Raw genomic sequence first — 136,718 nt, 5'->3', positions numbered from 1 at the left:
TGGCAGTGTACACTGAAATAAATTTTGTTGTGGAAACTACCGATTCCATAGTAAAATTACTAACCGTACCTATGATTCTCAACCGACAACAAAATCTGTTAAGGTAACTGAAATATGCTCGAAATTACAATGCATTGAAGTAAATTCAACTAAAAGCATAGTCGTCTCAACAACAGAACATTGTTAATTTTTCAATTCAATTCAATTCAATTTAATTTATTTGTCCAGAATTCAACTTTCTTATATCTACTATTCACATTTACACTTCAGAGATTTGGTTTACCTTTCAACTGAGAGAATAATTCAATTCATATTATGAGACATAAATACACAGAACAAAAATTACTAGCTACTTTCAGCTATTTTAGGGAAAAGAATGCGAAAAACCCTAGATCTCAGATTATCTTAAAACTAGTATCACAGATGTTGAGGAAAGAGTGCTCCGATGAGCGGATTCGCTGACATCTCACAGGAAGTCCTGAAGGATCTCTTGGCTCGTTCAATGCTTGCATCGACGGTGTCGACTCCGGCCAGCTTGTGGAGATCATCGGTCGGATACCGAGGGTTTAAGTTGTGAACCATCTTGAGCAGCTTGTTCTGTTTCACCTGCAGCCTTTTGCGGTGAGATTTAGCACAGTTTCCCCAAACCGCCGATGCATAGGTGATCATTGGTCGGATGACGCACTTGACCACCAGCAGCTTGTTCTTAATGTGCAGCTTCGACCGTCGATTCAGCAGGGAGTACAGCGCTTTGGTAGACCGATCAACCTTTCCGGCGACGTAGTTCACATGTTTGTCGAACTTCAGCTTCTTGTCGAACAGCACTCCAAGATATGTGACTTCATCGTCCCATGTAGTTGGCTGACCATTGACCGTAATCGACCTGCGGGGAAGGTGTCGAGCAGCACGCCTCTTCGTGAAGAAAATCGACTGCGTTTTTCCTGCGTTCAATTTGATTCGCCACTTCCGTTGGAACTCCTGGAGATTGTTCATCGCCGCTTGGAGGTGAGTAACGACTATTTCCGGATCTTTGTCCGACGCTAGGAAAGCCGTGTCATCCGCAAAGAATGCGTATGATACACCGTCTACCATCAGTACGTCAGAAGTGAGGACGTTGTAGAGAATCGGACTCAGGACTGATCCTTGAGGCACGCCAAAGGGGATGTTGTGGGTGCTGGAGTTTTCACCATTCACGGCAACCGTGAAAGTACGATTAGAAAGGAACGATTGCACAATCTTGACCAGGTAGAGTTGGAGATTCGAGCGGAAGAGCTTGTACACAACAGCGTCTTGCCACACGGAGTCGTAGGCTTTTTCCACGTCGAGAAGGACACGCATATTACAACACAGTATGGTTAAAAATGCAATGCTCATTTGTTAAATTAAGATTATTTTTGGTAATGTTAACTGCACTGCTAGTTAAGTTGACAGTGTTTTAGTGGAATTAACTGGAAATTGTTGTCGGTTGAGAATCATAGGTGGGAACGTTCAAAAATTACGTCCAACATTTGGGGGAGGGGGGGGGGGTCTACAAAAGTGTGACACTACGTGTATTAGGTATAGGGAAAATGCGTGACAGAGGGGGGAGGGGGGGTCTAGAAATCCCAAAAATTGATGGACGTAATATTTGAATCTTCCCGGTACGGTTAGTAATTTTACTATGGAATCGGTAGTTTCCACAACTAAATTTATTTCAGTGTAGAAGAGCAACAGAGCAACCTGTGGGGCGACCTACACTCAGAAAAAAATCTATACTAAATAGTATACATCCCACGCTAAATCACTATTCGCCTGGTTGACCCCAGCCTAGTTTAAGTGCGGAAAAAACTGGCCTAGTATAACTTGAATATATACGTATTCTAGTATAACCATGGTATACCGTGCCTAGTTTAACCGTGATTTAGTTAAAAATGATTAAGATTTGTTTTGCTTTGGTTTTTTTTAACAATTCAACAATCATTGCGACAAAATGAAACAATCAGTTAAGTTTTATTTAGTGAAATACATACAATTAGTTAAGACCTCTCCACTCTCTGGCTCTGAACATTCTTTGCGAAACGGAATCCACTTTGATTTCACGATAGTGAGTTGCGTATATGGCTGAATGTTTCCGGCGACACTCTGTGACTTGGGCTGTTCTGGGAATCAGTATGGCGTTGCCCGATCTGCCTATGGTAGTACCTAAGAAAAATATTCAATTATTAACAAACGGGCACCGGGAAGTAATGTTTAAAAGAAGAATTTACATTTTTACGGACATCCAGCACAGCAAATCTTTGCACGGCACTGCCAACTCCTTAGGTTATTCTTGATGCAGCCTGAAATTAAAATCCATTTAATTTTTACTCAAATTGTCATTTCAAGTACTTCGCGATCAACACTTACCATTTATTTTTGAAAATTCGTCGTGAAATCGCTGCAGAAAATTTAGATTTTCAACTTTTTGCTGGTGGAAAACTGTTATTGGCCCGTAACAAAAAAAAACATGTTTCCTTCGCCGTGGTTAAATACACTGGATTATATAATCTCGCGTTATTTTAACACAGTATAACTTTTTAGGCGAATTAAGTATACTTGTTAAACTACGTGAAGTGTAAATTACGAGAAAACAAAAAAGGTATAAATTTAAATCGAACAAAGTTTTCTTTCATTTCTGAGTGATACACTCAGAAATAAAAGAAGTCATTAATGCATATTTTTCATGCAAAACGAAGGTTCGACTGGGTTCATGCATTAAGTTACTAAGTAACGAACAGTTACTGAAAACTAAGTCTCATTTAGTTCGACAATGCATACATTTTAGTATTTTTTACTATTTTTGTAAAATTGACAGGTTATTCAATTGTCTGTTTTCTATGCATAAAAATTACTAATTTTAAGTAACTATCCGACACTTTTATTAACTTGCTACCAATAGTTTTATTTTTACCGTACTTGATTAAACATTAACATTTTAATTTGTTTATGATGATTTCACAAATAATAATCTTGGTAATAACAAATAATTTTATGTAAATACTTCTGCATGCGCTCCGAGATGGTTCCTGTGTGAACTCCGGACTTGACATAATACGTATCGCACCAGATCCTGCATAATAAATTATATATATAATATATATATATATATATAATAACAAGATTAATGAGGTTTATATACAACGATGATTAAAATATTTACTATTTTCCATTTGAACATTATCTCGAGCATTTTATTTTTGTAAAACGCGCCAACACACTTCACCGAGGGGGTCGACACTAATCGATTTGGTTCAATTTTCATGCGATAAGACGTAATTTTGTTTGATTATCCACATTATTCACAACAGTTTTCATTACACTTGATTTGAAATCGATTTTATCGGATTTTCCCCATTTTCCAAGTTTTCGTCAGGTTTTTGTCGGTTTTATGCTTTCCATTTTCATCAAAATGGCAAAAATCCGAAATATCCGAAAAAATCGAACATAATGACGAAAATTGTCTGAGAATCGCCCAATACCGGTTAAAATCGCTCTAAAAGCGTTACGACGTCGCGACGCCGTGCAATTCAATTTGACAGCTGTTCCACCTAACAAATCAGCTGCGTCGATCCATCAGCTGTTCAATCAAAACAAGTTCTGTATGTCGAATCCACAGTTCAACAACTCTCGCGTTACATTTGAAAAGGGCCTATCTCCAGAACGTAAACATTGAGAAAAATCGATGCAAACATTTTCCATCACATTTCAGGCCAAACATTTCAATAGGTCCTATCTGCATTTGAGAGTCTCTCTTTGTTCACTTTCTCTTTCAATTATTGCAATGTAATGGTACATTTTTCAACTATTTTTCCAGTACAAATCAGAAGACGATTGTTTTGACCATTGTTCAATGCAAGGAGACAGTCATAATACAAATAAACAGCTGAGATATTAACGAAAGAGAGGGAAACCAAAGAGAGCATCTCTTCTGCAGATTGGACCTTTAGACATGTTCGGCCTCATTTCCTATTCGTATTTCACAGTTTTCGAATTTTTCAACATGCTTATCGTTTTAATGACACAAGAATAGATGTATCTATGCTTCAATAATCAATTTTGCATTAAAAGTTATCAAAAAAGTATGAAAAATTATAGATAAACATGTTAAGCTAATTTGAAAAGTTTCACCCGGTGTACGCCTTATTGTGAGACTTTCTAAAATTTTCTTATACCCCAGACAGACATGTGATACGAGTGTGATTCCTGTACAACGGTACGCAGTGTCAAGAAAATTTTAACAAGACTGACTTGAACTGAGAGAATTTACAGTATGGCACTCATTTCAAGCGCAATTGTACAGTGATTCTTGTATCACATGTGTGTCATAAGTATTAGCGTGGGTTGGTCTCCCGAGTGAGTCCGTTGTTGACATCGTATCAGGGCTTGGCCGTTTTTGAGAGAGAGAATTATCGCTCTCGGCGCTCGGGCCGAGAGTCGCTCCGAAAATTTTCGGTTGTCGGCCCTTTAAACGAGAGGACCAACAAATGAAAACAAAATTTTACCGTTACTGGCCCATTTGGAGCACGGGCTTATGAATGATTGGGGAAAAAAGCAATGATCGGCCGTTTTGAAGGTGGGGTTTATTCTGATAAGATTAACGGTTAGGTGGGTGATGTTTGCACAGTATGTTACTGTTGGGGGATGCTATGGAAAGGTATCAAAATCGATTTGTTTACGTTTTAGGGATAGGCCCTTTTCAAATGTAACGCGAGAACTATGAACTATCTCAGGAATTTAGGTGAGTTTTCATTGAAATAAGATGCAGAAAGAAAGCATTGTTGTTTTATGTTTATTGTCGTATTTTCAGACTGACCAAACGACACCATGTGGAAGGCGTCTTGAGGCGCAAAAACCGGAATTAGGAGCAACGGTTCCGATCGGCACTGGAAGAGGAACAGCGGAGATCATATTATTAGCAAATTGCATTGGCAGATTCTGTCTGGTAAGACAGGGCCAAACAACAGTTCATGTTAAGTAACATTGCTTAACTTTTATGTTGAAATTTTAGAACTGGGTGGAAAACTGTCAAAAAAGGATTACCAAGCAAATCGGAAGAGCCCTCAGACGAGTACTGCAGGATTATTTGGAATAGCTTCCAGCCTTAACCAGTAAACCGGTTTTACGAACACCTCTGGACAGCCCCATTTTTGGAGGATTCGGTGCTCAGATTCAAACCGACAGCCGGAGGATTGCTCTCGGAAACTGCCATTACCTCGGTCATTACGCAATGATGACAGCGCTGAAAGTGTGTCAGTTTTTTCTACAAAATTGCTTCGTCGAATGTGTCTAAACAGTACAAGTGTAAATTTCAGATAAATAAGAACTAAATAAAAATAGCATGCTATGTTAGATAAATCTATTTTTTTTTCAGTTAGCTTTCTTAAAAAAAACAAGGTGGGTTAAAATGAGACGCTTGTTGAGAAAAGCTTTTCTCACGAGTCTCACAATATAATATGTAGTAATTATGTACGAGTACATTGAATGGCGGACAATGAAAGCAATATAAAACTGTGGAACAGAACCTTTCGATCAGATACACGGCCGAATAACTCAAACCGACCTACCCAAAAACTATCCTCGAAGGCGTCGATGAACAAACGAAGGTCTCGCTCAAAATCACCGGAAGTTGCGTGCGAGTTAAATGGGTCTCAGCCACCAGGAAGAGTACGACAGTCAAGACGACAGTAATCTCGAAGAATCCTCCCTTAAACCAAGCACCAAACGTATCGGAACATCCACTCCCAACCGAGCTCCTAACTACATATCATGATTCCAAAGCGTACGGCAACGGTTGCACCACTCCACTACCGCCAAGATAGATTCATCAGCCAAATGACTCTTCCATAGCAAAATCCCAACTAATTTAGTTGAAACACAATCCGCTAGCCAGAAAACCAGAGGACCTGGAGGCACCAGAACCAGTCGTCGCTTGAATGTTATGATGCAAAAAGTCCGGCCTCGAATCCGGTGCGGTTGTAAACAAAACTAACAAAAAAAATCGAGAAAAAATGACATTTTGGGCTAGAGATGTACACCGATTTTATTCGATTCGATATGATTATGCAAAAATTATAATCGATTTTATCGGATATTTCGGATATGGATGATTTTGATCGATTTTTGTCCATTTCTGGAGCTCGATTTGAATAGGTCGTATGTACATTTGTCGATATAAAATTCGATCAGTTTATTTAAGTTATTGTAGCAATATGGAAAATATTTTGGAAACTTTGAATGATGGAACGGAAAGCCTGTTTTGTGATGATTCAGCTGTATGTATCAACTTTGTTCAATTTCAACGGTTTTTGCTATAATAAGCGATTCCAACTGATCGAATTTTTAATCGACAAAAGCACATACGACCTTTTCAAATCGAGCTCCAGATTTCTTCAGTTTCGTTAAAATTATGAAAAGAATTAAGAATCCTTGTAAGTTTTGGTCAGTTTTGGCTAAAAATCTATGTTATCTGGAAGAGTCGTCCCCCTCGGGTACGGATACAGTCAACGGTATCGGTGACCTCACCCGGGAAATAGGAGTCATCATAAAAAGAAACCGAATAATCAACCGATATGAACCAAAATATTGGTGGAGTGAGGAGATGGAGTCGGCTTGGTGTGCCAAGCAGCGTGCGTTGGCGACATTCAACAAGAATAGCACAATGGACAACCTGATTGAGCTGAAACGGTGCGCCGCCGTTTTTACCAGGAACAAAAAGCAAAATATAAAGGAGAGCATCAACAAGTTTGCTGAGCAAGTGGACCCGCAAACTAGTTCAGCAGAACTGTGGTCAAAAATTCGACGTCTAACTGGGAAGAAAACAGCTACGCGTAACAACATCATCCAGGATAGTCCAGAACTTGCTAAGGAGTTCATGGATTTACACCTAGGACCAAACGACATCTACAGAGAAGAAGCTACGAGCTACTTGCAAGTAGCGAACTCCAACATTATCGACCAAACCAAATGGAGCAACATCCTCAATCGTAAGAAATCATCGGCCCCTGGAACAGATCGCATCACGTATGAAATGCTGAAATCACTGAAGCCTCAGGTGTCACAACTCATCCTGATCGATCTTAACAACTATTGGAGACAAGGCAGTCTACCACACCAGCTAAAGGAAATCCGCATCGTAGCAGTACCGAAGCCCGGCAAGGATAACACCACCGCCGCAGGAAACAGGCCCATAGCACTGTTACCTACCCTAACTAAAACTATCAATTCGGCTATACTAGATGAACTGAACCAGATCATCGATAGCCGGGAGCTGCTGCCCAAACTGTCTTTTGGATTCCGGAAAGGACAGTCGACATCCACATGCACCTCATATATCGTGAACCTCATCCAATCAAATAAACGGAAAGGACTAACCACCATCGCTGTCTTCCTAGACCTGAGTAACGCTTTCAATGCGGTTCGCACGGACAAACTGGAAGAACTATTGGGAAGGTTGAAAGTACCGCAGGAGTATATATGTTGGATAGCGTCGTTCCTACGCAATCGCACCGTAACCCTTAGATGTGGAGAAGAGGACATCAAGAGAATCATAAGTAATGGCCTGCCGCAAGGTGATGTTCTGTCGCCGACCCTATTCAACTTGTATACAGCCGGATTGCACAACACCACTGATGAGAAGGTAACACTGGTACAGTATGCGGATGATTTCACCCTTATAGTGACTGGGACCAACACGGAAAACGCCAAGCAAGCTGCGCAAGAGCAACTCGACAAATTCCAAGAGCAGGCACAGGATTTGAACTTGGTGATAAATCCAGAAAAAACCAAAGCGATACTCTTCAAAGCCACTAACGTTGACCTGGGACTAAAGGTCGCAGGGAAACCCGTCGAAACAGTCATCAACTATAAACACTTGGGAATATATCTGGATCGTTCTATGAGTTTCGGAGCACATATCCGAGAACTCTGCGGCAAAATACAGGATCGTTTAAATATGCTGAAGGTCATCGCCAAGATAAAACACGGCGGACATCCGGAAACCATGAGAATGCTCTACAAATCGCTAATACGAAGTGCACTAGAATATGGGTGCACTGCATTTGGTAACGCCAGTAAGACCAACAGAGAAAAGCTACAGGTGATCATCAACCAGTGCTGGCGTAAAGTAACTGGTTGTTCAAGAACTACCCCGAGAAACACACTGGCGGCCTTGGCAGGAGAAAGCCCATTGTGTGGGTCTGGGAGGACACTCCGACGCAACGGAACAACGTGGTTGGCGAAAGATAGCGGACAGAACTTCGGATAAAATACCGGACAAGTATCCAAAACACGCGCGGTCACGGTTAACAACTTTTATTGAATGAATTCAGGTAAACAATATTAAAGAGGCTATAAAAGTGGTGCACGCAAGATGCGCACTAAAGAGGCACGCACTAAAGAGGCGCGCCGTCGGTAAACGTTTAGAGGGTGGACCGTCGCTCAATTCTCAATACTCCTCCTCGACGGTAAGCCCTCAGACTCCTCCTAGTCCCAGCAACTCTGCCAGTTCACGATGCTTAACCGCCCCGAGCGGTTTAGTCAAGATGTCTGCCTTCATGGTTTCTGTTGGACAGTACCGCAACTGCACCAGTCGCCGCTCGCAGAGGTCCCGGACGAAACACTGCTTCGTTTCAATGTGCTTGCTCCTCTTACTGGTACGCTCGGAAGTCACGAAACTCAAGCACCCCTGATTATCCTCGTTGACAACTGTAGCTTCATCCACATTTTCACCGAGATCTGCCAACAGACGCCGCATCCAGAGTACTTCTTGGCATGTCTCGCCGAGTGCCACATATTCGGCTTCCATTGTTGAGAGGCTGACACAGTTCTGGCGCCTGCTGGTCCACGATACCAATCCTCCAGCGTAGAACACCACGAAACCGGTCATCGATTTCCGTGTTTGGGCATCACCGGCCCAATCAGCGTCCGAAAAAGCCTCCAGTACGTTGCCCTTTCCGTCGCCGAGTCTTAGCTTCCAGTCCATAGTCCCTTTCAGAAAACGGACCACCCGTTTTGCAGCCGTCCAGTCTTGGTCGTTTGGCTTGCTAAACTTGCGGCCCAAGATGGAAGCACTCGTAGCTATGTCAGGACGTCCACAAGTCGCCACGTACATCAACGCACCGACAATGCTACGGTACATCGTGCCGTCTTCCATAGGCTCGCTCTCCGAACGGTCCTTCAAGTATCCCTGGTCCATAGGTGTCTTGGCCGGCTTTGCCTGTTCGAATCCCAGCCGCGCAATGAGTTTTTCGATATACGCTTTTAGACTCAGACTGTAGATACCATCCGCACCACGCTCGATTTCCATTCCCAAAAAGAACTTCACTTCACCCAGCCAGTTGATTTCGAAGTGTCGCTTCATCTGATCGAAAATCCGGGAAATTTCTTCTTCATCCGCGCAGCCAACAAGGAAGTCGTCGACGTACACGATCAAATAGGTCTTCTTCCCATTCCGGTCAGCAACAAACAAGCAGGGATCCGCTGTGCTTGACTTGAACCCCAAGCTCCTCAACACTTCAGTCAACTTCCGGTTCCAGCATCTCGCGCTTTGCTTCAAACCGTAGATGCTGCGACGCAGGCGGCACACTTTCTCCTCCTGCCCTGGAACTGCATAACCTGGCGGCTGACGCATATACAGTTCCTCGTCGATGTCGCCATAGAGGTAGGCTGTTTTGACATCCAGGTGAATCAAACGCAACCCGTTCCTCCCAGCCAGCGCCAGCAACGTCCGCAACGTGGCATGTCGGGTAACAGGAGCGAACACTTCCTCAAAGTCCAAGCCGTGTTGCTGCCTGTATCCCTGCGCCACAATCCGTGCCTTGAACCTTACAACTTCGCCCGCTTCATTGCACTTTGCTTTGTATACCCAGCGGCTTCCGATCAGTTTCTTCCCTTGAGGCAGGTCACACAGCTCCCAAGTACCGTTTTGCGTGTGCGACTGGAGTTCGTCCTCCATCGCACGCTTCCACGACTCACTTTCAGGACACTTCACCGCCTCGCTGTAGCTCACTGGTTCAGCCATCAACTGCGTAGCCACTCCAACAACGAAGTCGGAATAGCGCCCGGGCAACTTTCCTCGATTCCGTCTCGTCGTCTGCCTGCCCGCCGAAACGCTATCCGAATCAACGTCATTGTTCGGTTCACTTTTAATGTCAAGAGGATCGTCCATCAAATAAGAATCACTCACGTCAAAATAATGTTCAGTCTCACTTTGTTCACTCTCCGACTTATCAGAACACTCATTTTCTTCAGCCTCTTCATCGCTCTGCATCGGCTCCGCTTCCTCGTCCGCTTCAGCATTTGGTCCTGCACTACGCTTCGGAATTTCGTCCGGAATCCACTGGAACTCGTCCTCAACTGGATCGCAGCGCGCCTTCTCCGGAGACGCAACTTCGCCGTCCGTTTCCATGAATTTCGCATCACGGCTCACCGTAACCTTCTCCGTAGCCAGATCCACAAACCGATAGGCCTTATGCTGCTCCGAGTACCCGATGAAAGTGAGCTTCTGCGCCTTACTGTCGAACTTCTTTCGTTTCACGTCGGGAATGTGCACCCACGCCTTGCAACCATACACCTTCAGATGATCCAAGTTGGGTTTCCGGCCGAACCACTTTTCGAAGGGGGTGACGTCCACTGAGCGCGAGGGGAGCCGATTCTGCAAGTATGCAGCTGTCAGCGTCGCTTCTCCCCAGAACTTTTTGTCCAGCCCCGCGTCCAGGAGCATCGTTCGAGCCATCTCTTGAAGATATCTGTTACGCCGTTCGGCTACACCGTTCTGTTGGGGCGTATACGCGGTGGTAAACTGCGCGCGAATCCCCTCCTTCGCAAAGAAACTCCGCAGCTTGTCATTCGCATACTCCCCGCCACCGTCGGATCGAATGACGCGTGGCTTCCTGCCGAACCGATTCTCCACGTAACGCACATACTCCACAATCTTGTCTGCGGCCTCAGATTTCTTCGACAGCAAGTACACAACGCAATATCGACTGTAGTCGTCAATAAGCGTCATGAGATATCTGTTCCCACTCGGTGTTGGCGTTTCCATTGGCCCACACAGGTCTGTATGGACCAAATCCAGGATCTGTGTTGATTTCCGCTCCGCTTTCTTCGGGATCGGTGTGCGCGACAGCTTGCCTTCCAGGCACACTTCGCACGTCAGTCGAATACCACAGTCCTTAACCTCAAACCCAACGGCCAGTTTATCCTTGGAAATTTTATCCACAACGGAAGGGTCCCTATGACCGAATCGGCGGTGCCACCGATGTTGGCAAAAATCATTGTGGTGCTTACCTGTAGCTTCAGCGTGCATAACCGTCTCGACGATCTTCAGCTGGTACAAACTTCCCGAACGGACTCCCTTGGCGACGACCTTACCGTCACCATCGCAGATGTTGCAGCAGTTGTCCTTGCAAACCACCGTTAATCCTTTGGAGGCCAACTTCGTCACAGAAAGCAATCCACAGTTCAGTGACGGCACGTAGAGGACATTCGTGAGCGTGATCTCCACCGTGCCACCACATCCATCGACACCGTACACCTTACCTTCGCCGCAACCGGCCGACTTCACAGCAGTCCCGTCTGCCAGGAACACATCAGGAGCGCTTGACTCGTCCAACGTTGCAAAAAACTGCCTGTCGCTGGTCATATGACTGCTAGCGCCGCTGTCAATTATCCACTTGTTGCGGTGGTTCGATCCGACCATAAACAGCACCGCGCTGCTCACCTGCTTCGCCTTCGGGGTTTCGCTCTTCTGGCCTTCACCGCTGTCTTGTTTCTGCCGCGCCTGGAACAGTCGGCAGTTCCGACGCAAGTGCCCTTTCTTTTTGCAGAAAAAGCACGTCTTCTCCGAAACAGCAGTAGAACTCGTTTTCACCCCCGCTTTCATGGCCTTGTCACTCGATGATCCACTGGAACGATCCTTACGCCGCTCGTATTCATCCAGTAGCTTTGATTTTACGAGCTGCAGCGTCAGATCCGCGTCGGGGCGACTCTCTAACGCGGTCACCAGGCTGCTGTATGAATCCGGCAAACTTCGTAGGATCATAGCTACCTTCAGGGATTCCTCCAGGGCTTGACCGGCATTCTGCAACCTCTCGAAGAGCTCTTCTACGTCGAATAAGTGGCTTTCCAGGTCGCCGCCTTCGAGCAGGTTCACGTTGCAAAGTTTCTTCAGGAGGGAAACTCTTGACGTCACGGTGACCTTCTCATGGTACGTTCTCAACTGCTCCCAAAAGTCCATGGCAGTAGCAGCAGTCTTCACGAGGCTGTACTGATTTTCATCAATGCACAGCCCCATGGTAGCGCGGGCCTTCCTGTCGTCCTTGTCCCACTGTGCCGCGGCGGCGGCTTGCATGGGTTCGGGCTTCGGCGTTCCGACGACGTACCATAATTCCTCGCGGGTCAACATCATCTCCATTCTGAACTTCCAAGAAGCCCAGTTCTGGTTGTTCAGCTTGGTGAATTTGTTGATCGCCTCCATCCTCCTGTGTACACACACGAACACGCACTGACACGTTCCGCGGCAAAACTTTGCCGAACCGATCGAACACTTTTTCGCGTTTAAACCGTACCGAAATCACTACTTCCGCGCAACCTCCACTGGGACCAAAACCTGTGGGTCTGGGAGGACACTCCGACGCAACGGAACAACGTGGTTGGCGAAAGATAGCGGACAGAACTTCGGATAAAATACCGGACAAGTATCCAAAACACGCGCGGTCACGGTTAACAACTTTTATTGAATGAATTCAGGTAAACAATATTAAAGAGGCTATAAAAGTGGTGCACGCAAGATGCGCACTAAAGAGGCACGCACTAAAGAGGCGCGCCGTCGGTAAACGTTTAGAGGGTGGACCGTCGCTCAATTCTCAATACATTGGACATACGCTTGGAGCAAGTAACCTGTAAGGAGGTGGCCAAACACATTCAAAACGACAGTGTGGTAGCAGAGCAGCTACTTCAACTGAGAGGACAGGATATTCCAGACGATATGCTCACACTGCTGGAACGAACGTATCTAAAACATCTAAACGTATTTGACGCGATCCTACCGAATATCACGGTTTACCAACATCAGCCGTTGGACATTCAAGTCACGCTGATGGAAGGAGCACCAGCGAAAAGGAACTGTAATCCACGAGTCGTAAAACAAGCCTTCTTGTACCTGCAAAACACCAAATATAAATTCCGACCGAACATCTACACAGATGCTTCAAAAATTGAGGACGCCTGCGGAGTAGGAGTATTCTGTGCAGCCACGAAGCATAGAATCAGCCTGAAGTTGGATACGGAAACATGCATAATGACTGCGGAGCTATACGCTATACTAGTGGCACTGAAGTACTTGCAAAGCGAGTGCATCGAGGGAGCAGTACTGTTCACAGATTCTCTGTCATCCTGTCAGTTGATTGAGGGTCTGTTGGCGAATCCTAGGAGAAACTCGGTTATCCAGGAAATCGTAGAGATTGCAACAACTATGAACGTGACAATACAGTGGATCCCAAGCCATTGCGCAATCGAAGGCAACGATATAGCAGACGAACTGGCAAAGGCCGGTGTATACTCGGACCAGGTCCTGGAAAACGGAATATTGATTAACGATGCACTCCACACCAAAATCATCCGAGAAAAGCAATAACAAACTCATGCCCGAAACAATTCATTTGGTTCATAGTGAGCATTTGAAATAACTCGTCAGCCTAATTCACATCCACGAGTTTGTTCCTACATATCTCACTTAACCTCATGAAATGCCGTGAGTGAGAAAATTCATTCATTCATGATTTGTTTGATTCACGAGAGCGAAGCTCATACAGTCTCGCGAGTCATTTAGCATTACGTTCATTCGTTTGTCAGTTTTGTTTATACTGTTGTAGAAAAATAAAAAAAAAATTGTCTGCTAAGTTGTGTATGATTCCGGGTGCATCAACAAGTGGTCGATTAAAAGTGATTAAAAATGGAAAAAAGCAGTGGTCTTAGGGACAAAATCGGGAAAGTAATGGCAGTGCATGGTGAGCAGTACAAGTGTATGGTGGCCGCCAATTGCAATTATGTGCAGGTTGCGAAACTGAACCGCGGAAACTTCCTGAGGCATATTCGTACGCAGCACGCCCAGAAGCTGGAAGCTCTTGGCATACCACCGGCACCTGTAAAATCCGCCGAGGATTCGCCGCCAACCAAGAAGCAAAAGCGGCCTGGCACTGTTATGGTGGAAACAACCCGTGAAAGAGTGCTCCTCGGGACGTTGCAAATGGGAACCGTCAACGCGCTTCCGTTTAGCTTTCCAGAGTGGATAGGATTTGAAACTTTGGTGAAGCCGCAGTGGGAAGCATTCAAAATTAAAATGAATCGCAAAATCCTGACGCAGTTGTACCAGCGGCGTCATGGTCGCAATTTTTTCCGCAGTCAAGTTCGCAGATTGTGAACAATCCTCGGTACTCACTTTACGTAATTTATGTTTAGTCCCTTACTGTCAGAGCTGTCAGATCAGTGGGCCGGCGAAGCTGGCCCGCAACTCAACTCGTCGAAAAACTTATCGTTTACTGTTTTACGTGCATGTTTGTTGGTATTAGTGAACTCGCGTTTAACAGATCGTTTTGTTTACATCCGATGTCTTCTTGCTTGCCACAAAATCCGTACGCCTAAATTCGTCAACGGTTATCGAATATGCAGCAATAGATGGGAAAGGCCGCAAGTTTTTCCAACTCCAGAATACGATACCGTCTAAACCCTGGTACACTGGGAAACAGCTCACGAACTCGGAAACTCGCACGCTCAATCGCCTCCTCTCAGGTCACGATTACTCTGCTTATTGGCTAGCTAAAATGAAACTTCAATCAAACGGCGTTTGCGAAACTTGCAGCGTCGTAGAGAATGCAGAGCACATAATTTTCTCCTGCACAAAATACGCACAGTCTAGAGCCAAATACGGTCTGAGTAACTATGGTAATATTTACCAAGTTTTCTCCGAAAACAACAACCTAGCACTTCTCCGTAATGTAGTAGCTTTCCTTAAAGAGATAAACAAACAAATCTAAATCTGACAGATCTGACAATCATCAATCTTACGGTTAACGTTCTGAGTATCTGAATGCACTGTCAAAAGTCACAAAAGTCGACGTGACTATAAACAAAAACAAACTGGCAATATAGCTTTTTTTGCTGTGCCATCCATCCCCGCTCATTGTGCCCACCAGCAAGTGAGCAAAAAGAACGAAGAAGAAGAAGAAGAAGAAGTCAACGGTTTTTTTTTTGCGAAAACGAAAGTGTACTTTACAGCTGTTACAGTAAGTAATGTTTTATCATATTATTACAATGTAGGTGAATAATAATTCGTTCCGTTTTAGGTTGATGGAGGAATCCGATGAACGGGTTCTACTGCAGAACAGATCGTGTCGCCGATGGAAAAAATCAATGTGACAAAGCCGGTTGGTGTGCCCAGGAACACTGTTCCTGGAACAGGCTATGGCAGTTCTGATGGAGAGAGATCAGAGGTGGACAAGAAGAGCATTGCGAAGGATCCCATACCGTACGCGAGCCGACTCGTCCGAAGATACCTCCTATAAAATGCGACGTGATTAGTAAGCGAGTCCAGAGAATGTCCCATTGGACCGAATGCAACGAGCTGAGGATGCAATTTTATGATCGGTCCAGCACTGTTCGTCTCACAATCAGGAGAAAAATTATAGAAGCTGACAAGATGTCCGATCAACTCCCGAAACTAATGAAGGACATCTGTAAATATATACTGCCCAGATGAAAGTGGGGTCTCATAATTTTAACCCATCTTACAATTATATCGACAACGGATCTATGCTGCTGCTGACCAAATGTAAGTGACTAAAGTTTGTCTTTTTTTCGCTTGACGAGTGCACAAGATTCCCAGAATAGTTATTTATGTAACGAGTTGCAAAAAGCTGATTTTTCCAGCACGAGTCGTTCAATACGAAGAGAGCTGAAAAAATCGAGTTTTACAACGAGTTACATACACAATTTTATGCAATGATTATTTCATTATATAATATATTTGAGTGGCATAATGTTCATAATGTAACTGAAAAAAGTTACACAAGAAATATTATACAACTATTTTTCATTATGCAACTCATTTCTGTTGCATAATGAACCAGTGCGGAAAAGTAGACCACATTTTAGGGGCCCATAAGAACATAAGAACGCATTTGATGTACAATATAACCTGAATGCACCCACGAGTTATTTGTGCACCCTAAGTTTATTTCGATCTTGGGAGTACATAAGAACCCATTTAATGCACAATATAACCTGAATGCACCATCGGATGATTTGTGCATCCTAAGCTTGTTTCGAGCTTGGGAATACATAAAAACACATTTGATGCACAATATAACCTGAATGCACCCTCGGGTGATTTGTGCATCCTAAGCTTATGTCGAGCTTGGGAATACTTAAGAACCCATTTGATGCATACTATTGTCGTCGCGGTTGAAACCCGAAGTTTCCCCACGCCCGACAATCGAATTTTCTCAAAATCCATACGTGAAACCTAACGTCGGTCGTAGGGCGCTGGACAGCGGACCTGGCCCTTTATCCAGCGCCACTGGCGTAGCCACGGGAGGGGGTTAGGGTGAACCCCCCCCCCCCCCCAGAGCCAAAATTTGTGGAAAAAAAATTTAGTATAAAGCGCTTTGCGACGAAAAAATTTTTCGGCTGCGCCGCTATTTTCAAACTACGAATTCAATTACTTATTAATGTTTACAAAATATAAGTGTCAAATCAAAAAAGGTATCATTGACCGCTGAAAACCCCTCCCACAGACAATTTCAGGCTACGCCACTGTCCAGCGCACTGTGCCCGATGTACGTCCACACGGTTTAGGAGAAAAATCGGTTTTCGCGTGTCAAAAAATCCGATTTTCAACTGCACGAACAATATTAACTGATTGCACCCTCGGATAATTTGTGCATCCTAAGCTTATTTCGAGCTTGAGAATACATAAAAACCCATTTGATGCACAATATAACTTGAATGCACCCTCGGGTGATTTGTGCATCCTAAGCTTATTTCGAGCTTGGGAGTACATAAGAACTCATTTGATGCACAATATAACTTGAATGCACCCTCGGGTGATTTGTGCATCCTCAGCTTATGTCGAGCTTGGGAATACATAAGAACCCATCAGGCCAAACATTTCAATAGGTCCTATCTGCATTTGAGAGGCTGTCTTTGTTCACTTTCTTTTTCAATTATTGCAATGTAATGGTACACTTTTCAACTATTTTTGCAGTACAAATCAAAAGACGATTGTTTTGACCATCGGTCAATGGAAGGAGACAATCTTATACAAATAAACAGCTGAGATATTAACGAAAGAGAGGGAAACCAAAGAGAGCCTCTCTTCTGCAGATTGGACCTTTACCCCACGTCTCCACTAGACATAAATGTCTTGCCATTTTGCTGCCAGAAAGAGAAAACGTAACAGAAATGATCAACACCGCTGCTTTCCATGCAAACAGCGAGAGAACATTTCTGTCATGACACATCTGTCCAGCAAAATGGCAAGACATTTCTGTCTAGTGGAGACGTCGGGTTAGACATGTTTGGCCTGCCATTTGATGCACAATATAACTTGAATGCACCCTCGGGTGATTTGTGCATCCTAAGCGTATGTCGAGCTTGGGAATACTCTCTCTCTCTCTTCTTGGCGTAACGTCCTCACTGGGACAAAGCCTGCTTCTCAGCTTAGTGTTCTATGAGCACTTCCACAGTTATTAACTGAGAGCTTCCTCTGCCAATGACCATTTTGCATGTGTATATCGTGTGGCAGGCACGAAGATACTCTATGCCCAAGGAAGTCAAGGAAATTTCCTTTACGAAAAGATCCTGGACCGACCGGGAATCGAACCCGTCACCCTCAGCATGGTCATGCTGAATACCCGTGCGTTTACCGCCTCGGCTATATGGGCCCTTTGGGAATACATAAAAACCCATTTGATGCACAATATAACTAACACCCTCGGGTGTACGGCTGTTCGAGTCCGTATGAAGTTGATCATCAATATTAACTTCTTTTCTCGATCAGCCTAGATAGCTGTGTAGTGTCGGTAGCGATTGTCTCAATTGGCTAAGAATAACACTACGGACCGCCTGTTCCGGTGGTAAGAATCCACCAACAGGTGACCCCTAATTCATGGTGTGATGCGGCTTTATGCTTACCGTGCCTAGGAATGAATGGCTAGGGGGGTCTAATAAAAACCTAACCGCAAACGGAGCCTGTGGAGTATCAGGGCGCCCTCCACAGTATGTAGCCCTTACTGCGCTAACCGGAGCAATGGTGCAGTGGACCTTGTGTTTCTCCGAGACAATCAGCTGCCCTTCTTTAGTCTCACTTGATTCTAAATAAGGGCGGGATTATGAAGATGTTGTTAATTAGTTTAAATTTTCACCTATATGGTTTCGCATTATGCGATTTACACAGTGTATTCTGTGTATCCTCGCCTTTGGCGTTTTCCAATCGATACCGATTTGGTTTTATTGTTGCTGTTCTTTGTTGTGCTGTTGTTGCGAAGAGTTTAATCTTACCTAGTTTGGGTAGTGGCTACGGTTAAGATAGCTCAGATCAATCTTCAGCATAAAAGAACAGCAACGATCAATCTTTGCAGACTTATGCAAAATGGTACAGCCCAAGTGGCCTTGGTACAAGAACCTTACTTTCGTAAGGGAAATTTCTATCTAGGAAACCTTGTGAACCCGGTGTTTGCCACTTTCAGTAAACATGAAATGGCAAACTCGCGTGTCATGCCTCGAGCCTGTGTGCTTGTCAACAACGCAATAGTTGCTACACTCATCTCTGAACTAACCACCAGAGATGTATGTGTTATCACAATTGATGTATCTGTTGGAAACCTCAACAGGAAATACGTCTATTGTTCTGTGTATTTACCACATGATGAACCATCCCCTACGGATGCTTTCAAACAAGTCATCGCATACTGCACTTCAAAAGGCCTTCCGCTAATTGTTGGCAGTGATGCTAATGCTCACCATATCATCTGGGGCAGCTCAGACATTAACTTGAGAGGCTCCAGTTTGATGGAGTACTTAAGGTGAATATATAACGAAGCCACACCTCGAATTTTCAAGAGCACAAATCTGAAGAACCGAATGTCGGTTTGAACTGAAAAGTTGATCGATTGGTTACCCGCTGGTGGTGACCAATCGATCAACTTTTCAGCGCAAACCGACATTCGGTTCTTCAGATTTGTGCTCTTGAAAATTCGAGTTGTGGCTTCGTCATATATTCACCTTAAGTATACTATAGTACAGATCTTGCATTACTTAACATAGGCAACCGCCCAACCTTCATGGTATCTGCTAGAGAGGAAGTGTTAGATATAACGCTTTGCTCTAGCAGAATTAGTCACGAGCTGACCAATTGGCATGTGTCAGATGAAGAATCTTTATCTGACCATCGCTAGATCTTTTTTTTTTTTGCTAGGTTTCTAGCTGCACTCTGAATAGAGTTGAAACCTCTACACTAGACCCGAAGATAGAAAAGAGTACGTAATCTTTCAGAAGCAGTTTGCCAGCCGTACGCGGAAAATGATATCCATTAAGACACTGTTGCAACTGACTCAGAAAGTTACGGTAGAAGATTGGAAAGTTTTCAATTGGTCAGTCAGTCAGGATTTGCCTATGTAGTGTTATGGTCACACGGTTTGTGTTTGTCTCCTTGTTTGATTTTGTGGTATGGTTAAATATGTTTTTCTCCTCGTTAAGTCAGTTGTCGTATGTTGTTTTTTTTTTTTCATCGAATCAATCGAACCCTGTATGTTAAAATATAGTCAATCCTGTGTCAAATTGTTTTCTTGATTTCGCTAATCGTTTTCTACTTGTGATCTCTTGTGTCCTTAAATTGTCATCGGTCCAAAATCCACAGAAATACGCCAAATCTCCTTCCCACTATTGATTCTTCGGTCGATTTTTATTGCTTTATTTAAAGAAAATATGACCAACTAACAACCAATTCGAAAAAGCGACTATGACATTAATAAATTACTATGTAATAAAAATCAACCGAGAAACGTGGGAAATAGAGCCCAAACAACATTTTAAAGTCAGATGGCTGTAAAAGGTTCCAAAACCTGTCACAAATCCTATAATACTTTTATTAGGATTTGTAACTGTAGAGTCTAGAAGCGTATTGGCCCTTTGTATAAGTAGATCAGATTGGACAACCCTGTCATGAATGGATCAACAGTGTGCACAAGTCAGATCCGATCCGGGAGAACGAAGCGAGGGTGGTGAGTTGTCGATAGCGTGTGTCTGAGATAGTGAAAATATAAAACGTAAAACTTAAAGAATGTATTTGATTTATAATATATAGAATGTCCTCGATCCTACATTTTGGCGACGAGGACAAAAAAAAACACAGTGAGTAAAGAGTGAGAAGAGAAAAAGTGATTCTTATAGTGAAAACGATTAATTGTGGAAGGGCTTCGAATTCGGCCGATTGTCAGCATTTGAACGACCGCCTGGGATCGCTGATGGTGGTTTTGCTACTCAGAAGGTAAAAGGTTGTCTATGTTGCTGCTGCGGTGAGTACCTCAAAAAAAAACCTTTTTTAAAGAGAAGAAGGAAGTAAGGAGCATCCTTCGCGGATATGCAATAGTTTCATTGAACTTTGTTCCGATGTTGTTGATGGGAGTAGTAGGATGGTGCAAGCGGCAAGAAATGTACATCTTTTTGTAAGTGTTTGATGTTGGCTGGCAATTCCTGTTATGCGTGGTTGAGTTTGTTTTGTTGTCGTCTGACATGACCACGGTTTTGTTTTGTATTGTTTGGGTCGGACCCGCTCGATGGTGGGTAGGCGTAGTTTGCGTGATGGTGGGTGGGCGTAGGTCCCTCTCTGGATACAAAGTGAAAAAGACAAAAACGCACAGTGGGGTAAATGTTATTTTTAGGACACAATTATTGACTGTTTCGAAGACAAATTTTATGTGAGTTGCGATAAATAAAATGATTGGGTTGAACGTCTATGTCGTTTGAAGTGACAATTGATGTAAAAGATTATGTATCAGTATGTTTACTATGAGACGATTCAATCATTATGAATACCCCCCTATAAAGTCAAAGTTATTAATATGTGTTTGTATCTTAGTAACATGGTTTAGTACCAAACGAGATATACTATTAACAAAACAGAGATGTTTTCGTACCAAATGTGAAATGGGTTTATGCCAATAGAGAAACTGTTTTGCACTCAATGCGAAATGGTTTTGTACCAAATGTGGGAAAAAATTGTACCACAAGTGAGATGGTTTTGTACCATAGGAGAAATGGTTTTGCACCAAAAGAAAAATATTTTTTCATCACATTTAAAATGGTTTTGATCTAAAAGTAAAAATGTTTTGTGCCGTAAAATAAATGGTTTTGCAGCGAATGTGAGTTGGTTTTGTACCAAAAGAGAAATGATTTTGAACCAAATGTAAAATAGTTTTGTATCAAAAAGTGAAATGGTTTTGTACCAAATGAGAAACTGTTTTGTACCTAATGTGAAGTGGTTTTGTACCAAAAGTAAAATGGTTTTGTACCATAAAATAAATAGTTTTGTATCAGAAGAGAAATGGTTTTGCACGATATGTGAAATGGTTATGTACCAAATGCGAAATGGTTTTGTACCCAATGTAAAATGGTTATGTACCATATGTGCAATGGTTTTGTACCAAAAGAGAAATGTGAATTGGTTATGTACCAAAACAAATGGTTTTGTACCAAATGTGAAATGGTTATGTACCAAATGTGAAATGGTTTTGTCCTCTCTCTCTCTCTCTCTCTCTCTCTCTCTCTCTCTCTCTCTCTCTCTCTCTCTCTCTCTCTCTCTCTGAAATGGTTTTGTACCAAATGTGAAATGGTTTTGTACCAAAACAGAAATGGTTTTGTACCAAATGTGAAATGGTTATGTACCAAAATAGAAATGGTTTTGTACCAAATGTGAAATGGTTATGTACCAAATGTGAAATAGTTTTGTACCAAATGTGAAATGGTTTTGTACCAAATGTGAAATGTTTATGTACCAAATGTGAAATGGTTTTGTACCAAAAGAAAAATGGTTTTGTACCAATTGTGAAATGGTTTTGTACCATAAGGGAAATGATTTCGTTCCAAATATGAAATGTTTTTTATCAAAAAAAATATGGGTTTATACCAAATGTGGAGCGGTTTTGTATGTAAAGAATAATGTGTGAAAACGTTTATTAGTTAGTATTGTACCAAAACTCAAAAAAATGCAGATGGTTTTGTACCAAAAAGGGAGATAGTTGTCAGATGTTTGTCAGACCATATTCAGATGGGTTAGTACCATATGTGAATCGTTTTATACCAAAAAATCAATTGATTTTGTTCGAAAAAAAGAAAAAAAAATAATTGTTTTGCATCAAATCTTAATTGTTCCTAAATCAAAATTAAAATGGTTTTTGTACCAAAGGAGATATAATTTCGTTCAGAGTTTTAATGGTTTTGCGTAAGCATAGAGATTAGATGAGCAATACTTTAGATGAGTTTTACAAAAAAAGAAGGTGAGTTTTGTGTCGTAATGGACGTTGGTTTTGTACCAAAACACTATTTTGAATTGAATGATTTTGGGAGTAAACTAATTTGTATTGTTTACTGATTGCCAAGTAGTAGCTCAATGAAGAGAGTAGCAAGATTAACCCTAAATATAATGCAATGAAGTTGGATAAGGAATCAATGAAATAGTTGAGTTTCAGAACGAAATGATTTGAGCTCAACGTCATAATACTATTAATAGTTGGTTATCTATGGTTGTGTAGTGTGTTATGTACCCATTTTAGAACGGTTGTGCTTCACAAAAAAATGGTGGTTTTCTACCAAGAGAGAAATGCCTGTGCACTAGAAACATAGTTCCTTTAAAGTTATGCATGAGGTGAATAGGAGTTATTAATCATCCACATTACATGGGCATTGTGACTAAAAACTCGAACAATTATTATGAGCCGTTCCGTCGTGAGACATATCAAAGACATCATTTACATCAAAAAGTTCAGCGTTTGTAAGTGAATCGTTAAATCGATTGTTACTCCAAAAATTCGCGAAATTACTTCAATAAGACCCATATTTCTGACGCAAAGTAGATGGGGGTGTACGGTGGAACCATTCTGAGACTAACGAGTTAGATTTTCAGTCGGTCAGTCGGTAGGAGTTTCTTAGACTTTCTTGGGCAAAGAGTATTTTCATGACATAAAAGAATAATAAGATGGATTGAGGCGTGGTAGAAAATAAAGAATCCTGGGCAGAATCTTTTCATAATTCAAGGAAATTAAAAACTCACATTTCATAAATATCAAATCAAAATCAAATGAAAACACAATAATGTTACGAATTTTGCTCAGAACGTTTTGCAGAAATTATTAAGATGCGTTCGGTCTCCAGGTGAGTGGGGTGGAGATCCCAAAGGGGTGTGATTTAGGAGTGAGAGAAGCACAGTCACAGATAGTGCAGGTATAGGTAGAACTAAAACTAAATATAGCTGTTTGGTAAATGTTCGGGTTCCATGAATGACTCCGTAAAATTCTCGCAGATCGACATTAGAAATGCCTATTATTAGATAGAGATCTCATAGCATTCGTGACCGTAACAACTTTTCAAACCAAAGATGAGATGTTTCAGATATAAGTTATCAATATTTGGACCAAACTACACCTGAGTTATTGCAGAAGGTTATGTGTAGAATACAGACTAGGACTTCGGCCGACATTTGTTGTCGATGGTAGAACTCAAAATGAGCACGATACTATACTATGTTACTATATTACATAATTTGTCGAATGTTGGAAAAAATCGTCAATAATGTTGAATGTTTAGAGAATGTAAAGGAATTTTTAAGCTTTTAGGTTATAAGTTTTCTGTGTCATGGTCTGCAGTGTTTGAAAGGTTATGCCAAGTGTTCGCTATAAAACAGATCCTTCTGAAACCATTCCAAGTGGCCAAGTGAAAAAAAATTAACTGTATCTGCAAGCAGTCACATCTACAATTCTGGCCAAGCCAAACAAAGCAACAACAAATAATTTTGATTAGGCCGTAGTGGGATGTATACATGAATTGGAGTTAATTGTACCTACTAGAAGCATATACAAGGCAACGTAATATTTGAACGAACCCTTAGGTTTCCTTATTGAAATGACAGTTGAAAGGGTTTACACATTTCGTTTGGTAGCATAAATGTCTGTTATCTGTGGCTACAATGAATAGTAGGTTAAGATAATGAATCCAATGACATATGTCGATAATCAATCGGATGCCTGAAAAAAAAATGAAAACGTTCCATTTTTTCGGGCATTTGGAGTCGTTGAAGGGAGCAGATTGAATGCAAAATGTCACTAATCAGATATTGTAGTAAATGTAATGTAATGTATTACCATCGTTACTTCATCAGCTTCGTTGAAACTGTTTTTATGCCGGAGACTGCACGGAAACGTTTGAGAGGGCTTTGCAGAAGATGTTCAAGTCGAATAATGGACCACAATTTAATTACGAAGGAACAAAGAGATATTGTTAATTTTCCACCTTATCGAATGTGACGTTATGAATCCGTCACAGGTAAAAGCATCGCCAGAGTCGTCACCAACCATTCAGCAAGCAGGAGTTTGACGTTTCTTCGATTTATCTAACACAAGCACGAGTAGAGGCATTTGGATTGGTCAGTGCCTGATTCGTCACGATGATTTTGGATCTCCTCTGGAAGTTGGTGGCGCGTTTTGTTGTGAAAGTAACATACAATATTGCAAGGACTAGATGATCTACTCAAAACTACGATAAAGCAAATGGAGAAATTGAATGGAACAACCAGAACATGCATAAGCTGCAACAAGATTCTGACAGCTTCTACTCGGTCTGGGACTACAGATCCTTTCTGCTGACATCTGCATTGCACCGAGTTGTCCCATTTGTGATAAGCTGTCATATTGAACGAAACATCTGTATGCAAAAAAAGTGGAGGAGCTACACGATAACCGACCGGGAGAGGAAACATAGGAAATCAAATTAGACTCCTTCAATCAGAACTATTTTGAGCTGAGGGGAATGTATGCTGTTGGTTTTGAGCATAAAATTGAACCAAACAAACCTGGTGGAACATTCGCTCCTGAAGAATTTAAAATTGCTGAACGTATGATTGCAGTGGGTTTGTACCCTTGAAGAAGAAGGAGCTCAACGGAATCCGTCGGAGACGTAGCTCATCTGTAGCAATTGAAACGGAGCACAGTAACGGGGGCATTTTGAGGAACGTCATCGAGTCATTTCAACAATGACGATCAACAGGATTCTGATCATTTGATATAACTGGATTCAACGTAGTTGATGTCGTTAATGTAAAGGGGGGATGTAGAGTCTAGAAGCGTATTGGCCCTTTGTATAAGTAGATCAGATTGGACAACCCTGTCATGAATGGATCAACAGTGTGCACAAGTCAGATCCGATCCGGGAGAACGAAGCGAGGGTGGTGAGTTGTCGATAGCGTGTGTCTGAGATAGTGAAAATATAAAACGTAAAACTTAAAGAATGTATTTGATTTATAATATATAGAATGTCCTCGATCCTACAGTAACGATCATCAAAACCTTCTCAAATCCAACCGACTTGGAACTATTGCTTGGGAATAGACTCTACTGAGCCCCGGCGGTTCCTCCTGTTTATCGAGCATGTCTGATGCATATGATCAGCCATACTCCATCTGCAGCAGTCGGTTCGTGATGAACCGTTGGAGGCGCATTAAAGTGTTAAAAAGGTGATATGTTTCACTAAAGAACACTACATTACAATAATCAAAATGAAACTCCTTCACTTTAATACCGTCAACCCCTGCGAACTTGGCCAGGGACCATCGCTACATCTTTTTTGAACATTTAAATGTTACTTCGCAAACATTGCGTTTCAGGAATCCTCGGTCAACAAACTGGGATCTTTATACTGATTTGGTTGCAGCCAAATTTCATGGATATTCACCATCCATTGACACTCCAAAGTGATTTAGATGATGCCGTTGATACTACAACGACCTTCATCATGGAAGCTTTTGAAGAAGCATGCCCTCTACGGTCTGTGAAGATCACAAGAGGAACCCCTTGGTGGAACTCTGATCTGGCGAAACTCAGGAAACAATGTAGAAAGAGTTGGAACAGACGACGTTCGGCTGGTTCGGAGGCTTTCAGGTCGGCTCGCAAGGCCTACAGGAAAGCTCTCCGGTCTGCTGAACGATCCGGCTGGAAAAACCTTTGTACAAATGTTTCCAGCTTGAGTGAAGTCAGTCGGTTAAACAAAATCCTTGCGAAATCTAAGGATTTCCGGGTGAACGAACTTCGTTTGCCAAATGGCGATCTGACTTCCTCTGATGAGGAAGTTCTGGAATGCTTATTCAGCACACACTTCCCTGGATGTGTGGATATTACATCTTCGGATGATCCTGATGTCTTTTCTTGTAGTTATGATTCTTTAGCTTCGGCTCGGAGTATTGTAACTATAGAATCGATTGAGTGGGCTCTTAATAGCTTTGCTCCTTTCAAATCTCCTGGGGCAGATGGGATTTATCCTATTTTGCTTCAGAAGGGATTTGATTATTTCAAACATGTTTTGAAACAACTACTTGTTTGCAGTTTTGCTACAGGGTATATTCCCAAATCCTGGAGGGATATTACTGTAAAGTTTATTCCGAAAGTGGGTCGTGCGTCGTATGAAGAAGGAAAGAGTTTCAGACCTATCAGTTTGACCTCTTTTCTTCTGAAATGCCTAGAACGCATTGTGGATCATCACATCCGTGATGTTCATCTGGCCAACGTGCCTCTTCATGTGAACCAACATGCCTACCAATCTGGTAAGTCCACTGTGACTCTTTTACACAAGGTTGTTTACGATATCGAGAAAGCATTCGCTCAAAAGCAATCTTGTTTGGGTGTTTTCTTAGATATCGAGGGTGCCTTTGACAACGTGCCTTTCGATGCCATATTGGAAGCCGCACGGAGTCATGGTATATCTCCAATGATTTCCAATTGGATTCACCAAATGCTCAAAAACCGATATCTATTCTCGACATTGCGTCTAGCAGGGATTAGGAAATTGAGTGTTTGTGGATGCCCCCAAGGGGGAGTCTTATCACCGCTTTTGTGGAATCTCGTAGCAGATACGCTATTGAGGCAACTCAATAATAGCGGTTTTCCTACTTATGGTTTTGCCGACGACTACCTAACATTGTTAGTTGGTATGTGCATCAGCACCCTTTTCGACCTGATGCAAAGCGCCCTTCAGGTAGTTGAGGGTTGGTGTCGCCAATATGGCCTTTCGGTTAATCCGAGTAAAACATCTATTGTTCTTTTCACGGTAAGGCGAAACCGTAATGGCGTTCGACCTTTGCGTCTCTTTGATTCTGAAATCGATGTGACTGAACAGGTAAAGTACGTTGGAGTCATTCTTGATTCCAAGCTTCCCTGGACACCTCACATTGAGTTCAGAATCAAGAAAGCTTGTATGGCCTTCGGGCAATGCCGGCGTACTTTTGGTACAACTTGGGGTCTAAAACCCAAGTATATCAAATGGATTTACACAACTGTGGTTCGGCCAATATTGGCTTATGGATGTCTTGTGTGGTGGCAAAAGGGTGAAGTGAGAACGGTCCAATCAAAATTAGGCCATCTCCAAAGGATGTGCTTAATGGCGATGTCTGGAGCGTTCTCTTCAACTCCTACGGCAGCGCTAGAAGTTCTCTTTGACGTTGCTCCACTACACATTCATCTCAAACAAGAAGCACTTTCTTGCACTTACCGTCTACGGGTACTCGGTCTACTAGAGGAAACTCCTGTGAACCGCACATCAACACACACCTCGTTGTTTTCACCTTTGGTGAATTGGGACAAAATTGTTCTTGCTCCAAGTGATCTTACAATTGCTTGTAATTTTCCGTATAGGACATTTTCCACGAAATTCCCTTCCCGGGAAGAGTGGACATCGGGATATTTGGAAAGAAGTATTTCAGACGGCATCGTATGTTACACTGATGGCTCCCTTCTCGAAGGTCGAGCAGGTGCTGGTGTTTATTCTCGTGAGCTAAGGCTGTATCAGTCTTACTCACTTGGTAGACACTGCACCGTTTTTCAGGCCGAAATCTCTTATGTGCGGAGTGCAATCAGCACTTCAGCAGCACGTAATGGGCAAAGTAATATACTTCTGTTCAGATAGCCAGGCTGCTGTTAAAGCACTTGCTTCGGCCAACTCCAGGTCGAAGATAGTTATCGCTTGTCGAACTCAAATCGAGGAGCTGAATTCAGCAAACGCTGTTCACCTTCTATGGGTACCTGGTCATTCTTCCATCGCTGGAAATGAATTGGCTGATGAGTTAGCTCGCTCTGGAGCATCACATGACTTCATTGGCCCTGAGCCAGCTATTCCGATATCGAAGTGTTGGATTAAGCTTCAGATTCACACCTGGGCTGTCACTCAACACAGACAATATTGGAATAGTTTGGAGTCAAGTCGTCAAACCAAATTGTATAGTGCTGAGCCATCTCTACGGGTGGCGAAGTATCTTACTAATCTGTCTAAGCAGAATTGCAGCATGCTGGTCAAAGCATTGACTGGCCACTGCTGACTCAGTTATCACATGGCGAATATTCAGCAAGCTGATTCATTTGCCTGTGATAGCTGTGAATCCGATTATGGAACTTCGTATCATTTGATATGTAACTGTCCAGTTTTCGCGCAACTGCGTTTCCGAGTATTTGGTAAAAACTTATTAAGTGAAACTGACTTCAGAAACCTGAATCTTCAGGATATTCTGTTGTTCTTAACCCGCTGTGGTAAAGAGCTATAGGCTCTCTTTCGCTTTATGCGTTATTACAGTGCCCTTTTCAGGGCGCTGTTTGAACCCATTGTGGTACGCTTGTGCGTTAGTACCCTATTCCAGGGTATTTTTCCTATTTCCCTACCTGTCCCTATCCCCATCCAAATCCTTTTTCCTTCCTTTTCCCTCAGGTAGATGATGAAATAGGCTGTTATTTTGGCGATGGCACAAATGTCCCAAATGGAGGATAACGTGCCTCTGGAGCCGGCCTTCTGATATCTGATGCACCCTCGGGTGATTTGTGCATCCTAAGCTTATTTCGAGCTTGGGAATACATAAAAACCTATTTGATGCACAATATAACCTGAATGCACCCTCGGGTGATTTGTGCATCCTGTGATCTAGACTTTATTTTCAGATTCGTTCTGAGCTTAATGTTGTCGTTCATCATTTGATGTCACCTAAGTGTATTTGATGCTTGGGTGTGAACTACATTTTATTTCAGATTCGTTCTGAGCTTAATGTTGTCGTTCATCATTTGATGTCACCTAAGTGTATTTGATGCTTGGGTGAAATCTAGACGTTATTTTCAGATTCGTTCTGAGCTTAATGTTGTCGTTCATCATTTGATGTCACCTAAGTGTATTTGATGCTTAGGTGTGATCTAGACTTTATTTTCAGATTCGTTCTGAGCTTAATGTTGTCGTTCATCATTTGATGTCACCTAAGTGTATTTGATGCTTGGGTGTGAACTACATTTTATTTCAGATTTGTTCTGAGCTTAATGTTGTCGTTCATCATTTGATGTCATCTAAGTATATTTGATGCTTGGGTGTGAACTACATTTTATTTCAGATTCGTTCTGAGCTTAACGTTGTCGTTCATCATGTGATGTCACCTGAGTGTATTTGATGCTTGGGTGTAATCTAGACTTTATTTCAGATTCGTTCTGAGCTTAATGTTGTCGTTCATCATTTGATGTCACCTAAGTGTATTTGATGCTTAGGTGTAATCTAGACTTTATTTTCAGATTCGTTCTGAGCTTAATGTTGTCGTTCATCATTTGATGTCACCTAAGTGTATTTGATGCTTGGGTGTAATCTAGACGTTATTTTCAGATTCGTTCTGAGCTTAATGTTGTCGTTCATCATTTGATGTCACCTAAGTGTATTTGATGCTTGGGTGTGAACTACATTTTATTTCAGATTCGTTCTGAGCTTAATGTTGTCGTTCATCATTTGATGTCACCTAAGTGTATTTGATGCTTGGGTGTGAACTACATTTTATTTCAGATTCATTCTGAGCTTAATGTTGTCGTTCATCATTTGATGTCATCTAAGTGTATTTGATGCTTGGGTGTGAACTACATTTTATTTCAGATTCGTTCTGAGCTTAATGTTGTCGTTCATCATTTGATGTCACCTAAGTGTATTTGATGCTTGGGTGTAATCTAGACTTTATTTCAGATTCATTCTGAGCTTAATGTTGTCGTTCATCATTTGATGTCATCTAAGTGTATTTGATGATTGGGTGTGAACTACATTTTATTTCAGATTCGTTCTGAGCTTAATGTTGTCGTTCATCATTTGATGTCACCTAAGTATATTTGATGCTTGGGTGTGAACTACATTTTATTTCAGATTCGTTCTGAGCTTAATGTTGTCGTTCATCATTTGATGTCACCTAAGTGTATTTGATGCTTGGGTGTTATCTAGACTTTATTTCAGATTCATTCTGAGCTTAATGTTGTCGTTCATCATTATTGTGTACACCAAAATGTACACATAATTGTGTTCCATTTCTGAGGTTCGGGTAGGAGGAATATAGTAAAACACGACTTATCGTCTTGCTAGTCATAACAGTTCTGGTTTATTTATACTTTCTTTGTACTCACTCTCATCTCTCTACTGACACTCACTACTTATGATTTTAACCTTCTAATGGTCACTACAGTCCTTCACCCTTAAGTAGTGTCATGTTATGTTACAATTGATATCTTAAAATTAGTATCAAAACATATTTTAATTTACAGTTTTATCTAATCTTTGGTTGTTTCATGTATTTGTTAAACTAACTTTTTTTTCCGAATCAGTAAACTTTGTTTTCGAAATCCCTTTTGGGACTAATTTACATGTCTGCTATATTTCTTTCACATTTTCTATTCGACACCATTTTTGGATGGAAAACGACAACATCAAACTCAGAAATCTTCAAATAAGACTAAAATGAATGGGCTTTCTACAAACGCTTTGAAAATATTAATCAATTCTGGTATAAGCATTTTTACTTTTGCTTTGCGTTACTCTCTTTACCGTAAACAAAAATGATCACTCACAAAATTATTTCAAAGAATGAAATTTGCGATCATACTTCAAACACTCCTATCACAATGAGAACTTAGAGAGCTTTATTCAAAAAAAAACTTCACAAAAAGTGGTCCGGAAAACACAAAATAAATGGTGGTTCAAATAATTTGTTTCTGACACAAAATTTAATATAAAAACAGGTGAAAAAATTGCTAATAAAAAAAGAATATGAACATAGTCCTACGTCAAAATAAACACGCCTCAAACATACAAAAAACATCGAATAAAAAACAAAAAGCACATATTTCTAAATGATGATTCTTCTCAAAACCGGAGACCTCAAAACGACAGGCACAAAACACTAAAAATCTCACAAATGCTGTCTCAAAACAAAACACAAAAAAAAACTGGTGGTTCAACGGCGGCGGCAAAAATTCACAACTACAGCACCATGGCAGATTGCAGCAACACCGAGCATTGTATCACGCTTGTATGGATTATCGTTGTCTTCTCAAGCGCATCAGGATCGCTGGATTCCCAAAAAAAAAACTGATGCAGCATAATAACCATGTTCGCCGGCCGGTACATTCCAAATCATACTGCATTTCAATGTTGCTGCCTACAAGAAATTGTTTACTCTGACTCTTCCAACAGCTGAGTGAAACAATAGAGTGAAGCTGCTTGATGCGAGTCCGTATTTCGATCCACTCTACAAAACGGTCCTGTTTCCACAACGTATACCGCTCTCATACTCAGTTGCAAGAAAGGCACTCAAAGAAAAATACAAGTATGAGCAACCACTGTTTAAAAAAAAAGTGCCATATGGTGAGTTACATTGTGAATGTGTGAAAACGAGAACCAAGCCAAGATAAGATGGCGAATAAAAATGTTCTCTAGAAATAGTTTTAGTTTACAAATCAACACACAAAAAAAAACTCAAAATAAAATGGCTTTAAATACACTTGTTCTGGTAAAAATAATAAGCAACACAGTGCCTCAGAACCATAAAATAACACCAAATAGCCACACGAAACAAAACTAAGATTTTTCAATGAAACCATCTTCATTACATGCAACGCCGAGATTTTACAATTTTCACATTTTAAGGAGAAACTTCAGAGAATACAAATATGGCTGCCACAATGGCCGACTTGGACCCCTACTCACGTTTTCAAGGGCACCAATCTTGAAAATACGTAAACAAATGCACTCGATTAGGAAAAGCTGCCTCTTTTTGCAAGTGAGCAAAGCCGGGATTAACAAGTACGGCTTGGTTCGGTGCTTCGTTCGTCAGTTTTGTGCCTCTAAAGTTTGTATGCAAAAATGCAATGGGATTTCTTGATGTTTCACCTTAATGTACGCGAAACAACAAAACCAATAAACATCAAAGTCCACATTTTACACTAGAACAACTAATTTTATCCTCGTACGCCACTATTGTGTACACCAAAATGTACACATAATTGTGTTTCATTTCTGAGGTTCGGGTAGGAGGAATATAGTAAAACACGACTTATCGTCTTGCTAGTCATAACAGTTCTGGTTTATTTATACTTTCTTTGTACTCACTCTCATCTCTCTACTGACACTCACTACTTATGATTTTAACCTTCTAATGGTCACTACAATCATTTGATGTCATCTAAGTGTATTTGATGCTTGGGTGTGAACTACATTTTATTTCAGATTCGTTCTGAGCTTAATGTTGTCGTTCATCATTTGATGTCACCTAAGTATATTTGATGCTTGGGTGTGAACTACATTTTATTTCAGATTCGTTCTGAGCTTAATGTTGTCGTTCATCATTTGATGTCACCTAAGTGTATTTGATGCTTGGGTGTAATCTAGACTTCATTTCAGATTCGTTCTGAACTTAATGTTGTCGTTCATCATTTGATGTCATCTAAGTGTATTTGATGCTTGGGTGTGAACTACATTTTATTTCAGATTCGTTCTGAGCTTAATGTTGTCGTTCATCATTTGATGTCACCTAAGTGTATTTGATGCTTGGGTGTAATCTAGACTTGATTTTCAGATTCGTTCTGAGCTTAATGTTGTCGTTCATCATTTGATGTCACCGAAGTGTATTTGATGCTTGGGTGTAATCTAGACTTGATTTTCAGATTCGTTCTGAGCTTAATGTTGTCGTTCATCATTTGATGTCACCTAAGTTTATTTAATGCTTGGGTGTAATCTAGACTTTATTTTCAGATTCGTTCTGAGCTTAATGTTGTCGTTCATCATTTGATGTCACCGAAGTGTATTTGATGCTTGGGTGTGATCTAGACTTTATTTTCAGATTCGCTCTGAGCTTAATGTTGTCGTTCATCATTTGATGTCACCTAAGTGTATTTGATGCTTGGGTGTAATCTAGACGTTATTTTCAGATTCGTTCTGAGCTTAATGTTGTCGTTCATCATTTGATGTCATCTAAGTGTATTTGATGATTGGGTGTGAACTACATTTTATTTCAGATTCGTTCTGAGCTTAATGTTGTCGTTCATCATTTGATGTCACCTAAGTGTATTTGATGCTTAGGTGTGATCTAGACTTTATTTTCAGATTCGTTCTGAGCTTAATGTTGTCGTTCATCATTTGATGTCACCTAAGTATATTTGATGCTTGGGTGTGAACTACATTTTATTTCAGATTCGTTCTGAGCTTAATGTTGTCGTTCATCATTTGATGTCACCTAAGTATATTTGATGCTTGGGTGTGAACTACATTTTATTTCAGATTCGTTCTGAGCTTAATGTTGTCGTTCATCATTTGATGTCACCTAAGTGTATTTGATGCTTAGGTGTGATCTAGACTTTATTTTCAGATTCGTTCTGAGCTTAATGTTGTCGTTCATCATTTGATGTCACCTAAGTATATTTGATGCTTGGGTGTGAACTACATTTTATTTCAGATTCGTTCTGAGCTTAATGTTGTCGTTCATCATTTGATGTCATCTAAGTGTATTTGATGCTTGGGTGTAATCTAGACGTTATTTTCAGATTCGTTCTGAGCTTAATGTTGTCGTTCATCATTTGATGTCACCTAAGTGTATTTGATGCTTGGGTGTAATCTAGACTTTATTTCAGATTCATTCTGAGCTTAATGTTGTCGTTCATCATTTGATGTCATCTAAGTGTATTTGATGCTTGGGTGTGAACTACATTTTATTTCAGATTCGCTCTGAGCTTAATGTTGTCGTTCATCATTTGATGTCACCTAAGTGTATTTGATGCTTAAGTGTGATCTAGACTTTATTTTCAGATTCGTTCTGAGCTTAATGTTGTCGTTCATCATTTGATGTCACCTAAGTATATTTGATGCTTGGGTGTGAACTACATTTTATTTCAGATTCGCTCTGAGCTTAATGTTGTCGTTCATCATTTGATGTCACCTAAGTGTATTTGATGCTTGGGTGTAATCTAGACTTTATTTCAGATTCGTTCTGAACTTAATGTTGTCGTTCATCATTTGATGTCACCTAAGTATATTTGATGCTTGGGTGAAATCTAGACGTTATTTTCAGATTCGTTCTGAGCTTAATGTTGTCGTTCATCATTTGATGTCACCTAAGTGTATTTGATGCTTGGGTGTAATCTAGACTTTATTTCAGATTCGTTCTGAACTTAATGTTGTCGTTCATCATTTGATGTCACCTAAGTGTATTTGATGCTTGGGTGTAATCTAGACTTTATTTCAGATTCATTCTGAGCTTAATGTTGTCGTTCATCATTTGATGTCATCTAAGTGTATTTGATGCTTGGGTGTGAACTACATTTTATTTCAGATTCGTTCTGAGCTTAATGTTGTCGTTCATCATTTGATGTCACCTAAGTGTATTTGATGCTTAGGTGTGATCTAGACTTTATTTTCAGATTCGTTCTGAGCTTAATGTTGTCGTTCATCATTTGATGTCACCTAAGTGTATTTGATGCTTGGGTGTAATCTAGACTTTATTTCAGATTCGTTCTGAACTTAATGTTGTCGTTCATCATTTGATGTCACCTAAGTGTATTTGATGCTTGGGTGTAATCTAGACTTTATTTCAGATTCATTCTGAGCTTAATGTTGTCGTTCATCATTTGATGTCACCTAAGTGTATTTGATGCTTGGGTGTGAACTACATTTTATTTCAGATTCGTTCTGAACTTAATGTTGTCGTTCATCATTTGATGTCACCTAAGTGTATTTGATGCTTGGGTGTAATCTAGACTTTATTTCAGATTCATTCTGAGCTTAATGTTGTCGTTCATCATTTGATGTCACCTAAGTGTATTTGATGCTTGGGTGTGAACTACATTTTATTTCAGATTCGTTCTGAGCTTAATGTTGTCGTTCATTATTTGAAGTCACCTAAGTGTATTTGATGCTTAGGTGTAATCTAGACTTTATTTCAGATTCGTTCTGAGCTTAATGTTTTTTTTTTTTTCATTCTTAATCACCTAACCTAATTTACAGCTCTATTGTCCATCGGGGCGCTACGTGAGCAATCTCAATTGACAGCTGCACTTTTTGTACAGCACCTATATTCTATTCTACTTTATCGAACTGGTTGCCTTTCCGCTGCTTTCACTTTTTCTACTTTATACCTAGTAGAATGATGAGCACAAGGATGATGATAGATGGCCGTTGTTCCTTTCCAGTCCGATTGGGGGTCCATTATGAGTAGCAGTTCGCCGATGTCCAGGTATCCGGGTCCGTTTGAGCCATGGGGCTCAGAAGAAGGTCAGTGTCAGTTGCTCTCGGGGGAAAAGCAACTGACGAAAAATTGCAAGTGCCGGGGCTGGGAATCAAACCCATGACCATCCGCATATGAAGCGAACGTGTGACCAACTACGCCACGGGCCCCGGCAAGCTTAATGTTGTCGTTCATTATTTGATGTCACCTAAGTGTATTTGATACTTAGGTGTAATCTAGACTTTATTTCAGATTCGTTCTGAGCTTAATGTTGTCGTTCATCATTTGATGTCACCTAAGTGTATTTGATGCTTAAGTGTGATCTAGACTTTATTTTCAGATTCGTTCTGAACTTAATGTTGTCGTTCATCATTTGATGTCATCTAAGTGTATTTGATGCTTGGGTGTGAACTACATTTTATTTCAGATTCGTTCTGAGCTTAATGTTGTCGTTCATCATTTGATGTCACCTAAGTGTATTTGATGCTTGGGTGTAATCTAGACTTGATTTTCAGATTCGTTCTGAGCTTAATGTTGTCGTTCATCATTTGATGTCACCGAAGTGTATTTGATGCTTGGGTGTAATCTAGACTTGATTTTCAGATTCGTTCTGAGCTTAATGTTGTCGTTCATCATTTGATGTCACCTAAGTTTATTTGATGCTTGGGTGTAATCTAGACTTTATTTTCAGATTCGTTCTGAGCTTAATGTTGTCGTTCATCATTTGATGTCACCGAAGTGTATTTGATGCTTGGGTGTGATCTAGACTTTATTTTCAGATTCGCTCTGAGCTTAATGTTGTCGTTCATCATTTGATGTCACCTAAGTGTATTTGATGCTTGGGTGTAATCTAGACGTTATTTTCAGATTCGTTCTGAGCTTAATGTTGTCGTTCATCATTTGATGTCATCTAAGTGTATTTGATGATTGGGTGTGAACTACATTTTATTTCAGATTCGTTCTGAGCTTAATGTTGTCGTTCATCATTTGATGTCACCTAAGTGTATTTGATGCTTAGGTGTGATCTAGACTTTATTTTCAGATTCGTTCTGAGCTTAATGTTGTCGTTCATCATTTGATGTCACCTAAGTATATTTGATGCTTGGGTGTGAACTACATTTTATTTCAGATTCGTTCTGAGCTTAATGTTGTCGTTCATCATTTGATGTCACCTAAGTATATTTGATGCTTGGGTGTGAACTACATTTTATTTCAGATTCGTTCTGAGCTTAATGTTGTCGTTCATCATTTGATGTCACCTAAGTGTATTTGATGCTTAGGTGTGATCTAGACTTTATTTTCAGATTCGTTCTGAGCTTAATGTTGTCGTTCATCATTTGATGTCACCTAAGTATATTTGATGCTTGGGTGTGAACTACATTTTATTTCAGATTCGTTCTGAGCTTAATGTTGTCGTTCATCATTTGATGTCATCTAAGTGTATTTGATGCTTGGGTGTAATCTAGACGTTATTTTCAGATTCGTTCTGAGCTTAATGTTGTCGTTCATCATTTGATGTCACCTAAGTGTATTTGATGCTTGGGTGTAATCTAGACTTTATTTCAGATTCATTCTGAGCTTAATGTTGTCGTTCATCATTTGATGTCATCTAAGTGTATTTGATGCTTGGGTGTGAACTACATTTTATTTCAGATTCGCTCTGAGCTTAATGTTGTCGTTCATCATTTGATGTCACCTAAGTGTATTTGATGCTTAAGTGTGATCTAGACTTTATTTTCAGATTCGTTCTGAGCTTAATGTTGTCGTTCATCATTTGATGTCACCTAAGTATATTTGATGCTTGGGTGTGAACTACATTTTATTTCAGATTCGCTCTGAGCTTAATGTTGTCGTTCATCATTTGATGTCACCTAAGTGTATTTGATGCTTGGGTGTAATCTAGACTTTATTTCAGATTCGTTCTGAACTTAATGTTGTCGTTCATCATTTGATGTCACCTAAGTATATTTGATGCTTGGGTGAAATCTAGACGTTATTTTCAGATTCGTTCTGAGCTTAATGTTGTCGTTCATCATTTGATGTCACCTAAGTGTATTTGATGCTTGGGTGTAATCTAGACTTTATTTCAGATTCGTTCTGAACTTAATGTTGTCGTTCATCATTTGATGTCACCTAAGTGTATTTGATGCTTGGGTGAAATCTAGACGTTATTTTCAGATTCGTTCTGAGCTTAATGTTGTCGTTCATCATTTGATGTCACCTAAGTGTATTTGATGCTTGGGTGTAATCTAGACTTTATTTCAGATTCGTTCTGAACTTAATGTTGTCGTTCATCATTTGATGTCACCTAAGTGTATTTGATGCTTGGGTGTAATCTAGACTTTATTTCAGATTCATTCTGAGCTTAATGTTGTCGTTCATCATTTGATGTCACCTAAGTGTATTTGATGCTTGGGTGTGAACTACATTTTATTTCAGATTCGTTCTGAACTTAATGTTGTCGTTCATCATTTGATGTCACCTAAGTGTATTTGATGCTTGGGTGTAATCTAGACTTTATTTCAGATTCATTCTGAGCTTAATGTTGTCGTTCATCATTTGATGTCATCTAAGTGTATTTGATGCTTGGGTGTGAACTACATTTTATTTCAGATTCGCTCTGAGCTTAATGTTGTCGTTCATCATTTGATGTCACCTAAGTATATTTGATGCTTGGGTGTGAACTACATTTTATTTCAGATTCGTTCTGAGCTTAATGTTGTCGTTCATCATTTGATGTCACCTAAGTGTATTTGATGCTTAGGTGTGATCTAGACTTTATTTTCAGATTCGTTCTGAGCTTAATGTTGTCGTTCATCATTTGATGTCACCTAAGTGTATTTGATGCTTGGGTGTAATCTAGACTTTATTTCAGATTCGTTCTGAACTTAATGTTGTCGTTCATCATTTGATGTCACCTAAGTGTATTTGATGCTTGGGTGTAATCTAGACTTTATTTCAGATTCATTCTGAGCTTAATGTTGTCGTTCATCATTTGATGTCACCTAAGTGTATTTGATGCTTGGGTGTGAACTACATTTTATTTCAGATTCGTTCTGAACTTAATGTTGTCGTTCATCATTTGATGTCACCTAAGTGTATTTGATGCTTGGGTGTAATCTAGACTTTATTTCAGATTCATTCTGAGCTTAATGTTGTCGTTCATCATTTGATGTCATCTAAGTGTATTTGATGCTTGGGTGTGAACTACATTTTATTTCAGATTCGTTCTGAGCTTAATGTTGTCGTTCATTATTTGAAGTCACCTAAGTGTATTTAATGCTTAGGTGTAATCTAGACTTTATTTCAGATTCGTTCTGAGCTTAATGTTTTTTTTTTTTTCATTCTTAATCACCTAACCTAATTTACAGCTCTATTGTCCATCGGGGCGCTACGTGAGCAATCTCAATTGACAGCTGCACTTTTTGTACAGCACCTATATTCTATTCTACTTTATCGAACTGGTTGCCTTTCCGCTGCTTTCACTTTTTCTACTTTATACCTAGTAGAATGATGAGCACAAGGATGATGATAGATGGCCGTTGTTCCTTTCCAGTCCGATTGGGGGTCCATTATGAGTAGCAGTTCGCCGATGTCCAGGTATCCGGGTCCGTTTGAGCCATGGGGCTCAGAAGAAGGTCAGTGTCAGTTGCTCTCGGGGGAAAAGCAACTGACGAAAAATTGCAAGTGCCGGGGCTGGGAATCAAACCCATGACCATCCGCATATGAAGCGAACGTGTGACCAACTACGCCACGGGCCCCGGCAAGCTTAATGTTGTCGTTCATTATTTGATGTCACCTAAGTGTATTTGATACTTAGGTGTAATCTAGACTTTATTTCAGATTCGTTCTGAGCTTAATGTTGTCGTTCATTATTTGAAGTCACCCAAGTGTATTTGATACTTAGGTGTAATCTAGACTTTATTTCAGATTCGTTCTGAGCTTAATGTTGTCGTTCATTATTTGAAGTCACCTAAGTGTATTTGATACTTAGGTGTAATCTAGACTTTATTTCAGATTCGTTCTGAGCTTAATGTTGTCGTTCATTATTTGAAGTCACCCAAGTGTATTTGATACTTAGGTGTAATCTAGACTTTATTTCAGATTCGTTCTGAGCTTAATGTTGTCGTTCATTATTTGAAGTCACCCAAGTGTATTTGATGCTTAGGTGTAATCTAGAACCCATTTGATGCACAATATAACTTGAAGGCACCCTCGGGTGATTTGTGCATCCTAAGCTTATTTCGAGCTTGGGAGTACATAAGAACCCATTTGATGCACAATATAACTTGAATGCACCCTCGGGTGATTTGTGCTTCCTAAGCTTATTTCGAGCTTGGGAGTACATAAGAACCCATTTGATGCGCAATATGACTTGAATGCACCCTTGGGTGATTTATGCATCCTAAGCTTATTTCGAGCTTGGGAGTACATAAGAACCCATTTGATGCACAATATAACTTGAATGCACCCTCGGGTGATTTGTGCATCCTAAGCTTATTTCGAGCTTGGGAACCCATTTGATGCACAATATAACTTGAATGCACCCTCGGGTGATTTGTGCATCCTAAGCTTATTTCGAGCTTGGGAGTACATAAGAACCCATTTGATGCACAATATAACTTGAATGCACCCTCGGGTGATTTGTGCTTCCTAAGCTTATTTTGAGCTTGGGAGTACATAAGAACCCCTTTGATGCACAATATAACTTGAATGCACCCACGAGTTATTTGTGCACCCTAAGCTTATTTCGAGCTTGGGAGTACATAAGAACCCATTTGATGCACAATATAACTTGAATGCACCCTCGAGTGATTTGTGCTTCCTAAGCTTATTTCGAGCTTGGGAGTACATAAGAACCCATTTGATGCACAATATAACTTGAATGCACCCTCGGGTGATTTGTGCATCCTAAGCTTATTTCGAGCTTGGGAACCCATTTGATGCACAATATAACTTGAATGCACCCTCGGATGATTTGTGCATCCTAAGCTTATTTCGAGCTTGGGAACCCATTTGATGCACAATATAACTTGAATGCACCCTCGGGTGATTTGTGCTTCCTAAGCTTATTTCGAGCTTGGGAGTACATAAGAACCCATTTGATGCGCAATATAACTTGAATGCACCCTTGGGTGATTTATGCATCCTAAGCTTATTTCGAGCTTGGGAGTACATAAGAACCCATTTGATGCACAATATAACTTGAATGCACCCTCGAGTGATTTGTGCTTCCTAAGCTTATTTCGAGCTTGGGAGTACATAAGAACCCATTTGATGCACAATATAACTTGAATGCACCCTCGGGTGATTTGTGCATCCTAAGCTTATTTCGAGCTTGGGAACCCATTTGATGCACAATATAACTTGAATGCACCCACGAGTTATTTGTGCACTCTTAGCTTATTTCGAGCTTGGGAGTACATCAGAAGCCATTTGATGCACAATATAACTTGAATGCACCCTCGGGTGATTTGTGCTTCCTAAGCTTATTTCGAGCTTGGGAGTACATAAGAACTCATTTGATGCACAATATAACTTGAATGCACCCACGAGTTATTTGTGCACCCTAAGCTTATTTCGAGCTTGGGAGTACATAAGAACCTATTTGATGCACAATATAACTTGAATGCACCCTCGGGTGATTTGTACTTCCTAAGCTTATTTCGAGCTTGGGAACCCATTTGGTGCACAATATAACTTGAAGGCACCCTCGGGTGATTTGTGCATCCTAAGCTTATTTCGAGCTTGGGAGTACATAAGAACCCATTTGATGCACAATATAACTTGAATGCACCCTTGGGTGATTTGTGCATCATAAGCTTATTTCGAGCTTGGGAGTACATAAGAACTCATTTGATGCACCATATAACTTGAATGCACCCACGAGTTATTTGTGCATCCTAAGCTTATTTCGAGCTTGGGAGTACATAAGAACCCATTTGATGCACAATATAACTTGAATGCACCCACGAGTTATTTGTGCATCCTAAGCTTATTTCGAGCTTGGGAGTACATAAGAACCCATTTGATGCACAATATAACTTGAATGCACCCTCGGGTGATTTGTGCATCCTAAGCTTATTTCGAGCTTGGGAGTACATAAGAACCCATAAACAATTTTTTGAACTTCCATAAAGTTTCATTGGTTGATGAGAGGCTGCTGAACCTATATATGGCCATGTTGGCACGAAACACGATGAAAAATATTCACTGAATGTAGACATGAAAAAAGTTTTTGTTAGAAAAACTTTTTTCCCTTAAATATGTCACAGCAACATTGTTTGGAGAAAATGTAGGTAATTGAAATACCTTTCTCCAGAAAAAAAATCATCGATTAGGGTTTTTTGTAATATCGATTAAAATTTTTAAAACCTTTATTTTTCAGTGTAGGAATTAATTTCGTATTTTTTGGATATTTTTCTAAAAAACTTCATGGAATTTCACGATAGTCCGCCATACAACACTTTTTTGTAGGTCTTGTCATTTTTGAGTTATATCGATTTGAAAAAAATCTATGAAAAAAAAATTAGGCCCTCTTCAAATGTTTCTTGAAAAATTTCGAAAAACAAAATCTGGAGAAATATTCGAAAAGGGCCCAAGAGGTCTCGTGTCTTTTTTCGAAAACGCTCCGTAGGGCATAACAGCAGCCCGCCCGCGCATATGAACACCGTTATGCGAAAGATCGATGTTCGATCTATCTGATAACGGTCTTAGTTTGTGTGAATAAGCTGATGGGGGCTCAGGAGCGACGTGTGAAGTCATTGTTTACCAATGCTTGTATGCCCTTTTCAAATGTTGCTCCAGAAATATGCAAAGTTGCTTAGAAAGACCTATTGTTTATGCCCACAAAGTTTCGTTCGATTCTGAGAGGGTGCTGCCAACCGTTGGTCGAGTTGGCGCGAAATTCGTCATATGAAGCACAATTTGAATTGAATTCACTCTCGGGTGATATGTGCATCCTAAGCTTATTTCGACCCGAGCAGGAGAAAATAGCTGAAGAATAACTAACTCAGGTATGGAAAACCGAATACCTACTACCTGAATGAGGTATTAAATAGCCCTGTATAAGAGGTAAAATACCTAAATCAATAACTGGTGTGTATTCTGTGCATAACGCGTGAATAATAACATCAGGTATGGCAATACCTAAATAATAATCAGCAATTTTTTCATACAAATAACAATTTTTCCATAATTGAATAATTCCTCAAGCAGTCCTCAACACCAAACCAAAAACTCGTTGAGGTATTGCATCAATACCTACAAAATATCAAAATAAGTTATTTTCAATACCTGGATAACCGACCAATACCTAATCTTGGTATGATACCTGACTGTGGTATGCTCTAGTTATGGGGCAGTTATTCATTCCTGCTCGGGGAGCTTTAGGAAATCACAAGATCCCATATGATGCACAATTTGAACTAAATTCACTCTCAGGTGATATGTGCATCCTAAGCTTATCTCGGGCTTAGGAGTATACAGCTAGATTTTGTAATTATAAGTAAGCATCAAATACACTTAGGTGACATCAAATAATGAACGACAACATTAAGCTCAGAACGAATCTGAAGTAAAGTCTAGATTACACCTAAGCATCAAATACACTTAGGTGACTTCAAATAATGAACGACAACGTTAAGCTCAGAACGAATCTGAAATAAAGTCTAGATTACACCTAAGTATCAAATACACTTAGGTGACATCAAATAATGAACGACAACATTAAGCTCAGAACGAATCTGAAATAAAGTCTAGATTACACCTAAGCATCAAATACACTTAGGTGACTTCAAATAATGAACGACAACATTAAGCTCAGAACGAATCTGAAATAAAGTCTAGATTACACCTAAGTATCAAATACACTTAGGTGACATCACATGATGAACGACAACGTTAAGCTCAGAACGAATCTGAAATAAAGTCTAGATTACACCTACACCTAAGCATCAAATACACTTAGGTGACTTCAAATAATGAACGACAACGTTAAGCTCAGAACGAATCTGAAATATAGTCTAGATTACACCTAAGCATCAAATACACTTAGGTGACATCAAATAATGAACGACAACATTAAGCATCAAATACACTTAGGTGACTTCAAATAATGAACGACAACGTTAAGCTCAGAACGAATCTGAAATAAAGTCTAGATTACACCTAAGCATCAAATACACTTAGGTGACATCACATGATGAACGACAACGTTAAGCTCAGAACGAATCTGAAATAAAGTCTAGATTACACCTAAGCATCAAATACACTTAGGTGACATCACATGATGAACGACAACGTTAAGCTCAGAACGAATCTGAAATAAAGTCTAGATTACACCTAAGCATCAAATACACTTAGGTGACATCACATGATGAACGACAACGTTAAGCTCAGAACGAATCTGAAATAAAATCTAGATTACACCTAAGCATCAAATACACTTAGGTGACTTCAAATAATGAACGACAACGTTAAGCTCAGAACGAATCTGAAATAAAGTCTAGATTACACCTAAGCATCAAATACACTTAGGTGACATCACATGATGAACGACAACGTTAAGCTCAGAACGAATCTGAAATAAAGTCTAGATTACACCTAAGCATCAAATACACTTAGGTGACATCACATGATGAACGACAACGTTAAGCTCAGAACGAATCTGAAATAAAATCTAGATTACACCTAAGCATCAAATACACTTAGGTGACTTCAAATAATGAACGACAACGTTAAGCTCAGAACGAATCTGAAATAAAGTCTAGATTACACCTAAGCATCAAATACACTTAGATGACTTCAAATAATGAACGACAACGTTAAGCTCAGAACGAATCTGAAATAAAGTCTAGATTACACCTAAGCATCAAATACACTTAGGTGACATCACATGATGAACGACAACGTTGAGCTCAGAACGAATCTGAAATAAAGTCTAGATTACACCTACACCTAAGGATCAAATACACTTAGGTGACTTCAAATAATGAACGACAACGTTAAGCTCAGAACGAATCTGAAATAAAATCTAGATTACACCTAAGCATCAAATACACTTAGGTGACTTCAAATAATGAACGAATCTGAAATTAAGTCTAGATAACACCTACACCTAAGCATCAAATACACTTAGGTGACTTCAAATAATGAACGACAACGTTAAGCTCAGAACGAATCTGAAATAAAATCTAGATTACACCTAAGCATCAAATACACTTAGGTGACTTCAAATAATGAACGACAACGTTAAACTCAGAACGAATCTGAAATAAAGTCTAGATTACACCTAAGCATCAAATACACTTAGGTGACATCACATGATGAACGACATCTTTAAGCTCAGAACGAATCTGAAATAAAGTTAGATTACACCTAAGCATCAAATACACTTAGGTGACATCACATGATGAACGACAACGTTGAGCTCAGAACGAATCTGAAATAAAGTCTAGATTACACTTACACCTAAGCATCAAATACACTTAGGTGACTTCAAATAATAAACGACAACATTAAGCTCAGAACGAATCTGAAATAAAGTCTAGATTACACCTAAGCATCAAATACACTTAGGTGACATCACATGATGAACGACAACGTTAAGCTCAGAACGAATCTGAAATAAAGTCTAGATTACACCTAAGCATCAAATACACTTAGGTGACTTCAAATAATGAACGACAACGTTAAGCTCAGAACGAATCTGAAATAAAGTCTAGATTACACCTAAGCATCAAATACACTTAGGTGACTTCAAATAATGAACGACAACGTTAAGCTCAGAACGAATCTGAAATAAAGTCTAGATTACACCTAAGCATCGAATACACTTAGGTGACATCACATGATGAACGACAACGTTAAGCTCAGAACGAATCTGAAATAAAGTCTAGATTACACCTAAGCATCAAATACACTTAGGTGACTTCAAATAATAAACGACAACATTAAGCTCAGAACGAATCTGAAATAAAGTCTAGATTACACCTAAGCATCAAATACACTTAGGTGACATCACATGATGAACGACAACGTTAAGCTCAGAACGAATCTGAAATAAAGTCTAGATTACACCTAAGCATCAAATACACTTAGGTGACTTCAAATAATGAACGACAACGTTAAGCTCAGAACGAATCTGAAATAAAGTCTAGATTACACCTAAGCATCAAATACACTTAGGTGACTTCAAATAATGAACGACAACGTTAAGCTCAGAACGAATCTGAAATAAAGTCTAGATTACACCTAAGCATCAAATACACTTAGGTGACATCACATGATGAACGACAACGTTAAGCTCAGAACGAATCTGAAATAAAGTCTAGATTACACCTAAGCATCAAATACACTTAGGTGACTTCAAATAATGAACGACAACGTTAAGCTCAGAACGAATCTGAAATAAAGTCTAGATTACACCTAAGCATCAAATACACTTAGGTGACTTCAAATAATGAACGACAACGTTAAGCTCAGAACGAATCTGAAATAAAGTCTAGATTACACCTAAGCATCAAATACACTTAGGTGACTTCAAATAATGAACGACAACGTTAAGCTCAGAACGAATCTGAAATAAAGTCTAGATTACACCTAAGCATCAAATACACTTAGGTGACATCACATGATGAACGACAACGTTAAGCTCAGAACGAATCTGAAATAAAGTCTAGATTACACCTACACCTAAGCATCAAATACACTTAGGTGACATCAAATAATGAACGACAACATTAAGCTCAGAACGAATCTGAAATAAAGTCTAGATTACACCTAAGCATCAAATACACTTAGGTGACTTCAAATAATGAACGACAACATTAAGCTCAGAACGAATCTGAAATAAAGTCTAGATTACACCTAAGCATCAAATACACTTAGGTGACTTCAAATAATGAACGACAACATTAAGCTCAGAACGAATCTGAAATAAAGTCTAGATTACACCTAAGCATCAAATACACTTAGGTGACATCACATGATGAACGACAACGTTAAGCTCAGAACGAATCTGAAATAAAGTCTAGATTACACCTACACCTAAGCATCAAATACACTTAGGTGACATCAAATAATGAACGACAACATTAAGCTCAGAACGAATCTGAAATAAAGTCTAGATTACACCTAAGCATCAAATACACTTAGGTGACTTCAAATAATGAATGACAACATTAAGCTCAGAACGAATCTGAAATAAAGTCTAGATTACACCTAAGCATCAAATACACTTAGGTGACATCACATGATGAACGACAACGTTAAGCTCAGAACGAATCTGAAATAAAGTCTAGATTACACCTAAGCATCAAATACACTTAGGTGACTTCAAATAATGAACGACAACGTTAAGCTCAGAACGAATCTGAAATAAAGTCTAGATTACACCTAAGCATCAAATACACTTAGGTGACATCACATGATGAACGACAACGTTAAGCTCAGAACGAATCTGAAATAAAGTCTAGATTACACTTACACTTAGCATCAAATACACTTAGGTGACATCAAATAATGAACGACAACATTAAGCTCAGAACGAATCTGAAATAAAGTCTAGATTACACCTAAGCATCAAATACACTTAGGTGACTTCAAATAATGAACGACAACGTTAAGCTCAGAACGAATCTGAAATAAAGTCTAGATTACACCTAAGCATCAAATATACTTAGGTGACATCAAATAATGAATGACAACATTAAGCTCAGAACGAATCTGAAATAAAGTCTAGATTACACCTAAGTATCAAATACACTTAGGTGACATCACATGATGAACGACAACGTTAAGCTCAGAACGAATCTGAAATAAAGTCTAGATTACACCTAAGCATCAAATACACTTAGGTGACTTCAAATAATGAACGAAAAGTCTAGATTACACCTAAGCATCAAATACACTTAGGTGAAATCACATGATGAACGACAACGTTAAGCTCAGAACGAATCTGAAATAAAGTCTAGATTACACCTAAGCATCAAATACACTTAGGTGACTTCAAATAATAAAACCCTATTTAATCCACCTATGGTGAACAGAACCCTTCTTACACTTATTGTAATTATTGTTGTATTATTTGTATTTAACATATTTATTTCGTGCTATTGACCAAAAGTTCTAGAAAATATTATGGATTTGGCATCTAGAGGATTGGTTTCCAAAATATCATCATGGACCATGGGTAAACTACCAGAAATGCCAGACACCTCCTAGAATCTTGTATGGAATGTATAAAAAATAGCTTACATATTCTGGAATATTGTATCTTTTGTTAACTGCCAAAAGATCTTGAATCGATTAATAAATGAATAAGAAAATCACCGAGATACACCTTGTCTAATATCTCTTAATCAGTCGATTAAATTAGCTGCGAAGTACATGAATTATGGTGTAGAAAGGACAAAAATTATATATCTACTAAGTTAATCAGTTTTGGCATTAGCTAGTTATTTTGGTTGTCCGGTTCTTGCATTTTTCCCACAATATATAAATTCAAAGCTTTCATTTAACATATTGTTAGTTTTCAAAGAATTCCTGTTTATTTGTAATTTGTTATTTATAATTTTGTTGAAAACAATAACCTGCTATAGTATACACATTATATGAGGTCAGCATTATTTATTGAAAAATAATTTTACATATAATGGTCAAAAATTCATGCAAGATAACAAGTGAACATTTGCCCGGTAATAAAATAAAAAAAAAGAATTTATTGAAATACTCTTCGTAAGATATCTCAGTTATCAAATGTCGAATCGAAATAAAATATCAGGGCCTTTTACAAGGACATTGCAGCTTTCATTTGGTGCTAAGAGAACCCAAATTAGTTGACAGACGGCTGAGATATTTATTATGGTACCCTTGGTCAAAAATCTCTCTAAAAGTTAACATGTATTACTCCCAAGTAACCATTAAGCCCTGAAAATGGCATCAAATCGGTTCTATAGTCGAATATAGAACCAGGGTAACAAAGCTAATAGGTACTATATCCTCCAATAAAGCTGCTCAAACGCCACTTTTGGCGAATTATTCGGCTGATATACGGCCAGTTCAAAAAATCCGTTCCGAGTCTCTGAAGGGAGAGCTGTCAAAAATAGGGACAAGGAAAAAAGAAAAAACTATCTGTTTGTCTGCTGTCCTTTTCTTGCCGCTTGCGCTTTCATTTCAATTGATTTTTTTGTGCTTTCTGCTGCTTGACGTAGATTCCAGATGAAGTCCTCTGCTAATCTCTGTCTAATCTCGCTACGCTTCCCATCTGATCCACCGATGCACCTTGGATTTTGGTTGCTAATAACCGTATTTAAGCAAATGCAAATATCGGCTGCATTAATTTTTCCAGGAACCAGTAAGAAACAATTCCGTACGAAAGCACTAGTCCAGAAAGCTAATCCAATCCGAAAGATCGGATGGCCATGACGATGTTGTTAGAGCTGCGCTGGAGATTGGGAAAATGTTGTTCGGTTGTGTGGGGTCATAGGGGGGATGGATGGTGGCGAGATGGGATCCGTTCTACCATCGGTTCTATCTAATGGGGATGAATGGATGCTGTTGTGGTGCTTCTTGATATTGAAGAATAAAAATATGTGGCGTCAAAATTGAGGAGAAAAATCACCTAATGTGAAACAGGGGAAGTTGAAAACGATCGACCATAATTCTAAACAAAAACACATCCTCCAGGTAACAGCTACCATGGCTCAATCAAGCAGGATCTTTTGAAAAATCCTTCGGTGGAACAATTAACTTCCAGGATCCACTGAATGCTGCTCCTTTTAAATCGTTTTTATTCCAAACATCTCTGCTGTTTCTGAAGGATATCCGTCGTTCAGTTCTATTTTGGTTGAAATTTATTTTGACTGATATAAATGTCAGGTACGACAAGCCGTTCAACAGCACTGACAGCTGTGGCATTCAGCTTATAGGCACAGGGCTTGAAAGCCCTCTAAGATAGCGTTATATACCCATATACGGCCTACATCAGTGCTAACGGTTTTCAGGGCCTATAAGCATTTGAAAACCTTTTGTAGAGCTTATTAGCACTGAAACGCTGTTGGATGGCCTTTTTGGTGCTAACAGCAGTGCTTAGTGGTTACCTGGGCTCCCAAGTACTCTTTGAAACATATCTTGGTAACCAACTGTCCAATCCTAATGAAATTGTATAGGGTTTTACTAGAATGTTGTACCTTTCATTTGGTGCCAGGAGAACCGAAATCGGTTGACAGACAGATGTATGACTCATAAGTACTTTCCGAGAGATATCTCTGTAACCAAACGTCCAATCGAAAAAAAATTCAATAGCGTTCTACTAGGATGTAGTAGCTTTCATTTGCTTCCAAGAGAACTCAAATCGGTTGACAGACGGCTGAGAAACGTGCGTGACTTTTTTTGTAACGCACACACACACACACACACACATACACACATACACATACAGCCATTTGCTCAGTTCGTCGAGCTGAGTTCATTGGTATATGAGACTCGGCCCTCCGGGCCTCGGATCGAAAGTCGGTTTTTCGAGCGATATTTATACCCTTCTTATGGGTGTAAGAAGGGTAAAAAGGCGTTGTTCAGGGTTCAATTGGGTTTTTAAGGGTATCCAGATTATTCCATAATCGGAATCTCCACCCGAGAATTATTCAAAATCCAACATTTCATCTTTTTAGGTGACCGAGAGTTATGTTTCCAATCTATTTAAAATTTGTATGGGACATTTTGTTTTTCTTCGGGACGAGCTGTCATTCTATCGATTGAACTGTCATTTTATCCACGAAAATCAAAATGTTTCGATTCAGGTACGAGACACTGAACTGCCCATAATCGCATAACAGTAATATTCGACAAAAGTAGGCATTGGAGAAAATGGAGCCCAAAATTGTAACTTTCCGTAGTATGAGAAATGACCGAAATTTCGAAAATTTCCCATAAATTCAAAATCAATTATTTAGCATTGAAATCTTCTACAGCACTTCTTTTATTTTGGACTAATAGTCAGAAAATTAATTGGAGCAAAGTTTGTTTGATGGCATGCTTTAAAGCTATTCTGTTTCCCCAGTGTGACAGTTATGCGGTTACAGTGGTCAATGAGACAAAATGACTTGGTATTTATTTCGCAAATCCTAGAACAAACATTGAAATTTTATTCAGGTAGTCGAAAGTACTTGTGAATTGTTGATCATCCCTAGTGTTAACTCTAGATTAGCAAAAAATGCAAATGTTACAAATATGCAGTTATGGGCAGTGAAGACGGCCTTACAGTTGAGGTCGAAATACGTATCTGTGAAAGGATGCAAATTTTTAATCGAAATTAAAAGGAACAGCACTTTATTCGATTTTCTTTTACTTACAGGTATTCCACTAACACGCCCAGGTTTATCATCATCAAAATGTTTTGTTTTTTTTTTAACAACAAAACAAAGATATTCGAACGCAATAAAATCAAGAAGCCTGGAACACATAGCGTCCGTTCCGTCGAGGTTTGCGTTTTTTTGACAGTTTTCCCATGGGAAATGTGTCAAACTACTGTCACGCACACGCAAACGTATGCACGGAAAAATATTATAACCCAAAGAATAAGTTTTAAAAACTCAAATTTGACTAAACTGCTTAAAGTTTTAACTCAAAGTTGGGTTGTTTTCTCCCTCGCCCCACCGCAATGTTTTCGAAAACAAAGAGAGAAGCACCGACTCATCCGCTGCTCTTCCGTGGAAGAAGCCAAATTTGGGTTTTCTTGAGTTAACCCAAATTTGCGTCAATTGAGGCCTCCGTTGGGTGAAAATAACTTACCACTGGGTTAATTTTTTTGCCGCTCTCAAACGAGAACTACTCACTCGCCACTATCGCTGTTTGACGCAAATTTGAGTAATTCCACGGAAGACCGGGACTGCGTCAAAACAACTTAAATTTGGGTTCATTTGTAGTTCCGTGTGCATTGTGTGGGGCACTTTATACTCAGATCTCTCTCGATTAGGCTACAGATAATAGCAACATTTAATTCACTAAACAACCCAACAATTTTAAGAAGCGAGAAGGATGTCTTGTTGTAGGGATGTCATGTGACGAAAAAGTGAAGATGCAAGTGCTCTGCTGTAAATAGGAGGAATGCGTTTCTTATACCATCGGTCTATTCACTTCAAAATTTCGATTTTTCTCGTCCCTCTCACCATTTCTCCCTCTACAACCCACTCCTTCGCAGATGTTTTGTTTATATGAGAGCCAGAACCTTTTTAATGAGTTGAAAAGGTTGAAATAAATTTAAAAAAATCATGTGCCTATTTGGCCAGCCCAAAATGCTCCCAGGAACTGACTAAATCGGTTCTTCTCTGTATACAATAGACTGGTAACGTCCATAAATTACGACACACTAAGGAAGCAATGGGTCAGCGAAAGTAAAATAATCCTAACTCAGACAAAAATTGTAGAGGTCTCATACACAAAGTGTGCCATATGATGAATAATTGGTTGGAAATGGATTTTTTTTCGTGACGTAAATTATGGACATTCCCTTATTAAAATTTCAGGCTACGCCACTGCTCCACATAACAATATTTTTTTAATTATTTTTTTATGATTCGATTATCCGGAGGATTTGATTAACCGGAGTGAAATAAAAATCGATACTCCGGATAATCGAGTCCGACCTGTATTAACTAAATGCACTTTCGGGTGATTTGTGCATCATGAACATATTTCGGGCTTGGGAGTACACTACATTCCATAAGCCATATAACAATTCCATATTAGCTGAATGAACTTAAATATTACTTCGTTATTTAATAAAAAATCAAAAACCAAAAAGTGAGGAAATGCTTCCAGTTTCGCCTTAAGGGTAATTAATGCATCCTAAGCTTGTTTCGGGCTTGGGAGTACACTACCCAGGTAACCACTAAGCACTGCTGTTAGCACCAAAAAGGCCATCCAACAGCGTTTCAGTGCTAATAAGCTCTACAAAAGGTTTTCAAATGCTTATAGGCCCTGAAAACCGTTAGCACTGATGTAGGCCGTATATGGGTATATAACGCTATCTTAGAGGGCTTTCAAGCCCTGTGCCTATAAGCTGAATGCCACAGCTGTCAGTGCTGTTGAACGGCTTGTCGTACCTGACATTTATATCAGTCAAAATAAATTTCAACCAAAATAGAACTGAACGACGGATATCCTTCAGAAACAGCAGAGATGTTTGGAATAAAAACGATTTAAAAGGAGCAGCATTCAGTGGATCCTGGAAGTTAATTGTTCCACCGAAGGATTTTTCAAAAGATCCTGCTTGATTGAGCCATGGTAGCTGTTACCTGGAGGATGTGTTTTTGTTTAGAATTATGGTCGATCGTTTTCAACTTCCCCTGTTTCACATTAGGTGATTTTTCTCCTCAATTTTGACGCCACATATTTTTATTCTTCAATATCAAGAAGCACCACAACAGCATCCATTCATCCCCATTAGATAGAACCGATGGTAGAACGGATCCCATCTCGCCACCATCCATCCCCCCTATGACCCCACACAACCGAACAACATTTTCCCAATCTCCAGCGCAGCTCTAACAACATCGTCATGGCCATCCGATCTTTCGGATTGGATTAGCTTTCTGGACTAGTGCTTTCGTACGGAATTGTTTCTTACTGGTTCCTGGAAAAATTAATGCAGCCGATATTTGCATTTGCTTAAATACGGTTATTAGCAACCAAAATCCAAGGTGCATCGGTGGATCAGATGGGAAGCGTAGCGAGATTAGACAGAGATTAGCAGAGGACTTCATCTGGAATCTACGTCAAGCAGCAGAAAGCACAAAAAAATCAATTGAAATGAAAGCGCAAGCGGCAAGAAAAGGACAGCAGACAAACAGATAGTTTTTTCTTTTTTCCTTGTCCCTATTTTTGACAGCTCTCCCTTCAGAGACTCGGAACGGATTTTTTGAACTGGCCGTATATCAGCCGAATAATTCGCCAAAAGTGGCGTTTGAGCAGCTTTATTGGAGGATATAGTACCTATTAGCTTTGTTACCCTGGTTCTATATTCGACTATAGAACCGATTTGATGCCATTTTCAGGGCTTAATGGTTACTTGGGTACATTCTATAAGATGCACAATATTAACTGAATGCACTTTCGGGTGAATTGTGCATCCTAAGCCTATGCCAGGCTTCATATGACTCAAAACATCGTTCAACGGATTTGTTATTATCATTGCCTTTTACTTTCAGAGTTCAACCAGTCAACAGTAGAATCTTCCACGACATTTGGGAACAACAAGAACCCCCACAAACACGAAACTTAAGCGCTGCTGCTAATTCAACGACACACGTATGGTTGTTATATAGGATCACGATACGTATTTAAGGACTATGTAACGGGAAGCTACTGTCCTGTTATGCGTCGCCGAATGTGGACCAAAGGGAGTTTCACAGGCTCCCGAATGCCAAAAAAGAGAAAAAGGACATTGACTGCTGCCACCGCGACAGCGGATAGCAATATAGGTAAGATGTTAAGGTGAAATTTTTTTTTCGTTTAGAACACTCAACCCTCGATTTTTTCCTCTTTGACCAGATAAGCATAACCACCGACAAAGGAATCTTATTACAGTTTTTCCAGGGCTGTTCGGATTACGACGGTGCCGTCAGGAACAGACAATCTACTGGAAATCGGAGTCACACCGCAAGGAAACCATGGAAGCATCAAAAACGAGAAAAGCTGGAAATGTTTGTTTAAAGACGTACGCACATCTCGATACGTATTGATTTCATTCAGAAAAAAAAAACAGTTCCAATAAACTATCATTTTAATTTTATTGTATGTTGTACAAAAGAGGAAAACAATTTTTTTACATCCAAAAGTATTATAGTTTTCTTATTCTTATAAAGTTCTTTTTGATTTAATTTTTCATGTCTGGATGATGTACGTATCTAACTGTGACCGTGTACATTAAAACGGGAAGGCTATTATTAGTCAAGCTGTCAAGTACATTGGACGTACAAACTCCACACGTATAATTAGTAATACATCAACTTTGTTTCAATTTGAAACAAAAAGAAACCCGGAACGTCACACGTTACGGACGTTACAAAAATTACATGTTAAAGTTAGTTTTACTGCCGTGAATCGCATATCTGTCCCATTTGCATAGGAAAACCAGCAAAGATGGGACTGATATGCGATTCACGGCAGTTTAGCTATTAGGTGATTATTTTCCAAGAAAATATCTCATTAGTTCTTTTAAGCGATTTGTTTGATCTAAACTACAAAAAATGCGGAAACCGAAGACAAATATAAAACATGATACATTCCAACACGTTGAGTAGACATTTGCTCTCGAAGTTAGGAAGGCAGCTTGTCGATGGCGTTGTCCATGGCATCCTCTGGGTCATCTGCAATACAGGTCGGACTCGATTATCCGGAGTCGGGTTCGGATGCTTCTCAAACATATATCTGGGCAACGGAATGCTCTTTAAATCTGAAATTTTAACATTTTGCCAAGCCAGCTTTGATTAGTGACGAGTCAAAATTTCAGCTTCTTACAGCATACCGTTTGCGAGATATTATTATGGGAAGCGGTAGAACCCGACTCCGGATAATCGAGTCCGACCTGTAATAACAATCAGAACAGACGTTTTTATGTTTTTAGAATAGTTATTAAAGATTTTCGGATTCACTTTCACTTGAAAAGATTCGTCTTTACTAGTTAACAGTCTACAAACCTCATACCTCCAGTCTCAGTTTCATTTCGGATCCTGCTCATTACATTTGGTTTTGTTATAAAACACCAGCGCGTGAGTATGTCACAAATCAGGGTTCTGATCATTTGTTCGAACAGTATCGAAATAAGATAGAGGTAGGTTGAACATAATGAGCAGGCCGCATTTTCCCTATAAATTTCCAAGTATTCAACACAATTTGTTCGATTGTAGCTTCATTATCTTTAATTTAATAAGTAAATGACGAAACATTGTTCTAAAACTACATTTTCCATGGAAAATTGAGCAAAAATTGAACATGTACTGGCCTGGAGTGTAGAATTAGCTTAAGTTAAAATACACAGAAATAAAAACATTAAAAAATGTACTGGCAGAACATTATAATATCCAGCTGACCTAGATTAAGATTTTGGGAATCCAAATAACAACGGAATGGGTATCTATCAATTGATATTTAAGTTTCTTCACATTCACTGGAATAATGTAATGTATTTATAACATTAAAAAAATCTGTAAAATTATTTTGTTGAAAAAATCAAAATAGTTTTATATTTAAAATAATTTTATTTTTTTGTTTACAAAATAATGATTGTTAGTTTGAAAAAGTTTTCTTCGTAAACTTTTTCAATACTACTGAAACAATATTCAAAAAATAGTTTTGCAGCAAATATTGTACTAGCATACATAATTGTAAAACATTTTCGTAAAAATGCGCCGAATTAGGGACTGCGCAGAATTAGGGCCGGTCACGGTAAATGTCATTTACGGGAAAAGGCTGCCACAAAAAAAAGTTAGTATTACCAAACATTTTTGTTTCTTATTGTTGTTTGAGTGTGCAGCTTGGAAGCCAACTATTTCAACCAAATATTTCACAGATGCAGAAAATGCGGGAAATTAAACGTTGAAAACATCACTACAAGCAATTACTGTACAAACTACTACGTCTCATTTTCTAAAACATTATATTGTTAAATCTTTATTCTGTTATTCTGTTATTCTGTTATAATCAACGCACCCCCGGGCCGTGGCCAATCTGCGTTGTTTCGCTGGGCGATACGTCTACCAGTAGACTTGTATCTGCCCTATGCTAAACCGATTAGCATAGCAAGTCCTTTCCACTGATGAGTAGGCTCGAATGTCCCGCCCCTCCCTATAACCCATAGGGGGAAATAAGGAGTTTCCAGTTTCAAGTATTGTATTGATTATGACACCAACTCTTTCTATTCCTTGGGAAAAAAAAATCACTAGACTTGGATTACCAGACTACTATTAATAATGAACATAATTAAGATACAAGTTTACATACACAATTGTAAAAGCTTTAAAGTGAATTGAAAAATGTAAATAAGATAAATGGTAAACTATTCCGCGGCGACACGAATGCTTCAATAGTGTCATAAATAAACGCGCAAACAAACAAATAATTGATATTGAAGTATGCATATTGTATTATCTATTAGCAAAGTAGTAGAAAGAGTTGGGTGCCTGATTATAAAATTGTTGTACTTATCTTGTGTGTTTCGGACAAGTCCCGTTTGTGTTGGCCATTGGGACACTTCTTGCTTCAAAACGGTCGTTTCTGGAATGGGAAGAGAATAATTGGCCGCACAACTCCGCAAATGGGCGGCCCGCACATATTAGTATAATGTTGCAATGATTGAAAATAGTAGAGTATAATTGTTAATCTGTATGAATACTACTATTAGTTCAGGTTTCTCACCCTCCACGATTCTCTAAATACTGTTATAGCGAGTTTGTTGTAAATTTGTTGATAAGTGAAGCCTCCAGTAATTCAAGCGAAGATCTTGAGCGGATAGCGTTCATTGATAATGATAGTGATTATTTTAATATAATATGGCTTAACAAAAATTACTATTCAATTATTTTAAATCGGATTCGTCAATAAAATTATTGTTCATAAAATAATTAACCATGCGAATATCTAACTACACAAACTAAAAAGTGTTATTATATTTTACCAATGATTTCATCCTAATCTTGACCCTAACATAGTTATGCGCTTAGTTGGACAATGACCAAATATAGTGTTGTTTCGACAATAGTCACATACTATGCCCTACGACATTGACGATTCTATTGTCTATGGCTCACCTATTTAGCGCCACCCAGCAGGGACTTGGTCTTGTACCCAATTCAGTATCCGCTCCACGTAATATACCGTACCTCTTTCGATTTGTGATATATTACGCGGAACATTACTCTCTTCATTCGGATAGCGGCTATGTAACCCATTGGGTTAAAAACCTCCATCAAACATGAAGCGATTAATCGGAGACTGAAGACTCTATACCAAATTTGGCTCAGAGACAGGTAATCAGTGAAGTTAGTTTTTCTCGTTGGTCAGAGACGATTGATACGTATTAAGACAAACTTTCCACTGCATCTGCCAGCAATAATCAGTGATCGATCAGGATTTCGAGTACCTACCCCAATTTACACAAGAATGCCAAGGATCACCGCTCATGCTTTACAATACAGTTGGAAAAACTAGAGCAACACCTGGCCACAATGATGCATAAAGCACTAAAGCGGACCGGAAGTGTCGGTGAGCCAGCCCCACCAACATTATATTGTTAAATCTTTATGATAGATAAATTCAGATTGCCATTTTTAAAGATCATAAATATTTAAGAGCACTTGGAAAAAATCCCGTTATTTAGTGGCCACCCGTTACGTGGTTTTATATCCTTCAAATGAAGAATAATAAACATGTTAACAAGTCCAGGGCTTGTGCAATCTCCGTCCTGTGGTCCGATGACCACCAGTACTTATACTGCAATAGGTTGTTATAATGAATCATACCTAGATCTTGAGGTACTGGAAAGAATAGTATGGTAAGGTGGGGCAAGATGGGTCACCTAAGAAATGGATCCCTATAACTTTCTGAACACAAATCAAATTTCTCTCTTATCCACCACGACTCCTAAATACACTAGTCAGCTATGATATAAGATAACAGAAAGTTCATAAAGTTTGAAACCTGTTTCTTGACAAGCAATTTTTAAAAAGTGACCCATCTTGCCCCACCTCATTTTGACGGGGGCAAGATGGGTCAGCTAACAGAAAACTCGATTTTTCTCCAACAAAAGATATTACGTCTTTTATGTTTTCTTTATTTATCTAAGTTTCATTTAGGTACGATCAGATGAAGGCAGTGATGAAATATAGTTAATTCTAAGAAATAGACAATTTTTATTCAGGCGGTCGAAAACGGATCTCAAAAACCGATGTTGTTTGTAGAAAATTATTAAAATTATTTATACAAATTTTAAGCGCTCTCATTGCTTCGATAATGTATGTCACATAATAGACATTTAATGAAAAATAAAACATTTTCAAATGCTATGCAAACGTGCCGAAATTTATGGGTGACCCATCTTGCCCCGCCTATACATTGCACGTAATTATATGGAATGTATAGCATAAGGAGCACAACGAAAAAACATTTTATATTTTCTTTTGCAAGTAGTACAAAGAAAGTTGAAATAAATATATCACTTTTTTGTGGATCCACGTTGTTTATCTGGCAAAATTATTGAAACATTAAAACTATCTATAGTACGGTTAAAAACGGCACTGACCCATCTTGCCCCCACATACCATATACCATGGAGGTAGATCTACAGGAACAACCATTACGTAGTTCGCCACAAAAGAACAATTTAGTTCACCACAAAATATAACAATTCGTAATACCGAAAACAAAAAGGCAATTCCATCATTAACAATTCCAATTTCGATAGTTTTTGAAAATTGAAATGATTTGTAGTTCATCACAGAAAAATGAAATCGATCGGTTGAAACATGATTGAGATATCTGCAGTTGACTAGTTTGAATTGGAAAACGGATTTGGTGAATTTTTATTGTCGGATACTGTATCTTTTGTAGTTAAACTGCAAACTTCGCCATTGGATATGTTTCCTTTCTTTCTTTCGAATTCCACTGTTCTACAGTTTATTAACTGTCGAATTGCTAACTGCTGTTACAGAATTGACAGTGGCCGCCAGTTGCTAACTCTTCCATCTGAGATTTCTGAAACCTGTTCTTTTTAGGCTCTCTATCTGATCGGTCTCACATTGCATTAGGTCTATTTTCCATTCGACCCAATAACCTTCGGTTTAAATATCTAGCATCGTTTATTAGTTTTGTTGGGGGAAATGGACAGGGTTCAAGTCCATTTCCCCCAACAAAACTAACCTCTCTAAATATACTTCACAAATCCGGCATGGAAGATAGAATCGCATAAGTCTTAAAATTTGGCGACTTATGTGATTCTGCCTTTCGTGTTTCCGCCTAACGTCCCGAGCAGGGAATGAGAACAAACCTATAACAAATTGATAACTCATTTTGTTATTGATAACAAAATGAAATCAAAATAAGTTTTCTTTCCGAATTGTTTTTATTTAATATCAAATTGAGATATCATTTTGTTATCATTCAAAAAATCAATGATAACAAGATTTGATTTCAAAAATCCAAAAAAGGTTTAATATGCTTTATTAATATTAATTATATTCACAAAATATTTGTTAAATCTACCAGAGTATTTTACTTACATATTGACACAAAATTTATAATTTGTTGATTCTGGGTAATGGTGATTTAAATTGGCTTGAACTTTAGTAAGTCTTTTTAGGGTCACTGGATATTATCGACAGGTTTGTTCTCTTCGTTATGAGGGGGTATTCATCGGCCAAGTTGCCTGAAACTTGGTTGTATGGCTTGGTTGGGAAAGATTTGAGGCCAACGAATTCAACAGGTTTCAAAAAGCCTTCCATGACGAAGAGAACAAAACTACCCAGAATACAAAAGTTCCCAGATATCAGTTATTTCAATCTAAACATATTGCCAAATATTTTTAAATTTTTAAATTCTATCCCGGGCAGAAAAGAATTACAAAACAATTGCAAGTTTTACCATTCAAAAAGAATTACTAAATGGTAAAATTTGCCATTGGTTTGTTTGAAATAAGTGACAAAAGGGCAAAAATAATAACTGACATTGTTCTATGAAATAGCTGAAGAATATCAAATTTTGACATTACAATGGCAAACCAAGAACAAAAAAAAAAATAACGTTGAGAATTGCAAAATATACCATTATTGAGTTGTTAAAAACAGAACAATATCAACATTAGTTATTCGCCTGTCGACTAAAAAAAACTATCAAAAAGTTACCATTAGAATTGAAACGAATCGATCAATACTACAGTGCCGGGCCGACTCAAGACACAAGAGACTCTCCGGCAATCCCAGGGTCGGCTAGCTACTGGGTAATCAAGGGCTTTTCGCGATACAAAAACTAATAACCCAGATCCTTCACATTACTTACATATTTATTAAAATCCTATTTGTTGAGTGTGCGTGTTGTTCTGTGTAATAATTTAGTGTAAATTTGTTATGTGTTACCTATTCAACTCGGTGGTACCGGTACATACCGCTGCTTCTCGTTGGTGGTGGGTTCGGTGGCCGACACAGCGACTCCAGTCGAGCTGTGCGGCCGGAAATCTCGCCGGATGGCAAGGCGAGCGGTGTCGAGGCCGGTACTCGGCCGACGGGACCAGCGGGCGTTGCTGGGGGGGGGGGATGCAGGCGTCTTCCCTCGTGGACGCAATCGGCCGGCCGTGGACTAACCACCTTGGACGGCCGAGAGGGGAAAGCTCCTTTACGATTAGGGCCTTCGGCCCGAGCTGTTGATCCTCCTATGAGGACTGGCGATCTTTGACGGTTAGGCGCGGGAACCGTTCCCGGTTCCACGGGCCGAGCCGTGTGCTGGACGGAGACCTTAAAGGTCCATACAAAAGAGGTCCTAATGGACGGTACCTTTTAATAAACAATCTTCAAATATAGTGCATGGTATTTAAATTACCTGAGCAGTATCTTCCCCAAAGCACAGCCTAGCTCCTGCTAGGAAAGGGGGGGGGGGTTAATGGTTCACCACTGCACTAATTACACATCCACAGCACACGGACGCCTGTTAGCAATAGCTGCCTGTTTTGGGCAATGGCCGTTCAAATTCCAATTTTCCCACATTCCGCCATTCTACCCATTCTTACTAAAGTCATTCGTACAGCCATGTCTTACTATTGGTAGCATACGAATGCGTTTGCAGCGGTACTGGATCCTTTCACTACTGTGGTATATCTGCTGTTTTTACACAAGAAACGTGAAGGGTCCGACACATACAACATATTAAAAACAAAAATCAACAATTTGTAACCAAACGGTTACACTATCCACCACCCCGATGAAAAAAATGCGAAAGCACGAAGAGATTTTGCATTTTTTTTTTCAATTCACTCTCTCAAGTCATCTTCGGCCGCCATCGGTTCGTGGATGTACAACAAACATTTTAAAATATTTACAAAACTACAAACAACAACAAATTAAAAACTGCTAAATACTACCGCGCGGTATCATAATTGAACTTAACAACAAATTAAAAATATAAATAATAAAACATGCTAAAATATTTTCTACGTACGTGCACAAATAAACAAATTAAAATCGAAAAATGAAATAAATTATAACATGCAAAATAAATATGTACACAACATTTTAAAAATCTTATAAAATATCCCGAATTATGGGTAGACAACTCTATTTACACGTTGCGCAACGAAAAACAATTTTGCAACCCTATTTATAAACTATTTACAACACATAGATCACATTCGATCAGCACGGCCGAATCCCCTGGCGGGATTGATTCGCCGGCGGGCAAACTGTTTGACACAATAGTGACAGTGACAGTTTGCGAAACGTCATGAATCTGTCAAAATGAACTGACACAGCATCTCTATTGTTCATTTATGTTTATGTTTACGTTATGCTGTTCGGTTTTAAATCAACTTCGAAGTGAAAAGTGAATAAAGTGGCATTTTCTGATGTATTCGTGGTAAGTAATACGTACGTATATGTATGAAACATACCGAAGACTGACCTTCGTATGTATTTTCGTCTTTTCAGGTGAATGAAATTCATTCATTCGGGGTTGTTGGGCTATTCGGTGCCAATCTTCCCGAGGAAGATTAGTCGATAGCAACACCCATAATGGTCCCGGGACACCTTGATGACCATCTTGGCGGAGCAAGATGAGATCAGGTAAGTTCAGTGTACACATTAAAATAATCAACCTCTCTAAGGTGATTGGTGTTTATTTTAGATTGGCCAATCAAAGCAAAGTGGGCGATCCCCTCCCGGCAGTTCTGCAGGTGGGGAAAACGAGGTGAAATGCGCAATACCTCGCATTTTCCGCCGGTCCTGCCAACCCCGGTATGGATCCCCGATGATAAATCAAGGTAAGTTGGATCTATTATTACTTGCATGCTAGCCTTTTTTTACGACCGATCGGAGTCTTTCATCCGTCGGTCCGACTTAAACAGGACTAACAGCTAACGATTCTCATAACAACTAACACAATCGACTAACAAACCATAGTCCTTCGGTGTTATTTAATTGTTAAAAACGGTTCATTTACTCTTTTACAGACCACTTCCATCCAGCGATGTCTGCCGCCGGCAACTGGGGAAAGGTGATAACTCCCGCACCTCGCCGGATTGAAGGCAAACTGCCGAATAATTGCAAGTGAACGGCAAAAGAAAAATAAAATCACTTGTTGAGTTTAAAGTTTAGCAGTGTTTCTTCTTCTTTTTGTTGAAAGAAAAGACCTTTTGGGTGGTTCCAGGTGTGCGTCCGGAACTGGGATTGTTCAAAGAAGGGATGGGTTCCAAGATCGAAGTTAGGTTTTCGCTGCACAGTTCTTTGGCCGTAGGTTCCGCTCGAAGATTTAGGTTGGCCTTTTTCCGGATCTTGAACGACCGGGTCTGCTTTCGGAGGGATTCGGGGTTCGAAGTTTGTGAATTTGAAGAATGGAAAGCTTCACCAGGTAAGTCTCGGGGAATTTTAGAAGATTGAAGCACCGACTTACTGGTGTCAAAATCGGGAGTGAAATAACCGGAAGAGTAGCGTGACATCGGGCTCCTTTTCGTTCCCATTTCTACCTGAAACAGGTCTTCCGAATCAGATTCGGGCTCGCTGAAGGACATTTCCAAATCATCGGAATCGGAACTAGGGATGATCAACTCGATCTCTTCTTCTGGTTCCGATTCCGGCGCCCTGTATTCGCATGTCGCGCAGGGGGGCAAATAGCGAGAATTTACATCGCATGTGACGATGTTCATGTCACGCATGAAAAGGTAGATAATTCGTTTAATTTTAACGACGTCTGCTGGCATCATCACCCCCGAAGTCCTTTGCTCCCGTATGGTCGACAAAGTCTCTTCGAGGTCCAGCTCTAACTCCTCTAGCGGGTAGTTAGGATGCGTCGAGAGCAACGGACGAGGCATTTCGAACCATTCCTCTAAGTCCGACTCATCCGCATCGTACGTCGACGGCTGCCAATCAATTAATTTATAATTGGCCTTAGCCTTTGCTCGCCGCTTGCGTGTCATTGTATGAGAATCGGAGATGTGTTGTGGATGGGTAAAAATAAAATCATAAAACAATGGGACGGATCAAAACAGACATGTTAAAATAAATAGTGCGCTATTGTTGTCATGATTGATTGGACAAGTAGGTACAGTAAAGTTCAATTATGATTTATGTTTGGACAATGCATAAACGGATCACGAAACACAAAATTTGCCAACATCAACGAATTTTTATGCGGTAAAAACGAGAATCGAGAGCAAATGTGTCCGTGATGTGCTCAGGACCTCTTTTGAAGCAAAAGCTTCGTAATATCACAGTTTTATCACCTGAGTTTAGCATAGTGCGTAAGGGGCGAGACATACGTGCAAGCACGTATCCCTGCCACCTCCCGTCGGCAAAAATCGTTAGATTTTTGTATGCTACTTCGGTCCCTTGATTACCTTTCGCGGACTTTTGGCTGGGTGCCAAGTGAAACGAATCGACAATTTATCAGTGCCGGGCCGACTCAGGACACAAGAGATTCCGGCAATCCCAGGGTCGGCTAGCTACTGGGTAATCAAGGGCTTTTCGCGATACAAAAACACTACACAAATCCTTCACTTTTCTTATATAATTTATTGAATGTCCTAATTGTGGCGTGTGCGTGTTGTTCTGTGTAATAAAATTTGTGTTAATTTGTTAAGTGTGGCCTATTTCTATATTCGGTGGTACCGGTACATACCGCTGCTTCTCGTTGGTGGTGGGTTCGGTGGCCGACACAGCGACTCCAGTCGAGCTGTGCGGCCGGAAATCTCGCCGGATGGCAAGGCGAGCGGTGTCGAGGCCGGTACTCGGCCGACGGGACCAGCGGGCGTTGCTGGGGGGGGGGGATGCAGGCGTCTTCCCTCGTGGACGCAATCGGCCGGCCGTGGACTAACCACCTTGGACGGCCGAGAGGGGAAAGCTCCTTTACGATTAGGGCCTTCGGCCCGAGCTGTTGATCCTCCTATGAGGACTGGCGATCTTTGACGGTTAGGCGCGGGAACCGTTCCCGGTTCCACGGGCCGAGCCGTGTGCTGGACGGAGACCTTAAAGGTCCATACAAAAGAGGTCCTAATGGACGGTACCTTTTAATAAACAATCTTCAAATATAGTGCATGGTATTTAAATTACCTGAGCAGTATCTTCCCCAAAGCACAGCCTAGCTCCTGCTAGGAAAGGGGGGGGGGGGGGGGGGGTTAATGGTTCACCACTGCACTAATTACACATCCACAGCACACGGACGCCTGTTAGCAATAGCTGCCTGTTTTGGGCAATGGCCGTTCAAATTCCAATTTTCCCACATTCCGCCATTCTACCCATTCTTACTAAAGTCATTCGTACAGCCATGTCTTACTATTGGTAGCATACGAATGCGTTTGCAGCGGTACTGGATCCTTTCACTACTGTGGTATATCTGCTGTTTTTACACAAGAAACGTGAAGGGTCCGACACATACAACATATTAAAAACAAAAATCAACAATTTGTAACCAAACGGTTACAGAATAACCAAAATTCAAATTTTGCCACTATGTTGTTCTTGATAAGTGCCAAACTGCGATGGTTCATCAAACTCGTAAGAGGTCAACAATATCTCACCAATTGCAAAATTTGTTATGATAGCAAAATAAGTCATTCAATATAGTTATTCTTTTAAATTTGATAAATGACAAGCTAATGGCATATTTTGATATGATATCATATTATGCTATTCACATGTTGTTTTAAGCTCTTCATGAAGAACTCATGAATGACAAAATAAGTTATGACAATAAAATTTGTTATTCTTTTGTTTTTGGTTTGCCATTCACCTCTACCCGGGATATTAAAGGCAAAAGAAGTTAGATATGGCCAACCGAAGTAATTCACGGTCATTCTACTGTTGAAGGTCACATATTTTACCTTTATAAAGAATTCTCGTGCGAAAAAGGATCCATTGTAGCTCCGTACCAAAATGACGAATCTCGTGATGTTTGAATTTTTGAAAATAACACAGATATTTATCATACATGGAAATGATGAATGCCATTTCACTTATTGTTATGCCAAACGGCCATTTTACCAATCGACTATTATGCCAGATTATTGAGTTCTCCAAATTTTATCTCACGAAACCTAATGGAAGCCTATCCATATACGGGAGAACAAAAGATGTTTACAAAGTTCTTAAAATATTTTTCCTATCGGATGCCTTATTTTTTCAATGTCATCATTTTCCCCGGGTAACGAGGGAAATAGCTGAGAAGCCGAATGCGACTCAATTCGTTGCTCGATGTCATTCAATTTGAGTCTCGATGCCTGTGGCTCTGGGATGTCGTGAACATCTCCCACATTTGTTTTGCTGCAGTGCATATAATCAGAAGGAAAAGCTGAAATATAATTACTTACACAAAAATATTAACCCTCGAGCGATCGCGCTGTTGTATTTTGTACAACACGTTGAAAAAATCTCGCTTTTTGTACTCAGCATTAGCGTAGTGCTGTCGCAGGTAGTCAACCGCGCGAGTTCCGGAAGGTTAAGGGCAGTTGTCCTTTGACTCCAAATTTACTTTTCTTTGTCACTTCAATGTCTATCATTAATCTTTTAGTTGAATCATGGTATAGTTATGCTGCATATCTATGAAGATATCATATTCGATTTCCATACAATTTTTCTTCGTTTAGCCTCCAAGTTAGAAATGACTGTTGATGAAATGTTAATGTTACAATCGATAATACTACGGTATTGATAGGTGTCATATTCTGATGATATCGTATCAAACAAAACAAGTTTTCAATCACGATTCTTCAAAATTTAAAATAAAATCTAATTTAAATTTTTACTTATTCATGTAAATTAATGCCTAATAAAATATAAAAATGAATACTAAATTTGTTATTAATTTTTAGTTATTACCCTTTAGATTTGATAACTCCCTGAGAACTGCGTATGATATCAAGTCGTAAAATGTTGATAACAAAATGAGATATCAATTTGTTATCAATGAGAACTCATTCTGATTTCAATTAGATATTCCAGTACATTATTTTGTTATCATTTTTGTTATGTTAACACTTAAGTCATACAAAATGAAAACTCACTTTGTTATCATAAATCGTGATATCTAAATAACTCAATTTGTTTTCAATTAGTTCTCATTCCCTGCTCGGGGTAGGCCACCCCAGAGAAAAATAAATGTTGTTGAAGATACGACGGGAAAACGAACCTTTCTTTTCGATCCTTTTTTTACACTCCATGCGTTTCCTTCATTGATATAAATGAGAAACTTCTCCTTGGGTGATAAGATGAAAACAGGTTTATTCGATTAATAACCGATGATAATATAATATCATGGTACGTAGATTAGTAGTAGTTCTGGCTACAATTTACTTTTCTTGCCTGTACGCTTAACAATCTGGTGTTACATTGTGTAGGCCTCGCTCACACTTACAGTACAGATTTTATATTGGGGCCAGTGAATGAGTGCTGCTCCCGAGAACCAACACCTTTGGCCTTGTAACGATTTTAGTGGGACGAATGGTGATATAAACAGTTGCGGGAAGAATTTACGTTGTTGGTGTCCCCACCACTAGAGGGCGTGTCGTTTGTTGTGCCCATCACGATGATTGCGTCGTAAACAGGAAGAACCATCCTCAGGCCTACCGGCCCTCCTCGAGGAGCCATCATCGTTCGGTCGGACATTATTCAGCAGGGCGTTCAGAATCTCGTTGGGATGCGATTGAACATGGGTCAGCTGCCTTCCGATGGCCTCGTAAATCTGCGGAGCTGCTCCTTTCGGCCTTTGCTGGGCCCAGTCTGAGAACTGATTAAACTTGTTAACCTTTTTGCCTAGACACAAGCGGACCAGCTTGACGAGATTCTGATGAACGGATTTCGCTGGAATTATGTGTGTTAGATGAAGACAAATTCTGGAACAATTATTAGGACTAGTAGCGATTGCATGTAATCTAAACAATGTTGAAATTAACGCTAACAGAGTAAATCTTTTGGGCATAGATCTTGTACAATTTAGGAATTCCAAAGAATTTCTTCAAGTGTATCTTGGAAATACTTATCAAGTATTTTAAGAGCTTATCGCTATTAGCCCTATAACCCAACAATAATGTACATACCATAATAAGAAAACGGGAAGCAATCGAATTGCTCGACGTGGCGCCATAGAATCTACAAATCCAATATCACCGATGTGTTCTGAGTTATAAATCACATTGAAAGACAGCAGCGCTAGAATGAACAAACGACAGCCTCAGAATGTCGTCCCTGTTGAACACATTCTTCGCCAAGGCAGCCCAATCCGACGGCTACTGCTGGCTGACCAGCACATTGATCATATACACATCTTCCACGTGTACAGATGAATCAGGTAAACTTCGTTTGCATTCGGAATCGAACCCAACCACCGGCTGCCGGCTGAGATCCGATAGCATGGCGAGAATTTTGTCCTTCCGAGTCCACCACATGAACGTGGGATTTGTCTAGCCGGAACGTATACGCGAGTTCACTCTCGGGCATCCCACTGTTGGTCGTCAATGTTTTGCCTCTGTAATCGGGACGAAGAAAATCAATTTAAATTTTGGTTACGTCGTTCTCACTCAACACTTACTGCTCTAAGATGTATGTAATCCTGCAGCAACGAAAAGATCGTTTCGTTTGTGCCCACATGGCAGCCCTCAGTTGGTTCGAACAGACACGCCAGAGTTTGAAGCACACCAGTTTCAGCTGCAGTTCTTTCCTTTCCAAAACTGTCCCGCACCATTTCAGCCCGCCAATCGATCTGCTTTAGAATTTATATTCATAGCAGCACCTTCCGGACTCTTCGCAGAACGTCGAAGTGTGCGGTAACCACCATCAGCATCTCGTTATTGAAACAATCGGAATTATCCTATACCACGGATATTATCAATAATTATTTGTAATAAAATCGCGTATTTTTATATAAACAACTGCTAGAACCTGAACTAGACCGATGCTTCAGCTTCATGCGCGGAAGATCGTTTTGTTTTGGATTATCAAAAATTGGTTGTCACTAATACCAATACAACTAGTTGGAAATGAACGATAGTCGATAAAAACGATAGGAGTCGACGATTTGAACGTCGACGATTTTTGATGCATCCATCCCAGATCAGTGTAACACGCTAAATAAAATTTACACAAAAGGCAATTTACACGGAAAAAAATACACGGTTATGAATATTTATTGGGTACCGGACTGGTCACCGAAAATTTGATCGTTTTCTTTGGTACATCGAGGTCTTGAAATTAGTCTATGGTTGTACTCCAAAGCCGCGGATCTGGCAAGACGCAGGATTTCTACAGAAGTTAAGGGAAAAATGCTAAACCTCAAAATCGACAGCGCTTCTCGGCGGAATCATCATTCGTTCGGAGTCATGGTTCAATTCTTCAACGAAGGAAATGTTGTTTTCAGATGCTTGGGTGAGTATTTTTGTTTATCAGACACTTGATCACTCCTTAAACTACGTAGGCTCATTTTCGGTCATCACAAACCCGAAACTAGACTAAACGAAGCTTAATTTATTTCTTTTCAGTAATTAAAGAAATGACCAGCAGTCAAACAGCCGCCAAGTTACAAGAAACTATTGAGAATGAAGTATTGAAGGTGTACGGAATACAGCGAGAACAAATTTTCACTATCACTCACGATAATGGTAGCAACATGGTTGCGTCGGTTGCCAATCTTCGTGATACCCTGTCTTCGGAGTTGGCCGAAAAATCATACGTGCGGGAAGAGATGACTGCCGTCGAAGCCGTTTACCAGGAAATGGAAGTTTTTCGTCGAATGGACCTGAACGCTACCGATGAAGCTATGGAAGACTACGATGACAATGATGAGGAAAATGTTGATCAAGAAAATCCATCGTTGGATGACGAATTTGCCGCTGCAGACACTGGTGAGGAAGAACTGGACGATGCAATTGAAATGCCGGATGATCTCGACGAGCTGCTGCCCGAAAGCACACGGTGTGCCGCACATACATGCCAGCTAGCTGTGTGGGACGCATTAAAGAAGCATGAACGACGAATTAACGCCATCAAAAAACTCGTCCTCCAATATCGTCAAACCAGGTACAAGGAGACTTTCCTGGAGCACAAGGCTCATTTGGCACCCCCGTCTAACGTAACACGCTGGAATGCTGTTTACTTGATGCTCAAGGCTCTCCGCGAACAGAAACCGTTCTACCTAATGTTGGAAAACAAATTTCCTGAAATGGGTAAGTAATGTTTCGATTTTCTACAATAATAAATCATGTAAATTTAAGTCAACATACTGTCTCCGCTCGCTAACAGCCCCATTAGTGATGAAACGTCACATCACTTTGAGTTAACTTTATTAATAGGTCATCATTTCCGATGTAATACAAAAAGCTTAAAAAAATAATCTAAATTGATGTTTTATAAGATTTCGACTCCCGAGGTGATGGTCGTGGTAGTCGAATTGTATTAGAACTCATATGTACTTTATATGGTTTGGTCAGGACGATCACACCGACCACCCAAAATAGTCCTAATTGATGTTTTATGAGATTTCGACTCCCGAGGTGACGGTCGTGGTAGTCGAATTGTATTAGAACTCATATGTACTTTATATGGTTTGGTCAGGACGATCACACCGACCACCCAAAATAGTCCTAATTGATGTTTTATGAGATTTCGACTCCCGAGGTGACGGTCGTGGTAGTCGAATTGTATTAGAACTCATATGTACTTTATATGGTTTGGTCAGGACGTTCACACCGACCACTCAAAATAGTCCTAATTGATGTTTTATAAGATTTCGACTCCCGAGGTGACGGTCGTGGTAGTCGAATTGTATTAGAACTCATATGTACTTTATTTGGTTTGGTCAGGACGATCACACCGACCACCCAAAATAGTCCTAATTGATGTTTTATGAGATTTCGACTCCCGAGGTGACGGTCGTGGTAGTCGAATTGTATTAAAACTCATATGTACTTTATTTGGTTTGGTCAGGACGTTCACACCGACCACCCAAAATAGTCCTAATTGATGTTTTATGAGATTTCGACTCCCGAGGTGACGGTCGTGGTAGTCGAATTGTATTAGAACTCATATGTACTTTATTTGGTTTGGTCAGGACGATCACACCGACCACCCAAAATAGTCCTAATTGATGTTTTATGAGATTTCGACTCCCGAGGTGACGGTCGTGGTAGTCGAATTGTATTAAAACTCATATGTACTTTATTTGGTTTGGTCAGGACGTTCACACCGACCACCCAAAATAGTCCTAATTGATGTTTTATGAGATTTCGACTCCCGAGGTGACGGTCATGGTAGTCGAATTGTAATAAAACTCATATGTACTTTATTTGGTTTGGTCAGGACGTTCACACCGACCACTCAAAATACTCCTAATTGATGTTTTATGAGATTTCGACTCCCGAGGTGACGGTCGTGGTAGTCGAATTGTATTAGAACTCATATGTACTTTATATGGTTTGGTCAGGACGATCACACCGACCACCCAAAATAGTCCTAATTGATGTTTTATGAGATTTCGACTCCCGAGGTGACGGTCGTGGTAGTCGAATTGTATTAAAACTCATATGTACTTTATATGGTTTGGTCAGGACGATCACACCGACCACCCAAAATAGTCCTAATTGATGTTTTATGAGATTTCGACTCCCGAGGTGACGGTCGTGGTAGTCGAATTGTATTAGAACTCATATGTACTTTATATGGTTTGGTCAGGACGTTCACACCGACCACTCAAAATAGTCCTAATTGATGTTTTATAAGATTTCGACTCCCGAGGTGACGGTCGTGGTAGTCGAATTGTATTAGAACTCATATGTACTTTATTTGGTTTGGTCAGGACGATCACACCGACCACCCAAAATAGTCCTAATTGATGTTTTATGAGATTTCGACTCCCGAGGTGACGGTCGTGGTAGTCGAATTGTATTAAAACTCATATGTACTTTATTTGGTTTGGTCAGGACGTTCACACCGACCACCCAAAATAGTCCTAATTGATGTTTTATGAGATTTCGACTCCCGAGGTGACGGTCGTGGTAGTCGAATTGTATTAGAACTCATATGTACTTTATATGGTTTGGTCAGGACGTTCACACCGACCACTCAAAATAGTCCTAATTGATGTTTTATAAGATTTCGACTCCCGAGGTGACGGTCGTGGTAGTCGAATTGTATTAGAACTCATATGTACTTTATTTGGTTTGGTCAGGACGATCACACCGACCACCCAAAATAGTCCTAATTGATGTTTTATGAGATTTCAACTCCCGAGGTGACGGTCATGGTAGTCGAATTGTAATAAAACTCATATGTACTTTATTTGGTTTGGTCAGGACGTTCACACCGACCACTCAAAATACTCCTAATTGATGTTTTATGAGATTTCGACTCCCGAGGTGACGGTCGTGGTAGTCGAATTGTATTAAAACTCATATGTGCTTTATTTGGTTTGGTCAGGACGTTCACACCGACCACTCAAAATACTCCTAATTGATGTTTTATGAGATTTCGACTCCCGAGGTGACAGTCATGGTAGTCGAATTGTAATAAAACTCATATGTACTTTATTTGGTTTGGTCAGGACGTTCACACCGACCACTCAAAATACTCCTAATTGATGTTTTATGAGATTTCGACTCCCGAGGTGACAGTCATGGTAGTCGAATTGTAATAAAACTCATATGTACTTTATTTGGTTTGGTCAGGACGTTCACACCGACCACTCAAAATACTCCTAATTGATGTTTTATGAGATTTCGACTCCCGAGGTGATGGTCGTGGTAGTCGAATTGTATTAAAACTCATATGTACTTTATTTGGTTTGGTCAGGACGTTCACACCGACCACCCAAAATAGTCCTAATTGATGTTTTATGAGATTTCGACTCCCGAGGTGACGGTCGTGGTAGTCGAATTGTATTAAAACTCATATGTACTTTATATGGTTTGGTCAGGACGATCACACCGACCACCCAAAATAGTCCTAATTGATGTTTTATGAGATTTCGACTCCCGAGGTGACGGTCGTGGTAGTCGAATTGTATTAGAACTCATATGTACTTTATATGGTTTGGTCAGGACGTTCACACCGACCACTCAAAATAGTCCTAATTGATGTTTTATAAGATTTCGACTCCCGAGGTGACGGTCGTGGTAGTCGAATTGTATTAGAACTCATATGTACTTTATATGGTTTGGTCAGGACGATCACACCGACCACCCAAAATAGTCCTAATTGATGTTTTATGAGATTTCGACTCCCGAGGTGACGGTCGTGGTAGTCGAATTGTATTAAAACTCATATGTACTTTATATGGTTTGGTCAGGACGATCACACCGACCACCCAAAATAGTCCTAATTGATGTTTTATGAGATTTCGACTCCCGAGGTGACGGTCGTGGTAGTCGAATTGTATTAGAACTCATATGTACTTTATATGGTTTGGTCAGGACGTTCACACCGACCACTCAAAATAGTCCTAATTGATGTTTTATAAGATTTCGACTCCCGAGGTGACGGTCGTGGTAGTCGAATTGTATTAGAACTCATATGTACTTTATTTGGTTTGGTCAGGACGATCACACCGACCACCCAAAATAGTCCTAATTGATGTTTTATGAGATTTCGACTCCCGAGGTGACGGTCGTGGTAGTCGAATTGTATTAAAACTCATATGTACTTTATTTGGTTTGGTCAGGACGTTCACACCGACCACCCAAAATAGTCCTAATTGATGTTTTATGAGATTTCGACTCCCGAGGTGACGGTCGTGGTAGTCGAATTGTATTAGAACTCATATGTACTTTATTTGGTTTGGTCAGGACGATCACACCGACCACCCAAAATAGTCCTAATTGATGTTTTATGAGATTTCGACTCCCGAGGTGACGGTCGTGGTAGTCGAATTGTATTAGAACTCATATGTACTTTATTTGGTTTGGTCAGGACGATCACACCGACCACCCAAAATAGTCCTAATTGATGTTTTATGAGATTTCGACTCCCGAGGTGACGGTCGTGGTAGTCGAATTGTATTAAAACTCATATGTACTTTATTTGGTTTGGTCAGGACGTTCACACCGACCACCCAAAATAGTCCTAATTGATGTTTTATAAGATTTCGACTCCCGAGGTGACGGTCGTGGTAGTCGAATTGTATTAAAACTCATATGTACTTTATTTGGTTTGGTCAGGACGTTCACACCGACCACCCAAAATAGTCCTAATTGATGTTTTATGAGATTTCGACTCCCGAGGTGACGGTCATGGTAGTCGAATTGTAATAAAACTCATATGTACTTTATTTGGTTTGGTCAGGACGTTCACACCGACCACTCAAAATACTCCTAATTGATGTTTTATGAGATTTCGACTCCCGAGGTGACGGTCGTGGTAGTCGAATTGTATTAGAACTCATATGTACTTTATATGGTTTGGTCAGGACGATCACACCGACCACCCAAAATAGTCCTAATTGATGTTTTATGAGATTTCGACTCCCGAGGTGACGGTCGTGGTAGTCGAATTGTATTAAAACTCATATGTACTTTATATGGTTTGGTCAGGACGTTCACACCGACCACTCAAAATAGTCCTAATTGATGTTTTATAAGATTTCGACTCCCGAGGTGACGGTCGTGGTAGTCGAATTGTATTAGAACTCATATGTACTTTATTTGGTTTGGTCAGGACGATCACACCGACCACCCAAAATAGTCCTAATTGATGTTTTATGAGATTTCAACTCCCGAGGTGACGGTCATGGTAGTCGAATTGTAATAAAACTCATATGTACTTTATTTGGTTTGGTCAGGACGTTCACACCGACCACTCAAAATACTCCTAATTGATGTTTTATGAGATTTCGACTCCCGAGGTGACGGTCGTGGTAGTCGAATTGTATTAAAACTCATATGTGCTTTATTTGGTTTGGTCAGGACGTTCACACCGACCACTCAAAATACTCCTAATTGATGTTTTATGAGATTTCGACTCCCGAGGTGACAGTCATGGTAGTCGAATTGTAATAAAACTCATATGTACTTTATTTGGTTTGGTCAGGACGTTCACACCGACCACTCAAAATACTCCTAATTGATGTTTTATGAGATTTCGACTCCCGAGGTGACAGTCATGGTAGTCGAATTGTAATAAAACTCATATGTACTTTATTTGGTTTGGTCAGGACGTTCACACCGACCACTCAAAATACTCCTAATTGATGTTTTATGAGATTTCGACTCCCGAGGTGATGGTCGTGGTAGTCGAATTGTATTAGAACTCATATGTACTTTATTTGGTTTGGTCAGGACGTTCACACCGACCACTCAAAATACTCCTAATTGATGTTTTATGAGATTTCGACTCCCGAGGTGACAGTCATGGTAGTCGAATTGTAATAAAACTCATATGTACTTTATTTGGTTTGGTCAGGACGTTCACACCGACCACTCAAAATACTCCTAATTGATGTTTTATGAGATTTCGACTCCCGAGGTGATGGTCGTGGTAGTCGAATTGTATTAAAACTCATATGTACTTTATTTGGTTTGGTCAGGACGTTCACACCGACCACTCAAAATACTCCTAATTGATGTTTTATGAGATTTCGACTCCCGAGGTGATGGTCGTGGTAGTCGAATTGTATTAAAACTCATATGTACTTTATTTGGTTTGGTCAGGACGTTCACACCGACCACCCAAAATAGTCCTAATTGATGTTTTATAAGATTTCGACTCCCGAGGTGACGGTAGTGGTAGTCGAATTGTATTAGAACTCATATGTACTTTATTTGGTTTGGTCAGGACGTTCACACCGACCACTCAAAATAGTCCTAATTGATGTTTTATAAGATTTCGACTCCCGAGGTGACGGTCGTGGTAGTCGAATTGTATTAGAACTCATATGTATTTTATTTGGTTTGGTCAGGACGTTCACACCGACCACTCAAAATACTCCTAATTGATGTTTTATGAGATTTCGACTCCCGAGGTGACAGTCATGGTAGTCGAATTGTAATAAAACTCATATGTACTTTATTTGGTTTGGTCAGGACGTTCACACCGACCACTCAAAATACTCCTAATTGATGTTTTATGAGATTTCGACTCCCGAGGTGATGGTCGTGGTAGTCGAATTGTATTAAAACTCATATGTACTTTATTTGGTTTGGTCAGGACGTTCACACCGACCACTCAAAATACTCCTAATTGATGTTTTATGAGATTTCGACTCCCGAGGTGATGGTCGTGGTAGTCGAATTGTATTAAAACTCATATGTACTTTATTTGGTTTGGTCAGGACGTTCACACCGACCACCCAAAATAGTCCTAATTGATGTTTTATAAGATTTCGACTCCCGAGGTGACGGTAGTGGTAGTCGAATTGTATTAGAACTCATATGTACTTTATTTGGTTTGGTCAGGACGTTCACACCGACCACTCAAAATACTCCTAATTGATGTTTTATGAGATTTCGACTCCCGAGGTGACAGTCATGGTAGTCGAATTGTAATAAAACTCATATGTACTTTATTTGGTTTGGTCAGGACGTTCACACCGACCACTCAAAATACTCCTAATTGATGTTTTATGAGATTTCGACTCCCGAGGTGACAGTCATGGTAGTCGAATTGTAATAAAACTCATATGTACTTTATTTGGTTTGGTCAGGACGTTCACACCGACCACTCAAAATACTCCTAATTGATGTTTTATGAGATTTCGACTCCCGAGGTGATGGTCGTGGTAGTCGAATTGTATTAAAACTCATATGTACTTTATTTGGTTTGGTCAGGACGTTCACACCGACCACCCAAAATAGTCCTAATTGATGTTTTATAAGATTTCGACTCCCGAGGTGACGGTAGTGGTAGTCGAATTGTATTAGAACTCATATGTACTTTATTTGGTTTGGTCAGGACGTTCACACCGACCACTCAAAATAGTCCTAATTGATGTTTTATAAGATTTCGACTCCCGAGGTGACGGTCGTGGTAGTCGAATTGTATTAGAACTCATATGTATTTTATTTGGTTTGGTCAGGACGTTCACATCGACCACTCAAAATAGTCCTAATTGATGTTTTATGAGATTTCGACTCCCGAGGTGACGGTCGTGGTAGTCGTTTGACTATTTTGGGTGGTCGGTGTGAACGTCCTGACCAAACCAAATAAAGTACATATGAGTTTTATTACAATTCGACTATCGCGACCATCACCTCGAGAGTCGAAATCTTGAAAAAAACATCTATGATTGTGCAGTGTGTATTGACTTAAACACAATAGTCCTGTTCAATGAAGCAGGTTGATTATGCTCGAAATTGCTTCATCCTGCTTTTACCCATTTTTCATCAATTGGTAAGAGCAGCATGGAACAACTTTGAGCATGATCAATTTGCTTTATTGAACTGGAATAATTCCACAATCACTGCCACCCTCCAACAAAACAAAACCGTAAAAAATCCAATACAAGTATTTATGGGGTTTCCAGTCACAGTCCTTACTGTTCTTCATTGGTCATGCTATACATTCGCAAATTTACATGATTTATTAACACTTATGTATTATCTGCTGTGATTATAAATGTAATATTTGTTTTTATATTTAGCTTTTTCAAAACACTGGACATTCATTGATATGTTTTGCAATGCCTTGGTGTTAAGGTGAATATATGACGAAGCCACACCTAGAATTTTCAAAAGCACAAATCTGAAGAACCGAATGTCGGTTTGAGCTGAAAAGTTGATCGATTGGTCACCACCAGCGGGTAACCAATCGATCAACTTTTCAGCGCAAAGCGACATTCGGTTCTTCAGATTTGTGCTCTTAAATATTTTAGGTGTGGCTTCGTCATATATTCACCTTAACCGTGTAAGAGTACGCAACCGACTACACCAAGTATGCAGCCCTTCTGGCAACACTTGTTTTATTAGCGTTTATGTATTTCCGTATATGACAATAAATCTTCACTTCGAGTTTGACTACCAACGAGTATAAACGTGTCTTTCTTTCTCTCGTCCGGAGCCCTCGGTTAAGTTGTCCTCCTCGGTTTCGTTTTGTGTTGCGTCGGTCTTTTAGGTTGTGGGCCCAGCAATGGATGACAAAACGAAGATTATCGCGTTCGACGGAAGTGGTTTCCATAATTGGAAATTCCGCTTGGAGACGGTTTTGGACATGCACGATTTGCTCGAATGTCTCCAGCGGGAAGCGGCGGAAATCGACGAATTTCGCGTTGAAACAAGCGATACCGCGGTGGTGCGTGCCGAAAAAGAAAAGAAGATGGCCGAGTGGAAAGTGAAAGAGAAGAAGTGCAAGTCAATAATCGTGCAGGCAATCAGTGACAATCAGTTAGAGTTGATAAAAGATTGCCCCACGCCGAAACTGATTTGGGACAAGTTGAAAAGCGTCTTCGAACGACGCGGTGTCGCCGGACAGTTGTTTCTCCGCAAACAGCTCCTGACATTGAAATATGTCGAAGGGGCAGGCACGAGCATGGCTGATCATTTGCTGCGATTTGACAAGTTAATTCGTGAGCTGAAAGGGAGCGGGGCAACGGTGGAAGAGGCAGACGCGGTGTGTCATTTATTGGTAACGCTGCCGGCCTCGTTCGACTCCGTCGTCACTGCCATCGAGACGCTACCGGGAGACATCACAATGGACTTCGTGAAAAAGCGCCTGTTAGATGTCGACATGAAGCGAAGAAATGTGTGTGCAGTGGATGATGCTTGTGGTAGTGAGAACGGCGTTGCGATGGCGAGCAAACACGGGCAGAAGAGAAAAATGAAGTGCTACCAGTGCGGGAAATTAGGCCACCGAAAGGCCGAGTGTCGTCTGCTCGATCGTGCGAACGTACAGCCGAAAGCGAATCACCAAAACAACCCGAAAGCGAAGCGAGATGTGAACAGTCAAAAAGCGAACGTGGGAACGGAAGAAGAAAAACCCGAAATCGCTTTTCTGACGGCCGAAGAAGATGAGTTTGTTCGTGTTGGTTGGTACCTCGACTCCGGCGCGACTGAACACATGCTGTGTGACGCGAGCTACTTTTCATCGATGCGAAAGCTCGACCCGCCGGTCGAAATCGTCGTCGCGAATGGACAAAAGGTGTCTGCCGAGTATTGTGGTGACGTCACGATGTACTCCGTGGTCGGCGAAATGGTGAAAAAGTGTGATGCCTGGTTTACATGGGTCAACTGAAACGAGCATTTCACTTGCCAACTCCTCAAATATATTCATTCGAAACGAATGATGTGTTTAGACTCAGCAAACGACTCGAACGGCCACTTGCATGCTCTTGAATGCATTTCAGTTGAAGCAAGTGTTTACATTGATCAATTCCCGCGGTGCGTAAGCAAACTGAATTGAATTCAGCTCATCTGACAGATAACTTGAATTCAACTCACATGAATCGCGGGTTCAGACGGGGCAAGTGAGATGATTACGTTTGACTTGAACGGAAAAGTTCAACATGTTCAACTTTCGTTCAAGTCAAGTCAGTTGCTCAAGTGAGATGAACGGTGGTGTTTACACGTTCAATTCGCATTCAATTGGGCATTTTCAACTGACTGGAATCAAGTCACTTGCACCGTCTAAACCAGGCATGAGGCAAAGAACGTTTTGTATTTGCCTCAGCTGAGCTGTAATTTATTTTCGGTGAAACGAATCGCGAAGTCGGGACTGCGTGTGTGTTTTGATGGTGAAAAGGCTGAGATTCTGCATAATGACACAGTGGTGGCTGATGGGCAGTTAAGAGGCAAGCTGTATGAGTTGAACATCTTTTGTAAACGGAGTGAAATGGGGTCGGCTTTAGTGACGGGAAAAGTGTCGCGAAATGCTGTGCTGTGGCATCAACGATATGGCCACGTCGGTTGTGATAGCCTTCGCGAACTAGTGCGCTTCGACATGGTAAATGGATTAACGCTGACCAATTTCGACGCTGATGCAGTGGTGTGCGAACCGTGCTTGTCGGGAAAAATCGAGAGGCTTCCGTTCGGTTCGGCGGAAGAACGACGTTCGTCGCGGGTTCTAGAACTGATCCACAGTGACGTCTGTGGACCGATTACGCCACATACGTGGGACGGAAAGCGGTTCTTTGTCTCGTTTACGGACGATTTCTCGCACTTTTCTGTGATTTACCTAATGGCAACAAAAGATGAAGTGATCGATCGTTTTCGCGAATATGAAGCGCTAGTGACATCGCATTTCGGTACGCGGATTGCGAAACTCCGTACGGACAATGGCGGCGAATACGTTAACGACGAGATGCGTGCGTTTTGCCGGGAAAAGGGAATCGAGATGCAGTTTACAGTGCCGTATACGCCACAGCAGAACGGTGTGGCGGAGCGCCTTAACCGTACGCTGATGGAACGAGCTAGGGCGCTTCTGGCGGAAAGTGGTTTTGGAAAAGAAATGTGGGGTGAAGCAACATACACCGCCACGTACATTACAAACCGGTGTCCAACGTCAGCTGTGGATGAAAAGAAAACGCCGTTCGAGCTTTGGAATGGTCGCAAACCCAACGTTTCGAAGCTGCGGGTTTTCGGAAGCGCGGCGTATCTCCACATTCCGAAAGAGCGAAGAGCAAAGTTAGATCCGAAGTGCAAAAAGCTGTATCATGTGGGATATACTGTGAATGGCTATCGACTCTGGGATGCCGAGAAGAAGAAAATCGTGGTCGGAAGAGACATAGTGTTTGATGAGAACTCTCTGTACTGTGACAATAAACTGGAGAAGAAAAGAGTTCCGAAAGTGGTTGAACTAGTGTGTGATGATGCGGTGAATCAGAATGCGGTGGATCCGGTTGATGTGGCTGGTCCGGACGATGATTCGGATTCGGAACCTGAGAATCAGCAGCCAGCAGATGTGAGGAGGAGCGGTCGAGTTCGGCGACAGCCAGCGTGGTTTGATTGCTATGAGCTGGCTGAAACTGCGTTGTGCGCCGAGAATTTCGTCGAGGACATCCCGAGCTCTGTGGAAGAGCTTCGCAAGCGGAGCGATTGGCCGGAGTGGGAAGCTGCTATCGCAGATGAAAAGGCTTCCCTCGTCAAGAACAAAACATGGACTCTGACTTCGCTACTTCGTAAGAACTCTGACTTCGTAAGAACCTTATCGATAGTAAATGGATCTATAAGATCAAACATAATGATGTGGGAGGAATCGATCGGTATAAAGCGCGATTAGTCGCGAGAGGATTTTCGCAACGCAAGGGATTCGATTATGACAGCACCTATTCCCCCGTGGCCGGTTTGACAACCTTGCGGGTTTTACTGGCCATCGCAAACCAGGAGCGAATGCATCTGCATCAACTTGATGTAAAGACTGCATTCTTGAACGGTCATTTGGATCAAGAACTCTACATGCGCTTACCGAAAGAATTCGATTCTGGTGGCCTGGTAGCGAAGTTGCAGAAGTCGTTATACGGGCTTAAACAGGCTTCACGAGCCTGGAATTCCCGATTCCATGAATTCGTTTCGGCCCTCGGATTCCGGCGCAGCGAAATCGACAACTGTCTGTACATTGCGATAATCGCTGGGAAGTCGGTGTTCCTAATCATTTATGTTGATGACATACTAATCGCTTGTCATTCACTGGGAGTAATAGACGAATTGAAGGGAAAGCTGAAGGCCGAATTCGAAATGACTGACATTGGGGAGGTGCGAACATTTCTGGGACTGACCATCGTTCGGCAACAGAATGAAGGCGTCATGGACATCAATCAGAAGCGTTATCTGGAGCGGCTTCTGGACCGATTCAGTATGACCGATTGTAAACCGAAACAGACACCTCTGGAAGCTGGCGTGAAATTAGAGAAATGCACCGACCCGAATAAATGTACAACCAAGCCCTACCGTGAACTCATTGGCTGTTTGAGTTACGTAGCAGTTACATCGCGTCCTGATATCTCAGCAGCTGTCAACTACTACAGTTCTTTTCAAAGCTGCGCCACCGACGAGCATTGGAATCATGCGAAGCGTATACTGCGGTATATAAAAGGGACCCTCGATTTCAAGTTGACCTTCAGGCGCAGCGAATGCAGTTCATTGGTAGAGGGATACGCCGACTCGGACTGGGCCGGCGACACAGCGGATCGAAAATCCCAATCCGGTTTCGTGTTCCAAGTCTACAAGTCGACCGTTTCATGGACAGCACAAAAGCAAAAGACTGTGGCGCTTTCGTCGGCTGAAGCCGAGTTCATCTCGTTGAGCGGTGCGGTAAAGGAGGCGATCTGGCTGAGGATGCTGCTGAAGGATTTCCAGCGAGATGTTGGCGGTCCTACGGTCATTCACGAAGATAATCAAGCTTGCATCACCGTAGCTGAAGACGACAGGATGACGAAACGCCTAAAGCACATCGACGTGCGCTACCGTTTCGTGCAAGACGAAGTTCAAAGGGGAATAGTTCGTTTAGAGTATGTGCCATCAGAAGAGCAAATCGCTGACATTATGACCAAGGGTCTGACTAGAGTACAATTCGAAAAATTACGTAAGTTACTAGGTGTATCGGCTTGAAGGGGGGTGTTAACCGTGTAAGAGTACGCAACCGACTACACCAAGTATGCAGCCCTTCTGGCAACACTTGTTTTATTAGCGTTTATGTATTTCCGTATATGACAATAAATCTTCACTTCGAGTTTGACTACCAACGAGTATAAACGTGTCTTTCTTTCTCTCGTCCGGAGCCCTCGGTTAAGTTGTCCTCCTCGGTTTCGTTTTGTGTTGCGTCGGTCTTTTACTTGGAACCATTGTTTTTTCTAACGGTGTCCCTCCAACAAAAGCACGTGCCACTATCAGAATTCTATACTCAGTGCACACTAAGATTCTGGTTTTCCAGCTCAGTAAAATTTTCGCTGAGTTCTGCAATTTTTTCATCTTTTTACTGAGTTTTCAACAGCAGATTTATCTCGGTACACTCGGTAATCAATATTTACCGTTCATCAGTAACGATATTTACCATTCATCTGTAATTTTTGACAGTTCATTTGCAGAACTCGTTAACTCATTTACAGAGTATTCAGCAAAAGAGATAACCGAGCGTGCCGAGTTAAATCTGCTGTTGAGAACTCAGTAAAAAGATGGGGAAAATACCGAGCTGATCTTAGTGTGTGGCTAATCTGTCAGGCTCAGTTGTACGGGATGAAGGACAATTCTCTTGCAGCAAAACTTTTGAAGGCAATGGAAAAACGGCTGAAAAAGTTGACTAGTACTGTTCAGTTTAAGGTTTCTCTCTACATGGATCCTCGATATAATTATATCGGCTCGAATCGAATCTCTGTCAGCGATAAAGATGCCGCTCAGGTAATTTTAAATAAAAATAGATATTTAGAGGCCAAGTATAGATGACAGCTTATAAGGTATGCTAGATCGCTGCACATCTACCATTTGCCATTACTGATGCAAAAGAAGTTCTAGCATACCTAAGGGAACTGTCATCTATACTTGGTTCTAGAGGTGGATATACAAGAAAACCATGACTCGAATTTTCAAAAGCACACATCTATATACATCCAAAAATTGAATTGCGCTACATAAGTTAACCAACTGCTCACTCGCTGGTGATGTCCAATCGATTACCTTTTCACAGATAACCATAATTTTAGTTTTCAGATTAGTGATTTTGAAAACTCGAGGTGTGGGCTTCATATATAGGGTATTGGTTCCCTTCTTAAGCATGTGGCTCCCATTTTCATCCTTCGAAAAACAAAAAATTGAAGCGCTATTTGTTTTGTTTCTTATTTTTGTGTTTTTTGTTAGAAGTGAGCACCCATGAAAACAAAAAGAACGGAATCAATCGGTGCCGTAATCGCTTGTTTTCGAATAGGATGAATATGGGAGCGTGAGATTAATTATGGAACACATACCCTATTCACCTTTAAAACAGACATAAAGACCCATTTTGTGAAATATCGATTGTCTATGTGAAATATCGATTTTTTTTACTTTTTAAGCGTTACCTACTGAAGCTGTGGAATCGATTGAACAACCTGGAAGGGCATGCGAACTCTGAAGAAAATGCTGAAGGCAGTGATGCGAAAAACGACGTCCTTGAATGTTATTTGGATACTTACTTCCAGAAAGACTCACCGTGTCCAGAAGCAGAATCAGCACCGTCCGAAAATGCTAAAATTTATCAACTTATCAAAGAACTGGAATTGCGCACCAAGGTTCCAATTACAGCACCGCCCTACACCAAGTTGCAAAATCCGAATGATTCATCTTCGAATCCATCCGTGCTACCTACCGCCAAAAAGGAATCTTTCGATATTTTGCGCTATTGGATGGCTGAGCAAGTCAGAAATCCGCAAATGTTTCGGCTGGCGATGGTAGTATACTCAGCACCGTCCACACAAGTTAGTGTGGAAAGGGGTTTCAGCGCACTTAAGCTGATTCTGACTGATCACCGTCAACGTTTGAGTGATGAACGAATTCAGGAACTAATGGTTTTAAAGCTGAATCCTGACTTGCTGGCTGATATTGCGAAGCAGCTTAATGCAGAAATGGACGAGTAAATTTCTCTACGAACCTGTTTCCTGTCCTTTGAAGGATACCACAAGTTGTGTGTATCCATATGTATAGTCATGTATTGAATTTCCTTTGAAAAATACATCGAAAGAAATGACATCGTATAGAATGAATTTAAAAATAAATCCCAAACTCAACTGAAACGGTGAACAGAGTAACAAAAATCAATCTTGAATATCAGTAAATGAGAATCGAATAAAACAATCTATAGCACACACGCTTCTTAATATTCTTGACAAAACTTCCCCACACGGTCTGAACCCGCTCCTCAGCTTAGATTTCTTTGAGCACATCCAAAGCAGGAATCCTATACTCAGAGAAACAGAAGTCAAACTCCGCCCGCTTCTCATCGATTAAATTTCCAACGGCTGATTCAAATTTTCGGTAGTCAGTCAGTTGAGCAGTCGTGGCGTTGGCATCGTTTTTGCTCCTGTTTGACGTTTGCTCACTAGCGCCACCTAGTGATGGCCCGGCCATACGCTCTATGGGGAGGGAGGGTACGGCCGAGCGTTAAGATTCATGTAACAATTTTAGGTTTTTCATACAAAAAAGCGATACGAAGAGGGTAAAAAATGCTGCCCGGCCTAGTATCTCCGCCAGCAATAGATGATTCGACAGCGACGCCAGCGGCATTTGTCCTTCATAGCTTATTACCTCTATTGTTTAACACTGATGAAAACATAGATACGCGGACACCGCTGAGTGAAATGTTTCAAGCGTGTGAGTAGTAATTTTCAAGAGTGTGATGACGTCAATCGCTCCATTCATGTTGTTGACATCGTGACATCATGCTCGTTTGGATACAGATCTTGACAGTTCGTTAGGATATTGTCTATCCGGTTGGAATCAAGACCGACATTCATTCAAAAATTGCCATTTTCTTGGTCCACAAGTGTCACAACTGTTTCGCATCTAGTGCGCTGTGTTGCTGACAACAACGGGAAGGATGCGCACTACTTTTGACATGATTAAAAAACGTCGCGAGTTGGGTCGCGTCGCGACTTGATTGTGCGAAGTCCGGTTTGGTGGCGGCCCGACAATACATTGATTAACCTTCGCGGATCTATGCATACTCTATCATAGAGTCTATGTATTAAGTTTTCAGTTCAAAACCGAATTAGAGGCATTTTTTCTTTTACTTCCGCTGCATTTGCCATGCGTTAAACACAATGTCGGAAGTGGGGCGCTGTCCCGGTCAACCATATCTTTAAAAATCTTTACAATTCTTTATAACGATCTTTAAAGACGTTCATATCAAAAATCGATAGCGATCGTCATCGTTTCTTAAAGAAATTTAAATAAGAGCAAAGTCACATCGTTATCGATTGATAAATGTTTTTGAAGATAAATCGATACTGAAAATAGTGGGTTCTGTTTTATCGACCTGTCAAAATCATCAAAAAACTAAAAATAACAACTACCTCACCACCCACCCTTCCTGTTCATATATGTGTATTGTGATTTTTTTCTAATCATTTCCTAAATTGGGAATTGAACTTATACTCGTAGGAACTTGAAGGTGTTATGTTGATGCTTACTTACTGAGTCACACACTATTACTAAGATTATGGCTGGCCAAAAGCATATTCCTTCAAATTTGAATATTCAAACATAGAACCAATTACCAATTAGTAATTTACGGTAGTTCCCAAAGGTGCAACAGAGCTAAGATTTATCTAGCATTTATAAACTGAATCTTTGTTGGGAAACCTCAAGTTTTCAAATCAAATAAGATCCACATAATTTCATAAAGGTCCCCGCCCGGTCAACCTTTAGCGCAGGTGTAAGTTTTTCTGGAGCATGGCAATCATCGGAGGGGTAACCATTAATCACGGCGGTGCGGCGCAGTGGCTTCCTACTGCGAATGAAATTTCATATATACCTACCGACAGCATCAATTCCTGTCCTGGATTGCTGTCCCGGGGAGTAATCCGGTGAAATGCGGCCTTATCCGGACCTAAGAAACATTTTTCCGCTGGGTGAAACCGTCTTTTCACTTTGGTTTCATTTTTTTTAACTCGGGTAAAACCAAAACATTCATCCTGTCATTCAAAGTATCAAAATATCTTTGCTCAGCTTCATCAAACGATACCAAGCAGAACGATAAAGGAGCATCGTGACTGATATTTGTGTTTCGATACCAATATGCAAAGTTACGTTGATATCGGAAAATGAATATTTTCCGATAAATATTCATGAAGTAAACCAAAGTTCCAGCGACAACATGGAATTTAACGAAATAAATTTACGTTTCGGTAAAGGTTTTTATCTAATGACCGATAAAGGATATTTTTCAAGTTTCGTTATCGATCGATGAAGTTGTTTGAATTTTTGTAACGAACTAACTAGTAAAGAATAGCCGACATTAATCTTTACATTTTGGTAAAGAACTTTAACGAAGTTTGTGAAATGGTTGACCGGGGTATTGTACACCTGGTACTCTATACAGCGCGCCACTTCCGATAAAAAGCAGCGGAAGTAAAAGAAAAAATGTCGCTTATTCGGTTTGGAACTGAAAACATTTAGCTATAATACAAAGCATCCAGATATCTAGTTTAAAATTTGATACCGGGAACTCTCTATTTTTCTAATGTATTGTATCAAACCGTATTCATTGCGACAGAGTAAATAGTCGTAAAAGGTCGTAAACGTTTTCATGTTATTTGGTGGATTTTTTGAATATGGAATGGAAAATGCAGTTTGAAACTTTGATAGCGATTTTGTAGCAAAAGCAAAACCATTGCTACTAATCACTACTAATAAGCCGTGATTATAAATCGACCCATTTCCTTTTGGCGACGAGTACATACATTGATGCACCATCTTGCTCACTGTGGGGCTTGCGCTTTTATTCCGCCGGCATGTAGCCGAGATGCATTTTCATTAGTCGCCAATTCCGTAATGTACAAGATCAGATCAATTTGATTCATTATGAAGCACCCAAATTAACAGAAAAGTGTTTGTTGTAAAGAAATAAAAGTGTTTACATGTTAACGGCACAATGCTAATTTGCTCCGCGTACGTTACGTAGCAGCTCTTTTTCTCTCTCTCTCTCTTGAGTTCATGATATATCATTTTGACAGCTTCAAGTGGGAACATGAGCTGGTTTCTCACGAGTGAGTTTTTGATTAGTGATGCGACGAGGATCTTTATCTCGCGCGAATGATTCGATGGAAAAGTCTCGTTCATGAATTTCCAGTCTGCTCTGAATAGAAGCAGGTGACATCATGCGTGAGTTATGCTTCATGAGATTTGGATACGGAAACATCGTGCTCGAATCTTTTCATACATGAGTTTTGAGATTTTGATATTTTACCAACACTGCTCCACACCTTCAACCAACTACGAATCGAAAATACGAACAACTGGTATTGCACTTATGCAGAAGAGAAGGGGAAACATTTCTTCTCGATACAGCCGAGTTACAGCGATCACCCTTGGTACAAAAACAAGCCACTAAATAATTTGGAGATTCGAGGCCTGAACCGCTTGATGGCCGGACACAGCTTCGCGAACAACTGGCTGGCCAAGATGAAAATTGTAGACGACCCGGACTGCGACGTTTGCCTAACCGAGGATACGGCAGACCATGTAGTTTTGCACTGCAATAAATACGCTATCACCCGCTCGGAGTATGACTTCGATGGAAAATTCCGGACGCTTGTAGACCTGTTTAAATCCAATGATGTGGACACATTCCGAGACGTTGTACGCTTTTTGAGAAAAGTGAAAAAGGAACTGTAAACAACAAAATCGGTGCTTGAGTTTGTGCCCAAGTACCAGATGCCCGACCGCGTTGGCATCAAACAGAGCGCAAACACGAAACCCACTGGGCATATGGTCTCTGTCACCGGTCCCATCACAAATAAGAAGAAGAAGAAGAAGAAGAAGAAGTGCGACAATACATCGAGCCGAGGGAAACAACACCTGCAAATGAGTGCTTCGGACTAAGCATTATAGAGCGTGGTGCTAGTGAGATGCCAAACGATGTTTTTGAAGCAATTTTCTTCTAAGTAATATGTCTGTTTGTCTGTGCTGTCATTTTCATAGGAGTACTATCAAAGGCCCCCAAAATCAGCTGATTTTAGACGTCAAATGAAAACGCCCATTCAGGCCCTCGAACGCAATGAAAGTGGATCGGTAACCCTGACGGAACCGGTTCGGGCAGAATTAAATTAATAAAAACCAAATTTCGGCCCTGCATGCTGCTGTTGACCTAAACATAAAACCCTCTCTCAGATATCCATGCGAATGCATCGTGTCGCCCCTCGGGGACGAAAAGTTGGCGCAAAGCAACACGCACGCTTGACGTTTTCAAAATTCCCGCGCATATCGTAAACATTCGCCAGATTCTCGCTAGACCGTCGTGTTGTTTCTTGAATTTGTATGAAGATTATTGGTGATATTATCCGATTTTTGTACAATTTTCGCGGAAAGGTTGTCGTTTTAAGGTAAATTAAGTGTGAGTGAACATTTGGAGGCGGAAGGAAGCTAATTGATAGTGATTTTGAAGCGAGACGTGAAGGGATTGCAAATCAGCTCACTAGCAGCGCTTTTCAAGAAAGAACAGGAATAACGCAGACGCCAGAATGAGCCACAACGGAATGCTGACCACCGGCTGTATCGCGGTGAGTATCTAGGTGTGATTTTATGTTCTAAGGTGAAACTTGATGCACATATCGAATTAACAGGATATCATGCGGGGAACCGAGTTGGAAAAACCCGTGGTGCAGATCCTTGGATCGAAGCGGATCGCCGGTGGCGGCGAACAGTCGGAACGGTACCGGCTGTTGATCTCCGACGGGCAGAATCTGTACAGCTTTGCCATGTTGGCGACGCAGCTGAACGAGCTGCACCACAAGGGCGAACTGGCCGAGTACACCGTGATCCGCATCGACCGCTACATCACGTCGGTGGTCAACCGGAACGAGAAGGGCGAGAAGCGGGTGCTGATCATATTGGATTTGCATGTGGTCAAGCCGGGACCAGCGGTGGGAGAAAAGATCGGCAACCCGCAAACGCTGACGGATACGGGCGCTGGCGGTGGTGGTGCAGGAGCGCCATCGACTGCGGCTGCGCCGGCCAGGACGGAATCCGCTGGAAGTGTCAGGTTTGTGTGTGGTTTGGCTTGTTTTTGTGTGCATTCAATGTGATGTTTTCTTTTTCTTCAGCAATGGCTCAGCTTACCAGAACCGATCGATGGGTGGTGGTATGCATGGTGGTGCCGCGTCCGGTGGCGATAACTTGTCCCTGGAAAACACATTGACCCATCCGATCAGCTCTCTCAGCCCGTATCAGAACAAGTGGGTTATCCGAGCCCGAGTGATGTCCAAGTCGGGCATCCGTACCTGGAGCAATGCCAAGGGCGAGGGCAAGCTATTCTCGATGGACGTCATGGATGAGTCGGGAGAAATCCGGGTCACTGCCTTTAAGGAGCAGTGTGACAAATACTACGAGATGATCGAGGTCGATAAGGTCTACTACATCACCAAGTGTCAGCTGAAGCCGGCCAACAAGCAGTATTCCACATTGAAGAACGACTACGAGATGACCATGACCAACGACACGATCATCCAAGAGTGCAAGGATGCTGGTTCGTCCATGCCGTCGATCCAGTACAATTTCGTGCCGATCTCTCAGATTGGAAACATGGAGGCGAACGCCATAATCGACGTGATCGGAATTTGTAAGGAAGCCGGGGATGTGATGCAGTTCACGGCCCGGTCCACCGGTCGAGAGCTTAAGAAGCGTGAGGTGACCCTGGTTGATACGAGCAGCGCGGCCGTTTCGTTGACCCTCTGGGGTGAGGATGCCCAGAACTTCAACGCCGCAAGCAACCCGGTCCTGGTCATCAAGGGAGCTCGTGTGACCGAATTCGGAGGAGGCAAATCGCTCGGACTGGTGGCCAGCAGTGTCTTGAAGACCAATCCAGATACGGACGATGCGCACCGGGTCCGCGGATGGTACCTGAGCGTGGGATGCGACAGTGTCATTAACAGCGTTTCCACCAGGACCGGGGCCGGAGCGGGATACTCTACCGAGTGGTTGACATTCCATGAGGCCAAGGAGAAGAATCTGGGAGCCGGAGATAAGCCGGATTACTTCCAGGTGAAGGCCGTCATCCATAACATTAAGTCGGCCAACGCTGTATACAAGGCTTGTCCAAGGCCGGAGTGCAACAAGAAGGTGATCGATCAGGACAACGGACAGTACCGCTGCGAGAAGTGTAACGCCGATTTCCCGAACTTCAAATACCGGCTGCTGGTTAATGTAAGTACAATAACAATTATCAATTTTAATTATCTACATCATGAAGCACAAGTGATCAATTTTCAAAACGTTTCGGGGTCATCGGGGTACTCGATACAGCTTGGACACAGACAAACAGACGTAACACCTTGAACGATTTTCATGAAAATCCATCGCCCAGTTCACACTACCATCACCTGGTGGAAAAGATGCACGAATCACTGTGTTGTGCCATATCGTCAACAGAAGGCGCTAGTGTGAAACGTCAAACGCATAGAAAAACGATGCGCGCACCTCTGGTTGTGAAAGCCACGACTATGAAAATTTAAAATGATCGTTAAAAGCGTGGTCGATGGAAATTTCGCAAGTGTTACGTCTGTTTGTCTGTGGCTTGGACTTGATGAATTTGAGAAACACAAACCATTTTATAAAATTAAACAAGTCTAGCTCCACTTGCATAACGGTCCCCAAATATTTTCGGTTTGTGGCTGCAGTGCTCTATCCTCGGCTGCGTCCCACATTTGCCAGATCGTTCTGTATCCGGTCCGCCCATCTAGCCCGCTGCCCTCCAGGTCTTCTCAGGGATCTCTTGCGAACACCAGCTTTGCAGGGTTATTTTCCGGCATTCTCACAACATGCCCTGCCCATCGTATCCTTCCAGCTTTTGCGACCTTCCGGATGCTTGGTTCGCCGTAGAGTGCACACCGCCAAAGATGGTCCTAAGCAACCGCCGCTCGAGCACTTCGAGTGTTTGTATGTCCTCCTCGAGCATGGTCTCGGTCACCTGCCCGTAGAGAACCAGACCGGTGGTTCAGCGTTTTATACATGGTACATTGGGTGCGAGGATGAATCTTTCTTCTTTCCATTGAAGGCTGTTCTTTAATTGTTCTTCAGAGGGGAAATATATTTCACATATTCATTATGCCAAACGTCCCTTATGCCAAATGTCATTTATGCCAAACGTACCAGACCCTAAAGGCATTAGGCATAACGTTCATTTGGCATAATAGACACTTGGCATAATAAAAATGCACCCTTCTTTGTTATGCCAAATGTCTTTATATCATGTGACCTTATGCCAAACGACCTTATGCCAAACGAACTTATGCCAAATGACACAGACCCTTGTAGGGGGTTTCAGAGGCTTTCAGGTGCGTTTCACATGCATGGATTTCATTTGTGTTTCAGAGGCCTTTCAAGGCGTTTTTTGGAGGCTTCAGAGAGGTTTTATGTGGCTTCAGAAATTCTCGGGTGAGTTTCACGGAGGTTTCATGGGGGTTTCAGAGGCGTTACAATGCGTTTTAGGGTGTTTCGTGAACTTTCAGAAGGTTTCAGAAGGGTTCAAGAGTGTCTTCAGAGGGTCGCAAGTGAATTTGACGGAGATTTCATAGGGGTTTTGGAGCTGTTTCAAAGCGTTTTCAGGCGTTTGAGGGCGTTTAAAAGCGTTTCAGGGCGTTTTAAGTATAAAGGGGGCTTCAGAGGCTCGCAGGTGAATTTCACGGAGGCTTCATGAGAGTTTCAGAGGCGTTTCAAAGCGTTTTAAGGCGTTTCAGGGCATTTCAGAAGGTTTCCGATTAATTTGAGGGGGCTTCGGAGGCTCTCAGGTGACTTTCACGCAGATTTTAAAGGGGTTTTAGAGGCGTTTAACAGCGTTTCAGGAGATTCAGGTGGCCTTAAAAGGGCTTCAGAGGCTCGCAGTTGAGTTTCACAAAGCTTCAAAGCGTTCATAGTTATTTCAGTGCGTTGCAGGGCGTTTTAGGGCATTCCGTTGAGCTTGCGGGAGCTTAAGAGGCTCGCAGATGAATTCTACGGAGGTTTCATGAGGGTTTCAGAGGCGTATCAAAGTGTGAAGTCGTTCCAATACGTTTCAGGGTATTTCAGGCGATTTCACAGGGGTTTTAGGGGGCTTCTGAGGCTCTCAGGTGAAGTTCACGGAGGTTTTAAAGCGGTTTTAGGTTTCATGGCGGTTTCAGAGGCGTTTCAAAGCGTTTCAAGGCGTTACAATGCGTTTTAAGGCGTTTCGTGACTTTTCAGATTTCTACTAGAATTAATCCCGAATTCCCCATAAGAATTACTTTCGGGATAAATCGTAGAATTTCTCTCGGGATTTCTCTTGAAGATACGCGATTTCTTCCGGTGTTCCTCTTGGGACATCCCCAGAAGATCTTCCCAGAATTTCTCTCAGAGTTGCTAAATGAGTTATTCCTTGAATTTCTACTAGAGCTTCTCCAAGGATTTCTCAAGAAGTTTTTCACGAATTTTCTGTAGGAGTTCCTTCCGTGAATTCTTCCAAAGTTTTTCCTGTAATATCTTCAAAAAAATATGTGGGCTTTGTTCAAGACTTCCTTCCTGGGTTTCTACAGGAATAGGGTATATGGATCATTCCTTGGCCTAATTTGCAAACCGCCTTGACAATTTTGACCATAACTCATGAATTAATAGCACTAGAAATAATATGTTGACCCTATTACGCCCTCTAGGCAATGCATGTTTCACCAATTGGAAGTAAACTAACGTTAATATTCAAGAATTTACTTAACTCAGTTGAAAAGATTCGATGTGATGGTATGCAACGTTGGTCTATGGTACATAAATTGGCCTATTAGTGGACACAACGTTGGCCTATTGCTTTCCATGCACTAGAACCACTTATTATCTCATTTTTTTCAATATTTCTGCTGAGGTATTACCTCTGTTTGTTCACCAATCATACTTTCAAATTTAATTTTCGGAGCCAAATTTTCAAAAAAACTATAAATAAATCACTTAAACTAAAGTTCTTTCTTTTTTAGTAACGAAAACAATGCAACCCGATTATTGTGTTATATTTTTACAGTCACCGCACACAAAATCTATCTTTCTGTTCGTTCTTTCTGGTTCTTACGCAAGCAATGTTGTTGGCGTCACTTTATCGGTGTTTTTGACGTCACTTTACTGATGGGCCAAGATTTGGGTACATAGTGAAAAAAATGTCCTCAATATTCGGCCCACGTGTAATTTCCCTGGGCTTGGATTATATCTTCCAGGAAGCTTTGATTTCAGGCATGTGGTCGATGGCCTTTGCAGTAATGATTAGAATAGCTGAATGTATAATCAATGGCAAACAATTCTATAAGAATCAGATCTCCAAGTCATCTGATATAGTTATACTGATCATGACGCTGCATAGTATATCGAACATTTGTCGAAGTCATTTATGTGTCGGGAAAATATAATTCCAAGTTGGAGAGAATATTACAAACTGAGGGAGGGTAATTGGCCCAGTCAGACCCCTGAATGGGCAATGTGGGTTAGTTTATGGGAATGCCATTGAAGGTTTGTAATATTCTCCGAGGCTTTCGAAATCCAACAGGGCGCGTCCCCGGGTTGCGGATAGGGGAAAAAGGGAGATTTTTCACATTTGTACTGTAATCAGCCAATGTGGTATTATCTCCTATGGTGTTGTAGTGCGAATGAATGATCTCATTCTATGTGAATTCGAACCTTGTAATGTATTGTTTTCAACTTCAATTTTCTAAGCTTGATAAGGTTTTGAAGACAAACATGAGATGAGAGAATTGCCTAATAGGAAAGTCACATCAGCAAAGCTTTTACATATGCAAATGCTATCCATGGGGTCATGTCTAGCATTTAATATGTATGGCAATGACTGATTCTTACCTAGCAGGGGTACTACAAGACCACGCGGACAATTCGATTAAAGGCTTAATTGGGGGTAATATATTTTCCAGAACTGAAGGGACATTTTTTCCGGGGTGACTGGTGAGTCGGAGAGAGTAGAAGTTTCCGTTTGTTATAATATAAACAATCGGGCGCTTTTTCTTTCTATGACTTGCTTGGTATTTTGTGGATTATTGTTTTTTGGTTTTGGAAGGTATGCGATTCACTATTGAGCCTTAACATTATTTTGCATCTGAATAGCATTGATATCGTCAAGTCTGCACCAACACCCTAATCCCACACCAAAATACCCTTTTCCTATCCCATGGCGTTTATGTGGTCAGCAAAGACTATTCAGCCATTACCCCTCCTTATCATCGGCTTTGGACTGACTTGCGCTCTCATTGCCCCACCAAATGCTGCAAAATGAAAATGAAATGAAATATTCGGCCCACGTGTAATTTGTAAAATAGTTATTATTCGTTAAAAACAAACATACAAATTCAAAATAGCATCTGTGACCGTCGCATCAAATGTTCAATTATTGAAAATGCAATTCGAAATATTCCAGAACCATGCCATTTATGATCATGTGTATAGACTACCCACTAAGCCGAAGAATCATGGCGTCTACAAAAGCTAAACAAAGTGACATTTTCATACAATTTTAATACTCCAAAGTGCTAAAATTGAAACGAAATGTTACAGGTGTTTGGTGCAAAGCTTTTCCGATATCCAGTTCGGCGTGTTTGTTTCAGTTTTTGGTTAACGTTAAGATAGGCCGAACGAGGGGACTATGCCAACGAAGCATCCCGATACCCTACCAGCTGGGATATTTCTTAAAGATTCTTGAGGGGTTTATTTTCAAGTTTTTCTTGAGTTTCTCCTGGAACTTCTCTCAGAAGATTCATGCCGATGTTGGTCCTGGGATGAGTCTCAGAATTTGTCTGAGTTTACTCTGAACTTTCTCCTAAGATTTTTTCTAGAGTGCCTTCTGAGATTTTTACGGGAGCTATTGCTGATATTTCTCATTGATTTTTTCCCGTGAATTATTTCAGAGCTAGGCTGTTTCTCGTAGTTGTACCATATTTCTTGTAGTGATCTACCTGAGATTTGTTTTGCATTCTACATTATCCCCTAAACTCTTCCCGCAATCATTACCGGAAAGTATCCCGAGATTTTGGATACTCCTTTAAGTATTTCTGTAATAGGTACTCCCAAAGTTCGTGCAGAGATTTGTCCACGGATTTCCCGCATAATGGTTCCTGCGATAACTTACGAAATTAATTATAAAAACCCTAGTTAATCCACCTAGCGGTGCTGACGCCTTTCTCGTGCCTTCGAAAACCCATTTCAACGAAACTCAAGTTACATGTTGATGAATACAGTTTCTTACCGATTTTGGCAACACGAGGTGAAATTTATGTTGCCAAAATGGGGTGTTGCCAAAATCGGTAAAAAAATGTGATTTTACCAAGGATTTTACATCTTTTATGCGTTATTTTGACTTATATTATCAATATGAACTATTCAGAAGTTACAATACGCTCCCCTTAGGTGACGTTCATAAATTACGTCATGATTGCCAAATTCGGTAAAAAAAATGTTGCCAAAAACGAGTGTTGCCAAAATTGGGAGTGTTGGCAAAATTTGTAAGGAATTGTATAGCACTGTTTAACAAAAATCCATTTTATGGCACCAGAAATCATATCGTTTATATGGCTTTTGATGTTTGAGCCTCAAAATCTTAAGAAAAAGCCGCTATCTTGAATTTTGAGCCAAAATCTTGGATTTTAGACCGCCATCTTGCATATTCCGGTCGTCATGTTTAGACTCCGGACATCTTCCCCATACCAAATATATCCATATTGCATGGTTTTAGGGCCTAAACCTCCATTGAACAGCCATCATCTTGAATTTTGAGCTGCCATCTTGGATATATTGATCGTAATTTTTGGAGTCCAGATATCTTCCCCATTCCAAATATACCCATATTGGATGGTTTTGGAGCCGAAAACTGCATGAAATAGCCGCCATCTTGAACTTGGAGCTGCCATTTTGAATTTTAGTCCGCCATCTTGGATGTTTTGGTCGTTAGTTTTGTACTCCGGACATCTTCCCCATACCAAATATACCCTACTCATATTGCATGGTCTTAGGGCCTAATACTCCATTTAACAGCAGCCATCTTGAATTTTTAACCGCCATCTTGGATGTTAGACTGTCATCTTCGATATTCTAGTCGCCACTGTTGGACTCCCAACATCTTCCTCATATCAAATATTCCCATATTGCATTGTTTTAGGGCCTAAAACTACATTAAATAACCGCCATCTTGGATTTTGGGCCGTCATCTTGGATTTTAGACCGCCATTTTGGATATTCTGGTCGCCACGTTTGGACTCCGGACATCTTCTCCATACCAAATATACCCATATTGCATGATTTTAGAGCCTAAAACTCTATTAAAGAGCCGCCATCTTGAATTTGGAGCCGCCAAATTGAATATTTGACCGCCATCTTGGATATTTTGGTGGCCACTTTTGAGTTCCAGGCATCTTCCTCATACCAATTATACCCATATTGCATGGTTTTAGGATCAAAATTTTCAACCGCCATCTTGGATATTCTGGTCGCCATCTTGAATATTGGGTCGATATTGGGGATTTTCTGGTCTCCAGTAATAATGCCCGCACAAAATTCATCAACCATGCTAAAGGTTACAAAAATCGGCGCAGCTTGATGTGTCGCATGATGGGGTTTGGTTCAGTTTTATATATGACCTGTTCTACCGGTACTGGTCCGGATCACTAAAATGGTCATAACTCCGGAACGCCTTCACCGATCCTAACCATTTTCAATAGCAAACAATGCGGCAAAATTCCGGTTCGATTCGTGCTAAAATCCGTAAAATCGGTCAATGGGAAGTGCCTTAAAAGTGAGTGACCTTTTCTGTACACAGACATACATACACACATACGCACATACAGACATCATCTCAATTCGTCGAGCTGAGTTGATTGGTATGTGACTTGACCTTCTGAGCCTTCTATCGAAAATTTGTTTCTTGAGTGAACATATAGCCTTTCAGTACACTTTGGTGTACGAGAAAGGCAAAAAATCATCAAAAGAAAAAAAAAACTTTAGGAAAAACCTGAGAAAAAATAAGACATCTCTGAAAAACGTTCTAATAGTAATCCCAAGAGCAAATATTAAGGACATCCAAGGAGGAACTCCGAAAACCTCACGGAGTCCTGCGAGCAACTATTTGAACTAGCAGAACTTAGAAAAATAATTGAATGGATCTTCAGGAGGAATCCAGCGTGAAACTCTGGAAAAAATATCGAGAGGTAATCCAACATATATCTCGTGTGAAACTTCTGCGGAAAAATCCAATCTCAGAAATCTTGAAAGATTTTTTGAAAGATATATATTTTTTAGGAAATTTGGGTTCTTTTTCCCTGGAAAAACCTTGAAGCTCAGGGAATTTTATTTTGAACTATGGGTAGACACCCTGCAGAAGCGGTAACAGGGGCGTTCCAGGTCTCAAGGGAAAAAAGAAGACACTCAATTACTATTATTTATGCATTTTCTATCCGTATCTCTCCCACTCTTTTTCTGTTTTCATGCTATCTGCCGTTTTGTCTGCGTTGACGCGAAGCCTGCGATTTATCAACCCAGGCGCTTAAAGAGCCTTTTAGGGAGTGTCCAGAAGGTTTTAGGGGCGCTGCAGAGGTCTCAGGTGTGCTTCAGGGAGTCGCAGGTGGTTTCTAGAGGCCTCAAGAGTGTTTCAGGGGGTTTTGGAAGCTTTTCAGGGGATCCAGGGAGCCTTAGGCGGTCTCAGTGGCGTTCCAGGTCTCAGTAGTTCAAATTGGTGAGAATTTCAAGGGGGTTCCAGGGATTTCGAGTGCTAGAGGGAGTGTCAGGGGCGTTCCATGGGGGTTCCAGGGGGTTTCCAGGGATTTCGGGCACTAGGGGGAGTCTGAGGAACGTTCCAGGAGGGTTTCAGAGGGTACCAGTTTTCAGGGGTCCTTCAGGGTGTCTCAAGAGCTTTTCAGAAGGTCCCAGGCAGGAGGTTTCACGGGAGTTCCAAGCACGTTTCAGTAGTTCTCAAAGGGTTAGAGGGGCTCTCACGAGTATTCAGATGCAGCTCAAAGGGTCCTAGGGGATTTCGGAGAGGTATCTAGGTCTTTGAAAGGGTCTCAGGGGAGGGGCTTCCAGGAACTTTCAAGGGCGCTTCAGGGGATCGTAGGAGCGTTCCAGAGGGCCTCAGGAGGTTTCATTAGGTCTCAGGTGGTTCCTGGGAGTCACTGGGTCACTCCGTACTATTCAAACGCTTCTGAATTCCACATAATTCCTTTGAAATACCCCTGTACGTCCTTAAACTTCTGAGATCTCTTTCCTTCCTCCAAAAACCCTTGAAACTCCCCTGAAATCCTCGCAATCTATTTAAAACGCCCCTGAAACCTTGTTGCCTGAAACATGACTGAAAAGATTCAATTGAAGTGAATGAGATGATTTTTGCAGCTCTGCCTGAAACCCCCAGGAACGAGCCAAAAACCCCTTTGGTGAGCTCCTGAAATGCCACGAAATGCCCTTGAAATCCCCGTAATCAATTTGTAATGCCCCTGACCCTTGGAACGCCTTTAAAAGACTCCAGAAACTCTCTTGAACCCTCAGAATCCACTGGAAACATCCCAGAACCCCCGTAATACTATTGAAATCGCCGTAATCCCATTGAGCCGCCAACGAAACTTGTCGGAACGCCCTTAAAACGCTCCTGAAATCCACTGAAGGTTCCATCTCAAATGCCCAAGAGCAAAACCTGTTTGAAAACCGGTTTACGGTTCGTGATTCGATGCTTAAAAATAATACTTACCTACCTAGTAAGCGGCATTTTGCCATAAAGTATTCTGTCAAATGGCATAAACCTGTACCTTTTCAATCATTTGTCATCCCCCTAGATGCTGGTCGGAGATTGGACCTCAAACCGATGGGTTACCGTGTTCGCAGATCTGGCCGAAGAGATGCTGGGCAAATCCTCGCAGGACATCGGCGACGCGCTGGAGTTCAATAAAGACGAAGCCGAGAAGATTTTCTCCGCCATCAACTTCAAGAGCTACGTCTTCAAGCTGCGCACCAAGGTGGAATTCTACGGGGACTCGTCGCGGAACAAGACCACCGCCGTGGCGGCCAACCCCGTCAACCACAAAGAGTACAATGCCTATCTCATCAAGAACATCCAGGAGATGACCGGAATCAGCAAGCACTAAGCAAGGCTTCGGAAACCAAACCAAATGAGCCACCCATTTACAAACCATCTATTCCTAAAAACTTAATTTTTATTACCTATTGTTAGCCATCCATATGTATAAAAACCGATATTCCTACAAATAAAAATACAGCGTTTAAAAAATACTCATAAATCCGTGTTGAGTATGAACCGATTGCCCTCGGATTGTGCCCCGATGTAGCGGTAGCGGCACTTCCCGTACGCCCCCCGATGGTCGCCGGCCTCGCGGATACTCTCCGGCAGCGGGTGGTACACCGGTGGATCCTTCGGTCGCACCCCCAGGGCCGTACTGAGACTCGCGTACAGATGGCGCAGTGCGTTGCCCTTGTGGTGCCGGCTGCCGTTTTCCTCCTCTTCGTACTCCTGGCTCTGCTGGCTGCGGACAAAGTCACGTTCCATTTTTTTGACCCGCTGGGCGTCCAGGATCCGCAGGCGCGGTAGGTAGCGGATGATGTACAGCCTAGGGGGAGAATCGTTGAAGGGAAAATGTGGTCATAAGCTTGGTCGTCATAAGGTTCCGGTGCTGAAACGCCTAAATATATACTTAATTCATTTATTACAAGAATCTTAAACCCTTCCGTAAGATTCACGTTTGGAGATTTTGATTTCGGTATTAAGGGCAAAACCCCTTCAGCTGATTCAACTGGATTGACAGCAGTGAATAAACACAAAAAGAAGAAACTGCTGTATAACACTTTGACAGACATAAAACCATGAGCAAATACATGAAGGACTGTCTTATCAGTTCGACTACCAAACCAGTATTATTAATCGAAGGAAGAAAGTTTCACCTTCAACACCGACTGGAAAACGCTGTAGTGAAAGCCTTTCGTCGAAGAGCTGGAGAAACGTGCTGCGAATATTCAGGAAAGTAGCAGTGTAGAAAAACAGAGAAGCTATCTGTTGGGCATCCTACGCACCCATAGAAAACAGCGGATCATAGATGACACGTACTGGAAGATATAGGAGCGAAGAAATAAAGACGCGATAGAGCGAGCAAAAACGCGGGGAGCCAAAGCCGTCAGTGCTTTTCGCCGCTAGAAAAGGAAGTTAAACGCTCAGTCTAGCGGAAGGACAGGCTTGCTGGAAATCGAAGCAAACTGGCGAATAGAAGGGACAGTTTTGCTCTTGTTTGAGAAGAAGCAGTCTGGCGGAAGGACAGACTTGCTGGAAATCGTTTGAAAAGAAGCAGTCCGGCAAAAGGACAGACTTGCTGGAAATCAAAGCAAACTGGCGAATAGAAGGGGCAGTTTTGCTCTTGTTTGAGAAGAAGCAGTCTGGTGGAAGGACAGACTTGCTGGAAATCGAAGCAAACTGGTGAATAGAAAGGACAGTTTTGCTCTTGTTTGAAAAGAAGCAGTCCGGCAAAAGGACAGACTTGCTGGAAATCAAAGCAAACTGGCGAATAGAAAAGACAGTTTTGCTCTTGTTTGAAAAGAAGCAGTCTGGCGGAAGGAAAGACTTGCTGGAAATCGGAGCAAACTGGGAGTAGAAAGGACAGTTTTGCTTTTGATGAAAAAATAACAGTGGCGGAAGGACAGACTTGCTGGAAATCAAAGCAAACTGGCAGGTCGAAAGGACAGTTTTGCTCCTGCTTGAAAAGAAGAAGTCTGGCAGAAGGACAGACTTTCTGAAAATCGAAGCAAACTGGGAGTAGAAAGGACAGTTTTGCTCTTGTTTGAGAAGAAGCAGTCTGGTGGAAGGAAAGACTTGCTGGAAATCGAAGCAAACTGGTGAATAGAAGGGACAGTTTTGCTCTTGTTTGAAAAGAAGCAGTCCGGCAAAAGGACAGACTTGCTGGAAATCAAAGCAAACTGGCGAATAGAAAAGACAGTTTTGCTCTTGTTTGAAAAGAAGCAGTCTGGCGGAAGGAAAGACTTGCTGGAAATCGGAGCAAACTGGCGAGTAGAAAAGACAGTTGTGCTTTTGTTGAAAAATAACAGTGGCGGAAGGACAGACTTGCTGGAAATCAAAGCAAACTGGCAGGTCGAAAGGACAGTTTTGCTCCTGCTTGAAAAGAAGAAGTCTGGCAGAAGGACAGACTTTCTGAAAATCGAAGCAAACTGGGAGTAGAAAGGACAGTTTTGCTCTTGTTGGAAAGAAGTAGTCTGGTGGAAGGACCACGGGAAGGACAGACTTGCTGGAAATCGAAGCAAACTGGTGAATAGAAAGGACAGTTTTGCTCTTGTTTGAAAAGAAGCAGTCCGGCAAAAGGACAGACTTGCTGGAAATCAAAGCAAACTGGCGAATAGAAAAGACAGTTTTGCTCTTGTTTGAAAAGAAGCAGTCTGGCGGAAGGAAAGACTTGCTGGAAATCGGAGCAAACTGGCGAGTAGAAAAGACAGTTGTGCTTTTGTTGAAAAATAACAGTGGCGGAAGGACAGACTTGCTGGAAATCAAAGCAAACTGGCAGGTCGAAATGACAGTTTTGCTCCTGCTTGAAAAGAAGAAGTCTGGCAGAAGGACAGACTTTCTGAAAATCGAAGCAAACTGGAGAAGAAAGGACAGTTTTGCTCTTGTTGGAAAGAAGTAGTCTGGTGGAAGGACAGACTTGCTGGAAATTGAAGCGAACAGGCGAGTGAAAGGACAGTTTTGCTGTTGTTGATAAAAAGCAGTCTGGTGGAAGGGGAGATTTGTTGGAAATTGAAGAGCGGTTCGGATAACCTAGGATATCCCGACTTATCTGATACTGTCTATTGAACATTGATAGATTACAAATCGTAGCTTGGTATAATGAAAGAAGTTACACCCGTAGACTTTGGGATCTAAACTTAAGAACAGTTCGGATGACCTAGGATAACGCAACTGATCTGATACTGTCTACTTAACATTCAGAAGACTTACTGGGCATGATAGATTACAAATTGTAGCTTTGTATAATGAAAGAAGTTATCGTTACACACGTAGACTTAAGGATCTGAACTCAAGAACAGCTTGGATGACCTATGATATTCTGAATGATCTGACACTGGCTATTGAACTTTCAGAAGACTTACTGGACATGATAGATTACAAATCGTAGCTTTGTATAATGACAGAAGTTACCGTTACACCCATAGACTTTAGAATCTAAACTCAAGAACAGCTTGGATGCCCTAGGATATCCAGACTGATCTGATACTGTCTATTGAATTTTCAGAAGCTTACTGGGCATCATAGATTACAAATTGTAACTTTGTATAATGAGAGAAACTATCGTTACACCGGTAGACTTTAGGATCTAAACTCTTGAACAGTTTCGAGGACCTAGGATATTCTGAATGATCTGATACTATCTATTGAACTTTCAGAAGGCTTACTAGATATGATAGATTACAAATCGTAGCTTTATATAATGAAAGAAGTTATCGTTACACCCGTAGACTTTAGGATCTTAACTCAAGAACAGTTTGGATGACTTGAGCACTAAAACTACAGAAATACGCTTGGAAAAATTCCGGCTTCAAAGGGTTAAGACAGTATTTATATACATTGTGTCGGTCATGCGGTTTATCCCGAGTGTTTTAGTTTGATGATAGTATTTTTCAATCTACATAACATTAATCTAAAAATAATTACACTCACCTGTATTTGAGATAGTCGTACTCGGAGTATTTGAGGTTCAGCAGATGGCACGGACAGGCAGGATTCCCCAGCAGGCTCAGGTATTCCAGGTTCGGAAAGCAGAGAGATAGCTTCGTCAGCAGGAGATCCAAATTTTCGAACTACAATAAGAAAACAGTGAACAATAGCTGTTAACAATACTGCAGTAGGTAGGTAGTTGTTGTCTCTTCGGCGGTACGTGTGGGAATAAAAACTGCATCGATGATGGATGGTTGCAACAACCGGCTACGCGTGCATATTGCAGAGTGCAGCGTTTATCAGGAGTTATCAGGTGCTGCGGCTGCTGCTGAACGTTCAGAACCATAAGGGCACGGGTAGAGCATTTTATTCAACACCATGCAGCATGATAGCCCAAAAGGTCACCGTTTGAATAACAATATTGATTAGATATTAAGGTGGTTGTGGTGGACTACTAGTGGGTCAATGATAACTAAAAAAATCGCATGGTTCGTTTTTCGTTTTTTTTCTGTTGCCTTGATTTCTTGTGTCATGCATTTTTGTATTTCTTGTTGTTACTAATTTTGAAAATTTATTGGTAATTTGCAATTAATTTGTACCATTTATTACTAATTTGTAACTATTTTTTTTTGTTAGAATTTCAATTCGATTGCCAACCTCATCCAAACTCACCTTGTTGTTGTTCAGCGACAGCAGTTTGATTCGATCCAGCTGGGCCGGAAATATGATATCATCGGTGAGGTAGTTGTTATCCAGAACCAGTTCCTCCAGCTTGGTGAACAGCTCCAGCGACTCGAACGAGGACAGTTTGTTGTAGCTTAGGTCCAGGTGCCGGACGCGGTCCGAGTATAGGTTCAGGATTGCCTCCGGTAGTTTGTACGTTTTCTGGTCGAAGTAGATGAGCTGCGGAAGAGTGGGGGAATGAATTGCAACGATGAAATTGTTTTTTTATTTTGCTCAGTAATTTTAAGATTATGTGAAATATGGGTAATTGTCGCTGAATCCAGGTCGTGATTTCACTAGAATATGTTAAAAAAATATGAAACCCTCTTTGGATGGGTTAGTTCCTCGATAATTCCTCCAAGAGTTGTTCGGGAATTCCTCGGGAATTCGTCATGGAGTTTCTCGAGAATTCCTCCAGGAATTCTTGAGAATTCTCCCAGGAGTTATTCGAGATTTTTAGGAGCTCTTCGGGAATTCCTTCCGGAGTTGCTCGAAAATTCATTCCGGAGTTTCTCGGAAACTCATCCAGAAAATCCTCTCGGAGTTCCTCGGGAAATCTTGCAGGAGTTCTCCGGGAATGGTTCAGGAGTTCAACGGGAATTCCTCAGGAGTTCATCTAGGTAAGTAAAAAGAAAATCGTGTTAAGTACTGTTCTTTTGAATTCCACTAAGAATTTGAATCCTTTGACAGATACGTATTTCGACCTCAACTGTAAGGTCGTCTTCAGTGTCTTGTACTTGACTCGAAGACACTGAAGACGACCTTACAGTTGAGGTCGAAATACGTATCTGTCAAAGGATGCAAATTCTTAGTGGAATTCAAAGGAACAGTACTTAACACGGTTTTCTTTTTACTTACAGATACTCCCCTAACAAGCCCAGGATAATCATCAAATTCATCTAGGTGTCTCGAGAAACCACTGGAAAATTCCCGAAGAACTCCTACAGCAAAATCTGCGAAACTCCTAGAGATATATTGAGCAGTTCTTTGGAGATATTCTGAAGGAATTCCATGAGAAATTTCCAAGGGTTTCCTGGAAGAACTCCAAAGACACTCTTAAAGGAATGTCTGAGGAACTCCTGGGGGAATTCCCGAGGAACTTATGAGCTCCCGGAAGAGGTTTATGAAAAACTACAGGATAATTTTCCGAGGAACACCCGCAGGAATTCTCATTGGGACAAAGCCTGCTTCTCAGCTTAGTGTTCTATGAGCACTTCCACAGTTATTAACTGAGAGCTTCTTCTGCCAATGACCATTTTGCATGCGTATATCGTGTGGCAGGCACGAAGATACTCTATGCCCAAGGAAGTCAAGGAAATTTCCTTTACGAAATGATCCTGGACCGACCGGGAATCGAACCCGTCACCCTCAGCATGGTCATGCTGAATACCCGTGCGTTTACCGCCTCGGCTATATGGGCTCGGCTCGGCTAGAGTGATGAATGCATAGGACTGAAATTAGAAAAAAAATCGAATAAAATGTGTACTCAAGAATATCTACTTTCATAAGCTCTGCGGAAAAGTTTCGGCATACAACTGATAAAGGTAATGATTGATTCTAGTTATTAAAGCATTAAATTGATATGATATCACAGTTTCATTGAGGTCATTTTTTTTGGATTAATGACCTATGGCGGAACCACTGTGCGTTGGCAGGGCCTCGCGTCGATGAACCATATAGAATAGACGATCCAGATTCAGAACGCGCGATTCGAGCGCATATCATGCAGAAAGCGTACTATCAGTACGCCGATTGGCAATCTTTTCCTTCACCACGGCGTGCACAATCTCCCATCACACTCTCACGTTTAACTGATGAGATTCTCATGTATTTACGGTTTCAGAACTTGCACAGAGCAGGGTTGCTTCTGCGATCAGCCAAATTAAGGTGAAAAGGCGTGCGACTCAAAATGTATCGTTACATAGTGGTACCAAGATCGACGAAGGTGCACGGATCAAGAAGGCTAGAGGTTTGAGAAAAGTTCAATAGTCCATTTTACGAGCCGATTTTATGAATGAATTTTGACAGGAGGTAGCGTCCAATAACCCGTGAAAATCAATATCATCATCAACATTGTTGTCACTTCGTAAAATGGCTCATTCGAACGTGAAATTTGTACTGCTGTACGCCAGTGAAACTTAATGTGTATCAGTGGAGAACACTCAACAGCTGCAGGTTTCCATTCAAAAATTCATGCAAGGCGGCCACACAATTGGATCTCCAACGCCCAAGTACACTGCAAAATATTTTTGCTGGTAATCAGCAAACTTTGCTGTTTTTTGCGTGCTTATTGCATTCAGCAATACAAATTACTGAGTATCAGCAATTATTTTTCAACTTGCTGAACCATCCAGCAATTTTGACAGTTGATCAGCAAAGTTGTGCTGAAATTCAGCAAAAATGTTGCTGAAATTCAGCAATTTCTTTTGCTGATTTTTTTGCGTGCTGGAAGCATTTCAAAAATTTGGGTGTGTAAGAAAAAATTCCGCTTCCCATGACAAAATGCACTTTTCAAGTTCCAGGTTCCTGGAACTTTCTGGCTGCTTAAAAGGCCAACGATGAGCCTTACTGGAACTTCATTCACAAGTTCCGGAAAGGCTCATTGGTAGCGTTGGTAAATATATAAAACTAAGTATGTCATGAGGTATGCTTTGGCGCTATTATGAGTGCTCCACAAATCCATTCATTGATATGAAGTGCACCGCGCGTCAAAAATCTGAAAACCCCTGCTTTATAAGTCTTCATAATACAAACTACAAGTTTTAAACTGATTTGATAATAAAAAAATAACATTAAGGGCGGACGGGACGGTCGGGGAAATATCCGCCATTGCTCTGTTGCTACTAAGATGGTAATCTCAGATTCTACTTCATATTTTGCAACAAAAACCTATCACTGTGTATGCTCACTTGCAGTGCATATGCTGATTGTTTTTCAGCATCTTCAGTGCGATAGAACTCGAGATTACCATCTTCAAAATCGCGAGGCAAATTGTTAGAAAGAGAGGCAAGATAGGAAAAATAACACGGCGTCCCGTTTCACCTTAAAAATTGTGCATATATAAATTTGAGGTAAAATGTACATAAATTCAAGGGTCTGAAGGTGCTCGTACACGCTTTACCCAGACGCAAAATAGTTGACCACTTTTGACAAATAAATTTCGGCAAGTATTTTGGCTCTGTTTGTCCCTATTCGTTTGTCTATAGTGACAAATATTTTTGTTTGCCCAGAAGATTTTAGTCAAAAGTGGTCAAATATTTGGCATTGGTCAAAGAGTGTCATACTAGCTCAAATAATCGAGGATCCACTAAATCGAGGTATACCTGTTCAAAACAGTTGGTCCAGAAATACGGTACAAGTTTTTTTCATTTCATTTTTTCTATTTTTCATGAAAGAACAACGTTATACCTACATGATAGATAGAAAATATGCATTTTGTAAAATCATACATGTTTAACCCTTTGGAGCTGGAGTGGTCATATATGACCCCAACATAGAAACGGCTGTATGAATTCACCCATTCACAGAATAGTATCTTCGGCAAAGTTGTTGCAAATTGAGTCCTCTATTAGGAAGAAATGGGAATATTTGTATTTGGGACTTCATTGATAACCTAGAACATCCTCATCACCATGAAATTAGGAAAAAACGAAATAATTGTCATACCAGTTGTTTTAAAAGCTAAACTTGGATGTGGGTTACGTATATGTATTTATTTAAGCTTCGGTAAGAATATCAAAAGGTCTTTTATATTCTGGGATATTCTAGGTGTTCCAAACTGTCCTATAGTAAAGTCCTTCAAATCTACAAGAAAAACTTTATGTGTTTTCGCCACAAATAATAGCATTGCATAACCTACTGGGATCTGTGAAGCTCTTGAAATCTCAAATATCTTTAAAAAACACTACAGAGATATTCCAGGTCAGCCAAACTACCTTGGAGTTCAGGACTTCAGGTCTACACTCGTAACAGTAGCAATATCTGTTATATTGAGTGACGTTGCATAATCAATCGCAGTTACTGGAGCAATCTGAAGCCTACATTTTTACTATAAACCTTTGGGACATTCAGGGTAGTCCAAACTGTTATATAAACAAGTCCTTCAAATCTACAAGAATAACATTATGTGTTTTCACCTTAAATAATAGCATAGCATAATCTGCTTGGATCCGCGAAGCTCTTGGAATCTCAAATAGCATTTAGACGCACTACAGAGATATTCCAGGTCAGCCAAACTAACTTGGAGTTAAGGACTTCAGGTCTACACTCATAACAACAGCCATATATACTATACTGGGGCTGCAAAACGGTGAGTCGATAACATAGCTCTGGTCCTCACAAGTTCCAACCTCATGCTTCCACGGGTCAAACGATGACAAAGACCGCCAGCTAAGAGTTGTGTGCTTAGCTGCGGTAGTGCAGCCTGGGCACTGTTGTCCTTCTGACTTCAGCTAGATTGAGAAGGTACAATCCGAGCGTCTGTTGAGTAAGAAACGCTGCACCACGCCCAGCTAGATCCAAGGTGGTAGCCCCATCAGCGTGGTCGTCCCAGTGTTGGTTGGGACGTTAAACAGAACTGGCACGATGGTCCTCCGGCGAGACAGGAGTGTTGGCGTAGTCCCAATAAGCCACCCGTAAAAATCCCCATTGCGAATAACATAGGAGAAAATACGACTCGATACAATCTGCAAAGACCCACGCGACGAAATAAGGACTACGATATTGATCTTATTGCTCGTAAATTTGAGACGATGATGGCGGAAACGTACATCCGACTAAAGAGTGAAGCCAGGCGAATCGGATTAGTCATTAATGTGTCGAAGACAAAGTACATGATGGCAAAGGGCTCCAGGGAGGAATCACCGCGCCCGCCTCCCCGAATGTATATCGATGGTGATGAAATCGAGGCGGTTGAAGAATTCGTGTACTTGGGCTCACTGGTGACTTCCGACAACGACACCAGCAGAGAAATCCAGAGGCGCATTGTGGCAGGAAATCGTGCTTACTTTGGACTCCGCGGAACTCTACGATCGAATAGAGTTTGCCGTAACACGAAGTTAACCATCTACAAAACGATGATTAGACCGGTCGTCCTCTATGGGCACGAAACATGGACCCTACGTGCAGAGGACCAACGCGCCCTTGGAGTTTTCGAACGGAAGGTGTTGCATACCATCTACGGCGGAGTGCAGAAGGAAGACGGGACTTGGAGAAGGCGAATGAACCACGAGCTGCATCAGCTGCTGAGAGAACAAACCATCGTCCATACCGCCAAAATCGGGAGGCTACGGTGGGTGGGTCACGTCATCAGGATGTCGGATAGCAACTAAAATGGACGAAAATGGTTCTCGAGAGTCATCCGAGCGGTACAAGAAGACGTGGAGCGCAGCGAGCTGGTGGGTCGACCAAGTGGAGGACGATCCGTGGACCCTACGCAGAGTGCGGAACTGGAGACAAACAGCCATGGACCGAGTGGAATAGAGACGGCTACTATGTACAGCACAGGCCACCCTGGCCTTAGCCTGATTGGTAAGGTAAGTATCTACTGTACTGAGTAACTTTGCATATTTATCCGTGGTTACTGGACCAATCTGAAGTCTACTGTTTTATTATAAATCTTTGGGACATTCAGGTTCGTCAAAACCCTCAAATCTACGAGAATAACTTTTTGTGTTCTCGCCATATATAATAGTATTGCATAATCTGCTGGGATGCGCAAAGCTCTTGAAATCTCAAATAACTTTAAAAGACGCTACAGAGATATTCCAGGTCAGCCAAACTAACTTGGAATTCTGGAATTCTGGTCTACACTCGTAACAACAGCCATATCTGCTATACTGAGTAACGTTGCATATTTACCCGTGGTCACTAAACCAATCTGAAGTCTACTTTTTTATTATAAACCTATGGGACATTCAGGTTCGTCCAAACTGTTCTATAATGAAGTCCTTCAAATCTATAAGAATAACATTATGTGTTTTCATCATAAATAATAGCGTAGCATAATCTGTGAGATCCGTGAAGCTCTTCAAATCTCAAATATCATTTAGAGACACTATAGGAATGTTCCAGGTTAGCCAAACTATCTTTGAGTTCAGAACTTCAGGTTTACACTCGTAACATCTGCTATATCTGACATACTGAGTAACGTTACATAATCAATCGCGGTGACTGGATCAACCTGAACTGTATATTATTCTGAACCTTTGGGACATTGAGGGTCGTCCAAACAATTCTGAAGTTTAGCTCTTGATAGTAACAATAGTGATTCTCACAATGAACTTTAGACTGTAATCTGTAATCCCCCTGGCGTATTATGAGTCATTATAAGATAGTTTTGAGATATTCCAGATCAACAACACTACACCTGAGACCATAGCTTCAGGTTTACACATTATTACAAGTCTTTTGCCACTACCTTAAGTAGTGTTACATAATCCACTGTACTTATCAAAGCAGTTAGAGGAACATTAAGCGTTGTTATATATTTTTGGGATATTATGGCTACCTTACTGTTATGAAGCTTTGTTGATAAAAACAACAACTGTAACTTTCAGAAGACTTACTGCAGCCTGATAGATTACAAATCGTAGCTTTGTATAATGAAAGAAGTTACGGTTACACAGACTGAAAGATCTTAACTCAAGCATAGTTTGGATGACCTAGGATATACAGAAAAAAATATTCTGTCTTTTTTTAATATTCTACCGTTTTTATGCTATTGACCACCAAAACTACAGAAAAACGTAGAAAAGCTCCATAATAACGCTTGGAAAAATTCCGGCTTCAAATGGTTAATGCCCTTGAAAACAAAATCCATAATGTCAGTTAGCAATGGTTATTATGTATTGTTTTATGATAGCTACTATTTGTTGGTCATTAATATATAAAGGACGATTATTCAGAATCTTTCAATTATTTATGAAAGCCAGTACCACTGCGTAATACACTCCCGATCAAAAGTTTGGGGTCACACCCTCAAAAACATGTCATTTTTTGAGCCCATATCTCCGCCAATTTGCGTCCGATTTCAAAACCCTAGGTTTGATTCAAAAGATAATAAGTCAAAGAAACTTTGAACATGATTCAAAAGAAACTTTTTCAAAAAATTTTGTATGTAAACTTAGCTTAAAGTTGCCAAATTTTCCAAAAAATGAATATAAACTTATAGCAGTGTCGCTGGAAATTGGGTCGCCCAAATTTTAAGATGAGAGCGGTAATATGACCCATTTACTATTAGCTTTCAACTGCTTTTTACAGAACTTAGCTAAAAAAATCTAGAAAAAAGTTATCAAGTAAATCAACTCTTTATGTCATCGACCAATAGTTTGGGGTCACCCCTCAATATGATGTATCAGCCAAAGTTTGGGGTCACTTTCGTAAAACATGGACAATGGACTTCGTCATTTATAGTTCAATTTTAATTATTTTTGGATCATTTCAAAGATAATTAACTAAATTTACGTTTGATGTCTTTAACTTAACGTATTTAACGATTTTTGGATATAAAAATGTTATGTAAAGTTAACACATTTCACAACACTTCAAAAAATGAGGCAACTTTACGTTAAGTTTTTGTATGTAAATTTCAACAAATATGTGTGGTTCAATGTCTATGCGGTAAGTATCATTCATTATGTTTCAAATAAGCCAAGAAGAATTAAAATTGAATGAAAGATGACAAAGATATCAACAAATCACTTTTCCATGTTTTACGATAGTGACCCCAAACTTTTGGCCGATACTTCATTTTGAGGGGTGACCCCAAACTTTTGGTCGATGACATGAAGAGTTGATTTACTTGATAACTTTTTTCTAGATTTTTTAGCTAAGTTCTGAAAAAAGCAGTTGAAAGCTGATAGAAAATGGGTTATATTACCGCTCTCATCTTAAAATTTGGTCGACCCAATTTCCAGCGACACTGCCGTAAGTTTATATTCATTTTTTAGAAAATTTGGCAACTTTGGGTTAAGTTTACATACAATTTTTTTTGAAAAAGTTTCTTTTAAATCATGTTCAAAGTTTCTTTGACTTATTATCTTTTGAATGAGACCTAGAGTTTTGAAATCGGACGCAAATTGGCGAAGATATGGGCTTAAAAAAATGGCATGTTTATGAGGGGGTGACCCCAAACTTTTGATCGGGAGTGTACATATGTTCAAAGCTAATAACGTTGTGGTAGTATATCTCAACAGTAATTGTGTACCAAAAATTCACCGAATTTTAATTCAATTTACATCATCCATCCAAATATTTACCCTGACCGTTGATTACTTTGTACTCTTACCTTTTGTTCATCTTCAATGTAGATAATTTTATTCCAGTTGATATCATCCATCGTGACTCCCCGGCTCTGCTTCTGTTGGTTATCAGCATCAACAGAATTAATCCTCTCAACAGCGTCCGCGCTCAATAAATATTGCAATCCACTACTAACCCAGAAACTCTTGTTCTACAGCTTCAGCTAATCACACTAAATTTCACTTTTCTTTTGAACTTGGTAAAAACGATTCGGGAAGCCCGTTCACGATTTGAGACCTATCCTCGTCGACCGGCAGTTCGATAATCTATACTATCTCTCCGGGGAATCGTCCCGCTGGCTTCGCGCGGGTAGAATATCAAGAAGTAGAACAACAGAGAATGGTGCACTATAACTACTGGATCACAATGAAGAAGCTCGTCTACCTCTGTTTAGCACACAGCCTCACTCACTGAGCTGTTGTAGAGGCAATTCCAAACAGCAGCAATAAAGCTGAAAGCATGTTCTATTTGCACACACCTACTAGCTCCGGGTACGCGGCTTATCAGGCCTCGAAGAGATTTAAATACTTTTTCTGTTTTGTAGTTTTGTTGCGTGTCCCGACCCGAGCAATACGTCATCAACAAACAAGGCGAGAGTGTTCTTCTTCTGGTGTTCTGCTAAAGAAGATCTGCTGGTGATTGAGCTACTTGTTTCAAACCCCCTCAAGATTGCTTGCTTGCTGCCTTGAAGAGTTTGCTCATCCTTTCCGCACTAGCTATAGTGTATACACTGATTAGTGGTGAGAGACATGGTGTGGCAGAGATAGTAGCCTGTGATCAAAGCAGGCCTAATGTAGGCTGTGCGAATGTTCTACGCGGTTTTTGATGATCGATCGAAGATGATAGAAACGCACAAGTGTGGCGTTGAAAGTATACTGTTCAAGAACACGGTTAATCGTAGTAGGCTGCCGGTTGGCCGGCCACGCTTGATTCGTCACTTGGAGAGCTTCAGTCACGATGGAATACCAAGGGATACTCGCTGAATGAGCGCTTGACTGAAATACTCGTTCCTTGTTACTTGAGGTAACGATTTTCAGACTTTCCCGCCTACTTGATTTTATTACCTACACCGTTTGTACCTACTGAACGCCTTGGTAATTTGATACGCCTTCATTTTTATCCTTACGGATGACTACACCGATAGGCAGCACGCTTGTTTGCCGTCGACAAAACGCAGGTAGATCAAGTTATAAATAAATGGCTGGCTTTCCGATGCATCAACCAGCACGTGGTTGACAATAAGGAGATAATAGAAAGATAATGCAAATCGATAATCGAAATTGAGAGAAAATCAAACATTCTAAGGGCCGATTTCTTCACCTCGCCTTAACTGGTAAGCCAGGCTTACCCATATAGTTAAACCTGGTTTAACGCTTAAGCCAGGGTGAAGAAATCGCCCCTAAGCGCCTCGAAAGCAGGCCCATGACCACCAGACATATTAGGGTGGGTCATTGTGATCGTGTTTTTTTTTTTGTTGAGATCTAAGCTGTTTTGGTTGCATTTCGGCTGCTGAGCAAAGGGCGTTCGTCAGGTTTTGTTGGCGTTTTAATGGGGCTACGGCTATTTCATGGGGGTTTCAATAGTATTGAGTTTTAAGGGCGATACAGGGAGAGGGAGTCTCAGGAGTCTTTGAAGGGCGTTACGAGAGGTTTCAGGGGCATTTCAACACATTTCAGAGAGTTTCAGGAACGTTTCAAGGGCGCTCCGAGAGATTTTAGGGGCGTTTGACTGCATTTCAGCGGCGTTTCAGGTGCATTGTGTAGGTGTTTCTGAAAATTCTCTGAAACTTCTTGAAATGCCTCCGAAATCCCCCTAAAACCCCTACGGACTCCAGGTAACGCACCTGAGACCCTCCAAAACCCCCGAAAATGCCTGAGTAACGCCTCTGAAACTCGCCGAAATCCCTCCGAAACTACCTAAAATGTCTCCGAAATCACCCTAAGACCCCCTCGAACCTCATGTAACGCACCTGAGACCCTCCGGATACTCCGAAAACGCTTGCGTAACGCCTCTGAAACCGGCGAAAATCATCTGCAACTGCTTTAAATTCCTCCAAAATCCCCCTGAAATCTCCTCGAACCCCATGTAACTCATCTGAGACCCTTCGAAACCACTGAAAACGCACCTCTAACGCCTTTGAAACCCGTCGAAAACCCTGTAGAACTCTGCAATGCCTTCGAAAACGCCCTCTGACCCTCGAAAACTACCCTGAAATCTGTTTCGACAATCAATGTCTCCACATTTTCACACTTCCTGTTCTCGAGCTACCCGCGTGACTTTCTCGCAGTTTTAGGAACCACTGGATAACTTCGGGTCTATACAATGTGGAACCCCAGACAAACAGACGTAACATCTAGAACAATTTTCGTGAGAATCCATAGCCCACTTCACACTACCATCATCTGATGGAAATGTTTCACAAAACACTGCGTTGTGCAATATCGTCAACAGAAGGCGTTAGTGTGCGCGCATCGTTTTTGTATACGTTTGACGTTTCACGCTAACGCCTTCTGTTGATGATATTTCACAACACAGTGATTCATGCAACTTTTCCACCAGGTGATGGTAGTGTGACCTGAGCGATGGATTTCCATGAAAATCGTTCAAGGTGTTACGTCTGTTTGTCTGTGTTAAAAGCGAGATCGATGGACATTTCGGAAGTGTTACGTATGTTTGTCTTTGGTGAAACTGTCATTACAAAGTCTTATTATCTTGATGTGCGTGATAATCATGGTGCCATATGCTATATTCACGGCAAATACCACTCCTACATCGAATGTAGTATAAATGCAGTGTGTAACGGCTGTATGAAACATTAACCACGACTGGGATCCCCTGAAACGCTCCTGAAACTCTCTGAAACGCCCCTGAGACCTCCAGGTATACCTCTTTGGATCCCCTATAATGCCCCAGGGATCATCTAGAACGCTTCTGAGACCCCCTGGAGCCCCCTAAAATGCCCATGGGACCTCCAGGTGCTCCCTGAAACCCCCTTGGATCCCCAGACTCGCCCTTAAGATGCCCTAAACGTCCATGAATTAGGTGAGAGCCTAGAATTCTTTCCTATAGGCGAACCATATTCACACATCAGTGTGGTCTTACCACCTTTGGCACCGAGAGGTGACCGAGCACCTGGGCCAGTGGGCTCTCTTGGTCCTTTTCAGAAATTCCACACATCTGGAAGCTAACTCTGTACAAGCGACACGACACCGCTTCCAAAGGGTCACAGCCCAAATAGTAGTGCCTCGGGCACATCAGGAACGATGCCAGTAAATTCCTGATTATGGTATAATGGTCATGCTTAGTAATTGGTTATTGAGATGGTACAGGTACACGCTTAGGTAACTATGCACAAGTGAGCTGATTCTATCCTCTTAGTAAGGTCGGGTAACACTGACTTGAAACGGCGGATAGGCTAATATCGACGCTTTCCTCTGCCCCATAAAACCGTGGCATGTCCTTAAAGTGTGCTGTCCTGATCTGTGCTCAATTTAGGCAACTAACTGGTCAGAAGAAGTGGCGTTGAAGCCGTTCGCGCGTGGAAGCTTGACAAGATCGCCACCACAAGGGGCAAACAGCAGGTGGTTCAACGGGCGCGAGTGGAATAAGAGGCGCACGAAGCGGTACAGTGCCAACCGAGGAAGCACTTATGACCGGTGCAGACCTCACGTGGGCGCTGAACCGCAATAGGAGCGGACTATCAAAGATGTTGGTAGTTGCCGAACAGCTGGATGAGCTGATCGGCTACACGAGCGGGCGGAGTAACATCAGTAAAGACCTGAAACAGAGCTTGCTAAAGTTCCGCAAATCGTTGGCCCTGGCCAAAAAGGTGTACGATCTCCTGGTCGAGGAACGAAGTGCGGCAAACGCGAACAGGAGGAACGGTCCACCCAAACGAACAGCTTCCTCTTTGCGGGTAACGCGACAATGCAGCACGAAGTCTGCTGGAAAGTCACGTCCGGCATAAACGGGTGCGAAGCCGAAGCGGGTGAAAGAAGCGGCCAAAGCGAGTAACCAGACTGCCAAGCTGGTTGCGAAGCGCGCAAGGGATAAGGAAACCAAGCCCCTGCAGGCCAATCCCAAGAAGAGTGCCTTAGATTACGGTTGGAAAGAGCAATAAGTTGAGAAAGGTAAAACCAGTCCGCAAGCGTGAACGGAGCGACGCACTGCAGTGCACTGGTCTTCAAAACCGAGGCAGACACGTACGCCGAGGTGCTGAAGGTCATGCGATGCGAAAATCGTCTCTTACCGCTGGGCGCGGATGTAAAGAGCATCCGACGCACCAGGACAGGAGAGATGATGCTAGTGCTGATGAAGGAAGCGGTCAAGAAAGGTGCATCCTACAAAGCACTAGCCCAGGAGGTACTTTGCGAAAAGGAGTCCTAACAGCGAAGGCAATTCTCCAGTGTAAAAACATGGACGAGATTTTCGATGCAGAAGAGCTCGCAGCCGTACTCGAACAGCAGTGCGAGATAGATGTACTAAGTGCTTCAAGTGCTTTGAGCAAGGACATAAGTCATGGGCATGCAAAGGCCCCGAACGGAGTAAGCTCTGTAGGAAATGCGGAGCAGAAGAGCATTTCGCCAGGGAGTGCAAATCGGCACCGAAATGCCGAGCGGGCCTAAATGTCCAGGCACGCGAGGAGGTCGAAGTTCGAAACGATAATGCAGGTTACACAACTAAACCTGAACCACTGTGAAGATGCACAGCAGTTGCTGTGGCAGTCAGTCTCGGAGTCAAGTACAGAATCGCCTTACTAGCTGACCCGCATCCCCACCGATAACGGGAACCGGGTAACGGATAAGGCTAAGCTAGCGGCGATCTGTACAACCGGTCGTTTCCCAATGCAGGCAATAATTTCCAGGTCGCACGAGGGCTTCGCAATAGCGAAGATCAATGGGGTTGACTGCTGTAGTTGTTGTAGATCAGTTGAGTCCTGTGGTCATCGTCGGAGTCTTCACCGCCTGAGCGATCGAGCGTGGTAGCCGATCGACTAACGTGAGAGGCTGGGCACTACTCGAAGCCATGGCGAGAGTGAATGTTGATGTCGTGAACGTAGGTGATAAAAACACGTACAGCAGGAACGGTGCAGAGTGCATCAATGACGTGACCTTCTGGAGCCCGGGTCTAAACCCTAGATCAGACTGGAGCGTCGACGATGGGTACACGCACAGTGATCACCTGGTGGTACGAGGGTGGAGGACGCAGCCGAAGGTCATCGACAGTCATCGAAGATGGCTGACCTCGCACTTCGATAGGGCGTCATTTGTCGAAAGACTGCTTATGGAGGATAATACCGACGATCTATCCAATGAAGATCTAGTCGGACGGAATTCGAAGCCGTGCGTGCGACGCCGCGATGCCTAGGCGCGCGCTACCCAGAAATGAACGGAAACCGGTATACTGGTGGTGTCCAGATATCGCAGAGCTCAGAACATCCTGCCTAAGAGCTAGGAGGAGGATGCAATGAGCTCGTACCGATGAGTGTAGAGCGGAAAGAGGCGAGGCCTACAGGGCGGCTAAACTGGCACTGTATCAGGTATCAGAAGGCCGGCTCCAGAGGCACGTTATCCTCCATTTGGGACATTTGTGCCATCGCCAAAATAACAGCCTATTTCATCATCTACCTGAGGGAAAAGGAAGGAAAAAGGATTTGGATGGGGATAGGGACAGGTAGGGAAATAGGAAAAATACCCTGGAAGAGGGTACTAACGCACAAGCGTACCACAATGGGTTCAAACAGCGCCCTGAAAAGGGCACTGTAATAACGCATAAAGCGAAAGAGAGCCTATAGCTCTTTACCACAGCGGGTTAAGAACAACAGAATATCCTGAAGATTCAGGTTTCTGAAGTCAGTTTCACTTAATAAGTGTTTACCGAATACTCGGAAACGCAGTTGCGCGAAAACTGGACAGTTACATATCAAATGATACGAAGTTCCATAATCGGATTCACAGCTATCACAGGCAAATGAATCAGCTTGCTGAATATTCGCCATGTGATAGCTGAGTCGGCAGTGGCCAGTCAATGCTTTGACCAGCATGCTGCAATTCTGCTTAGACAGATTAGTTAGATACTTCGCCACCCGTAGAGATGGCTCAGCACTATACAATTTGGTTTGTCGACATGACTCCAAACTATTCCAATATTGTCTGTGTTGAGTGACAGCCCAGGTGTGAATCTGAAGCTTAATCCAACACTTCGATATCGGAATAGCTGGCTCAGGGCCAATGAAGTCATGTGATGCTCCAGAGCGAGCTAACTCATCAGCCAATTCATTTCCAGCGATGGAAGAATGACCAGGTACCCATAGAAGGTGAACAGCGTTTGCTGAATTCAGCTCCTCGATTTGAGTTCGACAAGCGATAACTATCTTCGACCTGGAGTTGGCCGAAGCAAGTGCTTTAATAGCAGCCTGGCTATCTGAACAGAAGTATATTACTTTGCCCATTACGTGCTGCTGAAGTGCTGATTGTACTCCGCACATAAGAGCAAAGATTTCGGCCTGAAAAACGGTACAGTGTCTACCAAGTGAATAAGACTGATACAGCCTTAGCTCACGAGAATAAACACCAGCACCTGCTCGACCTTCGAGAAGGGAGCCATCAGTGTAACATACGATGCCGTCTGAAATACTTCTTTCCAGATAACCAGATGTCCACTCTTCTCGGGAAGGGAATTTCGTGGAAAATGTCCTATATGGAAAATTACAAGCAATTGTAAGATCACTTGGAGCAAGGACAATTTTGTCCCAATTCACCAAAAGTGGAAACAACGAGGTGTGTGTTGAACTGCGGTTCACAGGAGTTTCCTCTAGTAGACCGAGTACCCGTAACCGGTAAGTGCAAGAAAGGGCTTCTTGTTTGAGATGAATGTGTAGTGGGGCAACGTCAAAGAGAACTTCTAGCGCTGCCGTAGGAGTTGAAGAGAACGCTCCAGACATCGCCATTAAGCACATCCTTTGGAGATGGCCTAATTTTGATTGGACCGTTCTCACTTCACCCTTTTGCCACCACACAAGACATCCATAAGCCAATATTGGCCGAACCACAGTTGTGTAAATCCATTTGATATACTTGGGTTTTAGACCCCAAGTTGTACCAAAAGTACGCCGGCATTGCCCGAAGGCCATACAAGCTTTCTTGATTCTGAACTCAATGTGAGGTGTCCAGGAAAGCTTGGAATCAAGAATGACTCCAACGTACTTTACCTGTTCAGTCACATCGATTTCAGAATCAAAGAGACGCAAAGGTCGAACGCCATTACGGTTTCGCCTTTCCGTGAAAAGAACAATAGATGTTTTACTCGGATTAACCGAAAGGCCATATTGGCGACACCAACCCTCAACTACCTGAAGGGCGTTTTGCATCAGGTCGAAAAGGGTGCTGATGCACATACCAACTAACAATGTTAGGTAGTCGTCGGCAAAACCATAAGTAGGAAAACCGCTATTATTGAGTTGCCTCAATAGCGTATCTGCTACGAGATTCCACAAAAGCGGTGATAAGACTCCCCCTTGGGGGCATCCACAAACACTCAATTTCCTAATCCCTGCTAGACGCAATGTCGAAAAGAGATATCGGTTTTTGAGCATTTGGTGAATCCAATTGGAAATCATTGGAGATATACCATGACTCCGTGCGGCTTCCAATATGGCATCGAAAGGCACGTTGTCAAAGGCACCCTCGATATCTAAGAAAACACCCAAACAAGATTGCTTTTGAGCGAATGCTTTCTCGATATCGTAAACAACCTTGTGTAAAAGAGTCACAGTGGACTTACCAGATTGGTAGGCATGCTGGTTCACATGAAGAGGCACGTTGGCCAGATGAACATCACGGATGTGATGATCCACAATGCGTTCTAAGCATTTCAGAAGAAAAGAGGTCAAACTGATAGGTCTGAAACTCTTTGCTTCTTCATACGACGCACGACCCACTTTCGGAATAAACTTTACAGTAATATCCCTCCAGGATTTGGGAATATACCCTGTAGCAAAACTGCAAACAAGTAGTTTTTTCAAAACATGTTTGAAATAATCAAATCCCTTCTGAAGCAAAATAGGATAAATCCCATCTGCCCCAGGAGATTTGAAAGGAGCAAAGCTATTAAGAGCCCACTCAATCGATTCTGTAGTTACAATACTCCGAGCCGAAGCTAAAGAATCATAACTGTGGTGACGAGTGTCTTAACCGTTCTTGGTATGCATGCATCTGCAGTGACGCGACCGACGCGGCATTCGTGCTGCTGCGCAGCATCTGTTTAGTCAGTCTTTTATACACCCTCATGCTTACCAGACGCGGCTCCCACAAGTGGCGACGAGGAGAAAAGGAAAATAATTGAGTGAACGTGAATGATTGGTTTATAAATAATATGCACCTTGATATTTTGTGAAACTTATCCATGAAAGCTGGGTAATTATTGAAGTAGTGTGCTAGTGTTGGAAGAATAGCAGAAAAAAATAGTTTTTTGAAGTACGGAAAGTGAAAATGATGATTGGATAACAGTAAGAAGGAAGCAGAATGTGAAAGAAATCGCCCTCAGGTGATGATAAATTGTGCTGTGGAAAAAAAAAAACAAATCAAGCGAAACAAAACGTGTGACAACGCGGTGGACGCTGCAGCGCGCTAGTTTCAAGCTATTCTGTATGCAACCGGTGACCTTGATTTTTTCTCGCGTGCAGTACCTAGAACAAAGAAGATTTGGCCAGTGCTCATTGTGTTGGGAGGTTGAGCTAGTGAAAGGGTGCACAAAACAAAAGCGAAAAAAAAATGAAACGCGATTGCACAAGTGTGGTCAATGATGAAAGAGCAACGCTTTATTTGATATGGTGATTATCGGTGCGTGGCATTATGATGAATCATTATTTAATTCTGCATGCGGCACTAACAGCCATAAGATGTGACACAAGATGTGTTAGATCTGCACATGGTTTTTTTCAGCATAAGACTATGCAGAAAGGTATGTACTTTTTTATCAATTGTAGCTCCATAGGATATTCTTCAGTTGCGAAACGTTAGCAACGCAATATTCGTTTGCAGATACGACGTCAATGTTTCGAATAATTCATCTCACTTTCGTTTCGAGTCTTCATAGAATCATTGTGGTGATTGAGTGATAAACCAGATTGGACTAGAATATTGACTAGAGAAATTGGAAAACATAAACCTGGAAGCGAGTAGAAAAAAATGTAAAGGATGTGATTTAATTCACAATAAGATGTGATGCTGTGATTAAATTCACTTAAGATATTAAATGTACTAGGAATACCTTTTCGGTAATCCCATAACATGCTCCGCCCATCATTTTCTACCATATTTGGGCACCTACTCAGGTAGGGGTTTGTAGGAAATACTATTTCTCTGCCTGCCGTCGAAGATCGTTTTAAGAACACTAATTCAGATACAATATTTTTGAGTATGAACCAAATCCCGGTTCGTGTCGTGAAGAATGTTGGAACATAGGTGTAAAAAAAAAACGATAATGGCTCTCAGCAATGTCGCATATCTATTACACCTCACAATAGGATTAGAACGGTATGCTGACCCAAATTGATGACAGTCGGTACATTCTGACACTCTCCACAAGTTCTTGTTTCCGGTGATTGCAGTCACTATTTAAAATCTTCTGCTGATTATAACAGGTTCATCTGCGATAAAATTGGAAAATTACTGGAGGCTGAACTTTGTGCAAGTCACACTCTGACTACCTACTGCGTTTGTTTACACTATCATGGGTTTGGGAAGATAAGTCTATCATCTGATACAAGTTCCTAATACAAGTTTTCATGATTTCATACAATGCTCTACCATCGGTCCTGTCACTCGCCATAAATGCGGGTTGCGTAAAGATATCATATTTACGGCAGTTGTATATAGTTTGCTGTAAGACACAGATTTCGTCCATTTTCTTTTGTAATAATTGACTAAGATAAAAACTATGATACATGCGTCAGTAATATTCAAGCAGACACCGTGGCAATCTGTGACAGGTTTTTATTCAATTGTGATTAAATTCACTGAAAAGGCATGAAGGCCTCTGTTGGGGAGGTGATGCAATCTCGGCGGGCCAAACCAATTATTGAAAGCAGCTGTGGAGCTTCGTAGCCATGCGGTTAGGATTACCAAGCTTCAAATCGCACCATGCTATGGGGTGAGGGTTCGATTCCCGCTCCGGGCGATGAAACTTTTCGTGAGGATAGTTTCTTCTCCGTATCCACTGGTGCATGTTCCGTGTGTCCGTTGTCTAGTGTTAAGTTTCACTCAGTCTGTACAGCCTCTGACTGAAGACGGTGTCCGTGTCTTTTTTTTACATTTTGGTATTGAATTAACGCTCTTCGTAGATGCTACCTCCTACCAACAGTGTTCGTTTTTTCTACTTTGCATTTGTTCTCTTTAAACGTCAATACAGGCAACAGAGGCAACACCTGTTAGCAAACTTACCCAAAGAGCAATGGAATTACTGTGATTAGATTCACTTGGAGAACACTGAGAGAAATGTGATTGAATTCACTTATAAAGTTGTGGAAGGAAAATGATCGAACCACTGAAATAGTTGTGATGAAATAAAATTAGAGTACATAGAGCATGTTGTGATTTAATTCACTTGAAAACTATAAAAGATGTGATTGAATTCACTAGTAGTGATGAGATGCAAAATATTGTGTAACTGAGAGAGCATGAAAACAACTGTGATAGAATTCGCTGACTGATTTGCTAAGAGCATAGAACATTGTGATTAAATTCACTAACACAGAGAAAATAAAATGGCGCAATGGAAAGAAAGATAGAAGTAGATAGTGGCTTTGATTTTATTCCCATAGCTTGTATAAACCATAATAAACGATGTAGAAATATACCATTGGTCAGTTGATCCTTCCGGTGAACACCTTTCGTTTTGGGTTCAACGAGTGATTGTGTATACATTTGGTTATTAATATTATGACTAATACAATATGATAATAATATGATAACTAAATCAAACAAACGATGAATTAAATGAAATTATTCAGTTGAGTATTACTGTTTTCTACCTTTATCAGCGTGGCTTTTTATTTCTAAGTTGATTCATTTCGGTATCAATGAAATTCAGAACTTTCATTTTTTATAAATTGCATAGAGTTAGAATCGTTCCAATATTCTGAGTGTGAAGGAATGCAGCATTTATTCCATTACATCGGATCATATTAAATAAAATTAGCTGTTACATCCTGTTACATCTAAAACTTTGTAGCAAAACAAGACGGATATTTTAAACATCTTTGTGTATTATGCATACATTGATAGGGTCTCTAGTTAACTAAGTGGAATGGATATTACATTACATCAATATTCCAGGGATAAAATATCAGATGAATAAAGCCTTCAATAAATTACTGTACATGGGCTCAAAGAACACTAAGTTGAAGAGACGCAGGCCAAGTTCCAGTGAAAAAAAAAAACAGAAGGAGAATAGACGCATATATTGATAAAACTCATTCTTAGACTGCTATATCCAATGGTGAAAACGCATGACCATTACGAAATTCTAATGCAAGATAATTACTTCAATCATTCTGCCACAGTGATGTGAAGTTGCTGAGCATCACTTAAACCCAATGTAATGGTATGCATGTATAAGTTTCGTACTTGCCCCTTACCAAGAGACAACAGTTGCTGCGTGGAGTTTAGTTCCCGACGGGACGGTAGTTGAAACGTCCACCATTGCTCTAACAACAGAGATAAGACGTAAATTTCATATTTTACTCCATATTTTGACTAGGAATTTGATGGATCATTTGCCCACTTACACAATCGACTAAAGTTTTAGCTACGTCAGTGCAGTAGAAATTGATATTTGTATCTTCAAAACCGCGAGCCAAATTGTTAAAAATAGAGGAAAGATAGCAAAATTAACACGTCATCCCGAGTCACCTTAAGGGGAAATCAGGGAGTCATAATATCTTCACTGCTGATGTAGCATAAGTATTTTTGTGCAAGGTAGTATTACTTGCCTTGCCTATAGCGCTTCGTTGTTGTACGTATTACATATGCATCCAGGAATGTGCCTGAGAAACAAAGGATATGTAACGTTGTTTTGATCGAACGCTAATATGTTGTCATAACCTTGCGTTCCTGAATGTACTGTGAAAACAAAAAACTTGAGGACTAGATTGTGACAATCACATCCAGCTCACTGGTGATGCTCAATGAACAAGGATCACTGGTAACGCGTGTGGTATTCATTCTTCTCTGACGTTAACGGCTATCGCGCGAACGACTCGGAAAGGAATTTAGGTTCGTCAGTGCAGATGCAACTCGAACGGTGATGATCCACAACACTGGTTATATCATTCTGTGTAGCGTATTGAGGAATTGTGATTGAATTCACTATTTAAGTATTGAAATCATTGCAATTGAGTCCATCTTGTAGGTAAGATTGGAAAACGTTGTGATTTAATTCACTGGTTGAGAAAAATGAAGCAGTACAAACGCCTTGAAGAAGTCTTGAAGAACAAATCCATTAATGCGGTAATAGAATAATGAAACTGGATTGAGAAATAGAACTGGACCTAAATTCATGTCTGGGAGACAAATCACAGACAAATGCATCATGCATCAATATAGCAATGGGATGTGTCAATATTGATACAACATTAGGTCAACACAAAATATCTTAACCCTCGAACGATCGCATTGTTGTATTTTGTACAACACGTTGGAAGAAAAATCTCGCTTTTTGTATTCAGCATTAGCGTGGGGCTGGCAGAGGTGGCCAACCGCGCAAGTAGCGGTAGGTTAAGTTTGAATGAATATACCTACGAAGATATTGTTCAGTAGAAAAGGCTGCAGGATTGGTAATTGAGAAGGACTTGTGCACGTTCAAAATGACAGGAAATAGTTGGTCTAGGGTCGACCCCGTAAAGTATTCTTTATTCTATGTATGTTTCGGTCAAACACCTAGTTAGTTCGTGGAAATGTCCAGGAGGAATGCGTGCGCTTAAGGCTGAAGGAAATTTACACATGTGTGGTCATGAATGGTCTAAAAGTAAATGAGGTGATTATTATTGGAGTGTTCCCACTTAAACGTAAGGGTTTCTTGGGACTTAAGTATCATACCGCGAGACAACATACACTACCATTTATATCTGAGATTTATATGAAACGTGCAGGAAAAGTGCTAAATGACCACAAGAATAACTACAGTACAGAAGAAACCAGCTGTTATGTAAAATGAAGATGTATTCAGAGAGAGAATTTACTGAAGTTTATGCGTGAACAAGAGTATGAAAAAAGTAAAAAAAAAACACGTTACATTGAAGAGATTATGAGAAAAATGCAGGAGACACTATAGTTTAAAGTTGAGCGTTGACATGCAACAAAAAAAAAAGAAAGAATGACGCTTAGTTTCAACTATTGAAGTTAAACAATTTGTGTATTGATCAATATGTGTACAAAATAATAATAATAATAATGGCAGGAAGGAAGAGAAGTAGCAGGAGTCCTATAAGTCAATCATGTTTAGATGTACTAGAAGAGTCACGTTTGCTATTGGATACATAACAATTATCCGGAGGAGAACTTGAAACAAACCCATTGAAAACATCAATTTGTAGTCAAGTAGTCGGATAATCATTAAAGCGACTCGTCAAATAAATGAGTGTTAAGAATGCTTAACAATATTGAACAATTGAATGGGATTCATAATAGTTCAAACATATTTAGATTAAAGAAAGGGGGATGTGGTGACGAGTGTCTTAACCGTTCTTGGTATGCATGCATCTGCAGTGACGCGACCGACGCGGCATTCGTGCTGCTGCGCAGCATCTGTTTAGTCAGTCTTTTATACACCCTCATGCTTACCAGACGCGGCTCCCACAATAACTACAAGAAAAGACATCAGGATCATCCGAAGATGTAATATCCACACATCCAGGGAAGTGTGTGCTGAATAAGCATTCCAGAACTTCCTCATCAGAGGAAGTCAGATCGCCATTTGGCAAACGAAGTTCGTTCACCCGGAAATCCTTAAATTTCGCAAGGATTTTGTTTAACCGACTGACTTCACTCAAGCTGGAAACATTTGTACAAAGGTTTTTCCAGCCGGATCGTTCAGCAGACCGGAGAGCTTTCCTGTAGGCCTTGCGAGCCGACCTGAAAGCCTCTGAACCAGCCGAACGTCGTCTGTTCCAACTCTTTCTACATTGTTTCCTGAGTTTCGCCAGATCAGAGTTCCACCAAGGGGTTCCTCTTGTGATCTTCACAGACCGTAGAGGGCATGCTTCTTCAAAAGCTTCCATGATGAAGGTCGTTGTAGTATCAACGGCATCATCTAAATCACTTGGAGTGTCAATGGATGGTGAATATCCATGAAATTTGGCTGCAACCAAATCAGTATAAAGATCCCAGTTTGTTGACCGAGGATTCCTGAAACGCAATGTTTGCGAAGTAACATTTAAATGTTCAAAAAATATATAGCGATGGTCAGATAAAGATTCTTCATCTGACACATGCCAATTGGTCAGCTCGTGACTAATTCTGCTAGAGCAAAGCGTTATATCTAACACTTCTTCTCTAGCAGATACCATGAAGGTTGGGCGGTTGCCTATGTTAAGTAATGCAAGATCTGTACTACTTAAGTACTCCATCAAACTGGAGCCTCTCAAGTTAATGTCTGAGCTGCCCCAGATGATATGGTGAGCATTAGCATCACTGCCAACAATTAGCGGAAGGCCTTTTGAAGTGCAGTATGCGATGACTTGTTTGAAAGCATCCGTAGGGGATGGTTCATCATGTGGTAAATACACAGAACAATAGACGTATTTCCTGTTGAGGTTTCCAACAGATACATCAATTGTGATAGCACATACATCTCTGGTGGTTAGTTCAGAGATGAGTGTAGCAACTATTGCGTTGTTGACAAGCACACAGGCTCGAGGCATGACACGCGAGTTTGCCATTTCATGTTTACTGAAAGTGGCAAACACCGGGTTCACAAGGTTTCCTAGATAGAAATTTCCCTTACGAAAGTAAGGTTCTTGTACCAAGGCCACTTGGGCTGTACCATTTTGCATAAGTCTGCAAAGATTGATCGTTGCTGTTCTTTTATGCTGAAGATTGATCTGAGCTATCCTAACCGTAGCCACTACCCAAACTAGGTAAGATTAAACTCTTCGCAACAGCAGCACAACAAAGAACAGCAACAATAAAACCAAATCGGTATCGATTGGAAAACGCCAAAGGCGAGGATACACAGAATACACTGTGTAAATCGCATAATGCGAAACCATATAGGTGAAAATTTAAACTAATTAACAACATCTTCATAATCCCGCCCTTATTTAGCCTCAAGTGAGACTAAAGAAGGGCAGCTGATTGTCTCGGAGAAACACAAGGTCCACTGCACCATTGCTCCGGTTAACGCAGTAAGGGCTACATACTGTGGAGGGCGCCCTGGTACTCCACAGGCTCCGTTAGCGGTTAGGTTTTTATTAGACCCCCCTAGCCATTCATTCCTAGGCACGGTAAGCATAAAGCCGCATCACACCATGAATTAGGGGTCACCTGTTGGTGGATTCTTACCACCGGAACAGGCGGCGAGAGTGAATGTTGATGTCGTGAACGTAGGTGATAAAAACACGTACAGCAGGAACGGTGCAGAGTGCATCAATGACGTGACCTTCTGGAGCCCGGGTCTAAACCCTAGATCAGACTGGAGCGTCGATGATGGGTACACGCACAGTGATCACCTGGTGGTACGAGGGTGGAGGACGCAGCCGAAGGTCATCGACAGTCATCGAAGATGGCTGACCTCGCACTTCGATAGGGCGTCATTTGTCGAAAGACTGCTTATGGAGGATAATACCGACGATCTATCCAATGAAGATCTAGTCGGACGGAACTCGAAGCCGTGCGTGCGACGCCGCGATGCCTAGGCGCGCGCTACCCAGAAATGAACGGAAACCGGTATACTGGTGGTGTCCAGATATCGCAGAGCTCAGAACATCCTGCCTAAGAGCTAGGAGGAGGATGCAATTATAAGCGGAGCACCCAGCGGAATGTGATACGCGAGAGCAAAACAAACACGTGTGTTACGGTCGAGTATAAAAGTACAGAATGAATTTTATTTGACAAGTGATACACTGTAAAGTTCAAGTACCCAAATATCTGATGGGATTTACCCAGTGAATAGTTTGTTCTTCACACCCCTCCTCAAACGAATCACGCTTCAATTCCCATGAAGGTTCGGTGCCTGGAGAATGGCACAACTGACAGACCCTTGGTGAGTATATCGGCCGGTTGATCAGCCGTCGGGATGTAGCATAAGTTCACCTTACCTTCTTGGACGCACTCCTTGATGAAATGTAGCTTTACCTCAGTATGCTTGAGTTTCTTGGATGAGCCGTCCGACTCGGCAATGGCGATTGTAGACTGGTTGTCTTCGAAGATAACCGCAGGCTGATGGTCATGGATACCCAATTCCGTGAATAGCTTAGAGATCCACAAAACTTCGCAAACACAGTCAGCCAGCGCATAGCACTCAGCCTCGGTCGAGGAAAGCGCCACGGTCCGCTGCTTCTTGGTGCTCCACGCTGTCGTAGCACCGTAGATCTGGATCAGGTATCCTGAGACCGAATGTCGGTCGTTCACGTCAGTGGCCCAATTTGCATCGGCAAACCCCACTATTTGGCGACCAGCAGTATCCGTTCTCCTGTAGATCAGTCCATATTCCGGTGTTCCCTTTAGATAGCGAAGCATTCTTTTTGCGTGTTGCCAATGTTCTTCTCCAGGGTTGCACTGGAACTGGCTAAAGTACGAGACGGCCGCGCTCAGATCCGGGCGAGACGTCACCACCAGGTAAGTTATGCAGCCGATCAGTTCCCTATATGGTTTGTGCAAGTTCTGGTTGAGTTCCGCTTTCTTAAGCTGCAAGCCTGGCTCCATCGGGGTCGATGACGGCTTACACGACTCCATTCCGAAGCGCTTCAGCACAGAATCAACATACTTCGGCTGACTCAGCTTCATTACGCCTTTTTGTCTGTCTCTGTCGATTCGAAGTCCCAGGAACATTCGAGCTTCACCGAGGTCCTGCATCTTGAATTCCTTCCTCAGCATTCGCTTCACCGTCTTCACTTCGTCCAAGTTCTTCGCGATGATCAGGACATCGTCCACGTACAGCAACAGGTACACTGGTCCTGATTTGCCTGCCCGGACGTACAGACAGCTATCCTCCTTGCATCGACGGAATCCGCACCGTGAAATAAATTCATTGAAGCGGTCGTTCCAGGCCTTGGACGCCTGCCTCAACCCATAAATGGATTTGTTGAGTCTGCATACTTTATCCCCCTCCTCAAATCCTCTTGGTTGACGCATATAGATGTCCTCAGTAAGGACTCCATTGAGGAAGGCGGATGTCACGTCCATTTGATGGACTTCAAGGTCGAACTGATTGGCAAGAGCAAGCATTGTACGAACGGTTGACATTTTGATGACTGGCGCATACGTTTCCGAAAAGTCGAATCCGAAACGCTGCGTGAAGCCTTTGGCGACTAAACGCGCCTTCCGCTTCTGAACAGAACCATCCGGGTCGAACTTGAGCCGGAAAACCCACTTGCAGTCGATCGGTTTTCGCCCGGCCGGCAAGTCCACCAGCTGCCAGGTGTTGTTTTCAGCCAGTGACTTTAGCTCCTCGTCTATGGCAAGCTTCCATTCAGGCCAATCTTCCAGTTTCTGCAGCTCTTCGACGGTTTCAGGAACATTTTCGACGTAGCTTTCGGCGTTCAGTGCATATGCGATGCACAGGTAATCACTCAGCTTCTCTGGGGGCTTCCGAACTCGCTCACTACGACGTAGACCTTCTTCCGCGTCACCGTTGTTCCCCTCCTCAGCTTGATCCCGATTTTCGCCGAACAGCCTATCATCCGCTTCATCAAACACCTCATCATCGGAATCTTCATCATTGCGGGAACCAGGAACGGAGCCGCCTCCAGCGTTAGGCAATTCACGCTGGGCATCCTCACAATCAGCAACAATTCTCGAAGAAAATGGCCCAAGCAGTCGACCATGACTCACTCCGTGGCCGACGTCGTTCGAACTCTCCGACTTGCATTCGATGTTCCGCTGTCGCAGGGCTGGTTCATCCACCACGACATCACGAGCGATGAAAATCCGCTTGCCGTCCCACAAACGGTACCCGCCACCGCCGTATCCAACGAAGTAGCTGATCTTGCTGCGAGAATCCAGCTTTCCTCGCTTCTCCTTCGGAATCAGGCTGTATGCCTTGCTCCCAAAAATCCGAATCCTGGATACGTCCGGCTTATGCCCGTACCATAGCTCATACGGTGTCTTATTTGTGGTTAGCGCTGCCGTAGGGCTCCGGTTGACGAGATAGACGGCCGCCAACACAGCCTCGTTCCACATATTCCGATCCAGTCCGGAATCCGCTATCATTGCTCTGGCCTTGTCGAGAATGGTGCGATTGAACCGCTCACTGACCCCATTCTGCTGAGGAGTATATGGGACAGTGAACTCCACCTGAATACCCTTGCCTTTGCAGAAATCAGCAAATGCCTTGCCGACGTATTCCCCACCGTTATCGCATCGTAAACGGCTGATGCTGGTATCGAAATGGGCTTTGACCATCGCTACGTAGGTTTTAAAGCAATCAAACACCTCATCTTTTGTGCTCAGGATGTAGACCGCACAAAAGTGAGTGAAATCATCTGTAAAGGTAACGAAATAGCGCTTACCGTTCCATGAAGCCGGGGACATCGCACCGCAGACGTCGCTATACACCAACTCGAGAGGCCGAGAGCTCCGCGGAAGTGGCATATCCTGGAAGGGTTTGCGTGTCTGCTTGCCTTCCACGCAAGGGCCACACACGCCACCGCCGCCACTGTTTACGGCTTCTTTCTGCAGCGACATTCCTTTCACCATATCTTCACGGATCATCTTCAGTAAGCCACTCTTCCCAATGTGGCCGAATCTTCTGTGCCACAGCTCGGCATTTCCGATAGCCTTCTGCGACACTAGCACCTCAGAGTTCACTGGTTTCTCAATGTCAACTTTCAGTTCGTACAGTCGATTCGACCGACTGCCCGTACACACAACCTCACCATCCCGTTTGATCACCGCACTGTTCTTGGAGAAAATCACTTCCATTCCAAGCTGTCCCACGCGACGGATCGAGAAGAGGTTGTAGTTCAAGCCCGGGACGAACAAGACGTTGTCGACGACGCACTTCAACCGACGTTTCCCGATGCGAGCCACGATATCCACTTTTCCCTTGTGGTGGCTACTAAGCACTTCACCCGATGCAACCTTTATCATCACTGGTGCATCTAGCTTCTGCACGTCTCGGAGGTATTCACTCGAACAAATCATGTGGTCGGACGCGCCGGAGTCCAAAATCCACTTGAATCCATCTTCCCCACACAATTTTTCGTTTTTGTCCACACAACTACTGACGAACGTGACCTCCGTTTCACTGACGTGCGCTTTTTCCTTCTTCTCGAACTTGTTTTCCTTCTTCTTCGGCTTTACGCCATCCGAATCGCGACGATGGGGACACTCCGACCGTTTGTGCCCCACCTTCCCGCACGAAAAACACTTCAGTTTCGATTTGGCACTTTTTCCGGCGAATGCCGTTGATTCCCCACTTCCTCTAGCATCGTCACAATGTTCGCGCTTCACACTCTCACTCAGCAGACGGGCTTTGACAAAGTCAAGAGTGCACTGGTCTGCCGACAGTGTTTCCAACACGGTGACGAGTTGTCCGTACGATGGCGGCATCGTTTGTAGGAGGTAAAATACCACCAACTGTTCCTGCAGTTTGATTCCGGCTGACTCCAAGTCCCGCACCATCCGCTCGAACTGGAGCAGATGCGCCTGAAGCGGTCCGGATTCCTCAAACTTCATCGCTGACAGCTTTTTCAGGAGGTAAAACTGCCCGGAGATACCCTTCCGAGCGAACGTATTCTCAAGCGTCGTCCAGATTTGCCGCGGCGTTCGCTTGCCCTTGATGTATTCAAGTTGCGAGTCGGCAATATTCCGGACTAGCACCGACTTGCATTTTACGTCCTTCTTCTTCCTCGCCAGCAGTTTTTCCTCCTTCACGCGCTTGACGTCTACACTGTCGGTCACCAACACCTGAATTTCGGCTACCTCCTCCGGTTCCGCACGAATGCACTCGATGAGGTCCAGCTCCTCCAGGTGAATTTCCATTCGGAAACACCAGTTGTTGAAATTGGCACCGTCGAAAAGATAAACTTTCTTTTCCTCCTCCATTTCAACGCACTGCGCACTACCGACGACGTCAACAGCAACGAGAAAAACACTCACACTCGCGACGACTTTATTACCGCACGGCCCGGGGCAACACAACTTTTTGCCATACGCTGCGGGGCAGCTTCTCTTTTCGACGACCAAAAAAGGTTTCGCGACGCGTTCCAACGTGCTCACAAAAGGGGCTCGGGCTATGCTGGGACCATAACCTATAAGCGGAGCACCCAGCGGAATGTGATACGCGAGAGCAAAACAAACACGTGTGTTACGGTCGAGTATAAAAGTACAGAATGAATTTTATTTGACAAGTGATACACTGTAAAGTTCAAGTACCCAAATATCTGATGGGATTTACCCAGTGAATAGTTTGTTCTTCACAGCAATGAGCTCGTACCGATGAGTGTAGAGCGGAAAGAGGCGAGGCCTACAGGGCGGCTAAACTGGCACTGTACAAAGAGATTAAGACACGCAAACGAGCGTGCTTCGAAAATCTCTACCAGGCAGCCAATACGACACCCTGGGGAGATGCCTACAGAGTAGTCATGGCCAAAACAGAAGGAGCATCAGCACCCCCGTAACGCTCACCCGAGATGCTGCTGAGGATCGTGGAAACGGTGTTCCCGCGCCACGATATCAGACCATGGGCTGCCAGATGACTCTGGGCTCTCGGATAACCAGTTTGGCTTCAGGAAAGGTCGATCGACGGTGGTTAAATGAAACGTGGAGCGGCTCGAGAGTACCGTTGGTGGGCCTTAGGGTCATCAGCGCATACCGTACGGTGTCAAAGGACGCGGTATGCGTGCTAGCGGGTATGATGCCCATAGCACTTGTGGTGGCAGAGAACGAGGAGTGCTTCGAGAGACCCGGTACAAGAGGCGCGAGACGGATTGCCAGAACATCGTCGATGTTGAAATGGCAGAGAGATTGGGATTCCTGAGAGCCTTTGAAGAGCCCCTGAGTCCCTCTGGAAGCCTTTGAGACCCCCTGAAACCCCGCGGAACCTCCTAAAACGTCCCTGCAACCTTTCTTTGCTCTCTCCTATGAACGCCCCCTGGCCACAGTTGCCATAGTTAGCATCATTATTACATTTTCTTATACACAATATTGGTTCAGAATAGCTCTCTCGCAGTTTGAGGAACGACTGGATAACTTCGGGTCTACATTGAGAAACTGTCAATACAAACTCTCATAATCATTATGTGTGTAACAATCATGGTACCATATGCTGCATATATATAAGGCAAACAACATTCCTGCATGAAATGTAGCATGAACATAGTGTGTGACTGCAGTATGCAACATTAGCCATGACTGGGTGCACCTGAAGCGCTCTTGAAACCCTCTGAAACACTCCTGGAACCTCCAGTATCTGCGAATACTTGCCCACAACGCACGGGTTGATCATTTCGGTTCGGTCGAGGAATAAAGTTCAGTGTTTACATTCGAATAGAAAGGTCAACGATCGAAGGCAGAGGTCAAGGACCTCTGGAGACCCGCGTCTGGACGGACAGCTATTTATACAGTCCACTCGAAAGTCCGTGCCAGAACATGAATGCCTTATGAATTCCCTTAGATGCCCCTGAGACTGCCTGGAACGTCCATGAGACCCCCTGAGGCTCCCCAGAGACCTCCTCGAGCCCCCTTAAATGCTCTTGATTGTAGGTCACCATTAAATCCTTGTGGATCATAAGAATCGCTCCTAAGACCCTCTAAAATGACCCTGATTGATACGCCCCTAAAACCTACAGGTACCGCCCTTTGAATTTCCTAAAACGCCCGTGAGACCACCTGGAAAGCCCAGAGGCCTTCCAGAGCCCCCTGAGATACGTTGGAACGTTCCTGATAACTTCCTGAAATCCCTCGAGATCTTTTGACCCCTTGATGTGCCCCTAAGGACCCCTAAAACGCCCCTGTAGCGCCCCTGAGTCCCTCTGGAGTCACTTGGAACCTCCTGAGATTCCTTTAAACGTCCCTGAGACCTTCCGTTACCTCGTGAAACCCCCCGAGAGCCCCTCAAAGTACACCTGAGATCTCCTGGTACCCCCTGAATTCACAGGTTGTCGACCAAGGGCCGGATTCTTCAACTTTGCATAATTAACGTGCGCAGCACACACTCTGGAAACACTGATGATGACAAAGACGCATTCTTATCGCTGCTCTAAGCCACGACGTTGAGATTATCATACGAGACCTAAAGGCTCAGGTAGGCCAGGATGAGGATATTGGATCAACGGTTAGAAAGTTTAGCGACCACCATCTGACGAACAAAAACGGCCTACGACTCATCGAGCGCCGAGCCTTTAAAAACATGACCTTTCGTAGCAGCTACTTCCAGCACAGCCTCCCTTATTGTTACACCTGAAGATCACGACAGCAAATGGAATCGCAAATCGCATGCATACCCGAATAAAAAATACAGTAGAAAAACCAAACGTTGTATTGTAACAGTACTATTTAGAACCATATTTTTACAATAGACACCACTGTAAAAATAAAAAATACAAAAACAATTAGATGTAATGTAAAACACCATACCGTGAATTGTAAATAAGATTTTTACAATATATTATACAGGTTGTTAAGTATCGTAACAATATAAAAAAATATTTTTCTCCATATATATTTTTTTGCAAAACCATACATTTTATTGTTAATGAATTGTTCAAAATACTGATACGTGGGTTTAAATATACCGTACATTGTATGGTACATGAATGGTTTCAAACAATAAAATGTACCGTAAATAAATTGTTTTTAATTGTAATTTCACTACTGGTTATACATTTAATTAAATGGTTTTGGAATGGTTTTCTTTTGTTATGTTGTATTGTTTTACATTACATAAACCATATATTGTAATATTATCTTGCCATTTTCCTCCTGTTAATGGCATCTTAGGTCTATTAGATTTATTAGAATGCGCTTTGGGAATTCTCCAGGGCGTTTTGGATAACCCTTCATATATAGGATCGCCCACGTCTAAGTCTGAGTAGTCTCTGATTGCATTAACAGTTGAAGCTTAGGCTCCCATGCCCCACCAGCCAGATAACCGGGTTTTGCAAACTTAGCATTATTTGTGGCAACAACAACAATTTGTGTGATGGAACTATGCCGAGCGCGCTAAGTGTTATTAGGCCACTAATGTAGTTGCATGAAGTGGGTGACGAGGTACATAAGTATCATTACAGCGTGCTTAACTGTTATTGCAATATTGAGGCACCAGTTTGACTAAAGTTTGAAATACATAACAACTCATGAGATAACTGTCAAGTTCGATTCAAATTTAAGTTAGGTTGAAAAGCGAACCCGCAGACGAACCTATACTAAAAGTCATTTCAGTGTTCAGTCCAGTCCATATGTTAAAGATGGCTCTACGTCAAAGATAAAGTTTGTCAATCGCATTTGATTCGATTGTGGTCGAAGGCAAGTTCACATGAGAGAAGAGGAGAAAACTCCCCTAAATGCAAATACAGCAAGAATAGTGTTGAATTCATCCACTGATTTACGGTAATCTGACCTGCATCTTTCCGGGTTGGCCTACATTCGTATTTCTCTCGTCGCACTCTACACACCTAGCCTGCCATATCTCTTGGACCCCTGCTTGGACCTGCAGTTCTTAGGACATCTGGTTTACCACTGATTTAAACATGTTATTGACTTTAAATTGATGATTCAACTTATTCACTTTTTTTCTCTTTGCTTTCCTTTGCATCAAAAAAGTCACAAACATCAACAAAACAAACGACACGAATGCCACTTAAGTGGTAAAGTGTCTTAAATATATATATATCAACAAAACAAAGCACGGAAAAAATCTTAAACTGAATAAATCTGGTGTTTGATTTGAATAGGTCGAATCTGCATATAGGAATCACAGCAAACATACGACCTATTCAAATCGAACACCAGAAATAATTACAAATTTACGGAAAAATAATGTTTCGGAAAAGTGAATGGTTCAAACGTAAGAAAAACAGTATAATATATTGTTACATAAAAATCCAATGTAAATGTATAGTATAGCGAACCATATCATTACAATACACTTTATTGTAGCTGGTACACTGTATGGTGCAGGAATGGTTTTCACTATACATTCTATGGTTAGTTTTTATCCGGGTAATGCAACACGGGCGGTAA

The 136,718-nt window shown here is 41.5% G+C and overlaps 5 protein-coding genes and 2 long non-coding RNA genes across 8 annotated transcripts in view; 3 read left to right on the top strand and 4 right to left on the bottom strand.

Annotated features, from left to right (window-relative positions):
- The window catches only part of LOC109433664 (mucin-3B), a 37,407-nt gene extending 36,069 nt beyond the window's left edge, over nt 1-1,338 (bottom strand). Inside the window, exon 1 of the mRNA XM_062860092.1 lies at nt 511-1,338. Coding sequence (XP_062716076.1) covers nt 511-1,338 — 828 coding nt within the window. The remainder of the gene's footprint in view (nt 1-510) is intronic.
- A 13,826-nt stretch (nt 1,339-15,164) lies between these two features.
- On the top strand, nt 15,165-54,906 carry LOC109425315 (uncharacterized). Of its 2 annotated transcripts, XR_003894103.2 has the most exons (4): nt 15,165-15,299; nt 15,360-15,844; nt 54,028-54,300; nt 54,371-54,906. It is a non-coding gene; the product is annotated as an uncharacterized LOC109425315 (long non-coding RNA). The 2 variants fall into 2 exon arrangements; XR_003894104.2 differs by lacking the exons at nt 15,165-15,299; nt 15,360-15,844 and adding an exon at nt 51,795-52,652.
- Nucleotides 54,907-54,993: 87 nt separating this feature from the next.
- Nucleotides 54,994-69,082, bottom strand: LOC109425316 (uncharacterized). The gene is made up of 4 exons (XR_009996521.1): nt 68,594-69,082; nt 68,103-68,530; nt 67,196-67,866; nt 54,994-55,188 (listed from the first exon to the last, which is right to left on the bottom strand). It is a non-coding gene; the product is annotated as an uncharacterized LOC109425316 (long non-coding RNA).
- LOC115259495 (uncharacterized) lies at nt 63,034-65,165 on the bottom strand. Its single transcript, XM_029860106.2, has one exon. It carries the CDS (start codon nt 63,987-63,989, stop codon nt 63,168-63,170), a length of 822 nt encoding a protein of 273 aa, XP_029715966.1. The 5' UTR covers nt 63,990-65,165; the 3' UTR covers nt 63,034-63,167.
- Nucleotides 69,083-83,140: 14,058 nt separating the features above from the next.
- Nucleotides 83,141-85,575, top strand: LOC134287478 (uncharacterized). Its single transcript, XM_062849339.1, has 2 exons — nt 83,141-83,306; nt 83,957-85,575. Exons 1-2 carry the CDS (start codon nt 83,145-83,147, stop codon nt 84,515-84,517), a joined length of 723 nt encoding a protein of 240 aa, XP_062705323.1. The 5' UTR covers nt 83,141-83,144; the 3' UTR covers nt 84,518-85,575.
- A 3,255-nt stretch (nt 85,576-88,830) lies between these two features.
- On the top strand, nt 88,831-99,857 carry LOC109397016 (replication protein A 70 kDa DNA-binding subunit). The gene is made up of 4 exons (XM_029860098.2): nt 88,831-89,158; nt 89,222-89,640; nt 89,702-90,800; nt 99,404-99,857. Exons 1-4 carry the CDS (start codon nt 89,120-89,122, stop codon nt 99,710-99,712), a joined length of 1,866 nt encoding a protein of 621 aa, XP_029715958.1. The 5' UTR covers nt 88,831-89,119; the 3' UTR covers nt 99,713-99,857.
- Nucleotide 99,858: 1 nt separating this feature from the next.
- On the bottom strand, nt 99,859-113,284 carry LOC109397046 (leucine-rich melanocyte differentiation-associated protein-like). Its single transcript, XM_062846828.1, has 4 exons — nt 112,304-113,284; nt 103,966-104,196; nt 103,297-103,436; nt 99,859-100,192 (listed from the first exon to the last, which is right to left on the bottom strand). Exons 1-4 carry the CDS (start codon nt 112,352-112,354, stop codon nt 99,859-99,861), a joined length of 756 nt encoding a protein of 251 aa, XP_062702812.1. The 5' UTR covers nt 112,355-113,284.
- Between the last annotated feature and the right edge of the window lie 23,434 nt (nt 113,285-136,718).

The sequence above is a fragment of the Aedes albopictus genome, chromosome 1 (genome assembly GCF_035046485.1).
Source record: "Aedes albopictus strain Foshan chromosome 1, AalbF5, whole genome shotgun sequence".
In the NCBI taxonomy this organism is placed as follows: Eukaryota; Metazoa; Arthropoda; class Insecta; order Diptera; family Culicidae; genus Aedes; species Aedes albopictus.
Note: the sequence above shows the minus strand (reverse complement) of the source record. Positions and strands in the feature narration are given on the sequence as shown.

Excerpts from the sequence above, each read along its gene's own strand:
- LOC115259495 (XM_029860106.2), bottom strand. The coding sequence starts at position 63,989 with ATGACACGCAAGCGGCGAGCAAAGGCTAAGGCCAATTATAAATTAATT.
- LOC134287478 (XM_062849339.1), top strand. The coding sequence starts at position 83,145 with ATGAAGGACAATTCTCTTGCAGCAAAACTTTTGAAGGCAATGGAAAAA. Across the intron at positions 83,307-83,956 it reads GCGATAAAGATGCCGCTCAG|CGTTACCTACTGAAGCTGTG; the intron begins GTAATTTTAAAT and ends TTACTTTTTAAG.
- LOC109397016 (XM_029860098.2), top strand. The coding sequence starts at position 89,120 with ATGAGCCACAACGGAATGCTGACCACCGGCTGTATCGCG. Across the intron at positions 89,159-89,221 it reads TGACCACCGGCTGTATCGCG|GATATCATGCGGGGAACCGA; the intron begins GTGAGTATCTAG and ends TCGAATTAACAG. Across the intron at positions 89,641-89,701 it reads GAATCCGCTGGAAGTGTCAG|CAATGGCTCAGCTTACCAGA; the intron begins GTTTGTGTGTGG and ends CTTTTTCTTCAG.
- LOC109397046 (XM_062846828.1), bottom strand. The coding sequence starts at position 112,354 with ATGGATGATATCAACTGGAATAAAATTATCTACATTGAAGATGAACAA. Across the intron at positions 103,437-103,965 it reads TGTCGCTGAACAACAACAAG|TTCGAAAATTTGGATCTCCT; the intron begins GTGAGTTTGGAT and ends TTCTTATTGTAG. Across the intron at positions 100,193-103,296 it reads TACGACTATCTCAAATACAG|GCTGTACATCATCCGCTACC; the intron begins GTGAGTGTAATT and ends TTCTCCCCCTAG.